Source organism: Dysidea avara, chromosome 7, assembly GCF_963678975.1.
Source record: "Dysidea avara chromosome 7, odDysAvar1.4, whole genome shotgun sequence".
Lineage (NCBI taxonomy): Eukaryota > Metazoa > Porifera > Demospongiae > Dictyoceratida > Dysideidae > Dysidea > Dysidea avara.
The window spans coordinates 26,276,100-26,397,121 of record NC_089278.1 but is presented as its reverse complement, the minus strand read 5'-3'; the positions used below and the strand labels follow the sequence as shown (position 1 = coordinate 26,397,121).

The window sequence follows — 121,022 nt, the reverse complement described above, 5'->3', positions numbered from 1 at the left end:
CCTTATCACGTGACATGATTGCTGCGTTGTTGGACAATGTGCAAATCTTGGTTATGAGTAAGAAGCTGGTGAACAAGCTTCATTCAGTAGGCTTCATTACTTCGTTGTGGCTAGGCGTTACTCAGTGGTTCACTAACTAGATAAGTAACTTCGTTACTTGTAGTAATAATAATATTAGATTCGTTACAGTAACTATATTACTTATGTAACGCGTTACATTTGCAAGTAAAGTAATTTGCGTTATATTACCTGTTTTTATAGCGCATTTCGTTATTATTACTTAGTTACCACAAAAGTAATAATATTACGTAACGCGTTACTCCCAACACTGGATACTACAGTTGTAGCAGTACAACTGCAGACACAGATATGGCTGAGGTAACTGCCTGTAGTGACCACTGTTCACTAACTAATGGTAGTCTATCAAGATATCTACTAATTTGTGACACTGAAGTAGAAAGCTCAGGCACTCTCAGCTCAGCTTTAGAAGAACTAATGATTTCTCTATTGACATTTTTCATCATCACTAAGTTGTCTTTTTATTCACAAAAGTCACATGTCAATCTTGAATGATCCATTATTTACCCAGCACGGTGGCAGCTAAAGAGTATGAGAACTCATAATAGTAACAGAAAGACATGCACACAGGCAAAACTTATGTTTCATTTCAACATAACAGTGCTATTGTTATCACCACTGAATTATTGGCCATGTATATGTTTTTCCTAATAAAAATTGTTGAAACGCCACACCAAAATACTCATTAATTAAGATATCTACCTAAAATTGGAAGTTAATTATTATTTTTATTGTTATTAAAGCTTTACATGCAGTGACCAGCACTTAAGGTCTGATGTATACTCTGTCTTGTTTACTAGTGAACTGGTGTTTTGCTACTATGCGGTCATGGTGTGTAATGTTTTTGGTTCCATTCTATAATTTCTAGTCATAAAATGATTTCCATGAATTAGTTGATCTTTTGCTCCTTTAAATGGGAATATTTTCTCTACAAAAAGGCAGTTGAAAGAAATTGTAAACAACCTTTAGAAATGTGTACTGCACCTGTTAAGCCATTGGAACAATTATAAGTACATGCATGATTAAAATATTATAGAATGGAATCAAAAACATTACACACCATTGACTGCAATTTAGTAGCAAAGCACCAGATCACTAGTAAACAAGACAGAGTACATCAATAGTTGTAATGGACGCTGATCACACGATGCAGTCAGTCTTGATCACAATTATGTGAACAGAAGAAGGCGTTCACGTATATGTAACATCGTTCATTGGCAAGCTATACACCTGTATACAGCCTGCCATCTTGCTCCGTCTCTGTATTTGTCTGTATATTCTCTGTATACGTCTGAAAATGACAGTTTTGTATATATCCGTATATGCTTCCAGTTGTGCTGTGTGAGTCACAATAGACTACCAGCGATATGTTAAGAGATACTACAACAAACACATGTATTCAGTTATGTGTCATATGTCATAGCAAAGCTAAAATAAGTACATACATACAAGGGCAATTTCAGTAGGCATGACTTCATAATTACTCAGCTCAAGACAACTCAGCTAGCTTTCTTTCCATCCGGCCGTTTCATTTTTACAACCAAATTATGCATAAAGATACAGTTCAACAGGCTTGTTTTTAAGATCATAATTATGTTGTAATAGCATACCATCTCTATATTATGCACTATCATACAGTTCAGTGAGAAGGAGAAGGTTGATGCTCAGCAGTAGCTTTAAATTGGAATTCCAGTATCCAAAATTCTTAAGAACAAATTTCCCAATGGAACCCTGAATAGTGCTTGTTTAACTTGTAATCACGATTGCTCCAACATACATCTGAGCTCTTAAACTTGATATGTGGTTTGTACACATAAACGTTGTGGAGATTTAGTTTTCCGTGCACTAAGTAAGTTTTATGTTGTTTTGTGATTTAAGACTTGTAGTGTATGCACTTTGAAATTTTAAAAACTTACTATCAGACTGAAGGCATTCACTATAGTGCTCTATATAGTGCTTACTTTAAAATGTGTAGCTATACAACAATTTTCTGATGGTTGTGTCACCAACTCAAAAGCATAAACTTAAGTCAGAATAGCAATGACACAATTAAAACTACAATTCCGTCTTTGCATCATTGTGACACCTCCACTTCAGTTGTGTACCTTTATAAGTGTAAGCTTCCAATCATTTTACTTACTTGCTTGCCTATGAGTATACACCATTGCATTGATGAGTGTGCATTAGATAAAATTTGTTAGTGTAATAAGATAGCTACTGTACTGAAATAGATAAATGGTAGTCTCCCAAAATCAATTGCCAACAGCATGCAATCATCCTGCAGCTACTGGCAATAGGTTAGTAGCTATGTAGCATCTGTACTATATATATATATATAATTTATGCTTGCGGGGATGGACTTTTAATCTTAATCATGGAAAAGCATCTCAGGCAATAGCCATAAAAATGACACAATGGTAAAGGATTATCAATTGTTTGATTGGGTATAGCTAGAATATGCTTCACCTATATGGGCTCCTCACCTTCAATCTGATATTTGTGCCATAGAAAAGATTCAACGTAGTGCTGCAAGGTATACAATGAACAATTACTCCTGGAGAAGTAGTGTTACTAACATGCTCACATCACTTAATTGCCCCTCTCTAGAATCACGACGTACATTTTGCAAACTAGTCATGTTTTATAAGATAATCAATTGTCAAATGGAAGTTCCATCTATCTCACTAACATCAATGTCATCAGTTACCAGAGGTCAATCACAACGTTTCAGAATCCCACAAGCAAGAATCAACTCGTACTTATTTTCCTTTTTACCATCCACTATTAAATTATGGAACACTTTGCCAGAAGATGTGGTCAATCAGCCATCTATAAACTGTTTTAAGGACATTTTGTTAAATCATCTGAATTTACTTTGATTTTGTTTTGTATCTGTGTTATACTCCTTGATGGAGTCCTACACAGTAATAAATAAATAAATAAGCTAGCTAATAGTAGTAATAGTAAGAATAGCTATAGCTGAGTAAATAGAAATTTAAATATGCATGATAGCTAGCTCAGAATTGTTCCTCTAGCCAATGCAACTCTAAAACTGGTGAGTTCACAAACTTTAGAGCTATAGAAAATTTAGGTACATGCATATGATTTGTTTGTTGTAATTAATAATCAGCCATGCATTCCTCTACCTATACAATTATACGTACTTGACTTTATAGTTACTAGCTGGCTGCTATATTGTAGGGTAGGACATGCATGTGAGGGTAGAGCAGTGTGTGAAGATTTCAAGTGATATGCTATAGCAAACCTTGCTATATACGTAGTTGTTGTTTTCCCCCCTTCATTTACTATTGCCTTAATAGTTTTTCTTTCCAGATCTTAATCCTTAATTTTTCAGTCAAATATTTGGGTTGCTTCCAGATTTGATTCTGTGGTAGTTATTTTCAGCTGGGGCCTGGGGGAATTTCCCCAGGCCCCCCTCCCCCCAGAGAATGCTACACATGCTGAGTGTGAACTCCACACAGTGGTGTGAACTTCCGCCTGCCACCTCCACTGACACTTTTCTCTCTTCAGGTGCTATAACTGCTTGGACTCTTCCAAGTTTGAATCATGCATGAGAGCACTAAATAATGAGCTAGCTAACTCTCTTGCAAATTTGTTTAGCAGTAAATACCCACTTCCTGTTCATTAAGCTGTGTAGGGGTAGTAGTAATTTTCAGCCACTAGCTGGACAGAGTGTGTGACTGACTGACACTTCTATATATGTAATCTCATTACCACTAAAATTAATGGAGGAGTCCTATTAGTTCTGATGCAGTACATGGTAAATTTATTAGTCTCATCCTGTAGTAACTGTGGCTATCGCATACAGACTTTATAATGGCTCTTCATGAAGTAATCTTGTGTTTGCAAACTGGTTGTCTACTTGTCGATTTACCATGTATGGATACTGCATAAAGGGTGAATTCATCAAAACTTTTGTCCAACAAAATATCTTTATACTCTGATGTGCTAAACTTTTTACTTCACCACTACAATATATGTATTAACAAATAGCACAAAACACGCAACGCATAAACGTGTAATTATAACAAATACCATTGTCTATGAGGCAGTAAGGTTGTAGAATATATTTAAGTCAAGCATCAAAAACTAATTATATTGGCAGTAATATGTCATATCAGCTAAAAAAATAAATGTCACTGTTGGAGTAGATACATAGATGTTCAGTTTTTGTGGTCAGCTGCTTGTGCACTATCAGATTACTGGCCATCATTTCTTGTAGGTAGAAAGGCATATATGCCCTCATCATCAGGAGACAGAACTGTATATAATAAAAGATTCCATGCAATGACAAAAGTCGTGTTACATTTCAAATTTAATTTTGCAAGCACACAGCTCTATGTAACAAAATTTCACTCAAATAGGCCTGCTAAAATTTCATACCTTCTGTTTTTCCGGTACGTTTATTGTGCATTGTTCACAGCATTCAATGCTGGAGGCACAAAAAATACATGAGAGAACACCTCTCTATGTACTGACTTTCTGTTGGGGAGTATTGAATGTGTCCAACTCAATATATGAACACAATATGCTGTATAGCACTGTGATGACATAATATTCCTGCTATTTTGTTTAAAGCTTATTAATTTTTATAGGTTTATCAAATAATACAGTGATAATAATTCAAGTTTTCGCACATTTAAAATGTTTTTAAACAGCAAAAATGCATTACGTAGTTTCCCTAGTTTACCTGTATATAAGTACATTATTACATCATGACATGTGGGTTCTACTGCATTACCCATGCATCAACAGATTCTAATACAGAGCATCAGTGTTGGGCAAGTTACTTTGTAAAAGTAACTAGTTACATATTACATATTACTTGCAACTGAACTATTTAGTTACAGTTACATATTACCCATAAAATAAAGTAACTATAATAATATTACATATTATATTACTTTGTGTCCATAGCCTTAAGCTGTCACATGTAAAACTACCACTTTATCACGTGACATGATTGCATTGTTGGACAATGTACAAATTTTGGTTGTAAGTAAGAAGCTGGTGAATAAGCTTCATTCAGTAGGCTTCATTACTTCGTTGTGGATAGGCGTTACTCAGTGGATTACTAACAAGATTAGTAACTTCGTTACTTGTAGATTATGTAATATTAATTTAGATTCGTTACAGTAACTATTTTACTTAGGTAACGTGTTACATCTGTAAGTAAATAACTTGCGTTATATTACCTGTTTTTATAGCATATTTCGTTATATTACTTAGTTACCACAAAAGTAATAATATTATGTAACGCATTACATAAATGCGTTACTCCCAACACTGCAGAGCATCATGTATGTGCACTATATTAAAATCTCCATCAATATACTCTACATTTAACCTTACTGTATGTGTATGGTGCTGCTGTTTTTTCCAGGTTGTCTATGACATAATTACCATCATCAACAAAGTTGGCTCTATCACCTAATGTAATAATGAGTAAAATATGTGACCTGCACACTATACAGTACAAGTAGAAAGAAATGTCATAGTGCATTACATACAACAGTCAGCTAATAACCATATAGTAAGTGTTTTTCACTAAAGTAACTTTCAAATCATTTAGCCTGGTGGACTGGAGCTTTACGTTAATTTAACTCACAAAATAATAAACTTTAGATATCACCAATTTACCATAGTGATAGATGCCCCAAGGTATAACACATATCACCAATTCAGGTTTGATGTAAATGGTCTAACTGATTCAGTCACACCTAGCTATATATATTGTCATTATTGTAATGTCATTAAATACGTAACTTGCTACTTATGTACCTTTAGATGTGACACTTCTTCGTTTATGATGCTCTCGAATACTATCATACATCTTGTCATGTGTGTAAGCATTGGGAAGTGATCCTGTGCCAGGCTTAACGGGTCGAGTGGCGTAGTTTGGTGTAGGCATTGGGGGCCGTTTACTGATGGTAGGATTGAGAGATGATGCAGACTGAACTTTCTTTTTGAGGACAAACTGGCCGTTTGGTGACCTCGGTTCGCTACAGTTGGAAAGCCATGCAACAATAGTGAAAATTACAATCCAACACCTCAAATGATAAGCAAATTTTCCTTATCAAATTAAAATACAGCCATGCACACATGTATACACAGTTAGGCACTAAAAAAATGCAAAACCAAAATTATAAAATAGGACAAATATCACTTAGTAGCAACTACATAAATTATTGTAATGTTATTTGCTAGTGCAAATATTATGTGAACCAAATTATTACTAGCACATGTGTTGAATATCAAGGTTACAGTACCAAGAAAATTTCTTTGTTGGGGCTATATGCTTAGTGTCATTACATTAATGGTTTGATGTAGCTACCATATATGTGACCTGGTCTGACAAAATCAGCCTTATAGCCTTTCTAGATATGTAGGTCTGACAATACACAACTTCCCATGTTTTTATTGAATCTACTTGAAACTTCCTCTTATGTTAGTGCTATGCAACAGCTTTAAGCTCTAATTGGAGAGACTATAAGACTGACTGGGTCCCGTATACATGTAATGGACACATAATATAGTATGTACATACTTAATAGTTGTATCATTGGCATCATCATCAATGAAGCAAGATGTTTTGTCTGCTTCGATGTTAGTTTCAAACTGATGCTTGTCGCTGGAAGGTATTTGAGAGCGTGATACTTGCCTTTTCCGTTTCAACATAGGATTTGTTGGTGTATCATTTCTTGAACGAGTATCAGAAATATCTGCTGTCACTTCAGCACTGGCTTGAAATTTTTCTACAAGTCCAGAAACCGTATTTCCATGTGATATATCATAATCACTGGTAAGTGCAGTGACACCTACTGGTAGGCTAGTGGTACTCCTCAATGGTTTACCATCTGTATAGTACAGATCAGATAATATTATAATTATAAATGAGAACAATGTGTAGTTACTCTGTAACTTTTTGTATATACACATGATGAAGTACTTTATATGAGGATCAAATTGTCACAACTATATACAGTGCTTTATGCAGAAATTTTGTTGAGGAAATAAGCTATAGGGTTACAGAATTTATCTTGTGCTATACATATATACATGGCTTGAGTTACAATTTGCAATTGTTGTTTTTAGTAGGGACGCACATCTTCCCACTCCCAGACGTGTACTCCCTAGGAGCTGCAGCCATTTTAGCATTCATAAAATCTACCAGAATTCCATAATTTACAGGATAATTTGAAACATTACCTATAACATCAGCCAAAATGGAGCTGGTTAAGTTGTCTGCCATTAGACCATTGATGGAATTTTTAGTGTTACTAAAACTCTCTATTAGTGTTGTTCTAGTACTGCAAATTCATTTTAGTTTTGTTTTATAGCACTTCAATCAGCTGTAATTTTAGTTCTAGTAGCTACCCCCAGTCACATGTAATTTTAGTTTTAGTTTTTGGTAAAACAGTACAAAAGCATAAAAGCATGTATATAGAGACTTGGAGTATGATGGACATTATGTAGGTTGAGAAGTGAAGATCAATCTCAGGAAATTAAACAGATTTTTCTTTGTATAAATATAAGACTTTGACTGCTCTATTAGAGTAATTGAGCATTCTGTTAGAATACGTCAATCTTTTTCACTAGTTCTCAACCCCACTACACTCAGTCAGACTTCATTCTGAGGGAGCCCCAGCCAACCAAGAGGTCTTCAGTCCTTTAGTTCTCTCCTTTCCACTACCTATGACAAATACACTATCTAGTTGTAATGCTGCATCCTCTAGGCTACATGTCTACCATGTCACCATTCATGTGCATGCCTACTTTAACAGCTATCATATTGAGAGCCAAAATTTTTATGCAAATGTTACTGTTTATATTTGGCAATACCAAGTGTTGTATAACTCAGCATAACTCAGCATAACTAACCTTTAGGATTTAATAGTTGTAACAGTTGTTGTCTGTGAGTGATCACTTTAACAACTTCTGCAGCACTGTTTGTGGTCATTATCAGAATGTCTTTAACTTTGTAGCTACACATATTCAGAAAGCAGGTAAAATACTAAAATATACCATATATGGATAACTATACATAAAAAGTAACACTGGCAAACAAGGGACATTTAATTTATCAAGCTATGTAACCCATTTGAATCAAACTAACAGTATGATGCAATGCACAAGTTGACAAACAGTGACAGCTTCTTACTTGGACAAGACGTTATTGATTGATATAACCACACAGCTCTGCATTGTCCCGGTAGTCTTGTATTTTGCCCTGTAAATATCCTTTATTGGACAAGAGAATTTGGTGGCAAGTTTTCCACTTGATGTAAAGATCCTGATTTTCTCATTGTCGATTTTCAGCACATAATCACCATATGGTGTCTGCCCACCATCACAATTCCTCTCCACTTTCACTCTGTATTCATCTGCATGTGTATAGTAATGATTTTGCGTCCATATAAAGATTTCTAGATTGTCTTATACTTACATACAACATCACACTTTGGTGGTCCAAACAGTTCTTCATTTAATATCTTTATCCAGCTATCCATTTCTTTTGCGGTATTTGTTCCAAACAGATATTTTCGTTTGGGGGTCATAATTTCAAATCCAAACTTATCCTTTGCCAGTGCTTTGTTCGCGACAATTTTTAGCACACTAACAAGTGGAATTACTTCAACTTTTTCTGAAGACTTAGTCTGTAATTCATGAAGTACCAGTTGTCTTGGATGATCACCAGTCTCTCTGTGCAATTCACACCAATATTCTTTGATGATCTAGAGAAATTTAAACAGCGTATAAATACTCACTATTTTGAAAGCAGTGTGTTATATTTATTGTACAGGTACTATATTATGTAATGTCTGCAGTAATTGGCTTTTTGCAACTTGTAATGCAGTATGCAAAGTACAAAGACCATTTAAAGTACAGAATGATAAGGTTGATTTAAATGGCTACAAAGGTAATGATCAGTGCTTGTTACTTGACTAACAAAAACTGATATGTTTTCTGCTGTTTAAATAAATGCATTTGTACTAGATGGTACCAGAAGTGAATACATTCCCAGAAGCGGTCCCTTTACATTTTGGCGTACACAAAATTGGTTGTTGTTAGCTATACCAAAAAGCTTGTCAAAAAATGATACAGTGATGTTAAACCATCATTCAAACCTTACAAACATATATGCATGATTGTATAACATTATTATAATCAGTGCATTATGAACTAAAATTGTTGATTCTGAATATCTCTGTGTGTAAATATTCACAACAGGGTACTCTCAACTGAACCAATGCCAGAAATTAACCATATCTATTTGATGTTTTAATCACCACAATGACTATGATTGCACCAGCTATTATTTGCATGTATATACGTAGCACTTAATATCCAATAAAATCCAGATGTGAATGCAAATCATACACACGAGACTACAACAAAAAAAACAGTATAGGTGTTTGGCAATAGCACAAAAGTAATTTTTTAATTTCCCATGTAGGGTCGGATTGATAACAAGAGATATTGATGTTAACCTCTGGTTAACAAGGTTGTCTAACGAGCTGTGAAATTTGAAAATAATGTGAAAACTATTGTACTACAAAGGCTTCTGTTTGTACTTTCAACTGCAAGGAGACACTTCTTAGAAGAATGCACGGTATGTATTTAACTATATAGGTGGATACACAAATTAAATGTACACATTTAAACCATCAGAAATTAATGGAAAACAAACTGTTTGCATGCAAAAACTTGACATATGGATGAAAACTGCACCTGATCTTATACAGCATAACATGACATATCTAGTGCCTACACGCAGATGTATAGTACAGACAGAATAATGCCGCACTACTGATGTGATAAAGACAAAACTATACGGGTATACATTTAGTCAAAGTGTAGACAGATCATTATCTTCTTTGAAGTTTATGTCATATGGTAGTACACATAAGTGAGTCAGGTAGTTTATATGGACATCTATCTAACTCAGCTATCTATTACGAATAGGCTATATATCAATTGAACAGTTATAATCTGGCAATGTTCTTTCTAAACCTTGAGCATCACACTTGAATATTTCAAATATATCCTCTACTACATGTTGAAGGTCATTAGCAGTATATATGGCCACTAATGTTTTCATCATCTGAAGTCAGTTCAAGATTCAAGAGTGTTACATTTTATACATAATGTATGACCAAGAGTTAATAATTAACTCTTGGTATGATGGTACATGTTCATTTTACAATTATAGCTATCTACGTAGAATCACAACACCTTACATGCAATAAACAGCTTTAAATACACATATTGCATGAACCTAGTTTGAAGAAATGGGTTATCAAAATATTTCTTGATATGGCAGTAGCATATATGTATATGCAGTCTAGTGGTCCAGTCCACTGTTAATTTGTACCTTCCCACACAATGGTAAAGAAATTACAACTGACAAACACAAAATGAAATATTTTTGCACATTGACACCTATAGCTATATTACTGTAAGCAACTGTAGTTTTAGTTCTCAGTATACCGTATCCGTATGCAGTTATAGTTACTAACATATACAGTATATTCATTCCAAGCACTAAGTTATATGTAGTATGCATCCAAATCATTGTTGGTGAACCTGCATGTTTCATTCAAAGTTAATTGATACTGCAATTTCAGCTCAATAGGCTATAGCTAAAATGCATTTAGATGTAGCTAGCTGTGCAAGAATACCAGCTTCCTGTTTGGTTATTATCTGTTAATCAATTTCTTTTGCCTCTCCGAACACCCTTACCCTCTCCGAACACCCTTACCATGCATAGGAGCTGTTGATGTTCCACTTACTATAGTTTACAAATGAACAAAAGCACAGTTTAAACAACATGAAGAAAGAATGCTAAATCAACAGAATTGATGTTATTACCACTTTAAGATCATTTGCAGATATCGGCAGCAGCAGTTTCAAAGAACAATGCTAAATAGCTATATAGCTAAAAGCATGCATATAGGATTCCACGAAACCTTTAGTTTCTTGAACTAGATTGAAAATTTTTAGTAAGAAATTCTAAAAGTACATTCAGTTCATCTACATATACCTTATAGCTAGCTAGAACAACACTGTACAATTCAGAACTATATGGCAGCCTTTCCAGCAGTGTGGCCGGACCTTTTTATGTAAAATTACTCACAAATTTAATCAACATGTTGATGATAATCGCGATAATTTGCATTACTTAAGTACTGCAAATTTGCATTACTTAAGTGCGCTTTATTTTTTTATTACTCAGTGACAGATCTAACATATACATATTTGGATGACTACAGAATGTTCCCTTTATTCTGTACTAAGCTGCTTTACATGCACGTAATACAAAATTTTACAAGGTTGACATATACATGGCATGTAGCTCAGTAGCTGCATGTATAGCCTATTAAAACTAGCATGACCAGCTGAGGCTAAAGGAACACCGATAACTGAGGCCACTTCTCTGTTTCCCATCCACCGTCCGCATCTGATTACTGTCAGCTCTAAATATTCCATTATTTCATATTCTTCCATTATTTTCTGCATTCTGTACAGGTTCAGTAAAGCCATCTTGTAACAGGGTTAGCTCACATGTCAGCAGTGGCCCGTTTGTGTTATTTAGCAACTTAAAAGGAAGGTACAAGTAATGCCGCATTTGTTCAACTTAAAAGGAAGGTACAAGCTTTAGCATGCTTTTATGCAGCTTTTTATAGTTGTACCAGGCAAATAATGGCGTAAAAGGCTGCCAATTTTATAATGGAATAATGGAAATGAACTTCCCACCCGCATGCAAATATGCCTGAGCCCAGGACGGGAAACAGAATTTATTTGGAGTGGCCTAAAGGTGGCTTGTGCAAGTCTAAGTCAAGTACATAGCTCATGCAGTTTTGGCAAACCAGTTGTATGGGCCATACAAATTAGCTAGTTTAACTAACAGCATTAATATTGTCAGTTGTTGACATGCAGATAATGGCATCATCATGGAACCAAGCCACATACAGCTAGCCAGCTGCGGCTACAGCTAGTCAAAATACTTTGCTATGTAGCTATAGCTGAAGCTAGCCACACTGCACAGTCATGAGCTATAGCTGCTTAGCTATCAAAACTTTCCTGAGCTGAGCATTTTATATGTTAGGCCCCTATTTGGTGATTATTAGTTTCTCATCCAGTCTTTCTAATTATTATGATGCGGGCGGGAGGGCATTACCATTAGGCCATTATAATATTTATACACTAATGTACTGACCCTTGTCCAAATCGTCTTTCTTTCCTCGCACAAATTTACATTGGTTTTTAGCTGCAATCATGCTCTATCGACTTAATCATAGTGGGATTTCAGTCAACTGTTGAGGAAAATGGTGATGCATAGTGCAGTGTAGCGTTAATTTTAAAAACGCCATCTACTTTCAATGCAAATTATGATGGCTTGGCATCACATGTTCTTCTGAGCATGCACAGAGTAAATAATGGCTTACCATGCGGGTGGCCTAAGAAGGATGCGGGCGGTGGATGAGAAACTAATAATCACCAAATAGGGGCCTTAAGCCCATAGCTACCGCAGCTAGCTACCAGCAAATCATCATGATTTTCAGTAAGTTAGCCATTATTGGTAATAGCGGCTTAGCTAGCAACATGTAGTTTACTATTGTCGTGTTGTATCACTTTAGCTACCTGTACATAGATCTTCGTAGATTTGTAATACAGAGCACCTTCATTCACTACTTCAAACTGATCGGTCGTTACTCCGTCTCTTGTCGGGGACTGCAAGGCATGGACTCGGGCATGTGCCATTGCTAGTCTGGCTCTTAGTAGTTAAGTGTTTTGTCCTGGAACTAGCTAGCTCAGCTGAGTGAATAAAATTTATAGTAATGTATCGACACTTCCTTGACTTCGCCATACGGCTTAGTATAGTATACGAGACCAAGTATACGGAATCTCGTTGCTAACTAATCTTCGAATTAAAGTTCACCAAGATGTTCAACAAGCCGTTCAAAGTCAAATCTAACTCAGCCACTAAGGGAACTGACAAGTAAGTTGTGTTATCAAAGTATATCTGCATCTTCTAGTCTGTCAAATTTTAGCCGACTGTGGTAGCATTACTGATCCATAGATATTTAAATGTACCAGAAAAGCTTCTTCCCCCTCACCATTACTGACTAAATTAACTTACCGAGTGACGTACCCTGTACTATCACCTGAATTTTTTGTATGCCTGTCGGCTGTACCGAACTTGTTAAAGAGAATTTATACACCTATCAATGTTTAGCATCCCCAGTACGGGCTATGTGGGGAATGGGTGAGGGTTTGACAATTTACAAAAACAAAGCCCCTCTACTGGAGAGTAGCCAGTTCCCTAATCCCCTACCGATCCCCCACTAATCCCCACCACGATTTACTAGCGATTCACCTCAGATATGTAAGCATGTGTGCATGGGCTGTGGCCTGCACACAACCCTGTACTCATTTATCAATGTAAACCTCACAGTCAAAAGCCCCACTACTGGAAGAAAATTTGTTCATTAATTCCTCTATCCCATACTGGGGGTTACAAATTATTAATCACTTTAAATTTGTATGTATGTTTGTAATTACCTGGGGTTATGCAGTTGCACCCCCTGAGGTGTATCAACCATATGTGACTATCTTTCTCAGTAAAAATACAAATGCCCCTGCTCTTGTACCCCTGTTGGCCGGGGTATATTATCTATGAGTGAACTTTCTCAGAGAGTGCACTTAGAGGGACGCCTGAGACTTAATTTCCTTAACAGTGAAATTTGCTCTCAATAGGTTTTTCCATTTAACTATTTTAGGCTGTTTATAATTAGCTATTAGAGCACTGCTTAGTGCCTTCCTGGCAGGTCTTAAATGAAATTAAATCACGTGAGAGCTTGAATTGCAATGTGTGAGATGGAAAACTTTACATGAGATGACAATCAAATACATATGTCTGACGTGTAATGTGTGGAAGTTGAGGTGTCTGGCTTTCCTCCTCAACTTCACATAGTTTCAAGAGTCGAAGAAATGTATACATGTTGCCACTGACTGGTGGCTAAGTTACAGGCAGCTTTTTGCAAGATTAATCGTTAAAATACAATCTGTGTAATATTGTATGTGTTAATGTTGCTGTTTAATTTAATTTCTCTCTTTTAATTTTAATTTTGTTGCAATATTACTTATAAAGGTTACACATTAGGTTTCCCTCTACAGGAAGAAGCTCCAAAGGAGGTTGGCACAGATGTTCCCAATGGTGACAGATTCAACTATAAGTAGTATGGTTCCCTCCAAGATGGCTGTCCAGACCGTGAGATTGGTGACACACTCGGAGCAGATTGTCTCTGTCTATGTGGTGGACGGGGAGCCAATGTTTGTAGACAATGATGGCTTTGTGTTCCCAACTGGTAAGGAGAGATAGTCTACTGTTTGGTTTTGTGAACCTTTTATTATTTAGTCTTTACTTAGTGGTACGTCTTCACAATTCTATAGCTGAGGCCTGAAAACTGAAACCATAATGTTATAATATTCAAAGACCTGACTTAGTGACCACCTTTTGCTAAACCCATCTCATTATTGAGGCCAGAGATTATTATTATTATTGTTAATTAATTAGCAGGGCCCATCTGGGGCATAGGTGCTAATGTGTACACAATTAGTGATTATGTAATGATTGTTTGAAACTGTCTATGGTTGGCTGGTTGACTACTGTATAGAGGGAAACTTTGGTGGGGGAAACTTTAGCGAATTTGGTGATTCGCTAAGTTTAACTCACCAATAGCTCGTAGCACCTGAGATTAGCATCTTTATACCAATAGATTGGGCTTGAATTTGCCAATGTTTATTGCAATTTACAGTAGCTTGCTATTTGTACTAGTAATAGCATGGGTAGCAGTGAAATTTGGGATAAATGCCACGAGCGTTGTATTGGAAATGGGGATAAATTTCACGAGGCAAAGCCGAGTGAAATTTACCATTTCCAATACAACAAGAGTGGTATTGATCCCAAATTTCACTGCTACCCATGCTATTCCCAGTTAATACCATACTCTCTGCATATACGCATGCTGTGCATTAGCGTTGCTATGTCACTATGTACTAAACAAGCGTCAACACTAATTGGCGCTACATTGTTAACATAAATTCTAGCCAATGAAATTGCAATTACAACTTTTTCACTGCTACCAGTGAAATACGGGATAAATTTCACTGCTACTATTGAGACTTTTGTATGGGCAGTGAAACAGGTATGGTATTAGCCAAAGTATTCAGTATGTCTAGGTATGTCTAGCTTGTCTAGCGGTAGTCTATTCCATTGTTCTTGGAAAAAAATGAATACGTATAGTTGTCTATTGATGTATGACTTATGACTTTTGGTCATGATTAGACTTGTGGTGGTGACAGCTGGTGACAATGTTGGTAGATAGCTGTTAGGTGTTGTGAATAACAGAGTTAATTAATCTAACCCAATTTCTATGTAATTGGAAAGGAGGCCATTCTATATAGTTGATGTTGGCATTTCAGTTATCCTATCTGACATGTTCCTTCTCCATGGTCAATTTAAGACAAATCTAGCAGCTCTGTGTTGAATCATTTCTATTTTATTGATGTTATTTAGGTGGTATGGGTCCCAAATTTCTGCAGTACAGGTAAGATAAACTGTTTAAAGCTTAGTTCTTTGAGTGCACATGAACAGTTTTGTAAGATTCGCTGTAAGAATCCGATTAGTCTAGTTACCTTATTGCATACATGGTTAACTTGTGGGCCCCAAGAAAGATGGTGATCTATTATTATTAGTAAGGACGCTGTTCAACGACTTTGAGGGGTTTGTTTGACTTGTGATAGAGAAATGTTGTGGTGGTGTTTGGATAACTGAAGAATACCAACACTTGTCAACATTGAATTTCATTTGCCATGTTTCAGCCCAGGCCCAGGTAGTCAGTATTTAAGTCGTGTATACCTGATGGTCATTAGGAGAATTTATTGGACGATAGATAAGGCAGTCATCAACATAAGCGAACAGTGCTCTGAATTTTTTATTTTTTTTGCCAACTAATATTTCCTGTATGCATGATAGTCTTTTGGGAATACTTCTGAATTTGTAATTTCTTGATGCAAATGACCGATTATTATATAGAACTAAGAATGCTTCTGGTTCAGCTTGCTTATTTGTTACACTGCATAAGTTAGTTATTGCAAAATGTTGTAGCAAATTTTCGTTTGAACTACCAGTAGATTTTACAGGTGAACTACCAACCACAGTAACTATAGCGTTGTGACTAGGGATTGATTCTGTAGGGGTAAAATCATCGGGGAAATAATTTCTATTTTCAGAATTTAGTCATTGGGAATCATTAGAAGTAGTGTCCATAGACTGAGATGGCTCAGAATCAGCCTTATTTGTACTTGCTGGTGGGACAATAGTAGCATCAGAGGTAAGATGGCTGAGTTGATTGAACTTTGAATTGGTGACTATGCCAAATGGCTGATTATTGACATATACAGTATGTGAGCATTACGAATTTGATGGTTTTGTGAGAATAGGCATTTTGGTTAAGGTTCGATCTTTCTTGAAGTAGTAAGAATGCAGTATTCCTCTCTCCAAGAGTCATGTCAGGCTTGGAAAGTATAGGAGGAGAAAGCTTACTTCTATATCAGACAGGACAGCTTCAGCATCTAGTGCACAGAGAAACTGAACTAAAGTTACCTTTGCTGGTTGATGTGGGAAGTTTTCGGTTGGTTTAGAGTACCAGGTAGTTGGTTACTGCAACATAGGTACTGAGGTTGGGTAGTCTGCTAGTCCAGTTTCCTTCTACTGTCTAGTTTGTCATTTAGGGTCTTTATGGTCTCTTTTATAGCACTGGTTTCATTGTATTGTTTTCCGACGGTGCAATGTGGACACAGGTATAGAGTGGACTCACTTAATAACTTTTCAAACACAATGCTACCCTTGACGGTCCCCTTCACAGAATACCATATTGTGGCCATCTGTGTTTTCTCCAGGGTATAATGTTGTCACAAATTAAACATTCAATCTGTTTCTCGTCCTGAGTTTCGTTGGTCTTCTTAACAACATTGTTGTTAGGAGTGTTTTGAATGGGATTTTTCCAGTTGACTTTCCTTAAACGTCCTCATATCATGTATTTCTCATAGTAACTGCAAAATAATGGCAGAAAACACACAGTTCAATTGAAGGGGCCAGTGGTAAAAGGGGACAAGTGCCATTTGAAAATTTAGGTGATTATGTGGAGGGAATATAACAGAATTTTGGGACATAATTGAATTATAGTAATACTTAAAATTAATTTGAACTTTTAAATTCTGTTGTTTACTTAGTGAAAACATTGTTCACATGGTTGAAACAAGCCATTCTAATTTTTTTAGGGAATGGAAAATCTAAAATGGCACATGTCCCCCTTTTCCACTAACCCCTTCAATTGTTCAGAATGGTTGAACCTTTTCAGGTACTGTTAATGATGTTTAGCCACGGTACAACAGTGTAAATTTTTTGGCGGGAATAGCCTGATGTCTATGACTAGGAGATTCCTCCTTTGTCTGATGTCTGCAGTTCCTTCTCGATGTAAATCTTCTGTTTCAACACTAGTTTGATATCTTACAGCACCAGAGGACAAAGAAATACTCAGAAATAATTTAAGGCTGCAGCCCACAATCGAAGTCTCAATGTTGTGGTTTCACCATCCTTGTTATCACCATACATTTCCAGTATACCGTATCATATGTAGTGCCTTATTCCTTGTCTGTAAGAGATGCAACATGATCTCATTAATAGGACCACCGGACCTACTGTACAGTGTGGGATCAAAAGTACATAGTCACTACAATAAGGTGGCCTTATTAATGAGATCATGAAGTGCATCTTAGCTATGTTTGGGACCTACTTGACGTGGTCACTATATTTGACATGGTCATGTATTATGTAGTCTTGTTCATGTTGTTGCAGTTTACACGTTATGGAGGTGGCCTCACATACTGGGGTACGTCACTACATGGTCACCAGTCCTCAAGAAACTGCAGAATGGTGCAGGTGAGTTGTGCCCTCACACATATAAGTCACACATATAAGTCACACTCACACTTCTGCAGCACATCAGTAATCATTGTGTTACCTCTCAGCTCTCATGTTGCCTGGAGTGATACTACCTGAGAATGGAGGCATGGACTTCACGTCACTGGAGAAGGAACAACTTTGTGCAGTAAATGTAGCCAATAACAGGTAATATGGGAAGTACCTGGAGCCATCAAGTGCCTTGCAGTGCTTATGGGCTTCTGGTAATACTAATAGTTAGAAACATTTTAGTCTCGATAATTGTTTGAAGTTTAGGCACCTGTAAATTTTATAGTGAATTTTTTAGGACTTGGCTACTGCATGCATCAAGCCAACTGTTTTTGAGGTCAAAGGTTTTAAAAAATCATTGAACAAGATTTATGTAGCAGTGATACTGTGTGTAAAAAATGTGATATTTTATGAAAGGCTATAAAGTGTGAATGTGTCACACATTAGATATTAGCAGTATCAAGAGTATATAATAGAAACCAAGAGTGTCGAACAGTGTATTGGCCCGTGATTAATGATTGCATAATATAACATGGATATTTCAGTAATTGTGTATTATGCAAAATGGTAATTTGAAATGTGTATGTGGCAAAGGGTCTTTGTTCTCCAGTTTTCTGTGTTATTTTATTCAACAGTTATTGTACAAGGAAAGTATAGTAAGGATCCAAGATAACTCCAGCTCAGTAAAACAATGGTTGCACAAATGAGCGTGTTGTCACGCCTTCAGGGATCCACTTGGCAGTGCCGGAACTTTAACCTTAGCCATTTCCATTTAACACTATCGTGTTTTCACTTGGTTTAGTGGCTGAATTGGGCTAAATACAGCAACCCTTACTGGCAATATAAACAAACAATTACTGAAATATCCGTGTTACTTTGTGTAATCATTAATCACGGGGTAATACACCTGTTCGATACTCTTGGTTTCTATTATATACTCTTGGCAGTATTAATGTAGTTATTCATTGCATGGGAAATATGTAGTAGGCATTCACAGATGTAGACATTCTTGTGGCTCAGTTTCAGTTTAGAAGTGTGTGTAGGAATGTGTTCAATACTTATCACTTGCTTTATACTATTTGTCACTTGGTAGTTGTGACTAGCAATGAAATTTCATAAATATTTTGTTGTTAAGTCCTGTGTGTAGATGGTATGTGAAACTTGTGGCTTGTGAAAATGGTAACATTAGTTGTTGCTGCAGGATTAAAAGGAGTGACACGATTTTTCAGATTGAATGTATACGAAATAATGACTCTTTGCTGATCTATTTGTACTGTATGTTGTTCATTATGGCACATGAACATTTAGTGGTGCTAATTTGATGAACTTTATCACCCATGTGGGCTTATTAATGGATGTGTACAAATTCATTTAATATGTCCTTTTGTATCAAGGTACATAGGTCCCCAGTTTGGATCAAGACACACAGGAGTGTGTCATGCATCCTAAGAAATGGGTGCACCACACTGTAGGTATATTGACTTCACTCATGTGTAACTTTGTGGTCTTTAATTTACAGTAAAGTTGTTCACAAGGTAGGACAGGCCACACACCAAATTTGAATGAAATCGCTTCTTAGTTGTAAACAACCAACACTTCGGGGTTTTTCTTCTTTTGTACACTAAGTCTTTGCAAAAATGAAAACTATCATAAAACACAAACATGTAAACTGATAAAGCTGAAATTTGGCACTCGTAATGGGGGGGAGCAAGTGTGCAATTGAGATACTCTAATAGTGCAGTTACCCTATTAGAGCATTCAGCTATTTTACATGTCACCATGTAGAGAGTTCAAGTTCAGCTACGTATGTAACTAAGTCACCCTGTAGACAGTTCAGCTAAGTAATAAATAGAGATGGGACATACATCAAGTGTATATCAACATGAACATTACTTATATATGTGACTAGTATGAAATTTTTGAAGCTATTGAAATGCAGATGTCAGTTTACAGCCAAAAGTTATACTCTAGTAATGTCACAGTGTTGGATCTTTTATCTGTCTTTTTAAAAAATCTGTTTTTTACACTGCTTTGTATTATTGCAATATACTGCTGTATTGTGATACTTTGGGCAGTATTTTCAAATCCTGTATCATACCATCTCTAGTAGCAAGCCACCCTGTAGAGTATTCAGCAGCAAAAAAAAAAATCACCTGGCCTGTAGAATGTTCAGTTACATACTGTAACAAGTTACCCTATGGATTGTTTAACTAAGTAGCTAGCCACTCTGTATAAGCTTCAGCTATGTCACAGGTCACCCTGTTAAGAAATTTAGCTACATAACAAGCTAATTCACTAACTACCCTATAGATCATTCAGCTATAGTACATAATGAGTCACTGTTAAGCTACTGTACATTACCCTGTAGAGTGTTCAGTTACGTACATAACGAAGTCACCCTATTGGCTTCATGATAATACTATACAGTTGCAAAATTATAGGTAACAGAATAGTTCAAATAGACACATAGTCACATGTAGTCTATCTCTAAGTAAAAAGAAGCCTCAAATCTTACCGTAGACTGATTTTGGGGCTTGCAATTGCAAAAAAGTAACATCTGTTCCAACAGCATCCCCCTCCCAAAAAGAAGTGAAAAGTTGTGAAATTAAAAGAAGGTAGCCAAATATGACAGTTTGCAGCCATTTCTTGGCCACTGCCATTGATTTCGCTACTTTTTTCACCGTGGCTTTTTGGGAGGGCTGCACCCTTTTGTAACGGCTTGGTATAGATCCAGTATATGTTTCTATGCAGATAGATATTATGCTTGTGTAGTGATTGTTGTATTTGTGTATTTCTTCTACTTATATGGTTGCACATTACACTATATTAAACTTGTAGATGTGCAGTGTGTGTTGGCATAACAACCATGAGTGGTCAAGATATGTTAGCCAGTGAAATGAAAGGAAAAGGAGTGACAATACTCCATTGCTATGGAGACCAGCTGTGGTATGTATGTACACGGTGTATGTGTGTATGTTCTATATGTGACCGACTGAACACAAGCCCACCATTTTTTGCATGAATTCCATATTATTTGTCTATAGTAACAAATAAGTGGACTGCCAAAGTTTTAGCCATTAATGTTGAATGGTCTTGGAATTATAGTGCTAGACAGTCTGGAACAGCAAGAAAGTTGATTTGTACAACGCCATAGGGCAATTAATTATAGGCTCTTAAGTAATCAGAACTCATAACTGAGAAATCCATCAAGGTTTAATGCTTTCATTCCTCTGTGTGCATGAAGAAGATTATACTAATAAAAATGATAATCTAATATAGTGTAATGGCAAGTAGTAAAACAACTGCATCATAAACAAGCGCCTATAACTCATGTTCCTGGACACAACAGAAATATATTCTTGCTCTCCAAGAATAGGCAAATCGACGGTTCACTGGAGCAATTGAAACACGCATAATTTTTTTGTGTAACGTGTGTATTTTTACCCAACATATTTCAGTACCAAAATTTGAATTTTGTGAACATGGTGGACTTTTGCTTAGCTGGTCACATACAAAGTGTACATCTTTAGGGAACTCAAAGCATACTATTTTTGAATGTTATTACTGTAAATTAACCACCAAAGTATTTGATTGTTCTATTAAGAGTGTTTTGATATTGGTATGGTAGATATGTAATCTGGCCTGTTTTTACGATACAGTTGTACACCCCAGGATGTTTTTTCAATAACAAGTTTCACTGTTACAAATACTACATACAGTATAGCGATCACCTACCAGTACAAAAATTCCATTTACTTGTGCATACTGTACTTTATGTTTTGATGACAATGTATCGATAGCTTTGTAAAAGTGTGTAACTCAGCTTTCATAAATTGCAAACAAATTTCTAATCCTCATAAACACATTTATGCTTTAACATGTACGTATGTAAGTAAGCGTACTGGTAGTTATGCATATACTTGTTAGGGCTTTGGGCTCTAAATCAGACTTACCTCATTTGACTATGCCAGTCATGGACACCCTAGAGGATTTGGAGTCAAGTTTCAATGCACAAATGCGACACAAACTCACTGCAAGTGGTGACACATCTCTGACACAACATGGACATGATAATGAAAGTGAAGAATTTATGTCCCACGTGTCACTAAAACTGGACTCGTTACGTAAGGACGAAGAATTTGACCTTACAGAGACAAGCCCACTGCAAGAATTGGGTTCCTTGCCTTCTTGTAATGTTAATATAACAGCTAATCAAACAGATGATAGTGACGCTGCTGTAGCTACTAATATTCCACTGGGTAATTTATTTGGTGATGAAGAAGATGATGGAGATTTTGTTGAAGATGTAACAGATGTTTTAACTGATATAACTGCACAGTTATCTCGTGATGGACAGTTATTAGAAGATAAGAGTGAAGTATCTGAAGCTTCATGTACTATTAGTGAATTAGTTGTTCATGCTCCAGATTTTTCCTTATTAGAAAGCACCACTCCCATGGGGACAATATACTCCAATGATACAACCACACCTCCTGTTGAACATGATCCTAAGAAAGGTGAAACTGCATGCATGCTCACTACATGCATATACACGTACGCACACACACACACCACGCGCACATCACACACACACACACATCACACGCACACACACACACACACACACACACACACACACACACACACACACACACACACACACACACACACACACACACACACGCACACACACTCACACATACACCATGAAATCCCTAGCCATACAGTATTATAGTGTAAACTTCTGTTTTCTTGTAGCAATGGACTCAATGTTGGTGAACTGTTTCCTTCACTCCCTCAAACATACAGTAACTCATGATGATCTGCCATTACTAACCAGTACCTTCTACAAGGCTCACATGATCCCCAGCTGGTATGCACAATTACTGACTGCTCTATTAGAGCATTTGTGTGGTCCTATCAAATTTAATTTATGCATGTTCTCATTGTTCTGTATCATGTAATGAACAATACTGTAAAGTTCTTACCAAGGACTTTAGTACTGTGAAACCTCATAAATAGAGATCTAAATAAGAATTTTATAAAGTTACTTTTTATATTTATAGAATGTTTGATTTTGCTGTTTATGGAGTTACATGCTCCCTTGTCCATAGGATTTGACTCCTGATTGTACTGTACATGCATTTTGACATTTGTAATCAGGATGTCTCTCTAGCAAGAACACTATCACAAGGTGTCTGGAACAGAGGGATTTCACTGTACTTATGTGTAAATGTGTTAGTCTAAAGGTTTTATCATATCCCACTGACCATATTGTAACTGATACATGTGTATTCATCTAATAGTCCTGAAGGATTAACTTTAGATGTGAAGAAGTCTTCTTACAAGAAGGTATAGGGCCATTGTTATCGAAGACATTGTTTCATTGTGGTAACTACGCAGTTATCAAAGTTTCTTGAAGAGATGCAACTCAAAGGCATTATTGAGGTGAAGGAGCTCTCCAAAGGTGTGGAAAGTATTGTTAGCTTTGACAAGAAACACTCAGAGTAAGCAATAATAGTGTTGTACCAATTCCCACTTTTTAGGAAAAACTGATATTCGATATTCTTTTATCCTATTTTACCAATAGTTAACCGATACCTGACTGTAGGTTTCTACAAGTTACACTTACTAAAAGTACAGCTAGTAAAGCCAATGCGGTGAGGTTGTACACTTACTTCAACTCAAAGCTAGGTCTCCAGCTATCACTGTTTATTATTGTGGTTACCACAAAACATAAACAAATTACCTAAGTACATGCCAGAGCCTTTTACACCAGCCCTCCAGTGGTACTGTAGCTGTTAAAACTGAATAGACTAATAATCTGCTGGCCACAGCTCATTACAACTGGTTTCTGATTATGGTAAAAACAGCTAATTATCGGCTTCTACGATTATCGGTGCAACTCTTCTAGTAGTTAATACCATATATGGAAATGTATTCTAAGAGTAAGGCCATATATGGAGATATATTCTAGGAGTAAGGCTATGCAGTATTCAGTAATCTAAAAAGATACTGTGGCCCTGGCTGAGTATGGTTTAAAATCTTATGTGTATCCACTATTGAATGCATAAATACATTCAAGAAAGAATAAACGGGTTTAGTACGTGTGTGTACTTAACATTATGTGTATTGTGAGGAGGAAAGGTTTATACTCGGTTGCTCCTAGTACAATATTTTGGCTGTCTATCCATCAGTATCCACCAACATGCAGAGCTCTAGCTAGTAAAGGGCAAATTTTACGGTTGAATGAGTGGCTGAAGGATTCACTAAATAAATAGCTGTAAATATACTACAGGAACTTATATGAATGCTGTTGTGGTAACAACCATACCACCATGTTATTTCTGTCCAGTTTGGTCTATACATATTAACAAGAGTAATACATACTGTACATTTACACAGTAAAGCTTGGTGATTGTATGATTTTTCCAGAAATGTGTTAACTTATATGTATAAAGTGAAGCATGACCTGGCCATTGTTTTAATAAGGTCATATTTTTTTGGAACCATACTTATTAGCCTGGCTGTCACTGTTACTAGTACTACAGGGTTGTGGGTGGGTGTAGTTGTGTTAAATGTTGACACAGCCGTATTATTGCAGTCTGAAGTCTTACAAGACATTATCTGGTATGCAACAACAACAACAGCAATGTGGTGAAAAAAGTGATGATAAAACAAGCGAGGTACGTACATGTGTTGTGTAGTGCCTGGTCGAAAACATTGAACAGACAACTGTATTGTGCAGGGTCATTTTCAATGCATTAAATGCAGGAGCCCATTGCAGCACTTTTGGGCTCCTGTTAAATGGATCATACATTTTGGTGGTTTCTCTAGTTGATGTTGTGCTACTTGTAACAGCAGGCCAGGTGCCCATGTTGTTATCTTTCTTAAATGGGCAATTAATCAACCATGTAATAATTTAGATTTGTATTAAAATATTGTAATTCACGAATGCATGAATTTTGTGATTCATGAATTATTTTGTAATTTGGTAACTATGTTTGCTATGTACTGATAAGGGAGCGTAACTCAAACAAACCACAAATTATGCACAGAAGTATCTTCTCAACTGTTTTATAGTCTGTCTATCGTGTTTTCTCATGCAAATTCTTTAGAGAAAGCCTTGAGGCTACCCTTCAGTTTCATTCACATAAATATGGGACACACACCCCTTTTCAGAATTTGTTATTCTGGTAATCTGTGAGGTTGGATATGTGATAAGACACATTTGAAGCTGAACCAGGCTTTAAACCAGGAAATAGCGTTTTTAAGAGAAGTTAAATGAATGATAGTAATGAAGAATAGTTAAACCAAGGTCAGTCACTTGTGAATCCATATAAACACTCCAGGCTGTTGCCACACAAGCCCATAATAGCCACCCTCTGATAGTAGCCACCTTCACATAATAGCCACCTTCACATAGTAGCCACCTTCACATAGTAGCCACCTTCACATAGTAGCCACCTTCACATAGTAGCCACCTTCACATAGTAGCCACCTTCACATAGTAGCCACCTTCACATAGTAGCCACCTTCACATAGTAGCCACCTTCACATAGTAGCCACCTTCACATAGTAGCCACCTTCACATAGTAGCCACCTTCAGATAGCAGCCACCTTCACATAGTAGCCACCTTCACATAGTAGCCACCTTCACATAGTAGCCACCTTCACATAGTAGCCACCTTCACATAGTAGCCACCTTCACATAGTAGCCACCTTCACATAGTAGCCACCTTCACATAGTAGCCACCTTCACATAGTAGCCACCTTCACATAGTAGCCACCTTCACATAGTAGCCACCTTCACATAGTAGCCACCTTCACATAGTAGCCACCTTCACATAGTAGCCACAGGGTTTTCCTTGCTGAAAGTTATAGTAGCTGCGGCTATTAACTGGTCAAATACTGTACACACAATGTGATGTGCTGGCTTTCTTGGTCATACGACACAATACCATGTGTCTTAATTTATTGCATGTGGAGTAGCATCTCCATAACAGACTACGGGTAGAGGTTTGTTGTTAGAACTGGCAATGTTGTAATGCATTTGTTGTTGTTATAGCAACATGTGATTATCACAGAGCTGGTAATGCCATCAGCACAAGTTTTGCCACTTTTTGGACCTCGTAAAATATCGTAAGTTTTGTTATTTCTGTATGTATGTAAACTCTAGACCCATGAATTTCTGCTCATTGTCATGGAATATTTTACCCACGAAATTTAATACACTTACAAATTTGCCTTTTCACAAACCACAAAAATTTTTGCCCACAAAATTTAATTTGCTTCAGTATTCATATTGTACATTGTACTCACTCACTTAATGGACAGTTTAAACTGTGTGTATTTTATGGTACCAGAACTGTCTGTTCCATGTATATGGGGACATAATCACTTGAGATTTGGCTATGTCACAAAGTTAACTTTGGGTATAAGGTGTTAGCATGACATAATTGTGGAACTGCAGTTGTCTCTTACGTGTGAGGTCACCCTTGTTGTGTGTTGTTTTGCTATTTATTGTTGTTGTTTCTAGGAAAGAAAGATACCTTAAGCCTACTGATGCTAAGGAAGTATTAACTAGTTACGTTAGAGCACAAGATCTTGTTGATAAAGATAACAACAGGTACGTATATGTACATTATACCTGTGTGGAACTATTTAGATTTCACAATACACTGAACTTTGTGTGTAGTATCAAGGGGCCCCATTATATACTCTTGGTAGTATTAATAGTATAATTCATTCACCATTGTGCACGCACTAAAAAATACCAAAGGTAGAATTCTCATCCTGATATTGGTTACCTTGGTTACTTCAGGTTGTTAATACTTGATCCGTTATTGTGTGACGTGCTACGCAAGAAAGGATCTCCTCCTGATGAGAAACTTTCTTGGCAAGAGGCCACCCAAAGGTACAGCTAATGTTTTTATAACATTAACTTTAATGTGTGAATATTATGTATTGCATAATATGGCTGCCACTTTCCTGGAAAACACATTAACCCTTAAACCGCATAATCCAGAAAACTGGATTTACACTTAATAAATATGCATGCTTTGCACAAAGCGCTGTAACTTTCGAAGCGTCCATCCTACAGCTATGCAATTTATGTCATTCTACTCATGATGTAGCAAGGATCAAAATGATACCTAGGGTTTTACCCTAACGCTCAGTGGTGAAGCCAAAACTAGCCATGAAAATAACTGTTCAGTAAGGAAACACGCAAACCTTTTACATACCTTTATAAAATGGTCGATAACTCGATTGTAGTTGATCCTATTGCTTTGCAACAACTTTCATTCAACTCTTTGGGAAATTCTGCATCAGGCCATATATGACTCACGTGAGTAAACCCACAATCGAAATTAAACACGCAGCAAGAATTTAAAAACATGGAGACGTGACTCATCGCTGTTCACCGCTTCATAACAAGTAAGCCACTGTAGTTACACTGTTCATTTAACCTTCTCCAAGTAACCCAGTAAACACACTTTTAATCTATGCATATTTGTAGGTTAAGTTACCTCACCTAGTGTCACCATGCATGCCCATAATTATTGTGTAAACACACATTTCCGAAAAATTTTCTGCGGGTTTAAGGGTTAATGATTATAATAATTCTAAACAACCAGGTACCCAGTTAAAGGAATGATCCACCATTTATAAGTATAATAAATAGTTATACTATTTCAGTATGGCACTATTTAAACATTTAGTTTTTCAATATTCTGTCTGTCTGTCTGTCTGTCTGTCTGTCTGTAGGTACGTATACTTGTGTGTGTGTGTGTGTGTGTGTGTGTGTGTGTGTGTGTGTGTGTGTGTGTGTGTGTATGTTTGTATGATGCACATATGTGTCCTTGTATGTTAAAATGGACAAAGCATAATTTATCTTCATTGAAAAGGTTTTTTGTTGTTGTTTTTTTGTATGTTATTTTTATTTAAATGTATATATGTACATACTTATAGGTTAATAGAATTAATGCGACCAGCCTACTGTATCCAGTGGCCTGGTAGAGACCCTGTGTACAAGTGAGTATGACTGTATGTATGTATGTTTACACATGATTTATTGCATGTGGTGTGTGTGGGGGAGTGATGGGGGGAGGAATCACTTCTGGTACTGTTCTGAGTTTAAAGTATATATATGAATTCCTAAATATTATAGTTCTTACATGTAGTTTACTTACAAGATAACGAGAAATTGTCACATATACAAGTTGTCTTTTAGTGGCTTTAATTTTTGATCCCACTTGTAAAAAAATAATTATGGTAATGCTCTTCCACTGGTAGGTGGTTTGTTTGACATGCTTTTGGTGAGATGGTTACAGGTAGCTGCATGCATGGTCATGTTCAAAGTCAAAGCATCCTTTTGTAGGTATCCTTAAAAAAAACATTGGCTTTCTTTGCTTTGGATGAAATGTATCCCCACAATTTCTGCATACCTTCTCACTGATACGCTATGTACACAGCTTGGATAGCTCTTTCTCCAGCTAACAAAAAAAGGTTAAATCCCCACTTGAGGTACCGTGATAGGTTCGTCTTTATATGTGACTGAATTTGACAAAACACAGTTTCCACACACATCCACTTTTATGACTTTGAATCACCATAATTCAATGTAGGAGTATGACATTAGTTCCAAATTTTTACCTGGAATTGCACAATGCTGTGGTAGAATTTGTGTGAAAATTTTAGGTCAATAGCTTACTGATAGTCAAGTTACAGTTGATTAAAGTCAGAAAATTGGATGTGTGTGGAAGCCTTTTTTTTTCAAATTCGATCACATAATGATTGTTAAGCCTTAGTTCTAGTAATACTCACGGATGGCCAGTAAAGAGGCGAAGTGTTTCTGGCTGTTCATCCAACATTCAAAACAAAGGGCGGATTACTTAGTATACACACCTGCCAACACGATGTACTTAGTAAAACTCCAAACATTCGTGAAAGTAGATGAAGAGAATGGGTAAACAGATCACTAGAGTAACATTACAGATCTACAGTGTACAAAAGGTGAAGTCTTGTGTACGGTACAGTGAAAATGCAATCGAACAAGTAGGCGTGCTTTTTGAAAATGGAAAAAGACAATTCAAACTATGTTGTGCATTATACAGCTACTCATTTACCAGCAATTACCATAAGTCACACAATTTTTGTATCTCTACCTATAATATCACTGTATGCTAGTGATATCATTCACACTTGGTTAACATGATCAGTGTCTCCAGTGCTACAAAGTGGTACTACAATCTAAGCCATAATTTCTATTGCTGGTACTTTACTTGTGACATATGGTACTGCTCAAATGCAACGTCATCTCGCAAGAGTGCAAGCGATTAAAAATACTCACTAATTAAAGGTATAGCACCTGTTTCACTTGTGAGTATTCATCCCGTTTTATTTGGAATGAATACTCATGGCAAAACAGGTACCATTCCCTATAATTAGCAAGTTTTTGATCGTTTGCACTCTCGCAAGACGATGTTGCATTTGAGCAGTATGTACTGTAGTAGAACTAGTATTTTAAAAATCATTAATTTAAAAATGATAGGGATCTATGCAATAAAAAGTAGTGAAACAAGAGATGAATGATGGTGTTACAGCATAGTTCAGTGGGAAAGTCCCTACCTTGGCATATTAACTATTATTATTTTGTTCAGTACCAAAGTAGGGACATCCCACTGAGCTATGCTGTAACACCATCATTCATCTCTTGTTTCACTACTTTTTATTGCATAGATCCCTGCTTCCTTTTTTAAATTAACAATTTTTAAAAACTAGTTTGTTTAGTTGTTTTTTTTTGGTGTGGCACAGCTAGCTACAATTTAACTTCACTTATAAACATCTTGCCCATTTGCTCAGTGAGAAGTGAAGTTCCCCATATTCTGTAGTTATGGGCTGGCTTTGCTGTAGTTTGGAGTTCTCCTTTCTGCGCTCTTCAATAATGTGCATCAGGGGATCGCGTTCTAGATTCAAGCATCCCTGTGTGCCTCTAGCTGTTGACCTTGCTGTTGCTGAAGGGCACCTGTCTCCTTAACAATAATGTTTTTATATTGTGCTTGCTTCTTTTTCTTATAAAAATATGTCTACCAGAAACAATGTAACTTGTAATTGTTCTATCATATATGACTGTTGTATTAGAGTATATCTCAGGTCAACGAAGGGGTGTGCAGCTAGCTAGACCAATAAGGGGTGAGGTGATCTTGGTTACTGTTAAATTGTTAAGAGGTGGGGTCTCTGTAATCTATCACTATTAGTCCACCTATATCTTTATTTGAGGGGCGTGGTTCGAACCTATCGTGAACGAGATCCCAATCGTGAAGTTGCAGATATCTAGCTAGTGTACCTCTTATAGTAGCGCCAGGACTGAAGCACATCTGAAATCCAGCTCTGAAATAATTCTGTGACGTCTAAATATGCTGCTTAAAGAAAGTGTTGATACGGAAAATTAACGCCTTGATATGGTTTCATTGGATGAAGAAGAAGACAAGCAGCCTGATTGAAGATAAAAGAAAAGACAAGGCACAGAGGGCCTACACTCGTCGGAATCCCAAAAGGCTCCCACTGATGAGTTTGTTATTGTGGCATAAAATGGTGGCCTTACGCTGCTTCGTTTGGCCTCTAGCCTGCAACTGTGATCAGGCAGGCAGTGAGTCTAAAAATTGAGTTTTAGCGATTTAAAATTCTGTATCTAGCCACTTGTAGGTGTTTTGTTATGTTTAATGCTGTATTGTATATTATATGGACTAGTACTATTCTGTAAAGGTGAATTTCGTCGCATAAAATGTCTCTAGGATAATTTTTAAAGGCCGAATTTTTGGCAGCGTGCAAAATTTTCACCACGATTCCTACTTAAACGGTACTACTGTACCGTTTGATACCTCTAGTTGCACAGTTATATCAGCCTATTCAACTTTATTATGATGAGATTGCTTTTTTAGCATGGCTTACTGCCCAGAAACAGTAATCCAGCATCCATAGAATTACGTATTTGATATTACATAGCATTTAGAAGTGCATGCTGTGTGATGTATGGTCCCTTATGTTCTGTTACCCTTTGATTTTATAATCAGTTCAGGATAACATGATAAAATTCAGTTCAAACACATGCTTTTAAACATAGTTATTATACTAGATTCATGCATGTACAGCCTATAGCCTGGAACCTTTGAATATATTTAAATGAAGTCACTGCAACTGGATCTAGCACATTAACTGTAGAATTTACAGCCTGTAGCCTGAAACCTTTGAGTATATTTAATGAAGTCACTGCAACTGGAACTAGTACATTAACTGTAGAATTGCTTGGATACAAGATATTTCTTTGCTTTGTGTTCAAGACAATTATTTCTTGTTTTGTACCAATTTTTCCATAGATACTTAACAGTAAGACGAGTCATAGTGTGATGTGTACATCCTAGTATGCAGATGCTAGACTTGTTGAAAGTTTTACGTTAACGTCTGTTTGTTTAGTTCATCTATTCTGGTTGCCTATAGTCCTTATTTTCTGACTTTGTTTAACATGTAGTTACTATTTGAACAAGTTCTCACTTTAGTCTTTGCACATAAATACTGTGGCACATTTGGAGATTTTTATGAGACATGTGTATAGGGCCCACTTACTGATATCACTCTTACTAGTGTAGTAGGTTTTAGCTGACCTAGCTGTTTTGATAAGACATGAAATAGATGTTTGGAACCTAGGTATTATTACAATGTGGAGGGGTGGTCTTTGTAAAGAGGGCGGTCTTTATAAAAGGTGACCATGAAGTCGTCCTATAAGGTCAGTATGCCTTAGCCATCTTTGAGATCTAATCACAAAGTGGTGTTTGTACGGAGGTCATCTTTATAAGAAGGTGGTCTTTAAGAGGTGGCCACTATACAAGGGTTTTACTCTAGGGTACATTTATATGATGATTTGACCATTTCTGTTTTCCATTTCCACTTTCCATTTCCATTTCCACTGTTTCCAATTGCCCACCCTAATGTCTACTGTAATGTGCATTTGAAATTATATATTATGGTGTCAGAACTGTGATGTAATTCATTGATTATAAAAAGTTATAAAATGTTTTTAAAGAAACTGCAATATAACCTTGGTTTTTTTTAAAAATTTATTTACTTGTGTATGAGTGCACGTGTACATGTATGAATTGTTTAGATTATTAGTAACTCCAAACTAAAAATACATTTAACCTTTCTATTAAAAGGCATACAACTACGTAGATGTCTAGACAAGATTTTCTGTCTGTTCTACGCAGGATTGTCATGCAGAGTGATTTCATCAAATGAGAAAATATATAGCTAAAAGCTGTAGTTTCTAGGAACATGTACAGTACAATACTTCTTAGTCATGCGTGAGCAACTATGTAGAATTACTATCTACACTTTTACTATAGTTATAACCTTATCTGCATTACTTCCTTTACTAACTAATGTGATTATTATTTTCATATTCATTGTAGTCTGTAAATATTTGTTAATGTGTGACATCATTTTCCAGGAAAGGAAAACTGCAACCTGTGAAGCTAACTGTGACGCAACGTGCCAGCAATAAGAAAGTGAGTTGGTTGTTGGGGCCATGCATGTGTGGTCTATGATTTGTATGCACTATTAAGTGTGTGTGTGCGTGCGTGCGTGTGCGTGTGTGTGTGTGTGTTTATGTATGTATGTGTGTATTAAAGAATAACAATTTTGTGGTAAACTTTCTTTTCCTTATTCCAAATATCAAGAGTTAATAATATAGAGAGGAGAGTGTCTAACGCTGTATAGGCCTGTAATAGATGATTGCGCAGAAGTTAAACGGCTTCCTTTCCGTGTAACGTACAGGCTTCTAGTATTTGTTCGTTTCCTTACCGCAATTAGTTTAGCTGCACCGTGATGAATCCTCGAGAATATTCGAAGACTAAACTAAAGACTGAGCTGTATGTACAGGGAACAGTGCTCCTTCAATTGAAGAATGCTCAAAGGTAGGGTAACATGGCGACGCAGTGAAAATTCGAAGCGATACTCCGCCTTTGTTTCAGTGTTTATTGGTTTCTCAGACACTCTCCCCCAGAGTTATCTTCGAGGTTAACAGCCACACTTCTTTACGCAACAGAGCGATGCTCTTCGTGGTGAACTTGAACATCGAGTTGAACGCACGCCCTTGTGCCTGGGATAGCCTTTGTGGTTAAATGCAAAAATATACTAGCCAGTCTGTCGTTATGCGGAAAAGAAGCCATTTAACTTCTGCGCAATCATCTGTTACAGGACTATACGGCGTTAGACACTCTCCTCTCTATATTATTAACTCTTGCAAATATCCATAATAAGAAGTCATCTAAAATTACTCACTATATGGTAGCTATTGACTAAGTATACATTATAGTGAGTGTGTGAGGGTTTTTTTAACTAAATTGTGTACATGCGTTAACTGTTTTGATTTATATCGTGTATATTAGAAGTTTGTTGTATCAAGCCAAACTTCTCTTTAATCAGTCAAACTCTATTTTGGGTGACAAACTAGTTGGAACCTTCTCCAATCGGTTTTATGAAGAGTGGTTTGAGTACACACTGCACTAAGTCCATTGTAGTTTTGCAAAAAAAAACAAAAAACCTATCATTCTTTTGTACTTACGTATATAGGCAGGTGGTTAGCACTATCAACTTGTATGCACTTAGCAACAGCCGTACATATCCACAACTCTATATATAACAATTGTAGCGGCTTGGGTATTGGCCAATATCATATAACCACTGTTGGCGAGAACGGTAATATGTTTTTCACGTGATGCAATGTTTTTGTGTGGTCTCACATACTCTTTGAGCTCAACTACATTGAAATGGTTAAAACAAGTTTCATTATTTTAAGTACTAAGTTAATGGAGGAAGTATGTTATCCTGTGGTATTAGACCATTTCTACATATAACCACTAAATTAAATGCATTTATTTAGTCCTAGTGTTAGTAGTATTACAGGCTCTAGGGTACTGTCTGAAGGACAACCACAGTAAACAATTCTTAAGAATGTGGGACACACATGACATGCTTTTGAGGGTCATCGATGATTTAAGTGTTTGACAGTAACATGTACCACACCTGTAACTTATGAGGTCATTACATCATGCAATTCAGGATGTGACTATTCCTACTGGACCAGACTACTGGACCAGACTACTGGACTGGACAATGAATGGTAATTTGCCTTTCACAAGATCCAATGGTTTGGTGTGATCTTGCATACTCTTTTGAGTTCAACTACAATATAAGTGATTGCAATGGTTAAAGAGGTTCATTATTTTAAGTCAGTAAATAATAAACAGCTTACTCGGATTGACCATTGTTGTAATTGGTGTCCAGCATTATGGAGAATAGTACAAGGCAACCAGGTGGCTGATAAGAATTTACTCCACTCAAGACTACCCCAGTCTTTTGTCTGGTGTACAGGAGTAGGGATTGTTCCATCAGTAAGTCAGCTTTTAAGAAGTGTGGACATGTCCACATAATTTCTGATACAAAATTTTATTCAAAATCCACTTGTACAGTACAAGACTTCTCAATGGGACAAGATACATAATCTACTTATGATTTCTTAGTACCTGTGTATCCTATTATCTGCTAACCACATTTCCTGGATACTGGCTATGGATAAGAGGATACTATGGGAATAGCTCATATGATAAAATGAATCCTCATACTGGCTTATTTAATAAAATACAGTTAATGGAGTCTCAGAAGTATGTTTGTAAAAATTATCTTGTGGTATTAGATCATTTCTAGTTTAGTGATGTGTTGTTTATTGTGATTGTCCTTCAGACATTTTAGTACTGTAGTTAGTACTGGTGCTTTTCCTACATATGTCCTGACCTGTGTGAACTAAAGTTTTTTGGACAAGGTTTGAGAACTTCATATATGACATGGGAAAAAAAGCAAACAATAACAAAAAAACTCTGGAGAATTTAAGCTTGGACTCGCTATGTTTCGTAATTTGTCAGGGTGGTATTCACTGTGCTAATGCTACTAGCTGCAAGCACCCTGAATTTTAGATACAATTAAGGCAATATTAATGCAGTAGCTAATGATCTAGCTATAAAACTGAATCCAAATTCTATAACTTTTGACTACTAGAATCTCATGGAATTGATTCCATAGATAACATACCCTCTACTATTTGTGGAGCCAGTATGTTATAAAACATTGAAACCTTACCATTAGCCCTGTACACTTATGTATACATATGAAGGTAGTAATAAATATATTAGTGGATACAGTTTTCCTTAACTTCTCCCACATGTAACATGCTTTTGAGACTCATTTAATGTTTTAAGTGTTTGACATGCAATGGCATCACCCCACTGTAACTTATGAGGTCATTAAAGTATATCACACTATTTACCTTGCATTGTTACAATAAATAATTCATACAAAGTAGTGTATATCAATCATACTATATTATTGCATGTGAGTTATAACATCATTATAATCATGATGTGTTGCATCCTACAATCGTGGAAGTAGCAAAATGTCACAAATCGTTCAGCCCTACTACATGGTACATTCAAGCATATCACTTGGTGCAGTGCTAATAGGAATTGTTTGGATATTTACTCTATATTGTATTCATTTGAAATGACAATCTCTATTCAGAACACACATCTAACGCTAAGTTCTCTTATTCTGTGGTCAAACAGAACTACAGTAGCTCGCCCCCAAAAAGTTTGAACCTTTTATGTATTTGTTCAGGCAATCAATTGAACACTTGAGCTCCTATAAGATCAATATATATCAATGAAGCAAATTCCCTTTGCCATAAAAACCATATTTTTCACATTAGTAACATGTCTGCTACATGTTCATTTTTGATCTTTATAACATGGTCTTGGCTGACCAAAAAATGGTAATATTTTTACAGTACTATTATTAGCATCTACATCACTGGCTGCCCACTGTGTCACCTGATTGTATACAGTAAACATATGATTGTAGGATAAACAGAAATATAATGGTTGACTAGGTGATGTTCCAACCAATGACCACTTTACCAGAAGCCATGGAATGTTAATTGGATAATAAATTGGCTATTGCATAATCACTGGAGTACTATATATGGCAGATGGATTTCCTTCTTGAAAAAATTATTTGGCCTATGCTTTGCCACAAGTCTATGAAACTAGTTTCATTAATGCAGTTATGGTCTAGGGATAGCTGACAAGATCAATCAGAGCCTTGTTTATTACTTGTATGGGTGCACTAGGTGGTAATAATTTGTAGCATGGTAATAAACACTCCTTTATCATCCTGTTAAAGGGGTAGTTGGAAAAGGCGGATACGGTTGGACGCGGACACGGATAATTTTAAAATATACTTTACATTTACAAAACAGTTATTTTTCATATACCTAACATTGTTTTTACAGCAGCATTCGCTTCCAGACCCAAGCGTCAATCTTGTCATAGCGCTTATCCATATATAAGCGTATGTGCGAAGTATAGACTAGCACTCTACAGACCATATAGTGTTGTATACGTGCTCTAGAAATCTAATTCAGAGTCACAGAGATTAATCTAGCATGTCCCAACCTAATCTCGTAGGCCAGGTCCTTGAAACCCTCAACACTTAGTATAAGTGCCTGCGCCTTATACTAAAAGGCATAAGATTGTGGATTTGGCCTGCTAAGCTAAGTTACATGGGGCATATAAGCTAATCTCTACTCTATATAACTCTGTAATTGACTTTAGAGCATGTGTACAACACTATTATGGTCTTTGGCATGCTGTGGAGTGCTGGTCTAGTCCTTCGCACGTGCACTTATAAATGGATAAGCGCTATAACAAGACCGACACCTGGTTCTGGAAGTGAAGACTGCTGTAAAAACAACGTTAGATATGAAAAATAACTGTTATATAAATTGAAAAGTGCTTTTTGAAAATGTCCGTGTCTGTGTCCGCGTCCGACCGTATCCGCCCTTTCCAACTACCCCTGTTAAGCATTTTGAAGCATTGCAAATGCTGATTTATATCAGTAATTGAAACCACTGAACACATAACAGCAATGTAGTCATAACGCTTGCTGCACTGTGATCGTTTTGATATGAAAACTAGTCATCGAGTACCTGTAGTTCATCTTACACTATGACTTTCTAGTAACAAAATGGGAGTATAGCATTATTTGACCTTTACTGCACTGTCATTAAGGATTGATTATGACTTGTAGGAATGGATACTGATACAATAGGATCTTTTCAGCAAGTGTTTCTGTGACAAACAAGATTATTCTTCACTACAACATGTACTACATTCTTGAAGCCATATATTTACCTATGAACATGCTATTTTCACTCTGTTTGTGCTAGTTGGTAGTTCTATAGGTGGTAAACCCTGTGTCCAAGTTTCATTTCAACCCAAGGAACTGTAAGTCTGTGAGACACTTTAAAAACATACAAACTTGTATGGGAACCAATATGTGGTTTAGAAAAGATGTAAATCACATTGTCAATCCTTAATTAAATTCTTCATGCCTTTAATAAAGTGGTCTATTAATATTTTTTACTGAAAGTTGACTGTTGCTATAGTTACATATTCAAAATGTGTGATGATATTTTGCTTGTTACAGTTTACACATATAACTGTATTGGTAAGTACACATAATTATAGTAGATATTAAACACACCTATTTATATCCTATGAATAGTTATTTCCTTACTGCTAGAGCATTAAGTATAAATTCTAAAAGGTTGTCTTGGGAGTTTATTCTGTGAATTCATACTACTTTTTCTTTATATCGGTAATGTCCTATTAAGTGTGCCCGACACTTACACGTATATGTGTGTGTAGTAAAAGTTGTAATATGTGTATTGCATGCATCTGTCTGTGTGTGCGTGTGCACGCTATTAGTTAAAAAACTCAGTATAACAAAAAGTGGTCTGTCTACAATGTACATAGATTAAATACATAGAATGTGCTTGTACATGCATAATTTTCTTATTTTTGTCATCTATTGTTACCAGGTCACGCTGGTTGACAATCTTGAATGTTACGGTATCTCTCCAGTTGACTTTGCTCATAGCATGCAGAAATTAGCAGCTGCCAGCACAACAAGTTTGTAATTCAATAATTACATGCGTGTTAAATCATTTCATAATAGCCACTCAGCTACCTGGTAAATCAGCTGGTATGCAAGCTCTTGTACAGGGTAACACTGCCAAGCTGGCTAGTAATATTATTCATGGTAAGTCATGACCAAAGTTTGGATTGTAAATTACAATATAGTGGCTTGTGGTTTGTATGTATGTGTCTTACTTTTAAAATAGATGGTGTTTTTCTCTACTTGTTTGCTGAGTAAAATAGGAAATTACAGTATAATAATGTATGTAAGGGTTTGTTTTTCCTTGTTTTTGTTAGACCAATATGGAGTTCCTCAGAAATACATTGAGATTGCTGACACAGTCAAACATAAGACCTCAACTCATAAAAAGCACAAATAATCTTCTGACAAGTTTAAAATTTTCATAATATTTTGCAATTTTGTATTGCATACAAGTAAATGAGAAATGTGGATGAGGGGAAATCCATTGACAAAGTCATCTCTATTTTTAAATATTCAGTTTCAAAAACTGTTTTTGATCCCATTAAGTTATGGTATTGCCACATGTCCTTAACCATGTTTCCTCCTAATACGGTATTAGCATTCATTGTCTACTTATAATCATTGTAATACGATGCCAATATTGACACCTCATTGTGTAAACGTTTTTAGTCATGGAATGCGCTGTGTGCGTGGTTATGTACAGTGTGAAGGTACAATAATAACAATAGTATACAGTTGGTATGAGACTGAAATCACACCAATGAATGACACTGGTGTTGTATTAGGATATAATAAGAAACACCAATATCCACTATACGTTGTGAGCATGATAATTGAATGACACTAACATGTTACCAACATGGAAATTTTCACAGTAGTAGTTAAATACCAAGTATGTATATATAGCTTCAGGACACCGCATGGTTAAGAAGGTTAAACTTATATTGTATAAATTGTGATTTTAGGGATTGTTAATAATCAGGCAGTTTAAGTTTCCATCAGTAAGTAATCACCTGTAAATCCATTCTGAAGTGTGTGAAATACATAATAGTTGAGTTGTTTACAGTAACTACTAACACTCCTGTGTGTTTGGGCATACAGAGAGTGTTTACATTCTGTTTATCAGTGCATGTGTGCGTGTGTGGGTATTAGGGAGGTATACTGGAACATCCTTAGTGAGATCACCAGTTAGAATTGTGGGATAATCATACTAAGGTTATCACTTATCTACCACGTGTAAAGCAATGGCTGCATGTGTGATAGAATATATGAACTGAACATCATGATTGTGATGGTCATGATCAGTTTCTACACTATTATCATGATGTTGTAAATTGCTCTATGTTTTACATGTGTTGTATGTCGTATAGAGGGAAACTTTGGCTGGGCTAAACTTTAGGAATAACAAGCTTGCATTTGGTGAATTCAAGGTCAATATTTAGCTATAAAGATGCTAATCTGAGGTGCTACGAGTAATTGGCCGGGTCAAATTTGGTGAATTTGTAGCAAATTTGTCAAAGTTATATAGCACATTGCAGAAAAACAATTCAGCAAATTTGCACTAAATCACTAATCTCTAAACATGTGAAGCATCACTAATTGGACTATTCCCTATGATTTCACCATAATAAAATAGCTCATGAAGTCGGGAACTTGTAAATGCTTCCACCAAATTCCCCTCACTGTCTAAAATGTTTCTGTTGTAGCAGTAGTTTACGTTATTTGTAAGAGTTATTAGATTAAAGAGTTGTTTACTGTGTATAGCATTCTTAAAATATGGTGGCAGGCATGACAGAAAGCTGGTGTGTGTGCAGTGTACTGAAAACTGCTGACCACACATCATCCACATACATAACTAACTACAATGTTGTGAATATCCACTGCCTGGTACTATTATTCATATGATGTCAATATCTTGGTGACATTATATTCCTCTACTTGACTACATATGGGCCTGCATCATTGCACTTTTCAAAGATTGTGCATTTCTGTCTATCAGATCCTGTACAGTCTTCTTACAAAAGTATGAAATGAGTTGATATTGCCAAAAATTTATTCTTACAGTCTTGTTGATTTTTCTTGTGTTCATGAATATATTATACATAAAATCCCATACTTCATATGACATAGCTACATACGTACTACTGAAAATATATCACACACACGCACACTGTGTGCAGATACTGTACACAGTGTATGTGTTGTGTTTTGAACATTAAACAAAAGCTTCGGTGTCTGTTTGTCAAGTACCATTACCAGCTATTCTTGTATATTATATTCATGAAGGATGTTTATTGCTATGCCATGAATTTGTGTTGGAGTCACATTCTTCTTGAAACTCCAACTCACTAGACTGTAAGTTGTACACCAACACAATTTGCAGGTCATAAATGTAATCATTCCTTTAAATATCTAGTGATGCCACCTGTGTGCTAGTTTGAATACAATTACAGAGATATCACTAGGGGTAAAGTCATGGTTACACACTTGGCAATGATTGAAGTTATGTCACACACTTCTGCATCCACTTACACACAGCACATGTTAGTGACAGTAAACTCTTTGCTATATGTACTATACATGATTATGATTTGGTCAACTTCAGTGTGTATATGTATAACTACATTGTAATCATGTGGCCATGCAAGAGAAAGCTGATTGTATTGTGGTAATATTTGGTTTCCATTATTGTTTGTTGGTTGATTGATTGTCAAACATTTAGCCAGCAAAGGATGGAGTTGTATAGGTGCTATAAATGTGGATATTGTTGGTATAAAATTTATGCATGTATACCAATACTAATAAGCCTAGAAGGCCTTAGGCCTTGATATGACAACACAGTAAAATCCCAGATAAATATAGCTACAGCTTAATTAGTAGCCACGTAGCTGTTCTTGAGCATAAAAAGCTCCTTTCAATACAGCAGCATGGAAAATGTATTATGGTTGTTTATTAAATCCGCAGATATAATAAGTTCTTCATGTATGTAGTTGTACAATAGTGCACACACATGTAACCATAACAGTATGTGTCCCGTTATTGTACCATCTCTCACTTGGGGAAATTAAACTTGGTCTGTATAGTACTCTGTACATAGAGCTTTGTTGTAATTGGCATTTCAGTTGGGTGCTGTCTTAAGGCTGCAGTGGTGCAACCAATAGAGAAAATTACATGTATAGCTGGCTTCCTACTCTATGTAGTGCAGCTGTAAAGATCACATGTACAGGTAGCTGTCTATAACTGAGTGTTACATCTCCAATCCATTATGCAACACAGGGCTTTAATTATTGCTGCCTAGCAAAACTATACCAATGGTAGATAGTATTCATTTAATTAAATGTTAGGGTATATATAACCAACTTCACAGTGTAGCAGCACTAGGTTGTGGTGGTCCAGTACATCTTCTCTTGCCCATAATATATGTGGCCCTTGCCACAAGAGAGAGTTAATACCTAGCTTAATACACATTATAGTTGCACGCATTACATGTTACATAAGATCAACCTTCATAGCTATAATTATGTATGTATATTGAGTGTTTGAGACTGGAGAGACATCCGCGGTCTCCAGACATCATTTTCCATTCCCAACGAACCAGCAGTAAAATCACCCTTATGGTCACGCCTGAAACAATTAGAATTTTTGAGTTTAGCATGGTGCTGTTAATAGTAGAAAGCACTTTTCAAATATTTCTAAAAATTTTCTCGTAATTCAGAGTATCTATGGTTTATTCTACCCTTACTTAGGTAGGAATTTAACTTATAATGCTGTGCTTCAGAACTAAATATTTAATGTGTCAAATGCACCCATAAGGGTGATTTTCCAAAATTTGGTCACAAAATTATTATGTGCCATAAAAATAATATATTATTTTGAAGTGAATGTCATTGCACACATTGGGTAAATGTACAACAATATGGGATTATACAAGTACACACACACAAAAAATTATAAGAAAATACAGAGTAGAATGTCTGATTGTCTCAATGAAATGTAAAATACGTCACTGTAATGTAAAATACGTCACTGAGTCAGTATCATTGTAATACACTGATACTGACTCTGTTCATTATATAGCGTTGGAGTTGTGGATTGTAGTATACAAAAATAACTGTGTTAGATGTTGGAACAGGAATGACAGAATGGAGTTGAAGGATATCACAATCTGAAATTAACTGCTTTATGACTGGGTAGGTAGATACGGAGCAATCAGCAGCAGCTACCACAGAACCAATGGAACAGGTCCCACTGTTTTCACTCATACTGGTAGCAAACAGTTTACCAAAACAGTCAAACAATAAATATTGTGTCAGTATGGAACTGTCCATGATATTGAAAAAGGAGATTGTGCGAGTTGCTTGTACTGCTGAATTATCTGAGTTTCTTAGACTTAAAATGTTTGCTTGTATCATCATGAACCCCTGAACTGTTTTCATAGACAGGCATAATGTTCCCTGGTGCACAGTCCCTGAAGAGAGGTGGCTGCTGTCTTGACAAGAAGCCACAGGTAGAGGAAGGGATATGGCTTTCCACTTGGTATCTTCTGTATCGCAAGTTTCATTGTAAATGCTGACAGATATTGACTTGCGCTTGGAATTGCCAGCTGTTAGCTGACATATCAAGATGCAATTCTGATCAGTCAAGCAAACTGAATTCATGGGACTAGCAACAACTGGAGATAAAGAACGTACTGACTTGGCCATTTCACTCCATTTGTAGCTAAAAGCTTTTTGGTATTTCTTGCATTTCACCAGAGAATATAAGTACACAGAGCCATCCAGAAATTTAGGGTTGTCACCAGCAACTAGCACAATCTTGTTTTTAAAGTTCAAAATGCCATATGCATAAGTCATGTTAGCCCTGCGACAAATACACTGCTCTGGACTAAATTCTGCCGTAGCAGGGTTGTAGATTACCACTGTATCATGGTGGGCATCAAGCTTTGAAATTCTATTACACTTCACAGGTTTGCTAGTCCATGATATGAAGTAGACAACTCCATCATTTTCTTGACAATAAACTTGCTGCTTTGAAGGATCCCCAATTGTAAAGTCACAGGTGGTGGGGAAATGCATGCTGGAAGATGCACAGGCAATGTCTTCTTGCTTGACACAGCTTGGTAATGAAATACTCACGCCAGATGGAAGACTAGTGTCATTGTTACTACACAAAGATGAAACACTGCTATTACTGTCGGTACTAGAAGAAGCATCTTCACATATTGCTATTGAGTTATTATGTGTTGCAGCATCATTTCCTTTGTGGCCATGTATGGAGGTGTTTGTATTACAAGAGTCACTGGATTCCTTGGACATAATTTCAACAATTGACACAGCAGATGTTTCTTCACGGCTAATCTTTGGGGAGATATTTGTCATTGCTTCTCGAGCAAGTGGTGAAGGACCTCTTTTCCTTGACGGGCTGCTCTCTCTAGAACTCGATGGTCGGTGATGACGAGGTGCTATTGGAAGCTTCAAATGTTCCTTGTGATGGTTTTGAATGTTAAAAGAGTTGTGTAGTCGTAGGGTGGAAGTTTGTCCTCTCTTCTGAGAAGTGGTGTTGTTGGTAAGTGATCGAGTGCGTGGACGAGTGATGATGTCCTCAGATGAGAGCTGCATAATGGGAAAGGGGAAACACAATAAAAACATATGCCACAGTGAAAACCAAAACTACACCACTATAATATCATATTACAGCATACTCAGCTCAATAAATTCCCCAAGAATGCAAATTATGTGGCATGCTAACAAAACACCACTTATATATTTTTATTTTTTCTTTGTCTTGTTGCTATACCAACTTTGCCCCTGAGCCATGCATGTATGGTGTATTGCATTTCAATACAAACCTGCTCAGTAAAGCTTGGCCCAATTTCTTCTGGATAATTTGAGTACACCGAGCTTCTCTTTGAGTCTTCACCAGATATGCTCGAGATGGTGTCACTTTCTTCACAATCTCCATAATAGTTACTGCTAATTATGGAACTTCGATTGCTTGTGACCGTGCTGGAAACTGATACCGATCTGCTTTTAGTCTGGCTTGTGTTCTTGATCATGTTTTCCAGTTGTTTGTATCTGTCCAAGTGCTCTTGCTCTTGTTTCTGAAGCTTATCGGACAGCCTAGCTTCCATCTCCTGCTGTGATTCTTTGAGCTTTTTATCCACAGAAAGAAGCATAGTTTCCATGAAAGACGCAAATGCACAAGACAGCTCATTCTTAATCGTTTCCCTGATAATTTGCTCAACTTCCGGTGGGCTTTGTTTCGGTGGAATGCAGCTCTCAGACTCGCTGTCACTTGGCTGTACATTCTCCTTACCAGCATAACAGTTACTGAGTTTATGGAACAATTCTTTATGTCCACTATGCTGTCTGTCTTTCTCCAGTATGCGAAGAAACCTCTGAAACGCCTGGTCTCCCTTGAAAGGTAATGCCTTGTGAATAAAGAAAGAATTCTGTTTACTTGGCACTCCAATCTCGCTCGTTAGCTCCTGTTGCTCCTGATCAGTCAGCAAACCTTTTGACCACAACGAATCCATCAAGCAGTTGAGATTTAATAGTTCCTTTAGATCTTTGCTGCATTTACGGATCACGGTCTGGTATGGGCACCTCGAAACGTACGTCATACTGCAATACAGTGCACACGATAGCGATGACGAAGAGTCGCGTCCTATACGCGAGTTTTTCTGTGAAAGAGAAAAGAAAGTTTACTCAGTTGCAAGTTGCAGGTAGAGATTTTATATTAAACTACTGACATTAACGGAAGGATGCGAGAAGGATGACGTACAATTTCCGTATCACTCTAACGCGGTATCGGTCGTCATAACAACATCTTAGCGAAAAAGATGGCTTCCAGAATGATTTGTTGACAAGTACCGTTTGATTTATCGTCGGCTAAACAAGAAGACAGACAGTATGGCGAAAAATGATTTAGCAAGATTGGGGATTTTCAGCGAACCCGGGTACATAACCATAAGTGATAAATACGTACCCAAGAACGATGACAGTAAGTGGATACTGGTTTATATACTATGTACACGCTTTACTGAGCATGTTCTACAGAGCCATTTAATACAAATGCATACAAAGGGAAACAGATGTTGATTGGGTATACGAAGGCCAGAGCAGCTGATCAATCCGGATATTTCTCTAAAACATACGACCGTGTGTTTACCGTAAGTGATCAGGCCATCATTTGAGTTAAATTTTTGTACAATACTTAACAATATCTATAGTTAAGTGTATTGTATACTTGTGTGGTATTAGAGAGTTGAGAGTCCAGACTTGTTTACTGGCTGAGGTGCCTCAGTGGTGACACCTACACTGGCTTTTTAATCCTGTACTTGTTTTTGTTCTGCTGTCCTACATTCTTTACAAACAAATCAGTTTTCTTATTTGTGCAAGTTGGATAAAATTGCAAAAGCCTTTTTTTGTGATTCAAATCACATGATTTATAGAAGTTTGCAGCTCACACAAAGATGTTTCCAGATATACAAGAGTTGTAAGTTCCTTTTGCTATCCCAAGCCCTGGCATCCTCAAACAACTCCCCCTAATGTCCTCCATGTAGAAGATATTCTTGTGCTACAGATGATGTCAATTACAGTATTGTCTTGAACATTGTTGGGTAGCCAACAATCTTAACCCCATTCTCAAATCTTGTATATAATGGATACTTTGGAGTTCATTTTTGCTGTAATATAGAGATTTTTCCTTCGTATTGGGACTATAGTAATCGTTGTTCTTGTTATGGAGGTCCTAAGTTTTGAGAGTTTGTTTGGAGAGGTTGTACTGTGTCCCAGTTGATAACTATGTTATGTACCTCATATGGTCCACACGTTTAACAGAGAAAAACCATTATCGTACTGTATAGTAGGGACCACAATGGAGTAGGCGTGGCCCACAAAATAACATCACACAAAAACCAGCCTCAATTTTCCCTGACGACAGTATTGGTTATGTAAAACTAAGCCCAAACAAGCTTTCAGATCGATCCGAAATGCTTTCAACAAGTTGCTAGGGAATTTTTTTTAAATTTTTTAACAGAATTTTCTACTGACTGACTGACTGATGCCTTCAGACAAGCGTAACTCGATAACAGCTAAGGCTACGGGCTTGACTTTTTCACTGTTCAACGTTGCTTCGGCCCGAGAGGTGCCTTTGGACATACAATGCATTCTTCATGGACTTACCATTGTCCTCCTTTGTGTCCCATTCATCTTTGCTGACAGCAAAAAGTGTCGATTTGGTGGTAGCACATGATGGCTTCCCTTCAAAACGGTAATCATCCATATTTTTCATAGTGGTTATTTTGATTGCAGAAGTTATTTTCGAACAGTTCTTGATTCATACTACTGTGTAACGGGTTGAACATAAGCGTAATGGATACTTCACTTTTCAGATGATAATTGATATAACTGGGGCGCGCAGCACCATTTCTTTTGGTATGTGTGAATTGTAGAGGTGCTTTTCGAACAGTTCTTGATTCGAAATGCTGTGTAACGGGTTGAACATAGGTGACAACGAAGCGTAATGGATACTTCACTTTTCAGACGATAATTGATATAGCTGGGGCACGTAGCACCATTTCGATGCGGTGTGCATGGTTTCACCAGTCACAATATTTATTTGCAAAAAAGTTAGCGAACAAGTACATGAAATATTTTAGAATTTTCAACTAGAGTAGGTACCATAGCACATCGATAAAAAGTACTGAAACAAGTTGGAGTAGACCATGATATTAAATCACAGTAAAACAACAAGTAGTGTTATATCCCTACTGTGCATTTCCGTTATGGTATCTTGAGCACAGTAGGGATATAACATTTCTTATTGGTTTACTGTGATTTAATATCATGTACTACTCCAACTTGTTTCAGTACTTTTATCGATGTGCTATGGTCCCTACTCTAGTTATAGGTACATGCTCACTGCTATAATTTACATAGCCATTAATGATCCAGTTTGACACTGGAGGGTGTTATATGCATACCATAAGCCACAAGTAAGGGTTACAGGACACATTTTGGTCTCATGTACATATTTGTCCAATATACCTTTCATTGGCTCCAGGAAGTGGTATTTTTATAGGAAGATTTTGCGTGCCACTTTCTTCTGCACTTCTGACTGAGATAAGAGGTTGTTGTGATCATTTGATTCATTGAAGAACCCCTTTGCAACTTTTCAGAAGCCTGCCACTTAATGTACAGATGAATCACCTCAAGATAACATGGATTGTTTGTCTGGGAATTGTACACCTAAGTATATAGCACAGCAGCCTTCTCTACTTTCATGTGAATGTGTGACTACACATGCTAATTAACAGCAGTCTGACATGTTAAGGGACCATGAACAAACTAATTATTTAAAACTGAATTTTGAGTGCTAATTGTGTCATTCAACAAAAGTTTGTAAAAGATTATTTTACCTAGCCTCATGTGTTCCCTTTATCTATAGGTAAACAACCTCTGTATTGGCTTTTTCCTCTGTTTTCACCCTCCAGTATCTAATGGTAAATGGTAGGCACACTATGAACACCTACAGTACATAATGCTTTACTGGGTGTATGACTATGCACATGTTCAATAATGTAGGGTGAAGCATATGCTGACCCAGTTAAAAGACGACGTCAAGAAAAGTTACGACAATTGAAGAAGAACATCACCAAGGCTCCGTTTGCACCAAGTAATGGATCCAAATTGCCGTAAGTAGCTCAATTTGTATTTAACTATTATTATAGTTATACACAATTATCAACCTCAATGAAACGATAACAGTATTTTGTTGATGGTTGCATTTAATTAAGTGTTGTAATAATGTAATAGAGATATTATCTCCTTTGAATAGTTGAAGCCAACTAGAATAGCTTACTGGGTTCTATAGGAGACTTCGATTACTATCCGGGTCAGTGAGAGTGACCCAGGTTCAACCCTGCTCTAATCCGAATCCCCCTGTACTATTCCAGTTAATATTTATGAATATTTGACAAACATGAACAGTAGTAGTGAAATACCATGCTAAGGATTGGCTTTGTGTCTATTTTGTAATATAATTATAGTGTGCATGTATATGGTATCCACACTATGTGAATGTGGGTCTGTATGTATGCAATCAGGCAAGCATGATATATATTTGTAAGATTTTTAATTCTTGTTTCTTGATACAGTATGTGGATACATAACTTTAAGAAGGTTGTGTGATTACGTGTGTACATGCTTGCGTGCATGCGTGTGTGTTTGTGTGTGTATCCTTGACTCGTTTAGTAGGTATTGTGCAACTTTGGGTTCTGTGACCTCTCTCTGTGAGATCTGGATAGTCCTCCTGTGGGTTACTAGCCCAGCCACACGAATGCACAAAGCTCAATGGTTCGCTGGGTGGCAATAGCTGTCTTTCGCACAGCTGCTGTAGGTTTCGTTTTGTGTGTGTGTTTTTAACACCATGTTGGTCAGCACCTCCGCGAGGTCACCCACCGGCAACAGCTTTTAGCCGGCTAAGCTGACAGTGATCATGAGGTTAGGTTACTGTGTGCCAAGCCCATGATGCCGTGGAGGTTTTGCAAGGATACTGAAGTCTGCACTTAGGACAGACACAGCTTGGTGGACATTGGCATAATGCCAGGGCACATGCTGCTGCTGGAGTTCAATGGGTCCTCTCAGGCTGGTTTCCATGCATGACCATTCACCATTGCCAGTAAACCAGGCATGTACTGGTGGCATGACTGTCCATTTTTGGTGCTGTCTGTCCCTTCCAATTGGGATGGCCACGCATGACCCAGAGGGGGTAGCAGAGAAGGAAGGAAGGAATGTGTGTGTGTGTGTGTTTGTGTGTGTGTGTGTGTGTGTGTGTGTGTGTGTGTGTGTGTGTGTGTGTGTGTGTGTGTGTGTGTGTGTGTGTGTGTGTGTGTGTGTGTGTTTCTATGCATACATTTCAACTTTTTTGTTATTGGTATAAAATAAATAACTCTTCACTGCTTAATAACATCAATAAAATATGTCAGAAATGTTTTCTTTGCCACATAAATCTATGTATCAAAACAACCACTAAATGATGTACTACTATAACTACATCATGTCTTGTTCTCCAGCATGCATGTGTGTACTTATAAGAAATTTTTTCCTGTGTTGTACTATGGCTTTGCATCGTTGATATTGCATAAAAATGAACTATGTAACCTTGGAGGGGCCCACTTGAATTACATTTCAAACATCCTTTATGTTATTGGTGATCTACAAAGCTGAAAACAGTTTTATAGGAGGTGGTTATGCTGTAATTAAGTCACATCTGTACCTCTTCTAAAACAATACAACAGTTCCTCTCAATTGTGGATATGTGTGGGTGTATATGAATTAGGTACATATGTACAGGATGTCACAAGACTATGCTATGTTACAGGTCTGGTGTAGGCAGCCTTTATGGTACATTCTCCAAACCAACAGCTTCATTCAGTCCCCTCAAGAAACCACAACCAGATTATCAACATGAGAAGAAAAACTTCTATACCAGTCCACCCAAGAAGGGAACTGGATATGGGTAAGAACTTTGGTAATGATAGTCAAAAGTATAAAAGCTTTTTTAAAACAAATTATCATGAATTAACTGTATAACCAGTACTTAGAAAAACTTATTAACTATAGCTTGAAATCCTGAATACTATCTTGTCTAACTTGTTGATAATAATTATTCTATTGTACAGCTACTTAATCAGTATTTGGTCTCTTTCACTAATCTGTGTTTAGCCATCTAGGCCTTTAGTAAACTATGTCAATTATTCCATAAACAATTCAATAGCACTGATTAGACTATGATATAGCTCATTTAGAGGGTTACTAAATCACTTAGTCACCTGACATGCTCATTTAGTCACCTACACATGTTCATTTAGTAACCCGCCCTCAGGAAATTTTGTACGTGAAAAATAATTATAACACGAAAGGTACACTGGAGTACTTGATAATACTGTAATACAATTCTTCTCCGTGTTCTGTGAATAATTCTGGACTAAACGGCATATCTACTATAGCTCTAGCCATTACTCTGGTTACCGGTCGAATAATTATTTTTGTGGGCGCTATAAGGACTTCAGGAAGAAACCGTTCTGCTGTTCTGCATTGCTCTTTCACGCCACCCTAATGCTCTGGCTATAAAGGTATGTACTTTAAATCATAGTCTAAATAAGTTAGACTCCGCGACCAACGGGAACTAAGCGATTTAGTAACCCCTCTGGCCCTTAGTAGCGCCCTCGCTGCGCTCGGGACGCTACAGCCTCAGGCCATCAGGGTTACTAAATCGCTTAGTTCCCTTGGTCTTGGTGTCTAACTATTATTTAGATTAAACACTTGTGAGCTCGTGTAACCGAAATTCTCTGTGATATGTCTATGACTTGTCTGTTCATCATAACCAAATGTACCGGCTGCTGACCCATAGTCAAATATTTTAGGCATTTATATATAATACATCCAGTGGTTGCACTCATATTGGCTTGGGCGATTGATTGCTCGTTTCAGGCTATTATTACTGAGCCTGATACAGATTGGAAGTGTTACATATTAACTGTAAAACGGAACATAGCTGTAACACAGAGCATTCCGGCTTTTGCCTGATATGTATGCCCGTGTTACAACTACTACTTGTAACTACCCTGTATTAATGCTTGTAACAAATTTACTGTGTGGTTTCAAAAACTTTAGAAGTATCCATGTGATGGATATAATTTTAAAATTTGTTTGGGACACTTGTATATGAGCATTACAGGCCAACAGTTTATGATTTTAAGTGGGGATTATCATTTGTGTTTAATTGTATTTCCATATCTTATTGGTAAACATACAGTTTGTCACATTTGGGCTGTGCAAGAATTTCCTAATCCAAAGAGTGTTAAAGATGTGAGCAAGGCACTAAGACTAAGGTTCAGGTACAGGCACAAGGGCAGTGCACTACTGGAAAGAATTTTATAGTGGAACCTATCGTTTAAACTTTTAAAATTCACAGTTTTTTTGTAATTAATTCATAGGTATATCAATGTCACGGTTGGTGGTGAATTCAAGCACTTACCTGATCCCTATAGTCGTATACAAGAAGTTAGAAAGGTATTGAATTTAGCATGCACACACAGACACATACTACATGTACATATATGGATTTTCAAATGTACGTACACACAGACAACTGTAAGTCAATGATTGATATATAAATGCTTGTATGTTAACTCCTCAGAAAGAAAGACTAGATCACACTAAACTATTGAAAGGGGCTTCCTTCAAGTTGCACAACCATCCATTACAATACTTCGAAACTAATCCATTCAAGCAAGAAAAGTGTATGTTTATGTACTGCTAATCTTATTACCCAATGCCATCATATACGTAGCCCAGCCCCTATATGACGAGTCATCATCAACAAGTAAGGATAAACCAAAGCCATTCAGGCCTAGTAATCCAGCCAAACTGGTAAGTCTTATGATAATTAAGGAAATTAGAAATTATCTGTTTCCTTTAGCCTGGTGGGTGCAAGGCTGGTACATTTGATCCATATCCCACTCATTCTGTGGACCCTTATAAAGTGAAGACTGGTAAAGCTGCTGCAACTAAAGATAGAAAAGTGTTTCAACCCTCACCTGGTGTGAAACCTTATCCCACTGCATCAGTTGTTTCACAAAATGTTGTCAGGTAAGCGTTAATTAGCTGGCAAGGAAACACGTTACAGATATAAAAAAAATTTTCTTAATGTTGAAATAACATCCTGTCTTGACCAATTTCCCAAAGTTTGCTTATTTAGGGGAATGCGATGTGTTGTCTGAAACAGAAAGATTTTATTGTTAAAGATTATGTAAATCACTTATGTATATTTGAACACAATAGCAATATTTCATCCTTCCAACATGATACAATATAATAGCTTATGTAGCCAAGTGTATTTTAAAACCTTATAGTATGTACAAGTTGAGCTGGATCCTGAAAAACAGCTAAAATTAAAAGTGGATTTTTTTCTCAAGAGAGTTAATATTTCAGCCAACCAGATGATTAGTGGTAACATCAAAGATGTCAGCAACAGACATGTGTGGTTTGGCTCCATTACAAGTTCAGGAAAGGGCTGTAATTGACACTGCTCTTTTATGGCTTCCGATAGGAAATGTATGGTGTAAATTTTGATTGATTGTAAATATTATGTCAGACATTTGAACGAAAATATTTTTAGTAGGTCAAGCAGTACTACAAATGAGCCAAATTTCAAGGTCATGTGTATTTGCATCCATGAGTTATTAAATATTTTTGAGGATCCAGCTCAACACGTGCCGGCACCATTGGTATAAGACCTTTCTTAGAAACAATATACATCAGCATTCACTGCTGATCATGACTTGATGGCTGCAGGTCAAAGTACTGTTATCATGTCTGTGGCCTATAACTTTGAAGTACGTATACTCTAGGATACAATACCTCCTTTGTGTTTGCATACAGTATCATAACCAACTTAACCTGTTACAATAATAGTCAGCTTATCTCTCTGATGCAATCCCTTCATGGTGAGTCTGCAAAATGTTCGATAAAGTAGCATATCATTATGTAGCACTTAAGTAGTTAAAACGGTATAACAATTCTGATATTATTTAGTAGCAATTATATAGATTCAGTGTGTTTCATGTATTTAAGTCTGCTAGATGCACACCCTTTCTTCACTTTGCTCCATTCCACACAACAATTTGTTTACACAACAATTTGTTTACAAAACAAGTACTGCTGTAAAGCATTTAGGTAGCACATGCTAATAATGTATTTGGTCTTTGCCACTGTACATGTTAATACCTAATGTATCACATGAAAGTCAGCAACTCAAATTGTACATTATAATAGAGTAGTTTGGTTGTTAATGCTGATATGCCAAGACTATAGTCTTTTAATTATGAAACCTCTGCCACTGATTTTACACTCTGTAGATTTTGTTATTCTGCTTAGATATAAAAACTTTGGTGTTTGTATTTTTTATGAGAGCTTGTGTACGCCGATCACATGTTGGTAGTGAGTTCAATGTGTTGCATACTTTTGGTTATGTATATAATACCCTTGTAATTAGTGGTCATTTTTGTGGCATTCCTCACGGAGGTGAAAAGTGTTTTCTCATCTTAATGTCTTTGTGTTTGTATTGTGTGGTATACAAAATGTGTGTGGCTACTGTTACCCTTGGGCATGTATCCAATACTAAGTGAAAACTGTTAACAGTAAAGTGATAAACTTCAACACTTTAGGAGGATGAATAGAACCAATTTCCTGACAACAGCTCCAGTCTCATGAAGGACATGATGGATAAATTAAAATTGACATGTTACACACCACTCATGATCATTACTCATTGTATGTAGAGATATTGTAATATTTTCCAACAATCACTTATGAAGAAAGTGCCACTACAACACTGTGTTGCATATAACCACAAACATACAATAATGCCAATAAGCCTAAAACTATATCATGCATTGCATGGAAATTAATGCTCTCTGCATGTTAGTAGCAGTAGTGCTAATAATTGAGTACAAAATATTAGCCATTCCTAGCATGGCCTTTTCTGGACATGCGATGATGTACTCTTTGTATATTTGTAGATGTTTCCAACAAGTAAAGCACTAAATAGTTTCTCTTGAATACTAATTTGAAAATAAATGCCAACTTTATAATCTGTATTTGTTTCACAGGTGTATGTGCATGCATGAATTGAAAATTTTCCCCTATTAATTGGGTATGGCATAAGAATGCTATGTCAACAATGGTTTAGCAGTAGTGTTGTCACAAGAAGTTGCCGCACCTAATAGTAGACATATGGATCATCGCATGGTTTGTACACAGTAACTGTACAGTGTTAATTTGGTTGCTTATGAGTCAATTATCAAACATACTAATGAGGTCACAAACATGGTCACTTTAATGAAGTAGTCTTTTAAAGGAGTGACTGCAAAGTGAAGTTTTACATACTAAACAAAATTTATCTGGTACGTGTGGCTATATCTTTATACATGATTGGATGAGTTAGAAGGTCTACATCATGAAGGCCAACATTAATTTTGATGATTATGTTTGTGCCTTCACTGTACTGTTGTACTATACTATAACTACACCATGCAACCACACATATAAAGTAATGAGGTGCTGTCAAGTGCTTGGATTTAGATTGTGGTAATAATTGTTTGCTAACATTGTTAGGTGGTTGTAAACTAACATACCTCTCGTAACACACACACACACACACACACACGGTAATGATATTCAACGATGCAGCTGCAGGGAATGTAGACCACAATGTAAAGAATATATTTCAGGATATAATTACTCTAGAACAAAATTGTCCCCTTTGGAAAAGACTCGATGTATGGTTTACCTGAACTTTCTTATTGCAAGCCAGTTATGATACCATACCAACACCTTTGAATCTGCTCACTGGAATATAATCATTAGTCCAGTATGTATCCTTTGTCACTCTACTCACAAACCATATTTTAACTGGTTGCAATTGTTCCATTACACTTGATCAAGGGAGATAGGTGTCATGACTCCATTTTGCAGGTTCTTGTTCACAACTTTAAGAATTTACCACCGTATTATAAGCTTTATGCTGGCTACCAGGCGACTGTTAGTCCCCTAAATACTATTCTACCTCACATCACATCTACTCTAAACAGACCTAATCTCATGCTAGTAGTTTCCATAGATTCCATCATGCTAGCAGAACTCTCTGTGATTACTAATACTCAGCATCACTTTTTGGCTGCAAGGAACTGTAAAGAAGATCACTATGGTTCATTGCTGCTTGACCTTCAACATACTGGATTTTCAGTTGATCTTGTGACAATTGAATTTGGCTGTCTTGGCCATTTCATGCCAGTGACCGTTACAAAGCTTAACAATGTATGCTATCTACCAAAGAGTACAATACGTTGCGTACTTCAGCAGGCAGCTTGTGGCACTGTTGCCATCTCCTATTCGTACAGGATATTTAACTCTGGGGCCTCAGCATTATAGGATGTACAGTCGATCTGTTCATATGCCATGTATAATTATTATATTGTAAATAGCTACGATTTATTTTTGTCTTGCCAGGGTTCCAGTTACATATTATTACTCTTTTTAGTAACTATATAGGTAACCCTGAGACTATAGTCCCCTGACCCCTTGTAATTATATATTGTACATGTAATTGTCCAATTATTATGACATTTATCTCTTTATTACTCCTGAATGGGGCTATTATTTTTACGTTAATATTTAAAGCATACGTATAAATAAAACATCACCAGGGGGAATACAAGTACACATCATGCACAAATACAATTACAAAAGAAAGATTGATGGAAAAAATTAATAAGAAACAAATATAATACATCATGAAATACATAGCTGGAATTATAACCTATAAAAGATAAATAAATACAAATATGTTTGCAACAATTACTATTCCAAAGAGAAAATTTCCAGTAGGCACTTACTGAACCTGCTATCATAATAAACAATTAGCACATGGTTGTTGAAAGTGGCACAACGTATTGGTAGCACACTTAACAGCTCAGTGATGAATGGATACTCTTTCTTCCTTTGTAAGAAGTGGTCTGAAGCATCATTTAGTGCACTTAGTTCAAGAGTACTACAATGACTTCTTGCGTCAGCAATCACTTTCATAATCATCACCTTCCCACTTGTTGTGAACAAAAAGCATTGTAAAATGTTTGCATTATAACGGAATACTACATCAATACTCTCTGATGTTTTGTCAAGTCTAACTTTGTGTACTTCCACAGTTTGTAGGCCATTTCTTCCTATGCAAATTAAACTGCAATACAATTCCAGTGAATGAACAATAGTGCAAGACTGCAGCTTGTATGATGTGCAAGTAGCTGGTAGTGAAAATGAAGTGCTGGTCCACTGAGATGAGTAGTTATGTACATGGAACACAATGCTGATCTGACAGATTGAGGCTAGGATGATGTGGCGGGTAGAACAGACACACTGACAGTTGTTGAAATCAAATGGTTTTAAAACCTCATTGGTAAAAGGAATCAGTTCCCAAGAAGACATATCTTTAAGCTTGTAGATTCCCACCTTGGCAAACTGCAACTGGCTGTTGGTTGACCCAACACGAAGGACAGCCAAGTCCTCCTTATAAGTCAGTGGGAATGCTACATGATGTAAGTTAGATGAACTAGAAATATTTTTATTTTTCCACTGCTCATTGGAAAATGCATAAGTATGAACAGTTTCTTTGGTGACTTTATGATCTGTTGTGCAAGAAAGCAAATGCAACTGATCTTCCTTGACTATTGGTGGTAAACATGGCTGAGTGGATGGGATACCGATTTGGATTAGAGCTTCAAGCTGGTCAACAATGGGATTTACTGATGGCAGGCCTGGCAATGGTGAAGATATGTGTCTACTTCGACGATGTATTGCAGAATCATCCTATACATATGTAAAAAGAACATACATTTCAATACTGTAGTGGACTGTCATTATTAATGTTTGTAGTACATTTTTCTATGCATATGTGAATAAGCCTCGTCTTGTTGCATGTGGATGGTTTATCTAAGAGTTGTAAGTATAATTTACTGACATAGAATAAATACAGCTTCTCTCCGACTTTGTTACAGAGTATCACGTGATTCATGCAATACATGACTGATATTATATAACTTACATTCCGCATTACAGATGCAATCGAAGGATAGGTACTGCTCTTCTTGAAAGGAATTGCTGTCGAAGGCCTAGCACTGCCTTGCTGCTTCATAGAAGATCTTCGACTTTTGCTACTACTGCAACTCTTGTTCTCACTAATTTGTACAAACTTTGTTTGCCTCAAGGTAGTTGTACCAATGTCTGATAAGAATACGTCTCTGAAATCTTTCCTCATTTCAGTGACTTCATTCATAATACGGCCTTCCATAGATATGAGTTGCCGTTCCATTGATTGTGAATTATTACTAGATGTAGTGATGAGTGAAGAAATTTCACTGCCAGTGCTGCTCTTCTGTGACAATGTGCTATTCCCTGCAATTCCACTGTCCAAAGCACTGGAGCTGTTTTGATGATGTATGACTAAAGTAGCTGGTCTTGTATCACGCGCACCACTTTCTTGACAAATAACGACCGACTGCAGCTGAACGGCATCATTACCGCTGGAGGCTTGAATCTCGGCTTGAATACACTGTAAAAATTTAGTAGTGAATTGCTCTGCCACAATACTCACTACTTTTAAGTAGTGACGTTCACTACTTTTTGTAGTGAACGTCACTACATTTTATAGTGAACGTCACTACTTGGTGGTCAATGTAGTGACGTTCACTACAAAATTAGTAGTGAACGTCACTACACAAAAATAGTGAGTATTGTGGCAGACATTAGTAGTGACGTTCACTACATTTAGTAGTGACGTTCACTAGTTTGTTTTTACTGTGTAGAACTTGAGACCGGTGGAGGGAATCCGTAATCTCTGGACAACTCTTCACAAAGCGTTTGATGACCCAAGTGCTCGGGCTCTTCGCGCAAAGCCGTTATGAATAGTGACAAGGCATCACGTCCTTTCGTCTTTAATATCGATAAAAACGTATTGTTGGCTTCCCTAACGGTGATGTCTTTTTTGCTAAGCAGCTCCGCCTCGTTATTTGCAAGTAGTTTACGTTTCCTTAGATTCGGGATCAAGTAGGCGAGGCTTAAGGTTGTCACTAAATCATTCTCATATTTGGCTAAAAGGTCTAGGTCACGTTGTGCCATCCCCATGTTGAAATGAAACAAAACACAGCTGTTGAAATGATTTCACCGTCTAACTATTTCAACCTCGATTTTTTAACCACAACAATGAAGATGACTGACGTAAAGGTACTTTCCGCGGTGAAGTACCTTGATTTATGATTGTGACATCATCGATAACATTAGATTCTACATGCTATTATACCATATGCTATTACCAAGGAGACTGGGTTTTGATGGTCGAAAGCTGGTCTGGTCAGTCTTTTCTTCTTTTAAACGGATTCGCTCTGCTCTTCTGTGTGTTCTCCCATGAATTCACTCTATAAATATCAGGGACTATACCTCATTCGCGAAGTTACCTCAGCAAAATATTTAGGAGTTACAATAAGTCAAAATATCTCTTGGTCTAAACATATTGACATTATAACTTGTAAAGCAAATTCATTCTAGCTTTTTTACAAAGAAACCTTAGTCAGTGTTCACTTCGTGTCAAATCCTTAGCTTATTTTACATATGTTAGACCGGTGTCTGTTGTTTGGTCACCATTTACACAATCTAACATAGACAAGATTGAAAAAGTACAACGTAAGGCTGCTAGTTTTTAATGATTATTATAGAGCGTAACTAACATGCTCAACTGCTTAAAATGGGAATCCCTTGAACACAGAAGAACTAAGTCTACCATTATCATGTTCTACAAAATCATCAACAATATTGTTTCAGCTGACTTTTCCAATTATCTTCATAGAAGGACAAGAGGTCATCAAATGAGATTTATGACTATTTCTGCTAAAAGAAACACCTACTATCACTCCTTCTTACCCACAGCTATTTGACTATGGAACTCTCTGTCTGAAGAAACAGTTAATTCTCCTAACTTACATTCATTTATTAACTTATTAAGTGTACGTTAACTTGATATGCACTACACTCATATTTTGAGTCTTGCATAACAAAAATTAAATTAAAATTATAACAGAGTGAGATTAACTTATATAGTATATAAGCAGTCCTCCATAAACTCTTACCGTTAGCTACTCCTTTTTTGTGAACAGTGTTTTTTGGTGGAACTCCATCCCATTTGACATTCTGTCAACTACACGCCGCACTACTTTTAGGCGAATGTTATACAATTTTCTTTTTGTTTCTGATTAGCTAAGTCATGTATGTTTTTAATGTAGGCTTTTATTTCAATGTATACTGTAATTGTCTTTGTAATGTATCCTTAGTTGTTTGGTTTTGTATTGTATTGTTTTTGTAGGTGGTACTCATATAGGCATATTTGCCTTTTGTATTCACCTTACCTTTTGGTTAAACTAATAAAAATAAAAATAAAATATAGGGCCTATCATAGATTATATATTCCCTACATAATCTCATGATGGGCCTATATACACTGAGTTGGGTACATATGGTAACATCATATCACTGCAATATAATCACCACATATTCATGGATATCAACCCTCAGCAGTACTCTCCAAGCAACTGACTTTTTACTACAAGGTATAGAGCGTATTCACGTGACGTCACAAATGCGGCGTTTATTTGAGACGTGTGGATAAAGCCCCAATGGTGCTGTTAGGCGCAATCTGTGAATTTGCGCAGTTTATAAATTGCGCAAGTGTCGCGCTGCCATATGCATATGGCAAGGCGAGATGCGACACGTACAGCCTGTTGGGATCAAGTGCCCGTCAGTACCTAAAGACGTCTTGAGACTCAAGTCGTCTTGAAACGATTTTAATTTTGCAAAAAAATAAAATAATAATTTTGCGAGTGAGATTTTCGCGATTAGCCGCCTCGCGCGTCTTATCGATTATTTCCGCCAGTATATTCGCTTACTGCTGAGGACGAATTTCCTGACTTTGACATTGGTTAAGTTAAGTACGTATAGGTAGTAATAAGTATATAGTTAGGTAATAAGTAGTAGTATGTTGTAGTTTTCAGTATGTATGTGTGTTATGATCATCATAGTAATTTTGCCATTATTTATATTTATTTTTTTCTTAATTATTATTTTTTCTTTTTGCGGGCACTCTCGATTGTACGGCTTCCACTTGGTTTCAAGACGACTTGAAAGTTTCAAGGCGGCTTGAAAGTCAGTCTTAAGGCGGCTTGAAAGTCTCAAGACGGCTTGAAAGTCTCAAGACGGCTTGAAAGTCTCAAGGCGACTTGAAAATCTCAACTGAGGCGGCTTGAAAGTCCCAAGGTGGCTTGAAAATTTTCTCCGAGTCAGTCTCAAGACGACTTAAAGGAGCTGATAGCTACTACATTTTTCTTATGCACCTATCAATGTGTTATTTACACCGAGGGGGAATTGACACGAAATTGCTGCCCCACTATGGGGCATTTGACGATTGTTCATTAAGCAAATGATAACCAACCTCATGTATAGGCGATTCTACAGGAGGCACGCCCCCCCGTGAAAAATAAGTTTTTAAAAATCTTGGGGGATATTGTGGTAGCTATAGATAGGCATTCCAGTATCCGAGATTTTTTAATAAAAAAATTCTCCGTATATTCCCCAATAGAACCCTGGCACAAAATAACAACTCGTATTTAACTTGGGATTGCTCCGTCGTCCAAGCTCTAATGAGGACGAAAATCACTGTGGGGTTTGTCCACACGTTGATCATCATGAAAATCTTAGTTTTATCGTGCGCGTTACATATAAGTAAGTTTTGTGTTGTTTTGTAATCTTTTCAAGCCTTATAATGTATGTAGAATGCTTTAAAACTTTAAAAAACGTACTGTCGGGTGGAAGGTAGTCACTGGTGTTTACTTTAAAGTGCGTAGTTACTTCGCTCGGGTTAGCGATTTTCAGCTCCAGAGCAATCTTCTGATGGCTGTGTCATCAGCTCAAAAGTATAAACCACTTCAAAGTCGGCATAACAATACCATAATTGAAACCACAACTCCACCTTAGGTATTGTTGCATCATTGCGGCACCTCCACTTTAGTTGTTTACCTTTATAAGTTGTTAACTTGATGTTTTTACTTACTTGACATAGCCTCTTGCCTATAGGTATACACCATTGTATTGAGAAGTGTGCAATAGGTGAAACATATTTGCTCACCACAAAGTATACAAAGATAGCTGAGATCTGATACAATCTGAAGTTACTCTCATTACATGTACACACTTGCAGATAGAAGCAACTGCAGTTTCAAGATAGTCCAGATTGCTAGATGGCTTCCTGATTCAATTGTGCCATTTTTCCCTTTAAAATGTATGGGGAGCCTCGGAAAAAAAATGTACCTTTTTTCAGTTTTTAAGCACTGTGCATGCCAAAGTAGCTAATTCCAACCCAACAAACTATATATTTCTGAGATCGGCAATCAATACTCTATCTATTGAGCATATAAAAAGCCCATTTTTCCAAAATTTAAAAATCGGGCTGGAATGCCTACTATAGATTAGCATTGTTAGTTTTAGCATTTTTCATGTTTTTAGCACTAGTTTTAAGCCATTTTAAAGCCTTATAATTGCAAAAATCTTGGGAGTTGCACCCCCAAAACCCCTTTAAAATTTTGCATTACACTACAGTCATACAACAAAAAGAATATTTATGCTGTACCCCCCCCCCCCCCCCCCCCCCCGTATATCTAGAATTGCCAGTTGTATAACACCTTCCATAGATTGGTCCATGTGTGTTCCTCATAAACTTGCAAAAGAACCTCCTCCAGCAATGTATGTTGTAATATGGATGAACAATGACAGAATGATCAGTCCTGAGGTAGCAGGCATTTCAGAGCATTGATGATGATGACAAATGTCAATCCCCTTATATTTCCTGGTGTAGTGTGTAGTTCTGCAGTTTTAGTAGCAGTAGATTATACATAGCTAGACAACGATTCAGTTGTTTGTAAGATGTTGAAATTCTCTAATAGAACAGTCAACGACTTTAATGCTTGCAATGAAATTAAACGTATTCTTTTCTTGACCCCTGCATGCACTGTTATCTCACTATTACTGTTAAAAATCTGGCTAGGATCCTAATGTCATCACTTGCTGTAAAAGCACTATAGCTATATTATTTTGTTATGAACCGCTTTTCCATTTAAGATCAAAAGCAAACACAATATTAAAATTTTGGTAAACAATTGAGCTTGTGGTAATATTATTTGTTTCAAAAAAAGAATCACGAAATTGTTTTCAAATTGTACACACTGCACATGCAGTAACAAAATTAAAATTCAAAGCTGAGAAAAAGCCTTTTGGGCTGATTGTACTGAACTATTGTGGATATAATCATTTTCAGCTTTACCAAAACTGCATGCGTATAGAGTTGAAGTGCTTACATTTGCAGCTATACTTCCACTGCATATTAAAGCCCTCCAGCAAATCTATAGTGTCTGGGGAACTGTTCCCGCCTCCAGAGATTTTATTGTCAATCACACTGATCTTTCTTCTTTTAGAGTTTAGAAAAGAACTGTTCTGAGCACTGTGCTGAAGACTGGCAGTTATATTCTCATCTTAAAGAGTGCCATGCACAAGCAACACTAGAAGACTTAGATCAACAGTTTTATTGATGCTGATAATGGTAACATAGAGCTTTGTTCATTCCTTGGACTTGTGAACTATTCAGCAAATTACTACCTCAGCCAACCCTGGCTCCCCTGAAGTTGAAATGGCATCGGCGAGAGGAGCCAATAGAAACAAACCTTTGAAGGAGCCAAAAGTCCAAAGTTTTACTATGTATAGCTCATTGCAATCTTGATTGTGAGTTAAGTGATGCCTTCCTATGTGGGGTAGGAGCTGTTTTGTCACAGAAGGGTCCAAACCATCTGGAGCATCCTGTTGCAGAACGTAACATATTCACAGCTGCATGGACAAAGAGGGCTTGGGGTCAAAATGTGTGGTAACAGTTCATTTTGGATTTAATGCATACATTATTTCTTGTAATAGGATTTTAAGTGTAAGCCACTAGGACATTAATTGTATTGTGGTTAATTTTACTTAGGTATATAGGTGGTAATTACTTTTGTATGGTACAGTTGCTGTAGTTGCTCTTTTGTGTTGATTATATTATATTTTTGCTAATAATTGTTATCTATAAGTTGGTTACTACAATGCATAACATGTAGGCTGTGGAAATAGACCTATACCATTAAAGCTCTTGCATGCTTCACATTAAATTTTGTAGAGCAGAGTGTATGCACTCCCTCTCTTAGCGTAATCCTAAATCTTCTGCAGAAAATCAACATGTAACTTTCACAAGTCTAGCGGTGCATAATCATAGTTACATAAACTTTCTTCCGCTTTTTTGGTGTCACCAAAAAATTAGGGATGAACTAGGGCTAAATTTTTAGAAAAATAGGATAGTAAAAGCAATGAACAAAATGTTTGCAAAATAGGTGGATTTTTTGAAAAGTGAAGCATTATAAAGATTAAGATAGTCTAATAGAACAATCACACACAGTATTATAGATCAGTTTCTTGTTGTAATATAGGAAGGGCAGTTAGAGATGGAGATATACAATAGAATAGTCATGTAAAATATTCTAATAGAACAGCCACATAATATGCTTGTGAGGTTGAGATGCTGCATTTAATAGTTGTTAATTGATGCTCATAAGTTTAGCAAAGTATTGAGCAAAATAGGTCAGAAGAAAAAGAATTGCTAAAGAAAGTGGAAAAGCAGAATGATTATGTTTTCCCTAGCTAAATCAGTTTTTATTTAAGAGCATGATAGGTACTTAATATTTTAGGATTTTGGTAGTAAAACTACTTATTGTACTGCGCTTAACCTCAAAATCACAAAACTCTAATATCATTATTTATATACAGTAAAAATGTTTATATCTAAATATACATACAGATCATATCTTAAAGGCAGCCAGAATAAGGATTCTGAAACATTTCCTCAAAACCTCTTTTACACTATAGCTATCGTGCTAATTGTTTGGTTGAAGTTGAAGTAGAAGGTACAGGTGTATTGTATCTAAACATATATTGGTAGGATAAGAAAAGCAAGGGGGTAGCTATAGGTGATATTCTAATAATAAAACTTAGTACAGGACATGACAGGTCTGAATGCATTCAATTTAGGAGAGTGTCGATCAACTGTTACAGGTAATGTGACCTGAAGGAAGAACATAGTAACTGTACATGTGCTGAATCCTCTGCAAAATAATATTATTTGAAAATGACTATTATGTCTTAAAACCTTTACAGTCACAGATTTTTTGAGATCCAAACATTCAATGTTCACAGATGGTGAAAATGGAATGGATATTGGGGTCATGGCCCTCCAAATTTTATTAGCCAGTGCTTGTAACCAAATATCAAATTACTTTAGTAAGAAGCTTTGGTAGCTACTATTAATTTTTATTTTGCTAATAAATGAGTGCATATTGCTTAATCGGTCATCTATAAACTTTAGTTCTAGTAGCATTGCCTCCCTTCATGTAACACATCTGCTTTTACATTGGTCACAGTTTCTCCAGTGAGAACATGTTCAGCACCTTTGGTCTTTTATATGATTACATACTTTATCATACACATCTTGCACCATTTGAATGTTCTGTAACCAGATGCAGCATACTTGTACTATTGTTTCTCACGTTCAAAAGTTGAAACATCTTTAAAGTGAGGATACTTGTTTACCACGATGTGAAGGAGCATTAGCATTGAATACCTTAACATCAAAAAAAGTCTTCTGATATTCACATCCCCATAATCCCACATCTGCACGAGCTCCATCCTCATTATTAGCCGATGCAAATTGAAGGCTCTCACCTGTAAGTGACTGTAATGGAGGTTCGACCTTCATATCACTACACACTTTAGTTAGAACAGCAGCATTGAAGTCCCTCAAATTATTATGTCAGATAGGGGGAATCCCCTACACTACAGAAATTGCACTATGGCACCCTTTCCTAAATATATCTTTTGCTGTATGATACCACGATATCTGTAATATAACACATCTCATCTTTCAACAGGAGGTAATTCTAATGTTTTTGTTCGGTACACTATAAGGAGGATACACATAGGTTGAAGTCTCTGATCTACTTAAACACTAACCATAGCAACTGTTGCTAAGCAATAACAAACTCTGATGTAGTAAGATCGTTTTCATGGCTGCTGCTTAGTAACCATTGCTATGGTACCAAAATTATCTTCAGATATAGTCACAATTGATAGGTGACAATGTGATATGGATTAGTTACTAATAAAGTGTATGTTGATGTATAGATTGCATTGACAGTGCAATGCAAGCTTGATTGTATGCACACTATTTCATGCTTTAGTTATCAATTCAGAGATGCCAGCAGTTGGAGACTAAATCCATGCAGGCTTTACAAATTCAAAAGTATTCACTTCATAAAACATCAACAGGAGCTCAGTGTAAGTACAGAGTATTTATTAAGATTGTCCTCAGAGTGTTTGCATGTTGCTTTGAATAATGTTAATCAGCTTAGGTCCATTATTACATTTAAAGATAAAAAATCACTTTCCGAGATGTATCTTTCCATACAGTTCATATGCCCAGAAATAATGGATCAAGTTACCTTATACACACCTCTGTAATCCAGAATATTTCTATAATCTGACACTGTTTTATGTACCAAATAGATATTTCTGTGTATATTTACTGCCTCAATAATATGACTCCAACACAATTTTCTTGTCCCAATGAGCATTGAATTATAGAGGTTTCACTGTATGGTCCAGCACACTTTCCTTATGTATGTTCTATTAGAGTAGTCAACTGTTTTGCAAAATGACCTTAAACATGAATATAACTTATAGTGTGTTAGTATTACATAGTAAGTGCATAAGTGTGTATAGTAAGTGTGTATAATATTATAGCAAATACACACCTTGTTATAGAAAAAATCGAGTGAACAAAATGCAATGCAAGATGGTTCCAATAGTAAAGAGGTTTGAACTTGCCTCACCCTTGGATATGTGTTATATGTGACTGAATCTTGGAAAATCACCCATATGGGCACATTTGACACCTAAAATATTTAATGATCAAATCACAAACTTTATAGTGCAAATCTACTTGTTGATGGTTTTAAGCCATTCTCAATGCCTAAAATTGCAAGAAAATTCTTGAAATATTTTCAAAACTGTGTCCTGCTCTTATTAGCAACCCTCTAAATATGAAAATTCTAATTATTTCACATGTGCCCATATGGGTGATATTCCAAAATTCAGTCACATATGCACCCAACCATAAGAAATATGATGAGCTACGTATACATCTGTTGAAAAAGTGGGGAGATGGTTCAACTGGCACTGGGACAGGGATCAGGGTAACATTGAGGCTTCCTGATGGTACAAAAGTGAGAGTAGTAGTAGATGAAAATTGCACCGCCAAGGTTAGCAATCTTTACAACACCTGTATTGCAAATAATAATTATTGCATCATGTTCTATAACATGCAGGCTTTATATGAGATAGCATTTGCAAGAAGTCATTTGACACAGCCTTTCCATATTTATACCATTCTACATCGAAAGTTACTAGCTCCTACAACTTTAATCAGTCAATTACACATTCAGAGATCCTTGCTAGCAATAGAAGAAAGCGAGGATGCTGAAGACCCACTATAGTCATTCTAGCACAGGTGTTTATATGAATTCTGTGGAATTAAGTTTAAACAGATTTATTTCTTAACATAGGAAGAACTGCTTTCAAATTGTGAAGATGAAGCTGTTCAGAGAGGTAGAATACATTTCCCAGTTCTTTGTTACTTATTGACAAGGTTCTGTGTTGTATAGCAAAAACTTACTGCCTTGAATCACTTGAGAGATTCACAGTTAGTGCCACTCACAGTATCACATGTCACCAATTGTTTAGTGATATAATTGAACTGTACAGATCAAGTCCTGCTATTGCCAAGGAATTTCTTTTCAGAGTAAAATTTACAGATGAACGAGCAATAGATACAGGAGGAGTCACAATGGAATCTTTTTCAGCTTTTTGGGTAGCTATTTTTTTTTTAAATAAATTTATTTATTGATTAGCAAAACCCTTAGGGGTAAAACGCTAATGTACAATTACATTACTAAGTAAATAAGTACGACCTAAATGTGTCTGTGTCAATCTCATGAAGATCAGGATAGGGTAAGGAATTCCATTCTATGGTCGTCTTGGGGAAAAAGGAGTTTCGATAGATTTCTGTTCTTGATTGGTAGTGAAGCAGCAATGTTTGATGGAGCTGCACTCCTTGTGCCAGCTCTGCACCACAAGATTGATTCTGCTGCATTTCCAATTCTGGGCAAGATAATGTCACATGGATATTTAGCCTGTGGATTTCTTCCTCTGTGAATTGCATTCCCAGTTATTGCTTCAATTTTACTTGGTCCACTTGTCGTATTACCAGATGCTATCATTATTGAATCATTTATGTACTTGTAGATTATGAGGGACAAACACTCAGAAGGGCTCTTCAAGATGTTGCATTGATGCCAAGCCTTTCTGAGAAGCTGGTATCTATTTTGAGCAGACATGGATGTCTTGAAGTACCAAAGCCAGACAACCTTAAAGCAATAGTTACAGAAGTTGCCCGATGCAAATTCACTACTAAAGTTTTAGGAGCAACTTATGCCATGAATTCCGGCCTATCAGAAGATGACAAGTGCTTTTGGGCACAGCATTCAGTCACAGATTTGTACTCTGTATATAAATCCCTTGAAGTATCACATGAAAAAGTAATTGATCAGATAGTAGAACCTGCAGAGATGAATGCAGCCCAAAACAGAGTGTTTGGCTTTTTCTTGCAATACATTGGAAATATTAAGCTGGATAGGTTGCGATTGTTGCTACGCTTTGCAACTGGTAGTTCTGTCATGCTGCCCAGCCATGTAGATGTTTTGTTCAATACATCCACTGCTTGTCAGCCAATTGCTCATACTTGCGACCCATCTATAGAGTTATCTTCTCTGTGCACTTCCTACACAGAATTCGAACACTGCTTTAACTGTGTTCTTGATAATGAGCACAGTTGGACAATGGACATCAATTAGTAGAAAGTTTAGTAGCTAGTTTACTGACTGTTTTTCTAGTGTTTTTACCTGTGAAGATACTACCCCTCCCCTGCAGTAGACCCAACTGGTGCTCCTTTCATATCTGACTCTATTGAATTTACCCCAGAAATTATTTATAGCAAAATTGTCGTCCGTTTGTTCCTCTAATTAGGAATGTGACAGTACGGTTAAGGTCCAACTAAACAGCTGTATGCCCTCTAAGTTGGTTTATTTTTGGTATAAATGAAGCATAAATCCCCAAAATAGCCCATTTTGCACCTAAGCATTATGCTCCTTTCCTGGTGGGTAGGCAGTTTACACTTACTCACCTGATTCAATAGGCCTTCCTGCAACTGGAACCTCCTGTACAATAACCAAACCACCACCCAATCATTTGACTGGGTGTTTGCATCCTCCAAAATCTACGTGTGTCCAGGCACAGTGGTAGGGGAGGTTTAAAGCAAGGAGTAAAATTAACTCAATGATAACCACAATTTACATGCCACATCTATGTGTTTTCTCAGTGTATTTAGCTACCATTATGAAATGCAAGAGAGAGTAGCAAGATATTATAGTGCTGGTCATACAGTATAAGACGCACAGAATTTATAGGGTTCACATAATCATTAGGCTTTATGGTATGCGATTGGCAATCAGGTTATGCAGGGATGAAAATCATAATCAACATTTCTATAACAATTCAGTATAATTTTAAAACAATATTGACATAACAATTCAATATTATGCTACATATTTTGCAAAATCACCATTTAATATGGTTGTCATTTCAGCATCAGAGCTAGCTGCAGTACCATCAGTATTGTATCCCTCCCCTTCCTTTGATGTCCCAAACTACATTCCCTTTGCTAATGAATTATATAGGTATTCTTCCACAAGTGGAAAAATGAGTCGTGTTGGAACAATAGTAATAGATATCTAATCCAAAAACAGCACTAGCCATGCTGTAAAAAAGGCCAGGATGAAAAAAGATGTGAAATCCAATCCATGATATAGGTTAATGGCAAAATTTTAATAAAGACAATTCAGGTAAATACGTATGTGTTGCTTCACTAGGATTTGGCACCAAATTCCTCTTAATTATTGTTATTAAAATTTTTGCCATTAACCTATCATCACAGCCATTTCTTGGTTGCCTGGCACCTTGAATTTCACATCTTTTTTTCACCCTGGCATTTTTGGGGCCACACCTTTATTTTACAGCTTGCAATTGCCTGTTTTTAGATTAGATATCACTTCATTTTGTGATGACTGAGCTTTGGGTATTTCATTTAATGTGTCTTTTTTTCTTTACTACAGTAATGAGGATTATGATAGAGAGAAGGAAACTTAATTGCTTAGCTACATGCACATTTAAACATATATTGTTTAATAATTACAGGGCAACTTGTATGTAACTGGAAGTTCTTCAGGAAGGCTTGTAATGTAGCTTAACTCTACATGGTGAATCTTTTGTAGGTGAACTCTACACAGAGTCACTTATAACCGAGCTAAACACTCTACACATAGTGACTTGCAATGTAGTTGAAATCTCTACAGGAAGATCTTCGCGTAGCTGTCTACATGCTGATTTGTAATGTAGCTGAATGTTTTACAGGACGACTTGTAACTCTACAGGGTGATTTTTAATGTAGCTGAACTTTCTGCTAAACGATTTTAACTTAGCTGAACATTCTCCAGGGTGACTTGTAACCTAGCTCAACTTTCTACAAGGTGGCTTGAAACTTAGCTGAACTTTCTACATGGTGATTTTTAATTTGGCTGAACTCTATAGAAGATTGGAATCAATTTTAATTGAATATACACTGTATATTACTATTGTGTTGTTGGATTTTGAGGCATTGTATAATAATGGACTGTCAAAGAGAATAAAAGTAGCTACACTGTATGATTAGATTGAATGCAACACATTCTACAGTCTGGTCAGTGGTCACATTTTGTGTTTCAGCAATATTTTAAAACAGGGAGAAATGACAATCACATGGAGCTATATTGATTAAAAGGGTGCAGCTCCCAGAAACTGTGCTTTAAAGATGCTTATAATTTCACTATAACCACTTGCAATAGGAAGAAATTTATCCTATGGCAAGCTTTAAGCTTGTGGTTGCAAATTTATTTATTTATTTTTTAAATTCATTAATGCTTTACAACACAAGTGCTGAAGGTCTGTAGGACACCTGGTCCTACAGCCTGCTCAAAGACTTTAGCTACATAAGGTGCATTTGAAAAGTTGGAGAGAGGAGAAAAAATCCATGACTGGATCTAGGTAGCCTCGAACCTGCAGCCATCCGATTTACGCTCGAACACTTACAGGAGTCTACCAGGTGGTCAGGATGTTTTCTCCTTCGTTATAAATGAAATAATATGAAGTTGCATGTTTTCAGAATGAACGATTGTGTAGATAAAGATATATTTTAAACAAAATTGTAATGGCAAAATGTTTGGCACAATGGTGAGATAGCAGTGTACAGGTCAAGAAGAAGAGCTAGATTTAACTTCAGCTTACACATTGGTCTTATATAATAGTTTTGATTATGGATGTTTTATTAGAGTATATTTCATGTGCAAGCTGGGAAGCTGCTAGAAGCTGTAACACAAGTATAATTGAATCTTACCCATGCAAGTGAAAAGGTGAATAGAGCAAGGGAAATGGCTAAATCTCACCTATATAAGTATTAAAACAATAGAGACTCAAATTATAATTATTTAGGAGTAAGACTTAAGACTGCTAAAACTTGCATGAAATTTTGGAAGGGTGGTGCTTCAGCACCCCATGTACCTCCCCTAAGTCCGTCCTTAATAAATTTCTCAATTGTTTCATCATCATCATTGTTTGTCATTTTAATGTGTAATCCTTCAAGTGGACATGTTCATGTGCTTCTATTGTACTATTTTAGACAATCACATTTTTTCAATGGTGGGACCTTGACAAAAACAGTGTAGTAATAATTGTATAGTTAATCACTTGATATATTTCCAAATGATAGTTCGAGGTGCTGTTGAAAGTATTATTATTGTGACACATCCGATTTTACTAGTGGTACCATAGTGAAAGATGCCTTACACATAAACACATCTTATAGTAGTTTTGTACATGTATTACTGTAAACAGGAAGGCGTAAATAAATAGTGTAAGGTGAAGTCCAGCACAATTTTTTTCTGTTCAGCAATGCAAGAACTCAATTACTACAACCAATCATCCCTCCCGAATCCCCCACCCCCAATTTTGGAAACCATCCCTTTCTGCACATTTGTCTTTTGTAGCTACAATGAAGCATTGGGTGTTTCTCTATCTTGGGTTAAAATTTTAGCATGATATTGTGAAGCATTCCAGAGATACGGCCAATTTACCATCTATTACATTGCAAACTAACTTTTTATAGAAATACATTGAGTGACCAAGTGTGACAAATCACTTAAAGACAAGTATTTCCATTCCTACCATCTGAACAGATTTGTGATAGTTCAATCAAGTGTTCTTCGATTAAATATCATCTATCATTATCTAAAGACTATGTTTTAGCCATTCCATCACCTGAACAATCACCCCAATGAATTTTATATGAAAATTACTCATGGCTTGATACGGTCATCCAGCACATAGAAGCTTGGATGTGAAACTTCACAGCAAGAAGGCTTAATAGTTAAAATGTGCAAAATTTTCAAATGAGTTTTCCTACTATACAACTTTTGCATGTGCAGAAAAGGATGATTTTCAAAAATTGGGTCACCTATTACAAAGTAGTCCAGCAACTGTTACTAAGCAACAGAAATTCAAAAAATAACCACTACGAAAACTAATCACACTTAGCAACCATTGCTATGCCATTTAATTTAGCAACAGATACTAAGCAACCCCTGCCAGACAATTATTAATATGTAATTTACAAATCGTAAATTAATAGGCCTTTGGCCTTTCATTGTGTCCATATCCGGATTCTGTTTAAGACCAATCAAGTCTGTTCTTAAGTTCAATCACTGGATGACTGAACAGCTGGGTCCATTGATTGATGATGCAAGTGTTCAAGAATTTGGATCTGATAAGGAGCTTTTATCTATGCTCGAATACTTTGCAATCGTGACCTCTTGTGAAACGTATTGGCAATGAGATGGTTTAATTATTTGAATCAATGTTTAAATGTTTTCTTTCTTTTGTTTGTTTGTTTTGTTTTTAATGTTAAACATCTCTATGAATTGTCTTCTACAGTAAAGGGAACAAGGGTATAATTCTCTAAGCCGCCCTTCGTAGGGTAGATTATTAGAGAACTCAGGAAAAAATTTAGTAACATGGCATTGGATCTGCTCTACCACATCAATAAAATTCCAAGCTTGAATACAATGCTCAACATGTGCATGTGGACGCATGTAAGTCTTTTGACTTAAATTTATGTTTAATCGTTGCAATAATATTATAACCCAGCACCTAAGCCATAAAACCATTCACTTTATTTTATAAAAGTTTTATGGGGTTAGTAGCATATTTTTAGAAGGGGAGGCAAGTAAAAGACCTCTAGTTAGAACCAATCTGTATAATATAGGAATCAGCAATGTCTTTAAGGGTGGTATAGATGTTCTTGTCTTCAGCAAACATAGTCATTCTGACTTGCTCAGGTCATAAACTACGTAACAAGGGCCCCCATTACAGAGCTTTGAGGAACTCCACTTTATACTGAGAAAGTTTTAGAGGTTGAGTCATTTAAAATAACTTGTTGTGAATGATCAATTCTTAATCCATAGTAATAAGTAATTAACCCTTATAATTCCATATACATCCAATTTTTTCAATGATCAACAATGTTGCACAGTGTAATACCTTTGGAAAGTCCAGATTATATTGAGACTTGAGGTCAATCATTCAAATCTCTTAATAAATTAGGATCTTCCACTAGTGAAACATTGAATACGTGAATGCTCTATTAGAATGCTGTAGTAGGCGCCCAGGCGTCCAACCATACAGAAGCTGGATGTTGCCATTTAGCTAGGTTTTCATGATACTGTACCTGAAAGCTCACCAGAAAATTGCATTACAGCTATATCGCAATTCTGCCATAACAAGTAATTTGACTGTTCTATTAGGATATATTTGTGGTTTCAGCCCCTCTCACTCTAAGAGAAGAGGGACTCTAGTTTCCCACCTTTATGCCTGTGCATGTGTATCCCCTCTATTGAAAGTCTGATGTTGACATTGAGTGTGCTGCTTGAAAGTGGGTAAAAATTTTTCATGTCACTCATTCTCACGATTCACTTTTATGTCTTAGGTTGACATGTCTCGGATGGACAGTGCTTCACTCACCCCATGTACACTGCCCCAAATCTGCCCTTGATAAAAAAATCATTTTCAAATAATCATTGTTGCTATAATGTTGTCACATACTGTTCATGAACTAACTAACTCTAGTCGACATGTCACATGAGCTTCCAATAGAATCACATCATACTAATTCTTTAGTTCCAAATGATATGTTGAGAGTATTATTGTGACAAATCTAGTCTTCCTATAGTGATAGATGCCTAATAGCATAGCAGTGTGCGAAATAACAGTCAGTCACCTGACAATTTCCCGTCAATTACACTACTTGTCAGGCCATGATTGAACTTGTCTGGAAATAATGTCTTTTCAAAGTATCAGTGTAGTATTAGGCTATCAGGGAGGCCAGACACGACAGTATTGGCATATGATTTAGTTATGTGTTTCTGGTTAGTGATGACCACAAAGTCATGCCCAAGGAAAACTGTTAGGTTAACAAGTTACTATGTTGTGCCAGCCTCCTTGTTTCAGTCTGTATTGCATTAGTTAAAACCTGTTGACCATTAGTAGCTTTTACTTGTGGTATTCACTTGTACATCCAGCTTGTATTTTAAGCTAAAATGTATTAGTGATAGAACCACTATCTATTTCATGGCAGCACTAGCTAACTTTGACCACATAGCTATTACTAGCATCACATCACAGAAGGCTTTTTAAGTTTTGACTGAACTATTTTCTACAAAAGCCCCTGTAACAGAATCGATTCAGCCATAGAAGCTCTTCAGTATACTAAAATACTACACTGGGTTAGTGATCAGTTGTACTGTATGGGTAACCTGACAAATATTTAAGATGGAAGAAAATATGCAGGAAAAGTGAAACAGCAAAAAGTTAAAGATGTCCAAGCAAATGTCTTGATATCCACTCAACTTTCACATTGTCCTGACACTGTGTAAGCACATATCTGAAAAATTATTTTGCACACTGCATAGCATATGCATAAACACACCTTATACTTGTACATGTAATAGGATGGCTGCAGCTGGCTGTAGTATTTAGGAAGGGATAAAACAAATGATGCAGTTATTTTTCACAAAAATAGCCAGTGAATACATGAGGCCACATATGGACACTCTATACACAAAATTTCCAACAATAAAGTGTCGTTCTACATGGATATTCATATGAATGCTGTATTAGAGTATATTTCACATTGTTCATAACTGCTCTATTAGAAAAGTCAAGACAAGCTACTAGAAGGTACAATACAAGTGCAATTGTAACCTATACATAATAGCATATACATGGGCAATGAAGCTAGTGGCTGGCGAATGGCTAATCTCTCCGGGAATGAGTCAAATATACCTTTGATTTAATCGTGTGGCTATATTAATCTTTCCTAGTGAAGCTAGTGGCTGGCGAATGGCTAATCTCTCCGGGAATGAGTCAAATATACCTTTGATTTAATCGTGTGGCTATATTAATCTTTCCTAGGGGAGCAGGTCCCACAGGCCCCTCCCCTAACTTGAATGTCCCTTATACACATCCTCAATGTATACCCACTCTGCACAGTGCAGTCAGTCTGCCCCTTCCACTCACACATATATATCACACAAGCCCTCCCCATCTCTTTACTGAACCATATCAACATTATAATTTGAACCACGAGGCTGTAGGGAACACTATACTTCTAAACTGGCATAATATTGACCATTTGTAACTCATCTCTCTCCCTTAAAATTTTTTGCTACCAGCTATAATGTCACCGAGTTACGATTTCAAGGATGAATCATGGTCCATAATCGATCGCTTACACTAATACAACACATGCAGCTATTATAATAGTATAAAGTGGAACCTACCTTAGTGGCCACCTGTGTTCACAAAACCTCAGCAAATGTACACAGGAAACAAAATTGAAAGTGTATTTGTATACATGATTTGTTTGTTTTGTTATAGTTTTCATTGTTTGAAATAATAATGATAATATTACAATGCAGGAGGGTGGATTTACTATTTTGTTGTGCTGTTTCTCATATGATAGCTCAATGACTCAGAACACAACTTTATCTATTCTAGCGAGGTACCAACTTGATAATATAAAGAAAATATTAAGTGAGATGCTCTCCTAGGTTAGTGCATGTCCTGGGTAAGTAGGTAATTTAAGGGTTGTATGCAATATTATATCATGTATCCCTGCACTCACTGTGTAAACTTGTACACCACTGTATGATAAGCTATATACAGTAGCTATTGTTTGCACAAATCAACAGCAGTCAACGTGATTGACCACTCAATAGATATTAGGAATAACATAGACAAACACACAGTATACAGACACATATTAAACCACAATTATGAAAACAATTATAGTGATGCATGTCTAGTAGCTGAACTATGTGTAACGCCTGCAGTTGTTCACAAGACTTGTGTAAGAATGACATAAAAGCTAACAAAGTTGTGTCAAACTAAAAGGTTGCACGCTAATATTCTAAGGATGCCCAGCAGGAGCACATGATCTTAGGATTATGCTAAGCCAGGGACATTGGTACAGCTGTAGCTGCTTCAGTAGTTTAAACTGATAAATGATTTATGTTGTTCTAGACCGTCACTGCTTGAAATTTCTTTGTTTACTAGAGTGGTATATCCCCAGTATATAAAACAGTTAATTGTTTGGTATTTTAGTAGTTTTTCAGTAAACCTGCATTCACTGATGTTTTACTGAGAGTTTAAAACTTAGTAAAACAATTATGTTCCATATACTTAAAGTTACTGACACTTTACTATGGGTACAACTACAGTAAAGCAGCTTAACAAATTAGTAAACTAAGAACCTTCAAGCAGTGCGTTCCTTTTTAAAAGAGGCAATATCAGTGCGATTAAGCATAAAATCTCTGGAAACAGGTGATCTGTGTATGCACAGCTCCTCAGATGCTATGTTGGTTTCTAGATAGCTTTAAATTTGCACTATATAGAAGTGATACCCCAGTGTATTAGCTGCAAATGGAAGCACTTTAATAGTTTACTGTTGTATTACCCAATTCAAGTAACCGAATAATACACTTATATATATGATATACACTAATACTGCTAAAACTAGCTATAGAACTACTACAAACTGCATGTAGTTGGGAATTTAAGGGAAATGGAATTGTTGTGACCATGTTTGTTAGGCTGCATGCTCTCATAGTCATAGTTAAAACATGACCATTATCTATGAATGTTAATGCACCACGGCATTTGAATGGATTTTGTCAGTGTTTCAGGCAGCCTGGATTACACAGTATTTCCAGTGTTAAACATCTCTAAGATCATGTTTCTTCTGACTATGCTGTTTCTGACTAACTCTCTTCAGTTGTTGGTGACTCCAAATGTTCTAAACTGGAATACTAGTGCAGTGGTCAAGAAAGAATACGTTTAATTTCATTGCAAGCGTTAAAGCAGTTGACCGTTCTATTAGAGAATTTCAACAGCTTACAAACAAATGAATCATAGTCTAGCTATTATACTATAAACTACTAGCTACTACTAAAACTACATGCAGAATTACGTACTACACCAGGAAATCTTATAACTCAGGGGCGGATCTAGGATTTATAAAAGGGGGGGCTAACTCAAGGTACTAATTTCTTGGATAGAGCATGCTGGAACTAGGGGGGCCTGGGGGCATGTCCCTCCCCCCCCCCCCCAGGAAAATTTTGAAAAATAGATGCTAAAATACTGCAATTTGAAGACATTTCCACGTAAAATTCATAATATTTTCTGCCTGTAGATATTTTATATACTGCCTTTAGATTATAGGTATGGCTCTCTGAAGCATTTTGCTAATAGAAAAGTTTGGGTAGGTACAGACAACCAAGTATATGATGTACCCCTCTCACAATTGCACAACACTGAATAGGTGCATGTTAGAATAATAATGTTGAAAGTGGAAAATTTTGAAATTTGAACGATTGAATCTGAGAGCATTTTCAATGGAAATTGTGTACCTGAATTAAGTATTGCCATACATATTAACTACACAAGTAGATGAATGAAGCCCTTTAAACAAACCAATGCACTTCATTGTATGCATAGGTACAGGCAGATTTGGAAAAATTCCATAACAGAACCAACTACATGTTTCCAGTGAATGTTCTATTAGAGTAGTTAGCTGACTGCTCTATTAGAGTATCTTGATCTTGTACACCTCCAATGCTGATCCGGGTCCTTGTTGCATAAACTTTAGCATAAATCCACTGATAATACCTTGGAAAGATGTTTATAAGGTGGTTTTATGAGAATTTGTATTATTAGTGATCATATAATTATGCTAAGACAAAATTTCATTATAATACTCAGCATATTGATCAAGTAAAGCTTAAATATGAAGGGGGGGACTTCAGCCCCAAAGCCCCCCCCTGGATCCGCCCCTGTAAACTAAGGGTATTGACATCATCACCAATGCTCTGAAATGCCTGCTACCTCAGGGCTGATCATTCTGTCATTGTTATTATTACTATTCAGCTTTACAGTTCATCAATACATGTATTACAAGAGACATTGCTGGACCAGGTTCTTTTGCAAACTTATGAGGAACATGCATGGACCAATGTGATGCGGCCTTGAGATTTTCAAGTCCCCTTGAGACTTTCAAGCCGCCTTGAGGCTGACTTTCAAGTCGTCTTGAGACTTTCAAGTCGTCTCGAGACTTTCAAGCCGCCTTGAAACTTTCAAGTCGTCTTGAAACCAACTGGAAGCCGTACAATCGAGAGTGCCCGCAAAGAGAAAAACTAATAATTAAGAAATAAAAATGTATAAATAATCGATAAGACGCGCGAGGCGGCTAATCGCGAAAATCTTACTCGCAAAAATTAAAATCGTTTTATTGACTCTCAAGGCGTCTTTAGGTACTGACGGGCACTTGATCCCTGTAGAGGAAAATATCTTGGTCCCAATCACACCTCCAAAAAGCAAAACAAAACAGTAACGGAGGAGAAGGTGCAGAAGATCATGTTTGATATCAGACCGTTCTGAATGGAGTGGAAAGAAGTTATGCTCTAATTAGCCCTGCCTTTCATTACTACAACAAAGAAGTTTGTTTTGTTAAACTACCCAGAGCTGAAGTTGGAACAAACAAAGGGTAAGAAACTTTGTGCCTGCCCTTCGCAAAACTTGAAATTTTGTAATTACAGAATGAGAATGACTATCATGTAGTTGCAACAGTTGAGAAATTTTATGACATAGTAGAGCGTGTGCATTCAACTGAAAATGGACATGTAGACTACAAGAAAATACTTGCAGAGATATGGAAGTATAGTGAATTATGTATGCTATCATATTCTCAAGCATCACAAAAATTTATAGTCACTAGTCATATGTTGTGGGGATGGGTGATACCAATATTCTGTACTGAACAAGTAGTCCGGTTCCCAAGTTTGTAATAATGCCAAGTTGTGAAGGACAAGTCAGGCTGGATTTTAGCTGATATTTTTGCAAGAGACCAAACCTTTGTGGTCCCCATCGACCTATCAATTTATGGAGCCCACCTATCAAATTTTCTGATATATTAGTTTGCAAAAAGATTACGACATTCTAATAGAACAGTCATTTGTTCTAATAGAGCAGTCAGTAAGTGCTCTCAGAAGGAATCTGTAGGGGCATGCCTCCAGACCCCCTAGTAAGACCATGTGTGTGTTTTGCACACGGTACTCAGCTTTACAACTACCTGGAACAGACCCCCTGCTACAGGCCGGGCTTGATGTCTTCACTGTTCAATGTTGCTTGATACCTTAATTTGGCATACTACAGTACATATAATGAGAACACCATGGACCTACTTGAGTCCTCCTTTATGTATCTTTGCTGACAGCGGAAGGTGTTGATTTGTGGTAGCTAGTACCATGTAATGGCTTCCCTAAAAAATTATTATAATTATGCACCTATTAATTACTTCAGCAATCAGTTTGATATACATCATCACATTGTGTCATTTGTACCAGGGGCAGATACAGGGGTGGGTCAAAGGGGGCTCTTGACCCCCCCTCCAAAAATTTTTAGTATACCAACATCGAGATACTCTAATAGAGCAGTCACTCTAATAAAGCAGTCACAGTATTAGAACAGTGTGTAGTGAGCTATTTAAGGATTTTTATGTACTTTATCAGCTATAAATGTGTGGTTGGTGAGGTGGGCAGCTATTGTCAGCTGGCTGTGACCTTTTTTTTTTTTTTTTTTGGTCTCACCTTATCAAACCAGAGACAATGTAGTGCCTCAGTTCATTTTTGACCCCCTCTTGCTATAAGTCTGGATCCGCCCCTGATTTGTACCATTAAGTAAACATGTACGTGTTTGTTCATGTTGTGGTAAAATGTATCTATATTAGCTTAAATAACCTTCTTGATGAATAGTTGGATTTCTTTGTGAACCAGCAAATTTCTTTTCATCGTCTGTTGTATTGTACCGATGAGTTATGATGTGTCACATGAATTATAATGTTTGTTTATTTAGAATCATTGGATGACTATTCACTATCGTCAATCTTGTGGAATGATTAGTTTGGATGATGATACAACTGACATGGTGAGGTCTAGTTATGCATACAAATTAATGTATGGATTCCATAGGTCAGGTGCAATAGTTGCTCATGGGGGTACCATGAACGGTGTTTAGGAAGACATGTGGTTATAGCCGGGAATTAGTTTAGCTATCCATCACCGATGGATAGCTATCCAGCTGCTGTTTAGCTATCCATCGCCGTGGCGTACCATGCAGAGCTGTTGCAAGGTGTAAAGAAAGTATGATTGCTATAGAGCATGTAACTATTTGTACAATCTGCAAAAGATAAGTTTTGCTTATTTTGTTATTCCGTATTCCGCGTTTTACTAATTCCCGTTATAGCCAGGCAAGATGAAAATGGATACAACTTTTCTGGGTCTTGCTGTTCATCAAATGGAGCTGTACCTTTGTAACTCATGTATTGGAGCATACTTAGCTATATGTGTAACACAGCATACCTGATTCCAAACACTATATGTTTGCACTAATAACTGTATCACACAGAGGTGACATTATGTTGCTAGCCATGTGTTGTGTTACATCTGGATGCATGGGATAATGTGAGAGTGAAACTAACTACGTGTACCATTTAAGGCTGGACATTAAAGATATGATGTTGGACTTGACGCTTCATCTTGTGTAGCGACTTGGCGGGCTCCAAGGTCATTTTTTCAGAAACTATACTAATTACACTCATGTCCCTGTAGTACTTTATTCTCCATTGATAGGTGACTACCAAACTACCATTAAGTGACTGTTCAGTGCATTTGTGATGGTGAAAATACGCGCGGAAAAATTGTTTCGTTTTGGCCCGTAGTTTGTTGACACCAGAGGTAGAGAGAAAACCAATTCGTGGCAGTATGGCAACGGTCTGTTAATGGATAATGACATGCTAGAAGCACAATGGAGTAGCTGGTCTGCTTTTTGAAATATTCACCACAGTACCCGCCATATCATGACATGCGTGGGCGAGCAGATGGGGCGTTCTATCGCGATATCAGAAAGCAGACCAGCTATGAGGTTGTACTTCTAGTATGCTATTACCCATCCATTGGTGATTGCCACATAGCCACGAATTGGCTGCTGCTGTACCGGGTCTGGTGGAAAGAACGAAAACGTGATATTTTTGTATTGTAGCATTGGGCTTCTTACCACACGTATTTTAAGTGCCTCGTCTGTAATTTCTTCATAAATACGCTCTATAGGCCTGCGCCAATCAGTTATGCGGGCAAATAGGTCTAGGTAGGCAACAGCTAGTCTGGCGCGGCCGCCCCTTCGCAAACAGGAAGGGTCTGGAGACTCTAGCATAGTGTACTTGTGCGAATGGAATTAGTGGGAGAGACGTGGTTTTCCGTTACCATTTTCGTTAGTCATTGCGATATTCATATCCACGGAACGCTCAAAAAACTCACCATTTCTAACTTACAAGACTACTTAACATACTCTGTACTTTTTTAATATGCCATCCTTTATTCCTTCACGATAAGTTGCTCTAATTGGACAAGACTCGTGACAAGCAAAACAGAAGCCATAGTTTGCCGCCTATCAAGTTAGTCATAGATCCAAAACGGATATTCACGTCACTAAATGAGCAGGCAAGCGATTTGATTGGACGCACCAGTTTTCGGTAAATTCGCACAAGTACACAATGCTAGAGTCCCCAGACCCTTCCTATTTACGAAGGGGCGGCCGCGCCAGACTAGGCAAAAGCATTGAGCATAATGCCAGCATAATAGGCAAAAATTTTGTGCATTGGATATCAGACAAGTGCATATTTTACATTATGCAGAATGGAATGTATAGTGTAACAAAATGGGAAAACATGGTAAAAAAATCAGAATTACAGCCCGGAAGAATGGCTGAAGGTCGATATACTCTAATAGAACAATCACCGCATCCTAATAGAACGTTCAGATACTCTAATAGAACAGTCAAGACAGAATTTTCTAGGAGTATATTTGGGGAACAACCGGCTGGGCATAGCTGGAGCATAATAGGAGAAATTTTGGAGCATTGCTCCAGGCAAAAGCATATATAATAGGGAATTTCAAAAGCATAATAGGCTCAGGCCTGCTGCATGGAGAGACATAACACACCTTGCATGACATGCTGTTTTGTTGCCTTACTGACTATATATCGAAGCACAGATAGCTGGAGTTTTTAAAGTCAAACTAGTAATATAACTGGAAGAGAGGTATACTATATCACTTGCTTATAGAACTTTGCGTGGGCGAGACCAAAGGAAAAAGTGTACTTTAAATTTCATAATTACACTCTCAGCCGGCCAACTGCTTCATTGACCACAAAGAGTGCTTTATTGCACCGCAAAGAGTGCTTTATTTGTTCAATAAAGCACTCTTTGTGGGCAATAAAGCACAGTTGCCCACGTGCCTTAGTGTAGGCTAATAGCCTACGAGGCTCGCGCCAGTACGACTAATCACCCAAGCCGGTGAAGGCTGATAGCCTCGCCTCGCTGAGTGATCAATCACCCCAGCCAATACGAGTTCCACCACTGGATTGCTTTGATAGACATACCTAAATGCTTCGATGATGGGTGGGAGAAGGTAACGTTGCTGTCACGTTTGTTAATGTAAACGGACAAGTCCTGGAGATATCACGGAAATACTTCACCATGTGACTCACAATAGAATCAATTGTGGGTTGATGGGTTGATGCAATACGTGATTGTGAAATAAGACAGGCCTGGTTTGCTGACGATGCTACTGCTGCTGGCTCTTTGACTGGGTTGCGCAAGTGGTGGTCTGCCTTTGTGTCTTTGGGTCCTGCATTTGGCTACAATGTAAAACCATCTAAATCATGGCTGATTGTGAAAGCAGAACATCTAGATTTAGCTAAGAATCTTTTTGATGGATGTGGTGTGGGTATCACAGTGGAGGGTAAGCGTCACCTTGGTGCTGCTATAGGATCTCCTACCTTTGTCCAGCATTATGTGAATGAGAAGGTTGAGTATTGGGTGTCTTGTGTGCGGAAGTTAAGTGTGATTGCAAAGGCTCAGCCTCATGCTGCTTATTGTGCTTTCACGCATGGTCTTATTAGTAAGTAGACATATTATTTACGAATGCTGCCCAGAATTTCTGACTATCTTCAACCTCTTGAAACAACTATTTTTACAGAATTTATTCCTGCTGTTACTGGAAAATTTGTCAGTGATTTAGAGTAAGAGTTGTTTTCTCTTCCAGCACGAATGGGAGGCCTGGGTCTGTGTAACCCTTCTGCTAATGCTAACTTTGAATTTAATTCTTCCATTCAAGTTACCTCATCTTTAACCAAGGAGATCATTGAACAACAGACTTGCTTTAGGATGTCAGTGGTTAGTTCCCAGCGTCAAGCTAAGGCTGATATTATAGCTTTGAGACATCGGCAGCTGGTTTGTAAGCAATCGGAACTCACACCACAGTTGCCAGCTAGTTTACGTCGTATTGTTTCTTTATCTAGTGAGAAAGGTGCCTCATCATGGTTATCAGTGCTTCCTATTGAAGAACATGGTTTTGCACTCCATAAAGGTGCATTTAGGGATGCACTGTGTCTACGATATGGTTGGTTGCCCAATAGTCTACCTGCTAAGTGTGTCTGTGGTCATGGCTTTACTGTTGATCATGCAATGAATTGTGCTACAGGTGGTTTCCCTACTCTACGTCATAATGAACTTAGGGACTTCACTGCTGCTGCTCTGTCTGAAGTATGTCATAATGTGGCCATTGAACCAGTGCTGCAACCCCTGTCTGGTGAGTCCTTTCGCTATGCCACGGCTAATGTGGAGGATGAGGCACGTTTAGATGTAAGTGCACATGGTTTTTGGGGAAGTCGTCATCAGAAGGCTTTCTTTGATGTTAGAATTTTCAATCCGACTGCTCCCAGTTATCGAAACACAGCAGTTTCTTCCTTGTACAGAAGGTTTGAAAGAGATAAACAAAGGATGTATGAACAGAGAATAAGAGATGTTGAAATGGGCTCATTCACTCCATTGGTTTTCTCCACTTTTGGAGGAATGGGTAGTGCAGCTACAGTTGCTTATAAGCGTCTAGCTTCTATGCTATCTACTCAACGGGGCCAATCTTACAGCAGTGTTGTATCATGGATTAGATGTTCCACCAGCTTCTCTTTGCTCAGGTCAGCAGTGACCTGCTTGCGTGGAGCAAGGTCACACCGTGGCAGCCCTGTGACTATTGGAGCACTTGACCTTGCTATTTTGGAAGGCCAAGTGTTGCCATCTCATTGATTTTTTGAGTTTACAGTCTTTTTGTCCAGCATTTTTACCATCTGGTGCTGGGAGTGGTGGCAAGGGGTGCAGGCACCCCGGGGAAAAAAATAATTTAAAAAATCGATTGTGGGTTGTGAACAAAACCTGCCAAAAGACGCAATGAACGTCTACTATGCCAAACTATGGTGAAATACGCATGAGTTACTTTGTTAAACTAGTTTGTGTGCGTTCAGGCTGCTAATAGTTCGTGCAACACTTGTTAATTACGAGTCCTAGTGTATGGTGAAGCTACACGACTAGAAAGTTCCATAAATCATTTAAAGTATGCTCGTGCTATATGAAAAATAAAGTACTCGGCTTTGCCTCGTGCTTTATTAATAAAGCATCTCGGCCGTGCGCCTCGTACTTTATTTTTCATATAGTACTTGCGGCTATGCTTTAACATATACATAAAGTGTAGCTGAAGTGGGTAAGTCTAGCTGAAGTGCACCTCATGACTTCCGAAGTATAACATTCAATTTCCAATTTGAAAAATGACAGCCTGCCAGTTTTACATAAGGCCTTAAGAATGCAATCAGTGTTAATTGTCTATTGCGTAACCACTGGATGCTGTGGATGCCCATAAAAATGTATTGAAGCCATTGGGAAAACGATGATAACCGGCAGCAAAACTTCGGTAACTTACAAAGTATACGGTATGTTCTAATTTTCTGTACATGGAAAGAAACTACATTGATTTCTCTTTCGTTTCGTGGTTGTCCGCTGTGAATAGGACGAAAGATGCCCGAGTTAATAGGGTGGTGAAGTTAGAAATGTCACCAGACAAGGCCTTCCACAGCTGATATTTGTAAGTTCGAAGTCAGAAAATAACATAGGAACTTCAACAAGTCTTAACAATAGTTTTTGTTGCGAATCGCTTCGCAGGAAAGCGCTGAATTGGCATGAGAACTAATAAGTTAACAACGTGTTCAGGGAGCCCAGATACATCATCCAGGTGATAGTACAGCTTGCTCTTGTATACTGTACATCTGGTAAACAAGAATAACAAGCAGCTGCTTGTGTGTTTCGTCTCCAGAAAACATTTTTATCACACATTCTAACCTTTATTGGCTCATAACTCGCTAGTGGCTTAGCGTATTTACAGCAGACAAACACCACAGGGAGTAGAAATCAATGTAGTCTACAGTGCTGCTTTAAAAACTCGGATATTTCCATTAGATTCTATGTGACAATAGATTTTGTGTCCGTGGTTGTCCATTTCCCAATGGTTTCTGTACATTTTTATGGCTAACCACAGCATCCAGTGGTTGCGCAACCACAATTAAAAGATCAATTAAAATACTTTCCCTTACATGAAACTGGCCTATTAAGAAACTGCAAGCAGCTTACTCTGTATTTAGTTGGACTAATGACAATCTTTAAATTTCCTACAATAATATGATACAAAATATTGAGAAAGTCCAATGCTGTGCATGCAGCCAGATGTAGTCCATATTATTTTGTACCTGTTAGTTCCTCTGGTAAAACTGACATTAAAATATTGGAGATAAGAATTGTAGATTTATCATTTTATAGAACATTGACATTCTACCATTGGTACAGTGGGATTCTAAGGTTTCTCAGCCAAGTTTCATTCATTGCCACAAAATAATACCCATATGGAACAAATCGCCAGACCACATTTGTAAAGTGTTAATTCATCATCTATTAATGGTAGAATGTCAATGTTAAATCAAGTTAAATAATATTTTTTGATTGCTATGTAATTTATCGGTTATTTGTAATTACTTTCTGATCTGTACGTATCCTCCAAATTAAAGTTGTACAGTAATGGAAAATAATAATGATACTAAAAGAGACTCTTTGTCTCTTAGTTAAATTAGAATCAATACTTGCATGCATGGGATAGAAGTACAAGTTAAACATACCATCATACAGTCGGAATCATCTCTGTTATTTTACAAGATAATGAAAGGATTTTAGTATAGTCATTGATAAGCTATAAAAATATTGTTTGGTAGGGATTCTAGGATTCCATATAATAATATATATTGAATTTTCTGTCTGAAGTACGAACAAGACTATAATACTATGTACACACTCACTCACCCATGCAAAACACACATATAGTTCACTCGTCCAAGAATAAATCTTCATCCCCACTGAGGAACAACCTTAACAAGAGATGTTGCCTGTCTAGCCAAGATACACTGAGTAATCCATTTACAAGTTGTCTCTAAGAGTGTGGATACAGACAAAGGGAATTGGTGGGAAAGCACTTTTTGTGTGTTTGAACTATTACAGACATTTTATGCATTTGGTTGATTGTTCGTTTGATTTATTATAGTGAACATGAGGGCTCATGCAGGTCATGCTTTTAGATCCTGACAGGTAAATAAACATAGGTAAGCATATAATTATGGACAGACAAGTACACACAATTGACGTTCCATGGCCCACAGCACAACTCTAGCTAGACATTAATGCAAAGCTTCTTTGTTTTCTGTCCAAATAACAATTCAAGTATCATTTCAAAACACAAGAATATTATTTTCAAAAACTAATTTATATATATATTTTTAGGATGCACATGAAATTCACATAACAGCAAGAGCTTTCTTCATGTCTTGTGCTAACTGTTGAGTGGTCAATTGTCCATACGTTTCCATAATCTCCAGTAGGATGGTGAAACTATCTGTCAAACCTGCACTCAATGGACCATGAATGTGACCAAGCAAGCATTCTACTTTATCTAATGCTGTTGCTTTAGACTTAATCTTTTGCTCTTCATTAAAAGTAATGATGCTTTTTGTCACACAGTGCTTCAATATACCATCTATGTCTGTAATACTTGAAGTCATGGAGGCATAATAGTGCTGGAACACGGTGAATTCTTTGGGTGCTCCTGATGGCGTGGTTGCCGATTTCGGCTCACAAAAGTCAGACTCTATTAAAGTGTACATGGTACATAATCACAACTTGTCTATGTTGACATACAGTGCATGGAACCTCTGTATTACGGACATTTTGGGACCCAGATTTTTTAGTAACTTTTTGCTGTAATATAGAGGTTTACCTCTTTCAAAGAAAACGTATTAACCAGATCTATTGGGACCAAACTTTTTGTCCTTATTATGGAGGTTTTTTCTATTGTATCCTTAATTTGGGGAGTGGTTCCACTATATAATAGTACTGTATAATGGCATGTATTCAAGCATGGCAAGGGTCTGGTTAATACGTTACATATAGGTGTCCCATTGTATAGAAGAGGTTACTAATATACTGATCCAATGAGAGAATGATAGTGACCGTGGTATAGTGTTCATAATTAGAAGGAGTCAGTTACAGAGACTGCCTATTAATGGAGGTTCTACGTAGCAGGTTTTTTTTTCTAGGGGGAAATTTTTCATACATGTACTACAGAACTACATGACTGCTATGGGAGTTTTTTTGGCATACCTGGACCTACCTGGACAAAATTATAATAAATAATATAAATGAAATAAACTTTACATCTGAACTTATGCCCCAACAGTCAATTACTGAAAAGTGCAGTGGCCATTATGCTTCATCTTCAGCTATGTTCTGCCCGTTACACAGCAATTCGAATGAAGGACAGTATGAGAAGTGTCTCTGCAATCACCACGATTAGCGTAATAGCTACCATCACAGCCACTGGGAAGCCGTATCGTGCTACTGTGAATCAACACCTTGCATTGTCAGCAATGGAACTGGGACACAAAGGAGGACAAAGGTAAGTCAGTGATGCGTGCATTGCATGTACTGCAGTTGGCAAAAAGGCACATCTTGGGATGAAGTGATGTCGAACAATAAAAAATCAAGCCCATAGCTTTTAATTATGCATTAGTAGAAAATAGGAAATTTTTAAAATTCCATAGAAGTCAGTTGGAAAGATGTTGGGTTGAAATACATTGTAATTATGCCACATGCCTTGTGGAGTACCATGAACAGGAAAAACAGTATGTATAATATAGCACATGCATCATGAGCTTATCTTAGTCCTTCTTCGCACTCATTTTCTCGCTTCCATTTCAGAAGTGTTGATTCATGCATAGCTTGTTATTGGCTTTAGTGAGTTTGCTACCACAAAACAAATTGGACTTGTCAATGGTTTTCTCCATAGTTTTGAAGTGAGTGGATTAAATGCTGACACATTTTATGTACTGTTACCCATTCAGGAAAGGGTTCTAAAAGCTGGCTGATAAGCGTGTTGATATTGTTAAGGTACTGTAGTCTTTTTAATGCAGACCAGTTCTGCATAAGTTTATTTATTTATTACAGCAGATAATGAGGTGATTGGTCAATGTCAACTCAATTGACTATTACAGGAGTTTTATGACTGTGAAAGACACATTATATATGTATAAATACTAAAAGTTGTATCTCACCTGGTGCAACAGGAGTTACAGTGCTATCGCAACTATCACTGTCTTGCTGAAATACATCTGAATCAATTTTTAGATATGTGATACCAAAGGTCTTAAAGTCTGTAGCACGATGTACAGCTTGCAGTACATGATTTTTTCTAGTAGTAGGAATAAACCAGTGTATTTTTACATCCGATGCTACCACTTTGTGCAAAACTAGTGTACATTGTTCAATATAGAAAAGTTTTTTTGCAATGTGTTTCCAGTGGACAACAAGGTCTTCAACTGAAATACCACTGAAATCTTTGTCCCATATTTCCTCAATTTCAATGTAGTCTTTGCCTGCATGGCAAGGTGGAATCTGATGGAACACATCTTTTAACTTTTTGGAGAATATATCTTCAGTAAACTTGGCAATTAGTTCAGTAGCTTCTTTGGTCTCCAGAATAACACTAGCCTTTTTAGCCATTTTCTTCAAAAAGTAGATATTAAGCCAATTGCAGTAAGCTGGTGACAATATATTCAACAAAGAGTCAAAATCCTCGGATGCTTCTATCTTTTTCTCTACATAATATGGAATACTAGGACCCAAAGATGTATTGATGTTGTCCAGGCAGACTTTTTTGATTTCACTAAAGTTAGTCTTATTTAAAATGTGAACAAGTTTCTTTGAAAGAACAGCAAAAGCACTAGTAACTTCCACTTCAGTTCCATTTGTGGTTTTTAAGGAGGAAGAATCAACTAAACAATGAAGCAAGAATATTAATTAATGACCAGCTTACATGTACATGTGTCATACCATAGAGTAGTAAAAAAAAAACATTACATTATTAAAAACATCTGTGATAACATTTTCGTGGATATGTAATAAGCCAAACAAAAAAGATAAATTTGAACACTGTATTGTCAGCAAAAGTGCTGGAACACAAAGGGAGGACAAAGGCAAGTCCATGATGCATGAATTGTACGAACTGGGATATGCCAAAAGGCACCTGTCAGGCTGAAGTGACATCTAGCAGTGACCTGTAGCCTTAGCTGTTATCGAATCATGCTTGTCTAATGACATTAGTAAGTCAGTCAACAAAAAAATTTCATTAAATAATTTTTTTCAGAATTTTGTAGCGACTTATTGGAAGCGGTATGGGTTGCACTGAAGGCACTGCTGGGCTTAGTTATACCTAACCAAGGCGCCATGAAGGTATTGTGAAGCTACTAGCTTTTAGGATATTTTTGGTAAGAAAAGCCCAAACCTTCATGATCCCTAATATCGTACTGCATGATGCAAGAAGTAATTAATTAAGGTACTACCTAGAAGTTAGTTTCACATCCTTCTCTATGTTTGTTTGTTAACCAAAAAGGAATCCATATTATGTATATGTTAAAGTATAGCCGCGAGTGCTATATGAAAAATAAAGTACGAGGCCAAGCGCCGAGTACTTTATTTTTCATATAGCACGAGCAAGGCTATGCTTTAAATGATTTATGGAACTTTCTAGTCGTGTAGCTTCACCATACACTAGGACAAGCGTTGCACAAACTATTAGCAGCCTGAACGCACACAAAATAGTTTAACAAAGTAACTCACGCGTATTTCACCATAGTTTGGCATAGTTTTTTTTTTTATTTTTTTTTTAGTTTGGCATAGTAGACGTTCATCGCGTATTTTGGCAGGTTTTGCTCACAACCCACAATCGATTCTATTGTGAGTCACATGGTGAAGTATTTCCGTGATATCTCCAGGACTTGTCCGTTTACATTAACAAACGTAACAGCAATGTTACCTTCTCCCACCCATCATCGAAGCATTTAAGTATGTCTATAAAAGCAATCCAGTGGTGGAACTCGTATTGGCTGGGGTGATTGATCACTCAGCGCGGCGAGGCTATCAGCCTTCACCGGCTTGGGTGATTAGTCGTACTGGCGCGAGCCCCGTAGGCTATTAGCCTACACTAAGGCACGTGGGCAACTGTGCTTTATTGCCCACAAAGAGTGCTTTACTGCACCGCAAAGAGTGCTTTATTGAACGAATAAAGCACTCTTTGCGGTGCAATAAAGCACTCTTTGTGGTCGATGAAGCAGCTGGCCGGCTGAGAGTGTACTTTATGAAATTTAAAGTACACTTTTTCCTTTGATCTCGCCCACGCAAAGTTCTATAAACATGTATAAACACATTATGGCAGTACTGTATTATGCGTACATGTAATGTATAACCACTCAGTTCTTTGCAGCAATCATTTTACAAAAGTGACTGCTACAAAGAAGACACCACTATAGCAGCACAATTTGGAATTGAAAAGAGACTATATCTAAAACCAGATGCTGTGCCAACTGTGTCTCCTCATGCCAAGCCCAGCTCCACCCAATCGTCATCCATCAGTACTTGTCACCAACACGGGAGAGCAGTGTTCAAGCCGTAAGTGACCTGGTGAGGAAATGTCCGTACTAGTAGAAAAGAACAGCATATGAGAAGAGAGCGATCTAGGGTTATATATCAACTGCTAAGCCAACCTAATAACTATCTATTCGTTTATGTATTAATAGATTGTACAAGAATTGATGGATGCACAGTTAGAACAGCAAGATACTTCTGTTGATTCTAGCTAAGTGCAATCCATGGACGAGGCTGCACAACCTCAGTACACAAGCTTTGGCATCCAGATTTTCGGAAACGTTCTTGACGCTCATACTCAGGCTGCAATTGTCCCTGAAGTCATTAATTTGGGTAGGAATTGTAGTATTATTATTGTTGTTTGCTATTGAGCATGGTTATAGGGGTCCAGGCAGCACCATCAGTGTGTGATGTAGGAATACAGTGTAATCTCCAATGACATCAACTTCAAAAAAGGAGAGATAACACCAGTGGTTGAGGATGCAGACCCTTTTGAACTTACGGAAGAAGCTAGAGGAGAGTGAAACAGAGGCAACCAGTTCCACAATGCGTTGGGAGACCATCACATCAGAAGATGAAGAGTAGTAGAGAAGCAACTAACTTTTCTAGTGCCAGTTTGAGTCTGCCCTCATGTTGCTGTTTGCCACTTGTGCAGCTTGTGGGAGTACCTTTGTTTCCATCAAATGGCATGTGATTGGATATTTCCTCAGCATCAAGCAAGCATACAGCCCATGTAACAATACATTTGTCTGGGAAAGCCAGCTATACATACATAACATTCCAGCTGGGAATCTTCTGACATCTGCTGCAGTGGCTCATTACCAGCTAAGGTACTCAGAGTGTTTAAGGTCTTTCACTATGCTACAATAAATAGAAAGACACTTTTAGACATCACAAAATATCTTCATCCAGCCATTCATGTTATTTGGGAGAAAAACCAGTTGCTTGTCCTTAGTGAACTGAAAGAAACACAGCAAGGCTTGATTGGTTGGTGACAGAAGATCTGATAGCCCTGGACACAGTACTAAGTATGGATTATATTCCATACTTAAATTGAATCTTAATAAAATACTGGACCAGGTGTATGATGGGTATATACTAATTGCAAATTTACAACAGAGCAATGAAGTTGAAGGAAGTTACCATATTATGGAGAAAAGGGCCTTCATCGCTGCATAAAATTTCAAGGCCATGCAAAACCTTACTATGCATGGAATTTCTGCTTCAAGGTCTTGGGCATCATCTTACAATTGCAACAATGACACCTGTAGGAATTGAATTATTAGTTGACAAGCTGTGGTAGAATAGTGACTATAAACCAGCTCATATTGTTGGGCAATTTCCTAAGTAGTTCTTCATCAGTCTTCATCCTCAGATAGTCGGTTGCCTGTATTGCTGTTGTTAGCATCTATGTATCTTTGCTGACTCAGATAGTTGGTTGCTCATATTGCTAGCGTTAGCATCTATTGGTTCAAACTGGTATGGCTCAAGAGAGGTTCCTCACTTTCTTCAACTGTGTCTTTGCTGAAAATGCTTATTTCGTATTTAGATACCGTGCTGGAAACATTGCTGTATTCATCTAAAACGTCTTCAGAATCCATCAAAGTTATCAAGCCACCATATGTTGTAGTACAGCAGGAATCCATTGATGACTTGGAAACATCGATAACAAAGTCTTTCTATACCTGGTCAATAAAAGAACTTTACTCTGACATGCAAATTACTGATAAGATCTCCCTTGGAATGAATACTTCATTTATACAGTATCCAACTTGTGACAAAAGCAACTTATGACACATTCAAATGTAAGATTACTCCGGAAGCATTTTAATCATGTATTTCATTACCAAATCATACAGTAAATTAATATATATGTAACCATACATAAGGGTGTTAAGTTAATACAGTTATAAAAAATCAAGAGTATATAATAGAAACCAAGAGTGTTGAATGGTGTATTAGCCCGTGATTAATCATTGTGTAAAGTAACACAGATATTTCAGTAATTCTTTGTTTACGTGAAATGGTAATTTGAAATGCGTACGTGGCAACAGGTCTTTGTTTGCCAGTTTTCCGTGTTATTCAGCCAAGTCTTCAACAGTTATTGTACAAAGAAAGTGTAGTAAGGACCCAAGATAACTCCAGTTCGCTAAAACAACAGTTGCACAAACGCGCGTCTTGCCATGTCTTCAGGGATCCGCTTGGCAGTGTCAGAACTTTAACATTAGCTAATTCCCTTTAACGCTATCTAGGGCTGAGCGATACTGCCATTTTAGTATCACGATCGATACTAAAGCCACTATTCACGATACTGAATAGTTCACGATACTTACAAATAAGTCAATCATTGCTGGTGCTACATAGCATATTGCTCAGCATTCCTGCAGGAAGTCCTTATAGGTGATAGCAAACTAGCCACTATCAACCTTGTTTACAGTAACAGTTATTGTAACACATGCTTTGAGGTTGTTATGGTGTTCACACCTCTCTGCAGGGGAAACCAGATGGGTGGACTTTATCATTTACAAGGATTCTTAGCCTAGTACTGCATAACAAATGGATTTTTAATGACAGTAATGTATAGGCATGGTATCACGATAGTTAATAACAAAATATCGCGATATCGATACTTTCAAAATATCGCGATATATCGCTAAAACGGTAGTATCGCTCAGCCCTAACGCTATCATGTTTTCGCTTGGTTTAGTGGCCGAATTTGGCTAAACACAGCAACCCTTAATGGCAATGAAAACGAACAATTACTGAAATATCCATGTTACTTTACGCAATGATTAATCACGGGGTAATACACCCGTTCGATACTCTTGGTTTCTATTGTATACTCTTGTAAAAGTTAATAAAAAAGAAATTAAAAATCCATGTCTCCCTCTTTTTATACAAGTGAGGTCATCACCTGAAGTGCAATTTACTCTATATACTAGTTACAGCACTGCCACACGTATAATATGGAAATAAAACATAAGGACGTGGGCGAGAGACAAATATAGCACGAGGTGAAGCCGAATGCTATATTAGGTTCGAGACTGAGCTCAAATGCTTTTAATTTCATATTGTACAGACGTAGCAGTGCTTTAACTGGTTTAAAGTGCTATCTTGTCGTCTTGTTTGGAGCGTTTATTTTGTGAACTCGACCCTGTTGGTTTTCAGCCATCAGACAATCGGTAAGTGTCTATAAAGTACAGGTGTGGTAGTAGAACAAACGAATAATATCTTTTTGGCTACTTTTGACAATTAGAAATGTTATGCATGTGATCTTGTTTTTCATAAACAACAGTTCTTTATTTTCCAATGAATGCATAACTGCTCTTTATTTTCCAAACCATCGCATAACTGTACTTTATTGTGACACAAATGGAAAATAGAGCACGTTTGAATGCGTAACGGAAAATAAAGCACTGTTTTTCATTTTGACCTCACCCACGCAAAGTACTTTAAACTGGTTTATGTATATGGGATAAAGTAGGAATAAATTTTAACCTCTGGTGATGACTCCCGTTTTAAAGCACTTTTTATGGCAATGATCCCTACTAATTTGTAAAATTCCTATATCAAGACACATGGTAGTGTGCTATGCAGCAAACAAAGCAGGTGTGCCACACTGTGTGCATATTGACAGGAGGAAAGAAAATGCAATTTTCATACATTTATTTATTTATCAGGCTTGTTAGTACATATACATACAGAGATACAGTGCACAGATGACAGTGAATAAGTAGTTATCTGTATAGGATACAGTGCCTACAACCAGATATAACAAATCACAAGAAACTAAGTAGCTATTGTATCAGTGTAAAGTTGATGGGAGAATGTTCAATTGTACAGTAACTGCAAGGAGTATTCCCACAAATGCAGCTCTTGGTTATATGAACAGACAAGTTTATAAGTGGTAGACAGAAGTGCATTCCATAGACAGCAAACACTGACAAAACTAAAATTTCTTTCTTTGTTATGGGTGAATGTGTTGTGATGAACCTGATCTGCGAGAAAGAGATATAGTCAAGGATATTGAAGCAACGTATTACACTCTGTAGTAGAGATTCAATAAGAAACTTGATGTCAGAGATCTCAAAGATGCACAGCAACGGAGAAGCCGTACCTTACAAAGTGTGCATGGTTTTGTAGATACCACGCAGACTTACTGTATGAGGCTATAATTGTACATTCTAAATTAGTAATAAGCAATGAGCCATTTTATGCAATTTTCGACTATGTTCTGCCTGTTACACAACCCTACACATGGAGAGTGATACATAAAACTAGCCTACAACTAATCTGATTACTTCAACAGTTGGAGACGTTGCACAGAAATACAGATGATTTTGGTTATTCTTTAATACACAAAGTCGCTACTATGAGTTGACACCTTGCTCTGTCAGTGAAAAGAAATGGGACACAAAGAAGGGCAAAAGTAAGTACATTATGCATGCATTGTACATACTACAATATGTCAAAAAATACCTGTTGGGCTAAAGTGATGTCTAATACTGAAAAAAAATTAACCACATTGCCCTAGCTATTATTGAGTTGCGTTTATCTAAATGCCTTAGTGAGTATGTAAGTAAGTAAGTAAGTTAGTTAGTAATTGTGTCAGTAAGTGAGTAAGTACAAATTCCACTATATACTTTAAAATTTATAGCAATTAATTAGTGCTGTGAACCTGCAGAGTTTACTAAAACCAGTTATTGGAAGGTGAATAATTGGATATTGACTGGTTATTGTCTGATTGTAAATTAGCAGACATTATGGCACTAAATGTGCCTTTTGGAAGCCTTAGGGTGGTACCAAAGTGACCATCAACATCCTGCCTTACAATAATAGCTATTACAAGCACATATTTACACATGCTTTGAGGTTATGTTGTGATGTTAACACTTGTCAGCAGGGGTAATTTATGGTTTACCAAGTGGGTGGGCAAAACCGGTTAAAAGGCTTCTTAGCCAATAATTGGCTTGACCTAGACAATACCGGTTAATAACCGGTTTTTCCATACTGGTTCACAACACTACAATTAATTGAAAGTGTTGTGGGTCACATTGAAAGCACTTTTGGATTTGGGGTTTAGTTAGGCCTAACCATTTCTGCCAAAGTGCAGTGAAGGTAATGTGAGGCTGGTTTGTCATCAATATCCCTTCATGGGCACCATGACCCCTACCACTGTATTACATAATACCGACCTAATACAAAAAGGCATTTCAAGGAGAAAGCAATTAGATACTATCTTTCCAATACAAATTATATAATTTCTTACCATTTAACACACAAAGCTTGTATTCCTCACTTTCACAGTATACAATAGCCATGCTGATACTATCAGGAACTATAGTAGCAGTCACTACCTCCACAACTGATGAGAAAGAAGTCAATGGATTTAATGAGCCAGAATTAAAATGACTTAATGAAGAAAGCTCAACAACTTTTTTATCTTTTATTTCTTTGATCATAATTGTAACTACCTCTTCATTTAGGCAAGAAAGGTAACACTTTTTAATAGTATAATTATCTAAACACCATGATGATTTCAGTAAAAGAGAACATGTTTGCATAGTGCTTTGCTGCAGTGGAATGAGATCAACTTGGTACACAAACAAGTGAGTATTCGAGAGCAAACTAAGATAGATGTTGTTAGCATAAGCAAAACAAGATTGGATTTGACAATGACCATTTTCCAAGTGTGATGGTGACAGCTTAGCAGATTTCCAGTTGCTACCAGCCACTTTTGACAAAGAAAATAGATAGATAAATAAATGAGTATGACATTTAGTGATCAGTACTATGCCATCATGTCCTTCAAAAAAATATCGTACACAAGCACTATTATTCAAATCCAAATTATGGAAGGGAAATTCAGAAGACTCTATGAACTCCCATAAATTTTTGTCCAATGAATATAATCCCAACTTTTCAGAATCACTTCCAAACACCGTTAATTTCTCAGAGTAGATTAACATAGTTGAGCAAGCATTTCTGTTACTGTTAGCAACAAATGTTTTCTCTTCCCACTCACCACTGAGGAAGTTGAAATTTTCAGCTACTCCTTGTGATTCATTCTCTGTTGACATTTGGTAAACAAAACAAGCTTTGTAGTTAACAACAAACGGAAGAAATTGCAAACTTTTACAAGGGCAAACCACTTCAGCAAGATTTAGTGTGCGAGGAAGGTGCTGAACATCTAAAGGACTCTCTGTGTGACTATCATTTAAAACCTGTAATGCAACTATTACATAGTATACATATTTAAACGTTTCTTTATCATATCACATGGACATACAACTGTACAATCACGTGATATAAACATCTTAACACCAGCAGACTTTGTGATTGGCAAAATCATTAAAATAAATGTTTTTAGTTTTTCATAACAATGCTGCATCTCTAGTGGGAGTTTCCAGAGATTCTATTCCCTGGTTAGCCTCCTTAACCACTAATAAAAGATACCACTACTCCATTATTTCAATGCTGATATGGAATTCTGCTGCATGATATAAGTGCACATGTTCATCATATAAATAAAATGTAATGAAACAAGATAGGTTGTCTATACCTGCAGCTATACTAGTACTGTGGAACCTCAATCATCTGAACCCCAAAGTGTCTTAAGGTTACGGGTTACCCAGTAAATAATTTGTAGGCACTTTGCTTATAGTTCTATTTCAACCGTTTTGCACGGAAGAACACACTAAAATAACATCGTATATTAACGTACAAGTAATACCAAAAGCGGCGATACAATCAACAAGGATGCGCTTGTACAGAAATACAGGCACTAAACAGCAAAACTGTTGAGTTGCTATTCATCAAAAACTACGTTTCATGGGAAGTCACACCATGATATTTAGCATTAATAAGCTATTACTAAAGTGATTTCTAGGTCCTCACAAACAAATTGAGTTGTTATCCGATTGTAACAGTACTGTAGTGCACTCGCGGTATTTCCATAGCAGAACTAATCGCCATTATCCTTGAAAGATACGATAACTAACCAGCCTCTAGTCAGTTTTCCCACAAAGTCACCACGACAGGACCTAGATAATATAACCACCCATTGACACTGCCATAAAAAATTAGTACTGACAGCTGCTATTTTTGATGAATAATAACCACATTAAGCAGTAGCGCTAAACGCTGGTTCAACCATATTGCAGGGACTTAATTTTATGCTTGACTACCTTCCACAGTAAATTATTAACACTAACTTTGTATGATTTGTCCGCTATTATCGTGTGGCTATACAACACTTTGAAGCTAACAACCTTCTCGCTAACACCTACATGAGTTTCGTGCCAATATTGCACCATCCATTATAGTGCATCGAAAAATAATAACCTATTATTAAGCGCCTAACCCATAACCCTTAAGGAATGGTAAAAATGTTCAGATAAATGAATTGTTTGGATAACTGAAGCCAATACATTTATATACAAAGCTCTGTTGAAATACTCTAATAGAACATACGTTCCTACTTCAGTCTCATAGCTAGTCAATAGTATAGCCATGACTGAAGCAGGAATTAAATGTTAACTAGAATAGCTGCAGATATAAACATCAGCCGTCCTGTTTCATACTAGAAAGCATGGACAATTCCCGTTATAATCGTATATAGAAACCAACTACCCCGTGTAATCAGGTCACTTCAGAATAAAGTTTACTTTAATACAGGCTCTATGCAGCTTTCATTTCTCACACACTGGTTGCAAGACGTTTTGCTTAGCCAATTAACAGAGAGAAATTACACATTTTTTTCAGAAAGCAATTTCCAGGTGCGTATGTGGGATGCTCACCTAGTTTAAAAACTCAGTTGATGATTTAGTTGAAATGCTTCAAATGATACCAACAAGTTAATTTTGGTGAACTTTGAGACTTCATGAAAAAGCTAAATTGCTACAGCTTCGGGGGTATAGTACATCACTCTGGTAAACCCCCCCCCCCCCCCCCCCCCATCTACAATACACAGCTACCTCCCATGTACCTTGATAATTTCATAAGATAACAATGGCATGATATTTACAGAAGTAATGCAATTCATATGCGTATCTATCATAACAGCATGATATAGTAGGATCCCCCCAAAAATCAGGGTACTTACCAAAAGCGTCGCTGCTAACAACCATTTTGTAAATTACATTCCAAAAAGTACCTTTACAAAAGAATCTTAGTGCGCCTTATGTCAAATATAGCATTAAAACAAGAACTCATTTTCAGATTTAATTTCAAAAAAATCGGCAAAACCAAAAGTTTGTTCAGCCAGCTGGCAGCCTGATGACAGTCACAAGGCTAGAGGCTAAATTACGTACTGTACAGTCACCATTTTACACCACTACGCATAACTCACATCTGGGATGCGTCTTATGGGGTACTGACAAGATTCTGCAACCTTGCATTTTCTTTAATCTACTATTATGCTACTTGTCATTTTCTTCATGTAACAAAACTGTATCAAGGCATTAACTTTTTGTATCAGCACTATGCTTGAGGAGTATATTTGAAGTACTTATGGTACTGTTAGAGGTACTGGACATCCAATAGTACCTGTAGCCATTTGATAGGTCCATCACTAAAACCATAGCATGACGATCACATCCTCAACCATCTAGCTAGGCTTACAAAGATCAAACACAATGACCATCTTGTTAATGGTCTACTCACATATATTCCTTAAAGATTTATATAACTGCACTTATAGCAATCAAGCACGGCCACCATGCTCCCTTCTTGTTCTGGTTGCACTTATAGCAAATAGCATAGTGGAAATTAACAAGGCATATATGGCAAGATACTCTAATAAAGCAATCACCCTTGTACAAAAGACATGTACCATTTGCTAATAAAACCATTTGCTAATAAAACAGTCACAAGTCCATAAAATATAAATAAACCAGTATATAAAACAAGTTGATGTTGTGCTACTTCTAAAAACCAGGCACTACTTATATAGCTGGAAATATATTAACCAAGGCTTGTTTTGTAATAATGCAATGGTTATAGTAATTTCGGATTTTGTAATTATTGAATTCATTTCATAATTCTCTAATTACATTGCTAAGGAAGCGCATTTCGAACAAACTACTTTCGACAACTTAATACGCACAGAAGTATCTGTTTTATAGTTTGTCTATAGTATTTTTCCCACGAATTCTTTCTACAAAACATCAAGATGTTATTCGGTAGTCAAATACATGAAGAGCCCAATGGGAAGGTAGTTCACGAAGTTTATAGAGAGTCACTACACCCATATTTCAAATCAGCAATGCATCAGTGCAAACCTTGTCTAGGCTCAAGTTTAATACGGGCTTCATTTAGTGGCTGACTGTTTTTACCACTAAAAGGATTTGCTCGCGTGGGTGCATACGGACAAACTAGGTAGGTACATACATACATACATACGTACATACGTACATACATACTAGGGTTGGGCAATATTTCAATAAATCACCAATATCGTCTAAGCAAGTGCTTGCAATACCATAAACGCATGTATTTTGCCTTCGCAATATTATCGCAGACAATATTATCGCATTTCACAATAAGAATTATAGCATTTGTCATCTATTTTGTGTGTCTTCTAGGCCTCAAATTTGATACAGTTTATGCATATTATTGCTAACTATGTCAATTGGTTAACTTGTTAGCAAAGAAGTTATGTTTGTACACTAATTCTCAGTGAAAACAAGCAGTCATATGGATTTTTCAAACTATCTGGTTGTGTTTCAATTTTCACATTGCAATAATTGCATTAAATGATTCATGCAATAATTGCATGTCATAAATTCAATATTGCCCAACCCTAAATTACATACATATATACACATTTTACAAAAACAGTTTCAGTAAATTAGGCATGCGTCCACAGCTGGCTGGGTGCCTGGTTTAAAAAGTAGAGTTCCAAGCAGTAAAACAAGATATATGAATGTTGGACTCCGGGAACTACAACATAGTTCTGTCCTACTTTGGCATTAAATAAAAAAATTAAATAATTGTGGTAACATGCCAATGTAGGGATTTCCCATACAGCTATGTTGTACAGGACAGGGAAATAATTTAGATAGAAGATTATTGTGATACCTATAAAGATAATGATAACTATTGAGATAATAAATCTTCATAATACTGTGTATCAACACCAGTCAGATTACCAGTAAGCTTAAGTTCATTAAGTAAGTGTCAAACTAGTTGGAAAAGACTACCACATTACTGTTAAGCACCAAATTTCTTACAAAGCAGTGCCACATGACATTTAATATTTTTTATCAAGATCATTGAGATTAAAACTTAATGGCTTTCACTTATCAACATATTTATCCATATTAAAGCCGGGCTCAAATAAACGTCTGGTACTTCATCCCAAACTATAGAATACACAATTGGGTTTGTTTAGATGCCGGGGTGCCAAAAACTAGATTATAATTTTATTAAACACTGGAGTCATGTGCTGTACAAGGGTCTATACACCAGATAAACACACTTCACCTCGTATTTCAAAGTAAAGATTCCAAACTGTAAGTCATATATAATAAGCACTCTCACTGTCCACAATCACCCTTCGCCTCATGTGCTCTAAGAAGTAAAAGCCTGGGTCTGAAAAGACGCCAGGCTTGTTTACATTCCCAGTCCAAATTCACTTATAGGAAATAAAAAACCCTGGCTTTTATATGGATAAATACGGTATAGGTTTTGTTTCTATTGCACAGCCCTAATGTTGTAGTACCCAAGGTCCATCATTTGTATATCTTGTTTCACTTTCCTTATCGCTTGGGTCCCTATTTCATATTTAAATTTGTAAATATTCTAGTTTCTAACTCATTAGCAGGTTTTTCTGCAGTAGTAACAGGGATGTTCAAGGATTAATTTCCTAGGATCAAACAGAGTGATGACTGTAGGTATCGTCGTGAAAACCACCAACATGCACACATCATGTACAGTACAGTACAGTAGTTTTATTGTACTGTGCATAAAAGCTCCAAGCACTACAACCAAGCCTATTCTTAATGACAAAATACACAAGTACAAGGTGTTTTAAGTTCAATTAGGGACAAAAAGTAGTGAAACAAGAGACTCAAGGGAATTCGCCTACGTCTGAAGTTATTATACTAGTAGACATTTAATCCTTACTTTAGTCTACGTATCCCCATGACTGAATTAGGGACCTAAATATTTCAAAGGAGCAAATTTTCACTGATTTAGAGGTTTTTGGGCTTAACAGTGAAAATTTTATCATTGAAGTATTTAGGCCTCCACATAGTCTAAGATTTTTTTTGCAAATTTTAATTAGGTAACATTGCTCAACCTCGAAAAGTTTTCCCCTATATTTAGGCTACATAATACAGTAAATGCCCACAAGTACATTTTCAGATGTAGGTGACTTCCCTTGTTTCACTATTTTTTATTTCTTTGATACCTAATTGAATTTTTCCTTGTACTTGTTTATTTACTTTTTTGTTACAACTGGTGAACCCGTGCATACCGCATTAGAAGAATGGCACTGAACATATGCCCAACTACCAATTATTGAAATAGCAAAGTGGCCATTGCTCTTCATGTACACATGAAATATACTACGAGAAGGACCTCTGAAATAAATCCGGCCACAACAGTAAACCTGGACAATTCCCATTACAAACATAGAGAAGCCATCACATGGCGGTACTGTGATGCGACAACCTGCGCTGTGAACAAATATAAATGGGACAAAAAAGACATAGGCAAGTCCATGAAGCATGCATGATATGTACTGGGTATGCCAAAAGGTACTTTTCAGACTGAAGTGACATCAAACAGCAAAAAATCAAGCCCATAGCCTCAAGTTGCACTTGTATGAAGGCATCAGTCAGTCAGTCAGTCAATCAATCAGTCAGGCAGTCAGTAGAGAATTGCATTGAATAATTATAAAAAATGTAGCAACCTATTGGAAGCATTTCAGATAAAAGGAAAGACAAGGTGCAAAGGGCACACACTTGTCGGAACCCCAAAAGGCACATTCCACCGGTGAGTTTGTTTTCGTGGCACAAAATAGTAGTCATGCGCTACTTCATTGGGCCTCCAGCCTTGCGACTGTGGTCAGGCAGTCAGGCTGGCAGTGAGACTAAAATCTGAGTTTAGCAATTTTCTATGCCTATTAATGTTTTCTTGTTTTTAATGCTGTATTTGATGTTAGATGGACTAATATTCATCAAGGTGATTTTCATCGCGTAAGATGTCTCTAGGATGAATTTTGAAGGCAGAAATTTAGGCAGCATGCATCACTCTTGGGGGATCCCTACTTAAACAGTACTACCACACTGTTTGATAGATGGACACATGTGAAACTTGATTTCAGGAACAAGGCATGGATCTATGGCTGACAACTGGTTAGGGTGAACTATCTAGTCCTTTCCTCAAAATATTATACAAGAATTATTCAAGAGGGGGTTCTCTGAGATGGGTGGAGGGTAACCCCACTAAAGTTCACACATGCAATGCAGCACATCCCGGCCTACAGCCGTAGCACATTCATACTTTAACGTAGGGCTGAGTAATAGTATTGATAGTGCAATACATTGCAATAGTAAATCACTATCGCAATAATGATAGTGGGATATCACTATCGTGATAGTTATGATAAGCTCAGATCTGAATTAAAATGGTATTGACAACCCTTCTATACTGTTTTACAGTTAGCTTTCTTACAAATGAGTGGCCTATAAAAGCTATACCAATTCATTGGCTGCCCACGCAGTTAATTAACAAATGTCCTGTGCATGCAAAATAACTTTCTATATGACCACAAATCATAGCTATACAACTAAGATTTTGTTAAGAGCAAAGTGTTTCATAAACTATTGGGATAGTATTCACTATCGCGATATTTAATGAGTAACTATCGTGATAGTAAAATTCTACTATTGCTCAGTACTACTTAAATGTGCTCTTAGGCATTTTTAACAAGCATGATGTGTGAATCTAGCTAAATGGTACACTGCTGTTTGTGCAGTTTATTGCTATACTGTGCTATTGAAAATCTAGCCATCTCTTGTGTCACTCCGTAATCCGTACTGCCGAGTGTAGGGACCAGAGCTCTGTGTCTTCTGGGCCGGTGAAGTCTCAAGAACAGCCAAGTGAAATCATGTGCCCATATAGACCAATATTAATGTTGGGCGGAATCAGGTACACTGTACACTACCACAAAAGAAAAGTACATTCAGTAAAACATTACTTATTATAGAAGATCATACAAATCAGACGTACCTATATAACTAACACCATTGCTTTCTTACGGTTGCTAGCTCTTCCACTCACAGTAAGCATGTGTTTTCTACCATTTGCTGAACTTATATCACTTGCACTACCTAGTTCATGACTGCTCTATTAGAGAATATTGATCTTTTGCATCCAGTTGCTTTCCTCTGTCTTAGATTTCCTGTTCGAGGTTCAACCCAAGGGGTGGTCTTAAGACCCCAAAGCCCCCAGACCCAGGCACTATAATCCTAACAAATTGTGCAGCTCTGTTACACAAAATGTGTAGCTAGCTGTATTTGATACAGGGGCGGATCCAGGAGTTGGCAAGGGGAGGGGCACAAACAGGCTAAGTTGTAGGGATTTGTTAGTTGCTGTATTTTTGAAGCAACAGATAATCACCTCTTTGAACTATAATTATTTTAGAGGCACTTAGTATGCACAAAGGTGCTGGGTACCAGTTTGACTTTGATTTCAGGTAAGTTTGTAATAAATGGTAGTAATACGTATATTTTTGTGAGATAAAATTGATTTTGGCCTGACAAGGTTTAGTATTTCAATCAAAAGTAGTTGGCTATGGTTCTTCATAAAGGAAGGGGGAGGCATTTGTCCCAAATGCCCCATCCTGGATCTGCCATTGTGATAGTAGGCTATGTGCATAATTACTATATACTCACATTTGATAGTTCTACTGACTGCAGTGGTGGCAGTGGAAACCCAGTAACAACAGTAGTAGTTTCCGATGTCTGTGATCCATAATGATAATCAGTAGGGGGCTGTGATAAGGGAGTTTCAGCATTGTTTTGGGACATCATTCGATCAAACTTATCTTCCATTGTACACAGCCGATCTAACACTTGTTCTAGTCGTCTCTCACAAATACAACCACATATTTGGCCATTAGTATTTACACCAGTGGCCGCCGAGGTGACCGCAGTAGAATCGTGACCAACTTTTATGTAATCTCTTCTAGTAGACATTTCAAAATGTTCAGATTGGAATCCAATGGGTTCGGTGTGGCGTTCGCTTGGGGACACATAACCCCGACGACGCGAAAGGTCATACTCCAGAGCAAATCTGTTATACAGATGTTTATGGCCCATATGTTTCTTTTCATCACCTAACGCCTTCAAAAATTCAGCAAACACAATCGAACCTTTAGTCTTGAGAATGCCACGGAACATCTTGTTCGCTGCACAACTTGCGCTCTTTTTAGACTCTTCGCTTCTCCGTCTGGAGTTCCTGCTCCTCTTCTGCAGTTATTACGTTGTATTTTCGCAAATGCTGGAAGAGGTAACTGAGGTTGACGCAACGTATTATATCGCTCTTGTACCATTTCAGTACTCTGCTAAAATGATCATCAGCTTCTATTCAAAGCAGTTCGTAGAGAATCACTCCTTGTATGGATCTTAATTGGTTACTAATTATAGTACTGTATTTTTCCAAGATCTTGCGGTATACGAAGCGCCATGCGCTAACAATGCGCGCGCATGGCAAAATGAGTCGTTGCTGATTCGGTTTCGCACATCGTTGTAATGCTGTTTAGTATGATTAAAGAACAGTAGAAGACTACCACAAGTTATTGACGGTACAGTATTTGTACCTGTACTGTAAGACCACGTGGCTTAACTGGTAATTCGCATGCGTGCGTATTAATTAGCGCATGGCACTTTGTACACAGCAAGATCTTGGAAAAATACAGTACTGCGGTTTTCCAAGTTCTTGCAATGCAAAGCGTCATGCGCTATACAAGCACGGGGGGGGGGGGGGGGGGGGGGCATCTTCTGGAATCTGTAATTACAAATATATCTTGTACTCTGATGGCTTTGTCCTAACTTGAAGTGGTCAAACTCGAAAAATGACACCTCTAAACACCAGGAGCTAAAGAAAGAACCATGCAACATTAATACACGTTAATAAACCACATGCCAAGTCAATGGTGAATGCGTACAGCAGTAAATTCATTAACTACCTTCTGTAAATTATATCGCTAAGGAAGCACAACTCAAAAGCACTACTGTAAATGTAAGCCATAAACTATGCATTTAAGTATGCATCTTTCCAACTGTTTTATAGCCACTAGTTATACATTTTTGTACAAATTGTGGGTTCATAGTGTCTACCACATAGAAACTGGTGGGAGGATACACCCTAATGCAACTTGGAACTTCTGCCCCACTGCACACAACCCTGCTGACCTGCTGACTCGTGGTGTAAGCTTTGAACTGCTTAATTCACCAGGTAACCTATGGTGGAAGGGCCCGCCATGGTTGACCACATCACACACTTGGCCAACATGGCAGCCAGAGCCACAAGTTCACTTGCATGCAGCTGCAGCAATTGCTGAGGAATTCATACCTCAACCACCGACCAATCTAGATGTTGGTCTTCACAAAGTAATCCAACTGAACAACTATAGCTCACTGCACAAGCTACTGGCTTTCACAGCGTACGCGTACAGATTCATAAACAATCTGTGCAGATCACGGCCTAAGCTGAATGGCCCTTTAACTGCTAAAGAGCTCAACTCTGCACAGACTAGGTGGATCCAAGCTTGCCAAGAGCTTAGATACCCATTGGAGATGGTTAGTGCCAAATCCAAGTGCGTCCGTCCTGAAGTGAAGAAGCCACCTCTCATCAGGCAACTTTGATTGTTTGTTGATGACAGGGGCCTCTTGTGGTGTGGGGAATGGATACACAATGCTCCGCTCAGTGAGCTGGCCAGGTTCCCATACCTGCTGCCACAGAATAACCACTTAACCGCACTTATTGTTTACAACACGCATGTTTTTCTTTCCCATGCAGGTGTTGGATCTACCTGACAGCCCTACGACAATCATTCTGGATACCTTCAGGACGTCAGTATGTCAAGAAACTGTTGCGACGATGTACAATTTGTAGAAGGCATGGAGGAAGATCATATGCAGCCCCAGAATCAGCACCACTCCCAAAGATCAGAGTGCAGGATGTACCACCGTTCTCCATCACCGGTGTTGATTTCACAGGAGCCCTGTACATAATGGGGAAAACAAAGTGTACATCTGCTTATTCACTTGTGCTACATCCAGGGCAGTACATCTGGAGATAGTGACTCTCTCCACAGCAACCTTCCTACTTGCCTTCCGACGATTTGTAGCCAGGAGATCATTACCAGTTGTAATAATGTCGGATAATGCAACTACGTATACCTCAGCTGCAGAAGAGCTCTCCAAACTGATGAAATCAGAAGAGATTGCCACTGTGCTGGGCCAGGAAGGTACGGTGTGGAAGTTTATACCTAAGAGGGCACCTTGGTTCGGAGGATACTGGGAGAGACTAATCGGCCTCACCAAGATGGCAGTCAAGAAGACCCTAGGCAGAGCCCACGTCAATCTGGTGACACTACAAACAATCATTGCAGAAGTTGAGGCGACCTTGAATGATCGTCCTCTAACCTACATATCAGATGATATCTCAGACCCAGAACCGCTTACACCAGCACACCTTCTACACAGATGAAGGCTTTCTAGATTACCTCATGAAAGAGCCACTATTGAAGAAGTGAGTGACCCAAGCTACCTTAATGCAGACCAACTTAGAAGAGATGCTAAGAAACAATCAAGTCTGCTAGAGCACTTCACCAACAGATGGAGACAGGAATACTTGACGTCATTACGGGAGTTCTATCGTCCTTCAGGAAGAGGTGGCCAGCAGATAAAGATCGGTGACGTTGTGTTGGTGCACGATGATTGTGTACGTGTTAACTACCTTCAGTGCTGGTCACTGTAAAGTGTTAATAATAATAATAATAATAACTGGAAACTAGCTGTAATTGAAGGTTTAGTTGAAGGAAATGATGGTTTAGTGCGCTCTGCAACCATACGCACGAGGAATGGTGTCACCAACAGACCTGTCTCGAAGCTTTACCCCTTTGAAGTAGCAACAAATGATGCAACCAGTATTCGAAGCCAAGTAACTGATGAACAAGATGGTGATCTAGATGACAAGGAAGTGACTGCAAGTGAACTGACTAATCAACATGTTGATAGACGTCCGAAACGCGGAGCTGCTGAACGAGCCCGACAACGGATATTAGAGTGGACGGGGTGCATCCGTACCCCCCCCCCCCCCCCCCGGATGATGTCGGAGATTAGTATGACTGGACTGTTAACTATTATGCACACACGCGCACGCGCACATAATGTTGTAATGCTGAGCTATATTGAGAGCTTAACAGTGATCAATAGTAATGGCGTCTTGAGTAGTTGTATCCGCGTGCATCACGAAGAGCACGTCCATTCAGTCCCCGAACCTTCTTCTATACTATCACGCCCCTCAACAACGTTGACTATTACCCATCACCAGCCCACATCACTTTCCACCATGCTGCCTCAAAATTCATTATGATTATATGTGCATTGAGATGTACCAACTATCATTTACATCCATGAAAATGTTTCTTGTTGCTCCTGCAGAAAAGTGGCAATATGTAACCATAGATTTGTAAAACAGCCAAATGTTTAGTGGTCCCGCTAGTTACAGATTTGGTGCTTGTATGTTATGTCCAGTGGCTTGAGCTCAACATTCCCAAGTCTACCCATACCAGCTGTGGCAACCAGGTGGTAATAAGAGTGGGGACTTGGTATTAACTGAAACCAACTTTCCAGACTGTTGCATTATATTCTGATAACAGCTATGTAGCTGCATAGGAACTTTGATACAACTTTAAGTTAAATACATGATGTAACAACCAGGCCCGTAGCCAGGGAGTTTGAAAGGGGGGTTCTTTTTGACCAAAAGTGGACCTTTACTTGCATGATGATTAATAAAGGTACTGAGACTGGGTGTGCGAAGCACACCCAATCTAGGGGGGTCTGGGGGCATGCTCCCCCAGAAAATTTTTGAAAATTGGAGTCTGGAGATTGAAACTGGTGGCATTTTCTGACTATTTTCTATATATAACTTATACTGCATATGGCTAACTATATTACAATATATAGTCATAAAGGAGTAGTTATAGCCACAATACGTACTTCAAATTTCATAGAAATAATAAATAGCAGGGCCGTAGCCAGACTTTTATCTGGGTAGGCTCTTTTAGAAGAAAAGTAGACCTTTTTATATGACATGTTTCAGATTATATTATGGTGTGCGCACCCAGCATGCTGAAACTAGGGGGTCTGGGAGCATGCCTCCCCAGGAAATTTTTTGAAAATAGGTACTAAAAGGTTGAATTTAGTGGCATTTCAGTCAATAAATAACAATTTTTTAGGTAAGCTGAAGACCAGCTGTATGGATGATATCTGGAAAAATATCTCTATACTGCTACTGTATACCATCTGCACATGCATGTATCTAAATATAATATATTGGAATGTCACAGTGAATAAGAATGGGAAAGATTGAGCACTCTGCCATGATCAACAGGGGCAGTGGAGCAGAACAAAGGGTGTCTTAAACAATGAAATTTACACATTGCATGGAGTTGAAGTATGGGTGCTATTCGTGGGCTCTGTATGGAGAGGCTTTTCTACCAAAATCTTACATTTTAATGAAAGCTCGGTTTAGACAATCTACATGTAAATTAAGTAGCTTTTAAAAGAAAATGTAATCGTGACTGTTCTATTAGAGTGGTTGTTCTATTAGAGTGGTTGACTGTTCTATTAGAGTATCTCGATCTTGCATTGCATATAATACAAGCACTGAATAAGTTACTTGGAGCACTTAATTTAGCTTCTTATTAGTGCTATCTAGTAAACTGTAGCTAATGGACTTTTGCTCCTGAAAATTGGGACTTGTATACTAAAATTGTGGATCTTTTTGGTTAAATTATGGACCTTTATGCTAAAATTGTGGACCTTTTTACTGAAATTGTGGACCTTTTTTCCAAGAGGGCGGTTCTTCAGAACCCCCCGAACCCCCCCTGGCTACGGGCCTGCAACCACCTTCCTTTGTTTCCCTCCCCATCAAATAGTCATACTACTGTGTTTCTATTAGTGCTCTTCTTTTTTTAGGAGCAGAGTGCCGCAGTAAGAATGAAGATATTTGTGTTGCCACTTTGTGAGTGCAGCCTGATTATGTGCATAATCACAAGGATTTGGTGGGTGGTAATTACTGTTATTTTACTATATGTATATTATCTACTGGTGTGTTGTTAGTGCAATTTCATTGTAGCTACTCCTCTCTACTCTTCAGATACTTTCATGATAACTAGAACAGGTGAAATAAAAAAATGACTCCAATTCTAACAATTTGGATCATGGTTGTTGTACAGGCAGCACTTTATCAGCTGAGTAGAAACTTCTACTTTACACATTGATCCATAATTGGCTGCTATGGAAAACTTTCTATATGATATATGTCAGTAGAATCCCAGCAGGTTGTTAAGGTGAGAGTTATATAGCTCCATATGTAACTAAATTTAAAGGCTGGCCAGTTCTTCCTGACCATCCATACTACTTTACATGTACAATACTACAATCATCAGTGACTTGATAATTATGATGTGGATATTTTTAGGTGGTAGGGAACAAGGCATAGGTGTCGTCAACCTGCAGCTATGTTGATGTCATTTTGATGTTGTTTATTCACACAATTCTCAGGATAGGACTATATTAAGGTCTTGCAACAACTTTCTAGGAGTAACCCTGTTACATAGTGCATAGGAATCATCTGATGACCTCATCATCAGCCAGGCCATCTGGAGCTCCTAAAGAACGCACAAACGTTTTACTTGTGGTATGCAACGAGGAATACAAAGTACAAGAGAACTACGTAGATGGTCAGGAGGTAAAACTGGAGTGCTATCTATTTGTTGTAATTGTACACCACATGACAGGGCTTACAGTTGCACCTCAAGGAGAAAAGGCTGTTTGAATCCAAGGTGTCTGAAATCCAAGCTGTCTGGATATATGATATTGAGTCAGAATTTATAGGAACAGCCTAAGATCTAACAATACCAACATAGCAAATATGTGTGATCATGCTCTACTGTAAAATGTGAATAGTTACTGGATACATGGTTTAATCTGCACAGAATTTAGTTTGCAAATTAGTGAAGCTTTGTGTGAATAAAATCCTACCAATCTCATCATGTCCCCAAGTACTCCATTATTAGAAAATCAATTCACGGACCAACTAAATACCTGGGGTGGTATGCCAATTAATGAAATCACTAAAATATTAATATCACTCCCACAAATTGACTTTCTTCAAATATCATTGCCACTGCATTTGATACAATGATTGTACAGCACTATAAAAATATGACTAACAATTTTCTTTGACCTTTCTTTCACTCTGGCGAACACGTCTTGCATCAGATTTCTAGTTGTCTTCTCTTGTCTCCATTGTTCTAGTCAACATGTCTGATGGCTCTCCACTTAAGCTAAGGATGGTGCGAATAGTAATGCTAACAAAAGCTGGACAGTGACTCCATTGAGTGCATTCTAGCTTCATCATATTAAGGCTTGTGTCTTTAGTAGCTTAGGACGACCCTTGCAAACACTATAGTGATGAGGTCATCTTTTGCGTCCTACATGAATTGTCATCACAATAATTTAACCAATTCACTGTAGCATCCTGATAAGGAGTATATGTCACCAAATTTTGGAAATCACCCTTATGGGTGCATTCAACACATTAAATATTTCATTCTGAAACACAGCATTATAAGTTAAATTCCTACCAATTTGAAGGTAGAATAAACCATAGGTACCTTGAATTACAAGAAAAGTGTTTTCTGCTATATATTAACAGCACCATGATAGTTGATAGTTTCAAAAATTCCAGGTGCAACCATAAGGGTGATTTTCCAAAATTCAGTCACATTATAGCCTCAAACTTGTTATTTAGTTTGGTCTCCTATACTGATGATCTGTGTACATACATAGGCACCTGACAACTAGTGCTCAACCACTGTATACAAGGTTTAGTGAAGTTTTAATGCTAAAGAAGTGATACAGTTTGTTACAAAACCCCTTACCTGAAAAGTGTCTGAATACTGAGATCAACATAGCCGCAGGTCGATGACACCTATGCCTTGTTCCATTATCAAGTCACTGATGATTGTAGTATCATACATGTGAAGTAGTATGGATGGTCAGGAAGAACTGGCGAGCTTTTAAACTTATACAAGTCTAGTTACATAATTAGCTATATAACTCTCACCTCAACAACCTGCTGAGATTCTACTGACATATATCGTACAGGAAAGTTTTCCATAGCAGCCAATTATGGATCAATGTGTTAAGCAGAAGTTCCCACTCAGCTGATAAAGTGCTGCAACAAATATGATCCAAATGGTTAGAATTGGAGTCATTTTATTTCACCTGTTCTAGTTATCATGAAAGTATCTGAAGAGTAGGGAGGAGTAGCTACAATGAAATTACACAAAATAATAACACACTTATTGCATATATAGTAGCTGGTCTATAGTAGAGTACAGTAGCAAATTTTGCAGGCACACCCTATAACTATGATAGCTGCAAGTTAAGTATAGACACTAACAAACCCACAATTAGTTCAAATTTTGTACAAAACTACATGTATATAGAGGTAATTAGTGGTGAGTAACTGTAGACAGAAAAGGTTCGTATTTATATGCATTATTTATGGTTCATGTTTATGATGGTTTATTCCAGTAATAATTAATATTTTACACAAGGTAGTTAATGAGTTTAATGCTGTGTATAAATTTGCCATTGACTTGTGCAGTAAGCATGTGGTTTACGTATTAATGTTGTGTTGCATGGTTCTTTCTTTAACTCCTGGTTTTTAGAGGTAGCATTTTTCAAGTTTGACCACTCCATCTGAAGACAAATTAAGCCATCAGAGTACAATATATATGTGACCCTATTTTGGAAAACCATACATTTGGGCACATTGTCCATTTTTCTTTTTTATAGCTACAATGAAGAACTAAGTGGTTACCTACCTTGTGTGAAAATTTTGTGAGGATACGTTGAAGCATTCCAAAGATATGGCCAATTTACTGTCTAATACATTACAAACTAACTTTTCACCATCAGTTTATAGAACTGTATAGTGATCAGGTGTGACAAATTGATGACAAATCACTTTGTTGGCAAAGATCTCCATTCTTACAATCTAAAATGGATGAAAAGAGATCATTGGGAGTTTAATCATGTGTTCTTTGTGCTTTTCCTCAATTAAATCACTTGTATTATTGTCTAAAGACAAGAAAATGTTTGGTTTTGGGAATGAACGAATCACCCAATTTGTAAGTTAGTTGTTGTCCCACGCATTGTGTAACTACTACATGGTATGATATAATTCAGTATATCTCCTAGATAAAAGAAGCTATGGGTGTGAAATTTCACAGCAAGAAGGCTTAATAGTTGCTTTATCAGAATAATTATGTAAAAAAATTAATTTTAAACAAATCACTGAATTTTCAATTGAGAATTCCCACAAAATTTTGCATGTGCCCAGATGTATGGCTTTCCAAAATAGGGTCACATATTTGTAATAGTGCCACCCCCTTGACTGTGATATGTATTTTGCAAGTCTGACAAATAGTTGTTTCTTCTGCTTGGTCTTTGTAGTGAAAAGCAGTGCAGCAACTTATAAGCAGTCCAGTAACAAATGGCCATAGTAGCAGTCTTACTAGCTACATGTACCAGTCTACTCGAGTTTAATAAGATTCAGCTTCCTCGTCAGCAGTATTCAGTAACCCCAAAAGTTGATAGAATCAATGGTTGACGTTTCATCTCACCAAAGAAACAGCTGTCAAGCGTCCTTCAGTCAAGCGTCCTTCAGTCATAATAACACTGATTCACCAGTTCACCAAAATACAGCTAAAGAGAGAGAAAACCATCAATTATGAAGTGATGAAAGTACATAAATTACAGAAAGTGTGATAGTCCTCGGTCACATGCGACCACGTGTATGGTCCTATGGAAGAACCTGCGTGGGCATGGCAAGGGTGTGAATATTAAAATAAAATAAAAAGAAGCTATATAAATTAACTAATACTAGTCACATCCAGCCACTCTTTATTATTCCTAGCCAAAAATATCCTCTCACGCTTTAATAAGAGCTGTATAAGAGTGTTAATCCATGTGTTACGTCACGTGGTGAGTCACCCACAAATAGTGTAGCCACTAGTCTCGTGCCCAGCCGGGCTCGGCGCAAACACCGTCTGGTGACAATGTCCGAGCATAGATAATGTAGAATATATTATCTATGGTTCGAGTTTCTTGGGCCCGGAAGTGCGATCCAGCCAAGATATTGGCTGGCCAATCAAAATCGAGTAGTTGCACAATTGCATGAATGTATTGGAAGTAGACGAAAATGCAGACTATGGGGAAGTTACTCTCCTAGGCGTATGTTGTTAAGTTGTTTTTCCGGTGTCACCTTGTGAATCGTGACTCAACGTTTCACCAGAAATGATACGCTATCCTCTACTAATACAATAAATGAAGAAATCGCATTAAAATTTAGTACATTTTTTGGTCGTGTGCATTAGTGTAGGCAACCTGTGTAAAATATTCAAATAATACAATCACTTTTGAATGCGATGCTTTTAAAGCAATGCATATGTTGGAATAAATGTCTAATGATTGAAACCAACACATTCCAAAGGGTTTGAAGCCAGTTAGTCCCTAACCACAATATTATCTTACACTAACCTCAAAATTTGCTTCCACTTAGTACACTTCAAAGCCATACTGTAGCTAGTCAAGCAATTTTGGTCCAAATTTACACCAGATTTAACCTCGGATGGGTAAATTCTCAAAAAATCTTCTGTGGGGGCATGCCCCCAGACCCCCCTAGATGAGAGCATGCTAAAACATGCTCTAGGTTTTGCACTGTGTACGTGCTCAAAACTCCTTAGTTTAAAACAACACCCATCATAATTTGCTGATTTTATTACAAGCATTTTTCTAGCTCGATGTAAGGCCACTCCAATTGGTAATTATGTTTCTGGTCCACCGCCCGCATCCTTTTTGGAGAAAGTGAAATTTCAGAAATACATGAGTAAAATGCCCGCATCAGCTTTTTGAAAAACTTGGATTTCAGAAACAAATATTGGACTGCAACAAGTATGCTAATTCTAACTATCTAAGTGTCGTGATTTGTATTTTATCAGTGAAAACCTGCAAGAAATGGGCAGAGTGTATAGTACGGATCGATATACTCTAATAGAACAGTCAGTAAATCACAAAAAAAAAATTCTAATTGAGCAGTCACTTCATTGTTGCTTTGTTGCTGAATTCCGCCCGCCCGCACCTAAAATTGATTTTCAAAGGACCAGAAACATAATTACCAATTGGAGTGGCCTAAGTGATTTTAATATACCCTGAAAAGTAGACCATCTCATTTGGCGCCAGTTTCAGCTAGCTACTACTTTCGTAGTTTACTTGCGGGAGAAAACAGAACACCTATAATTAGTTGGATTGAGCTTTCTAAGTAAGGTCAGTGCTGGATTTCCCTATTAATGACTAATGACGTAGGCAATACGTCAAATACTGAAGCAGTTTCTAATTTGTTGGAGCATCGCTGTACATTTATGGACGGCCTGGAACCACAAGTAGATGGCTGTATTTAGCGAAGATTTTAGCCTACACGTTAATGATAAGGTGAAAACGATTGGTTACATACAGATTAAACCGACTTCGTAGGGTGAGTGAGTCTATTGTATGTTAAACCCATACATTTGGGCCTACTGAACCATAGTCTGTATTGCCACATGTAGACGGACTTCAATCCTACCAAATGGGTCATTTGTCATGGTCCTATGAGAATTCGTCGCCATGATGCTCTAGTTGACATTGTTTGTCATGCTTTGTCCCAGAGTCACTCAGGAGTTTTGAAGGAACAACGTGTTTCTTGTGAAGATAATTCTCGCCCATATTTCATTACCTTCACTACAAAGCGGACATTGTACACAGCTACTTGAGATGTGTTGCCAATACAACACTGTATGTCAATTTCATTTTTAATCAGTAGGCCCATGACCTCAAATTTCAGTTACAATACAAATTACTCTACAACTAAACTACAAACACAATTAATTACAACAGGGGTTTGGGGAAAGGAAAATCAGAGTCCTCACACTGCAAAGCCCAGTACCGTAAAATCATACGGGCAAGAAACTGAAAGTTGTTGTAACAAATGTTTACGAGCCTGTTTGGTTGATGCACCACTTCTGGCTGTGGTGCGTTCAGCGATGGTACGAAGGGTCTGAAGTGCAAATGGTGACCAAAAACAAAAAGTTTCTACAACAAGTGGGACAAAGTCACACCCTGCCTCCTCTACAGCATCTTGATGTCTCTGGCCCTTGGCTAACTCACCTGCTGCAGCAATCACCCCAGCACAAGAAGAAGAAAAAGAAATGTGAGAAGGCTGGGTAGTGCTACGAACAGACACATCAAAATAAGCTGGACGACCATGCTGAAAGTCAGGGTGGTACACATCAACTGGGCGAGAATTATCTTCATAAGAAACACGTTGTTCCTTCAAAACTCCTGAGTGACTCTGGGACAAAGCATGACAAACAATGTCAACTAGAGCATCATGGCGACGAATTCTCATAGGACCATGAGAACATTCTAGAAGATGGTCACCAAATTGGTCAATGGAAGTAAGGCACACACATAATGGGGAAAGTGGAAATAGAGGGATTCCGAGCATTTCTGATATTGCCAGAGATTTACTGTATACCTAGTCATTTTCGAATAGTATTTCAGTGTTTTAAACGATTATGCAACTCCTCGACTCTGATTGGCCAGCCAATATTTTGGCTGGGTCGCACTTCCGGGCCCAAGAAACTCGAGCATTGTCACCAGACGGTGTTTGTGCATTTGCGGGAGCACCGCTGGGCACTAGATTATGTAGTCACATAATAGTCATGGGATTGGGTGAACTTAATCGATCCCTTTTTCTCCGCACGGCGCTTATCGATTGGAAATTATAAGCGCCTGCTCCAAAATCGGAGCAGGTGTTTGTAATTTCTGATCAATAAGCGCCGTGCGCCAGTCTAGCCACACGAGACTACTCATATAGTGTCTCCAAAAATTCATACTAAGGCATTGACAACATTAATTTTAATATCAATGACATTAATTTCATAATAACAAAAGTTGCCCCTAGCATATACTCCAGTATGCCCCTAGCAACCTGAATTTTACCACATTTGTAGGGGTAAATGTCTATAGTAACATCTCCAAATTTTAAAAGGATAGCATATATAGGTCATGAGACATGGCATTTTAAATTTTGTCAATTTTCCATACATTGTCTATGGGAGGGGCAACAGTTGCCCTTTCTGGGCAATCACATAAATAATGTGTGGGAAACAACAAAGCCATTTCTCAATTTATAGGTGTGAATCTCAAAATTCACCTCTCCAAATTTTAAGATGATAGAGTATATAGATCATGAGATATGACATTTTGAAATTTGTGGTTTTCCCATACATTATCTATGTGATTGCCCAGAAGGGGCAACTGTTACCCCCTCCCATAGATAATGTATGGGAAACTACAAACTTCAAAATGTCATATCTCATGACCTATATGCTATCCTTTTAAAAATTGGAGACGTTGCTTTTGACATTCACACATACAAAATAATGTATTCAGGTTGCTAGGGGCAACTGTTTAAAATTCCTTATTATGAAATTCGTCTATTAATAGCAGTGGAGGATTTAGGGGGGTTTCAAGGTTTCCACGGAAACCCCCTTTGAAAAATGATTACGTAACAATTAAATGTTTAAATTATTGCGGCGTGCGCCTCGATCGAGATACTCTAATAGAGCAGTCACAGTAGCTATTAAAGCAGTGTGTAGCAAGTTATTTAAGGTCTATCAATAGGCTGTGACCTTTTTTTTTGGTCTCACCTTACCAAACCAGACAATGTAGTGCAGACTTTTGTGTATCTCATGTCAGTGTATATCTCCACCTTCTAAACTGAAAACCCCCTTTATAAATTCTTAGATCCGCCACTGAATAGTCAGCAGGTTTTGCGTTTTAAGGGGCCGCTTACAATTGAAAATACCATAGAGCTTGAGGGAGAAATTTTTCACTGATTTCACAGTTTTGCGAATTGTCTATCGGCAAAAATTTTATCCTTGACTGTATAATTATTGTTTTAGCTCACATGTGTATGTTGTAATTAATTATGCATATATATTTATAACGCTCACCAGATTCTTCTTGAAATATAGTAGACCTCTCACCTCCATATAGTCTAAAATACATTTTGGGAGTGTTTGCAACATTGAGCAATGTTGCTAAAAATAATCTAATCCAAAACAGCCAAGCTGTAAGAAAAAAAGAGTGCAGCCCCCAAAAAGGCTATGGTGAAAAAAGATGTGAAATCCAAGTCTATTACACAGCATGTTAACCACTATTCAGCTGCACCTGCAGCATACTTCTGATAAACTTTGGCCATTCAGTTCAACACAAGGATCACTTGACACGGCTGAGAAATAACCCTTGGCTGTATCCTCATCATTAACTTGTAACATAGTCCAACTAAAAACAGTTTTACTGCAGCATTTATCTCTAATTGAAGGGGCGGCCTTGCCAGACTACTTACGCCATGCATTCCCTCGTGTCTAATTAAGAATCAACATACACTGAGCTAAAACAATAATTAAAAATCAAACAAACTAGTATATTAAAAATTATGAATTTAAAAATGAAGTAGGGATTCAAGTGGTAAAAAGTAGTGAAACAAGAGATGAACAATAGTAGCTATTACAGCATAGCTCGGTAGAAAATCCCTACTTTGGCATGGTATAGCAATTATTTTATGTCCAATGCCAAGGTAGGGATTTCCCACCGAGCTATGCTGTAATAGTTACTATTGTTCATCTCTTGTTTCACTACTTTTTACCACTTGAATCCCTACTTCATTTTTAAATTCATAATTTTTAATATACTAGTTTGTTTAATTTTTGTTAAAGCATACAGCATTTGAAATCACTGAACAAGGAGTTTACAACATTCTAACCAACTGTGATCCATCGAAATCTCCTGGTCCAGACTCCATACATCCACTTGTACTAAAGACAACAGCAGCTGAAATTTCTCCTATGCTTACTCACATATTTAAACAATCACTAGAAACTGGAACTGTGCCATCCCAATAAACATGCCTATGTCAATCCAATATTCAAGAAAGACCAAAATTCTGACCCAAAAAACTATCGCCCCATCTCATTAACATCAGTAATATGCAATTCAATGGAACACATTATAGTAAGTCAAATAATGAAACATCTGGAAAATCAAAATATTCTTTCTGACAGACAGTTCGGATTTAGGTCTAAGCACTCTTGTGAGTCACGATTATTTGTCACCATCAACGACATTGCCAAACAAATAGACACAAATTTACAAGTCGATGCTGCAATACTAGATGTTTCTAAAGCTTTTGATAAAGTATCTCACACAAAGACTCCTCTACAAACTAAGGCAACATGGAATAAGAGGGAATGTATTACACTGGCTTGAATCCTTTCTTCATGGTCGCACACAACAAGTTATAGTAGAAGGTTCTAAATCATCCATTTGTGATGTAACATCTGGTGTTCCCCAAGGGTCTGTTCTTGGACCAGTTCTATTCTTGATTTATACCAATGACATCATTGCCAACATCCAAAGTGAGATCCGTCTTTTTGCAGATGATATTCTTATTTACAAAACCATTAAAACACCACAAGGCCATAAAATACTTCAAGATGATTTAAACTCACTAACAAGATGGGCAACTGACTGGATGATGGAATTCAACATCTCCAAATGTAAAATTTTACAGATAACAACACACCATAACAAGAATACCCTCACATACAAAATGTCCGACATTCCACTGGCTACAGTATTAGAACACAATTACCTTGGAATCCGTCTCCACCACAAACTATCATGGTATCCTCACATCAATTACATCTGTAACAAGGCAAATCGGCTCCTTGGATTCTTAAAAAGAAATCTCCATAATGCGCCATCAGAAATTAAAGAACACATCTACAAACAATTACTCTTACCATCATTAGAATACTGCTCAGCCATCTGGGACCCCTATCATCACACTAGTATTAGTAAACTAGAAATGATTCAACACCGTGCTGCTCGTTTCATTTTAAACAAACCCTGGCACAGATCTAACCAAAACCATGATAGCATCACAGACATGTTATCCAGTCTTGAATGGCCTACACTTCAAAACAGAAGAACAATTGCTAGACTCACCTTCCTATTCAAGATTGTCAGGAACTTACCTGATCATTGATCATTGCTTACCGTCACCAACTCCAGTGTCCTACACCCGTGCTCAACATCCTCTCAAGCTAACTCAATTGCAAACAAGAGTTGATGTATACAAGTACTCCTTCCTCCCACGAACAATTATTCAATGTAACTCCCTTCAAATTCCTAACATCGACACAATAGATCTCGAAACATTTAAGAATGCTGTAAGTAATATAATATGTGATTGTAATGCTCATTAGCGTGTTGCCCCTAGTGGGCTTTGCTAATTAACAATAATAATAATAACAGCTAGCTATAACATGTGATTGTTCTATTAGGGTGACTTCCAGTTCCATTCTAAACAATATCCAAAGTGGTTTACTAAGGATTTGCGTCACCCATTAAAATGTTTACATACCCTTTAGAAGAACCTACAAACGTCCGCCTTCATGTTTAAGCCAAGCTGAAGAGTCATTCCAATCAAATGCAGCTAAATCCACCTATGAAACTGACCTTATCACTAACTTTGCTACTAATTTAAATCCTAATATCTATCATCACATCAAAAGTTTTACTAAATCTGCTACTATTCCACCCACTGTCTGTTTCAATGACACCTCAGCCAGCCAGCCAGCAGTAACACTTCAAGGGCAAATCTTTTTAACCATTACTTTTACTCGGTTTTCACTCCACCTTCCTTATCTGCCGATTATACCAATACAACCCCTCTTCCTAGTGGAATAAATACAATAGTCTTTAGTGAAGATGAAGTATATTCTGCCCTAAACCAACTAGATCCTAATAAAGCTACGGGAATTGACACAATAAGCTCCAAGATCTTGAAACACTGTGCCTTGTCACTCACTCGTCCACTTTGT

At 37.3% G+C, this 121,022-nt stretch overlaps 8 protein-coding genes and 1 long non-coding RNA gene across 11 annotated transcripts; 5 read left to right on the top strand and 4 right to left on the bottom strand.

Annotated features, from left to right (window-relative positions):
* Positions 1-4,151: 4,151 nt before the first annotated feature.
* On the bottom strand, positions 4,152-12,957 carry LOC136260563 (uncharacterized). Its single transcript, XM_066054355.1, has 8 exons — positions 12,745-12,957; positions 8,546-8,834; positions 8,261-8,483; positions 7,981-8,084; positions 6,647-6,956; positions 5,881-6,101; positions 5,452-5,529; positions 4,152-4,360 (listed from the first exon to the last, which is right to left on the bottom strand). The coding sequence occupies exons 1-8, from the start codon at positions 12,862-12,864 to the stop codon at positions 4,299-4,301; spliced, it is 1,407 nt and encodes a 468-aa protein (XP_065910427.1). The 5' UTR covers positions 12,865-12,957; the 3' UTR covers positions 4,152-4,298.
* Positions 12,958-12,985: 28 nt separating this feature from the next.
* Positions 12,986-38,914, top strand: LOC136260562 (eukaryotic translation initiation factor 2D-like). Of its 3 annotated transcripts, none has more exons than XM_066054352.1 (18): positions 12,986-13,102; positions 14,281-14,471; positions 18,026-18,109; positions 18,199-18,298; positions 20,978-21,085; positions 22,067-22,656; positions 22,949-23,012; positions 23,446-23,491; positions 23,543-23,646; positions 24,744-24,825; positions 26,208-26,281; positions 26,679-26,768; positions 26,964-27,056; positions 28,112-28,174; positions 32,646-32,703; positions 38,130-38,220; positions 38,267-38,350; positions 38,524-38,914. In XM_066054352.1, the coding sequence occupies exons 1-18, from the start codon at positions 13,047-13,049 to the stop codon at positions 38,604-38,606; spliced, it is 2,061 nt and encodes a 686-aa protein (XP_065910424.1). In that variant the 5' UTR covers positions 12,986-13,046; the 3' UTR covers positions 38,607-38,914. The 3 variants fall into 3 exon arrangements, with proteins under 3 accessions (XP_065910424.1, XP_065910423.1, XP_065910425.1); XM_066054351.1 differs by having other exon boundaries at positions 22,898-23,012; positions 38,524-38,910; XM_066054353.1 differs by having other exon boundaries at positions 12,997-13,102; positions 14,267-14,471; positions 22,898-23,012; positions 38,524-38,911.
* A 3,120-nt stretch (positions 38,915-42,034) lies between these two features.
* On the bottom strand, positions 42,035-44,911 carry LOC136261245 (uncharacterized). The gene is made up of 2 exons (XM_066055215.1): positions 44,058-44,911; positions 42,035-43,821 (listed from the first exon to the last, which is right to left on the bottom strand). Exons 1-2 carry the CDS (start codon positions 44,829-44,831, stop codon positions 42,247-42,249), a joined length of 2,349 nt encoding a protein of 782 aa, XP_065911287.1. The 5' UTR covers positions 44,832-44,911; the 3' UTR covers positions 42,035-42,246.
* Positions 44,912-45,005: 94 nt separating this feature from the next.
* LOC136260599 (cilia-and flagella-associated protein 96-like) lies at positions 45,006-53,609 on the top strand. Its single transcript, XM_066054395.1, has 9 exons — positions 45,006-45,211; positions 45,268-45,380; positions 47,797-47,906; positions 49,595-49,732; positions 51,213-51,288; positions 51,416-51,518; positions 51,569-51,648; positions 51,698-51,867; positions 53,445-53,609. The coding sequence occupies exons 1-9, from the start codon at positions 45,121-45,123 to the stop codon at positions 53,488-53,490; spliced, it is 927 nt and encodes a 308-aa protein (XP_065910467.1). The 5' UTR covers positions 45,006-45,120; the 3' UTR covers positions 53,491-53,609.
* A 1,792-nt stretch (positions 53,610-55,401) lies between these two features.
* On the bottom strand, positions 55,402-57,954 carry LOC136261131 (uncharacterized). The gene is made up of 3 exons (XM_066055100.1): positions 57,629-57,954; positions 56,876-57,446; positions 55,402-56,640 (listed from the first exon to the last, which is right to left on the bottom strand). Exons 1-3 carry the CDS (start codon positions 57,952-57,954, stop codon positions 55,639-55,641), a joined length of 1,899 nt encoding a protein of 632 aa, XP_065911172.1. The 3' UTR covers positions 55,402-55,638.
* A 23,082-nt stretch (positions 57,955-81,036) lies between these two features.
* On the top strand, positions 81,037-83,953 carry LOC136261130 (uncharacterized). The gene is made up of 3 exons (XM_066055099.1): positions 81,037-81,078; positions 82,415-82,769; positions 82,914-83,953. The coding sequence occupies exons 1-3, from the start codon at positions 81,037-81,039 to the stop codon at positions 83,951-83,953; spliced, it is 1,437 nt and encodes a 478-aa protein (XP_065911171.1).
* Positions 83,954-86,432: 2,479 nt separating this feature from the next.
* On the bottom strand, positions 86,433-105,346 carry LOC136261288 (uncharacterized). The gene is made up of 4 exons (XM_066055265.1): positions 104,617-105,346; positions 95,982-96,936; positions 88,345-89,064; positions 86,433-86,882 (listed from the first exon to the last, which is right to left on the bottom strand). Exons 1-4 carry the CDS (start codon positions 105,121-105,123, stop codon positions 86,533-86,535), a joined length of 2,532 nt encoding a protein of 843 aa, XP_065911337.1. The 5' UTR covers positions 105,124-105,346; the 3' UTR covers positions 86,433-86,532.
* Positions 105,347-105,990: 644 nt separating this feature from the next.
* LOC136261129 (uncharacterized) lies at positions 105,991-107,437 on the top strand. Its single transcript, XM_066055098.1, has 3 exons — positions 105,991-106,580; positions 106,745-106,951; positions 107,008-107,437. Exons 1-3 carry the CDS (start codon positions 105,991-105,993, stop codon positions 107,435-107,437), a joined length of 1,227 nt encoding a protein of 408 aa, XP_065911170.1.
* Positions 107,438-110,231: 2,794 nt separating this feature from the next.
* Positions 110,232-110,506, top strand: LOC136260210 (uncharacterized). The gene is made up of 2 exons (XR_010703453.1): positions 110,232-110,306; positions 110,438-110,506. It is a non-coding gene; the product is annotated as an uncharacterized lncRNA (long non-coding RNA).
* Positions 110,507-121,022: the final 10,516 nt, after the last annotated feature.

What these genes read in the sequence shown, in the direction of transcription:
- LOC136260563 (XM_066054355.1), bottom strand. Translation starts at nt 12,864, where the DNA reads ATGGCACATGCCCGAGTCCATGCCTTGCAGTCCCCGACAAGAGACGGA. An exon ending in CTACGAAGATCTATGTACAG is followed by an intron (nt 8,835 to 12,744) that starts GTAGCTAAAGTG and finishes AAATTTCTCTAG; the next exon opens with ATCATCAAAGAATATTGGTG. An exon ending in AAGAAGTGTCACATCTAAAG is followed by an intron (nt 5,530 to 5,880) that starts GTACATAAGTAG and finishes TTATTACATTAG; the next exon opens with GTGATAGAGCCAACTTTGTT.
- LOC136260562 (XM_066054351.1), top strand. Translation starts at nt 13,047, where the DNA reads ATGTTCAACAAGCCGTTCAAAGTCAAATCTAACTCAGCCACTAAGGGA. An exon ending in TGGCTTTGTGTTCCCAACTG is followed by an intron (nt 14,472 to 18,025) that starts GTAAGGAGAGAT and finishes ATGTTGTTGCAG; the next exon opens with TTTACACGTTATGGAGGTGG. An exon ending in TGAACATGATCCTAAGAAAG is followed by an intron (nt 22,657 to 22,897) that starts GTGAAACTGCAT and finishes GTTTTCTTGTAG; the next exon opens with CAATGGACTCAATGTTGGTG.
- LOC136261245 (XM_066055215.1), bottom strand. Translation starts at nt 44,831, where the DNA reads ATGACGTACGTTTCGAGGTGCCCATACCAGACCGTGATCCGTAAATGC. An exon ending in GGCCAAGCTTTACTGAGCAG is followed by an intron (nt 43,822 to 44,057) that starts GTTTGTATTGAA and finishes CCCATTATGCAG; the next exon opens with CTCTCATCTGAGGACATCAT.
- LOC136260599 (XM_066054395.1), top strand. Translation starts at nt 45,121, where the DNA reads ATGGCGAAAAATGATTTAGCAAGATTGGGGATTTTCAGCGAACCCGGG. An exon ending in AAGAAGGGAACTGGATATGG is followed by an intron (nt 49,733 to 51,212) that starts GTAAGAACTTTG and finishes ATTAATTCATAG; the next exon opens with GTATATCAATGTCACGGTTG. An exon ending in TCCATTCAAGCAAGAAAAGT is followed by an intron (nt 51,519 to 51,568) that starts GTATGTTTATGT and finishes TCATATACGTAG; the next exon opens with CCCAGCCCCTATATGACGAG.
- LOC136261131 (XM_066055100.1), bottom strand. Translation starts at nt 57,954, where the DNA reads ATGGGGATGGCACAACGTGACCTAGACCTTTTAGCCAAATATGAGAAT. An exon ending in CCGGTCTCAAGTTCTACACA is followed by an intron (nt 57,447 to 57,628) that starts GTAAAAACAAAC and finishes TACAAAAAGTAG; the next exon opens with TGAACGTCACTACTTAAAAG. An exon ending in TTGCATCTGTAATGCGGAAT is followed by an intron (nt 56,641 to 56,875) that starts GTAAGTTATATA and finishes ACATATGTATAG; the next exon opens with GATGATTCTGCAATACATCG.
- LOC136261130 (XM_066055099.1), top strand. Translation starts at nt 81,037, where the DNA reads ATGGAATTAGTGGGAGAGACGTGGTTTTCCGTTACCATTTTC. An exon ending in GGTTTTCCGTTACCATTTTC is followed by an intron (nt 81,079 to 82,414) that starts GTTAGTCATTGC and finishes GAAATAAGACAG; the next exon opens with GCCTGGTTTGCTGACGATGC. An exon ending in TTTCACGCATGGTCTTATTA is followed by an intron (nt 82,770 to 82,913) that starts GTAAGTAGACAT and finishes TTTCTCTTCCAG; the next exon opens with CACGAATGGGAGGCCTGGGT.
- LOC136261288 (XM_066055265.1), bottom strand. Translation starts at nt 105,123, where the DNA reads ATGTTCCGTGGCATTCTCAAGACTAAAGGTTCGATTGTGTTTGCTGAA. An exon ending in AGTCAGTAGAACTATCAAAT is followed by an intron (nt 96,937 to 104,616) that starts GTGAGTATATAG and finishes GTTGCATTACAG; the next exon opens with GTTTTAAATGATAGTCACAC. An exon ending in TGTAACTCCTGTTGCACCAG is followed by an intron (nt 86,883 to 88,344) that starts GTGAGATACAAC and finishes ACACTTTAATAG; the next exon opens with AGTCTGACTTTTGTGAGCCG.
- LOC136261129 (XM_066055098.1), top strand. Translation starts at nt 105,991, where the DNA reads ATGCATCTTTCCAACTGTTTTATAGCCACTAGTTATACATTTTTGTAC. An exon ending in AAGAAGCCACCTCTCATCAG is followed by an intron (nt 106,581 to 106,744) that starts GCAACTTTGATT and finishes TTTCCCATGCAG; the next exon opens with GTGTTGGATCTACCTGACAG. An exon ending in GTTGATTTCACAGGAGCCCT is followed by an intron (nt 106,952 to 107,007) that starts GTACATAATGGG and finishes TGCTACATCCAG; the next exon opens with GGCAGTACATCTGGAGATAG.